The sequence below is a fragment of the Tachyglossus aculeatus genome, chromosome 18, assembly GCF_015852505.1.
Source record: "Tachyglossus aculeatus isolate mTacAcu1 chromosome 18, mTacAcu1.pri, whole genome shotgun sequence".
NCBI classification, from domain to species: Eukaryota; Metazoa; Chordata; class Mammalia; order Monotremata; family Tachyglossidae; genus Tachyglossus; species Tachyglossus aculeatus.
The window spans coordinates 7278516-7398139 of NC_052083.1; the positions used below are offsets into that span (position 1 = coordinate 7278516).

At 48.4% G+C, this 119624-nt stretch overlaps 1 protein-coding gene across 1 annotated transcript; it reads right to left on the reverse strand.

Moving 5' to 3' along the window:
* Nucleotides 1-27633: 27633 nt before the first annotated feature.
* Nucleotides 27634-101664, reverse strand: ZFAT (zinc finger and AT-hook domain containing). The gene is made up of 16 exons (XM_038760633.1): nt 101574-101664; nt 86430-86606; nt 80494-80793; nt 74169-74357; nt 70698-70848; nt 66717-68212; nt 66141-66373; nt 64968-65055; nt 63297-63446; nt 61432-61605; nt 55073-55161; nt 45429-45567; nt 40500-40618; nt 38448-38574; nt 34910-35034; nt 27634-28652 (listed from the first exon to the last, which is right to left on the reverse strand). The coding sequence occupies exons 1-16, from the start codon at nt 101590-101592 to the stop codon at nt 28413-28415; spliced, it is 3816 nt and encodes a 1271-aa protein (XP_038616561.1). The 5' UTR covers nt 101593-101664; the 3' UTR covers nt 27634-28412.
* Nucleotides 101665-119624: the final 17960 nt, after the last annotated feature.

The following is a 119624-nucleotide window of genomic DNA, read 5'->3' on the forward strand; positions in this document are numbered from 1 at the left end:
AAAACCAAACATACTAATAAAGTAAAATAAATAGATATGTACAAGTAAAATAAATAGAGTAATAAATATGTACAAACATATATACATATATACAGGTACTGTGGGGAAGGGAAGGAGGTAAGATGGGGGGATGGAGAGCGGGACGAGGGGGAGAGGAAGGAAGGGGTCTATTTATTGTTGTATTGTACTCTCCCTAGCACATAGTACAGTGCTCTGCACATAGTAAGCACTCAATAAATACGATTGACAGGGTGCCTGAACAAATACCATAAAAGACAAAATTTAAGAAAGGTATCAGGCCAGGATCCATTCGGAGTGCGCAGTGCCTGACGAACTAATCATCCGAACAGCGTCAGCCCTAACCCAGCCAAGACTCCCCAGCCAGCTCACTCCAAACATCTGGTTTCACTTCTGGAGTAATGAGTCCCTGCTTCCCTCAACCGTTAGGTTTGTCTTTGCCTCAAACGTGACTCAGCTCGCTCAAGACAAAGACATGGTTTGTAAAGGTTCATGGAAAAAACTTTCGCTGGTTTGGCACGTGACATCTACCGGGCAAGCGGAGCCCTGTGGTGGGAGAAACTGCTTCTTAAAAATGGAATCTTTTATCTGCTAGATTGTGAGCTCCTCCACTAGACTGTAAGCTTCTTGTGGGCAGGGACCGTGTCTACCAGTGTCTACCAATTCTAGTATAGTCTCCCAAATGCTTAACCCATACTTCTGACTGCAGAGTTGTGGCCGCCATGCTGGATTTGAGGTGCCGGAGAGGGAGAAGACTTCTCCCTCTCTATTCTATTTCTTTCCTCTTTGGTCCCTCTTTTCATTCATTCATCCAATCGTATTTATTGAGTGCTTATTGTGTGCAGAGCACTGTACAAGTTGGCAACGTATAAAGACGGTCCCTACCCAACAACGGGACCTTATCTTCATCCACTTCTGGAAGCGACAGGGAGTTGAGCTCAGGAGTGAGGCCATTAGGGGAGTTGGAAGCATCTGAAAATTCCCTGTCTTCCAGAAACATCTTCGACCCAAAATGAGAGCCCCGTGCAAACTAAATGCCTTAGTTGGCTGAGGGTGCAGCCTAACCTATTTGGGCACGATCGCTTATTCGTCTTCTCGTTTTACAAGCTGGCAGGCAGAGCCCAGTACCAGTTGGATGATAATGACAATAATAAATGTGGTATTTGTTAAGCGTTTAATATGTGCCATGCACTGGGGTAGAGACAAGCTAATTGGGTTGGACACAGTCCCTGTCCCACATTGAGCTCACAGTCTTAATCTCCATTTTTTACAAAAGAGGGAACTGAGGCACAGAGAATGTGACTTGTCCAAGGCCACACAGCAGACACGTGGTAGAGTCGGGATTAGAACCCAGGTCCTTCTGATTCCCATGCCCATGCTGTATCCACTAGGCCACACTGCTTCTCCAGGTGAACTCGGGCCTCTGCTGTGACAGAAAATGGATGTCCAGTCTGCCAGCCCCTCGCATTACCCGACAGGGATTTTCCGAGGTGCGAGGTCTGCGGGAGTGGGGTTGGAAACTTTCAGGTGACGGATTCATCAATTACACAGTTAGTGGATTTGCACGGGGAGTAATAACTTGCTAAAGTGCTTTCCTGGGAATTGCTTTCCTGAGATGGTTTGAGGGTATTAGTGTGGGCTGGGGGCGGGGCAGGACTTTCAATTAAGAAAGGAAAACTTCCAAAAAGCTTCGTTTCTCGGCAGCTATAGGGACCGTTTTCCATTTTCTTTGATCTCTAAAAGGTTAAAAAAGAACCGATAAAAGCTTTATGTCTTTAACAGCTTTCCCATTTCAGTGCCGGGGATGCCTCATTAAGTGGAAATTGATGGTAACAAACAGCCCATTAGTTAGCACGGAAACACTGGAAAAGGGCGGCTTTGTCATTTCTCACCCTCTCTGGACTGTAAGCTCGTTGTGGGCAGGGAATGTCACTGTTTATTGTTGCATTGTACTTTTCCAAGCGCTTGGTGGTAATAATAATAATAATAATAATAATAATAATGGCATTTATTAAGCGCTTACTATGTGCTAAGTGCTGGGGAGGTTACAAGGTGATCAGGTTGTCCCACTGGGGGCTCACAGTCTTAATCCCCATTTTACAGATGAGGTAACTGAGGCACAGAGAAGTGAAGTGACTTACCCAAAGTCACACAGCTTACAACTGGCGGAGCTGGGATTTGAACCTATGAACTCTGACTCCAAAGCCCAGGCTCTTTCCACTAAGCCATGTTGCTCTGCACGCAGTAAGCGCTCAATAAATATGATTGAATGAATGAATTTCTCCCTAAAGGGGGCAAGGGGGGTAGTGAAAGGGGTCACTTGAGAGTCCCCTGCTAGACTGTAAGATCAGTACAGTGCAGTAAGTGCTATGGCTCCTACTATTAGCTGGATTAGAGCCAGGCTGCAGGCTGACAGTTTTGTGATGGGGGAGCTAGACAGAATGTCAGTCAATAATTATCATTTCCCTTAAGAACATTGACATGGCTGAGGGCTCTAGACTGTAAGCACAATGTGGGCAGGGAATTCACTCATTCATTCATTCGATCGTATTTATTGAGCGCTTACTGTGTGCAGAGCACTGTACTAAGCACTAGGAAGTACAATTCAGCAACAAATAGAGACCATCCCTGCCCACAACGGGCTCGCACGTGTCTGTTTATTGTAATATTATACTCTCTCAAGTGTTTAGTACAGTGCTCTGCACACAGGAAGCACTCAATAAATATGATTGAATGAATGAATGACTGATGGGGCATCTAGTTGGCCCGTGCCACCAAACATCATGTGCCACTGCATGTTTTCAGGCTACCATGCTCACGTATCCCTCTAGACTGTAAGCTCATTACAGGCCAGGAATGTGTCTGCTTAGTACAGTGCTCTGCACACAGTAAGTGCTCAATAAATACGATTGATTGATTGATTGATTTTATTCTCCCAAGTACTTTTAGTACAGTGCTCTGCACACAGTAAGCCCTCAATAAATACAGCTGACTGATTAACATGTCACTCACTGTGTGTCCCCATGTCCAGGTATGTTCACCCGTAACCGAACGTTTTCATGCCACGATCGGTTCACGTGACACTGTGTTCCCACGGCACATATGTTCACACATCAGCTGGGGTCTGTGAGTCTAGCCGGTTGAAGCCCCAAAAGTGGAGTTTGGGGGGAGGAGGGGCAGATGGACTCAGGGAATAGCCTTCCTAGTTGGCGAATGTATCTTCCTTGGAGAGCAGCCACCCCTCCAGCCCAATCCCTTTGAGAGCGGCTTCTCTATCCAGACCCCAGCATGGTTCCTGACCCTCTCGGCTCCACGCTTGGGGACAGGAGTGGAAGCTGGGAACACACCTCTCTATTCTGCTGAACCCTCCTGAGCGCTCAGTACAGTGCGCGGCACCTAGAGGACGCTCAGTAAATAAATCTGGCAACCGCCACTTCTACTTGCATTCAAGGGGAACACAGAGCCAAGACTTCCAGGAGTCCGGCCAATTCAGTTTGTCACAGCCTGAGGTCAGAGGGAGGAGTCCTAGCCTACTCCAGTGTGGCTCCCAAAGGAGGCTGGAGGGCAAGGAGAATGATGCCCCTGTCCTCGGTGGTCCTGGCCCTGCTGGGTGGGCCCAGATCCAACCACGCCTGGAGGGAAGGAAAAGGAAATCCTCCAGAACACAGTTCCCTTTGTTCTCACACTGCCTGACAGAAGGATGAGCAGTGGCCTGGCTCCTCCTCCTCCTCCTCCTCCTCCTCCTCCTCTCCCTCCTTGAGATTTTATCATGGCATTAAAGTACGGGCAAGACCAGTGGGCACGTGTGCTCTGACTGCAGTACAGATGGCAAGCAGTCTTGCTGGTTGGGAAGTATTTTGAGCGGGAGAAATGTCTGTTTTGGGCAACAGGATGTGTTGCCAGCAGAAGTAGAAATATTTCACACGTTTATGAGTTTTCGGTCAGACTCACGTGGCTTTCAGGTCGCCTCTGGATTTGCCGTCCTTATTTGTCAAATGCTGCTTGCGGGCTCATGCCTGGTGACCGGCTGTCCGGCTCCTAGGCTGGAGAGAACCTCATTGCTTACTTTATGCCAAGGACTGTACAAGGCGTTGGGGGAGACACAGGATAATCAGGTAGGACACAGTCCCTGTCCCACTTGGGACTCCCAGTCTAAGAGGGATTGGAGAACAAAAGCAGCGTGGCCTAATGGATAGAGCACAGTACCTGGGTTCTAATCCTAGCCCTGCCACTTGTCTGCTGTGTGACCTTGGGCAAGTCACTTTACTTCTCTGGGTCTCAGTTACCTCATCTGTAAAATGGGGAATAAGACTATGAGCGCTGTGTGGGAAAGGGACTGCATCCAACCCGATTAGCTTGTTTCTACCCCAGCACTTAGTACAGTGCTTGGCACATAGTAAACACTTAACAAATACCATAAAAAGATTGACTCTCCACTTTACAAATGAAGAAACTGAGGCACAGAGAAGCTGTGATGTTCACCAAGTCACAGAACAGGTAAGTAGCCAAATCAGGATTAAAGCTCTTCTGTCTCCCAAACGTGAGTCTTTTCCAATAGCCCCCCTGCTAAATTCCAAATGAATGTTCTGATTTCTATTCACCAGGTCAATCTTGTTTACATAAAAATCTACTCCATAGATAATTGTTTTCAAATATAATCACAAACGTATTATTGCCTTTTCATTGCTTTCCTTATTGACATTTGCTTTGGTTCTTAAAGGATTGCTCCTGGTTCTTTTGCAAAGGCTCCGCTCTGAGGTGGTAGAATAGGCTGGGGCAGCTTCTTGATTCTGAATGAAAATGCCCCATCTTGTTCTTGGGGAACTGTACCAGAAGACACCCCCACCTTGCTTTATCACTCATTCATTCATTCATTCATTCAATCGTATTTATTGAGCACTTACTGTGTGCAGAGCACTGTACTAAGTGCTTGGGAAGTACAAGTTGGCAACATATAGAGATGGTCCCTACCCAATAGCAGGCTCACAGTCAACAAAACAAAACATATTAACAAAGTAAAATAAATAGAATAGTAAATATGTACAAGTAAAAGAAATAAAGTAATAAATCTGTACAAACATATATACAGGTGCTGTAGGGAGGGGAAGGAGGTAAGGCGGGGGGAGGGGGGAAGGAGGGGGAGAGGAAGAAGGGGGCTCAGTCTGGGAAGGCCTCCTGGAGGAAGTGAGCCCAGATCCAACCACACATGGAGGGGAGGATAACAAAATCCTCCAGAACACAATTATAATAATGGCATTTGTTAAGCACTTACTATGTGCAAAGCACTGTTCTAAGCGCTGGGGGGGGGATACAAGCTGATCAAGTTGTCCCACGTGGGGCTCACAGTCTTCCTCCCCATTTTACAGATGAGGTAACTGAGGCTCAGAGAAGTTAAGTGACTTGCCCAAGGTCACACAGCAGACATGTGGCAGAGTTGAGATTCGAATTCATGACCTCTGACTCCAAAGCCCAGGCCCTTTCCACTGCACCACGCTGCTTCTCAGTTCCCTTTGTTCTCACACTGCCTGACAGAAGGATGAACAGCAGCCTCATCCCCGTGATATTATTATTTCCTGTCCCCTGAGAGTGAGAGAAGGAAGCTGGGGTGAGCTTTGCCGTGGCCAGATCAAGAGCCGGCAAGCTGAAGCTTACTCCTCCCAGACTGGGTTGGGCTGCACTGGGGGAGAGAGGGCAGTTTGGCCCCTGGTGGCTCTGGTGGCCAAGAAAACCCACCCTAGAAGCAAGTCTCTGGTTTTGAATTCATCCAAGCACTGAATGGATGGATTGTACTTCCCAAGCGCTTAGTACAGTGCTCTGCAAACAGTAAGTGCTCAATAAATACGATTGAATGAATGAATGAACTGTGGGAAACAAACGGAGCCCCCCACAGCCTGGTTGTCCAGGGATTTTTGGACAATGGCTGCCCAGAGGGTCATCCGCCAACTTCCCATCTGCCATTGCTGTGGCGTGGAGATAGCGGTTGTTCAATAATAATAATAATAATGATGGCATTTATTAAGCGCTTACTATGTGCAGAGCACTGTTCTAAGCACTGGGGAGGTTACAAGGTGATGAGGTTGTCCCACAGGGACCTCACAGTCTTAATCCCCATTTTACAGATGAGGGAACTGAGGCCCAGAGAAGTGAAGTGACTTGCCCAAAGTCACACAGCTGACAATTGGTGGAGCTGGGATTTGAACCCGTGACCTCTGACTCCAAAGCCCGGGCTCTTTCCACTGAGCCACGCTGCTTCTCAGAGTGTCCTTCTGCTCCCATCTCCCTCCTCAAAAGCTTCTGGGAGTTACCTTCCTCCTTCCTCTTGTGGCAGAAGTTGCCGCCACTGGCTTCTGGATTCCCCCAACTCTCCCCTCCCTCTCCCTTATCTGCCCATTCCACCAGAGACTCACCACGCTTACGCTTTCTGTACTGCAGGGTTCACAGGGATCTTTTTTTTTTTTGTATTTGTTCAGCCCTTACTATGTGCCAGGCACTGTACTGAGTGCTAGGGTAGATACAAGTAAATCAGGTTAGACACAGTCCCTGTCCCACATGCATTCATTCATTCAATCATATTTACTGAGCACTTACTATGTGCAGAGCACTGTACTAAGCACTTGGGAAGTACAAGTCGGCAACATATAGAGACAGTCCCTATCCAACAACAGGCTTGCAGTCTTGAAGACTCAGTCTTCATCTCCATTTTACAGATGAGGTAACTGAGACCCACAGAAGTGAAGTGCCATGCCCAAGATCACACAGCAGACAAGCGCTTAGTACAGTGCTTTGCACACAGTAAGCGCCAATAAATATGAATGAATGAATGAAAGTGGGGGAGCCAGGATTAGAACCCATGACCTCCTGACTCCCAAGCCCATCACTATTCCTTCATTCATTCAATCGTATTTATTGAGCGCTTACTGTGTGCAGAGCACTATACTAAGCACTTGGGAAGTACAAGTTGGCAACATATAGCGCTTTTGGGTAGAGCTGAATTCTAAGGGCAGCGAAGGTCCTGCAGACCTAGTGGACAGCACCATGGAGCTGGAATAAACTGAGCCCGTGAGGAAATTTCCGGAGAAACTTAAAACCCCAAGAGGTACCCACCCCTGTACCTTTTCCGGGCTTCCCGTAGGCACGGCTGGGATGGCTCCTAGAAGTGATTGCAGAGAACCTGGAGGAGAAAGCCCAGCGCTTGTTGGCCTGTGACTTCACCTGTTGGGCAGACCGTGAGATCTCCAGCTGGGGGACAGTGGGATCGATGCGGTGCCCACCATCACCCCAGAACCAGGAGAGATCTTGCAGAAGTGCTGGACATTCCCTAGAAGAAAAGGCGTCATCATTGTCAAAACTACAATGGCACCCGGGCCGAAGCTACGCTAAGTGCTTCTTGGGAGAAAGCTCTGGCAACTGCTAGGAAAAAAATACTCTATCACCTCACCACCCACGAGGGGCTGTTTTTCTGAGCAAAAAGGCTATTTCCCAGTTTGGATTCATGATTTCCTTTTGTGACCCTGAGAGGTTTTACTTGTTTTGTTCTACAACTCTATTACCTTTCAGTATACTTCCACCCAGCTCACTGCAAACCTGGAATTCCAGCTCGCCGTTCTCGGTGGAGCTTAAACAGGAAGGCTGCCGACAGCCCCGGAATGAAGATGGTTCTTCTGGGACCCTGCAGGCATTCTGAATACTGAAGGTCAGCGGACACATTGAGGGGAAAAATACAACGATTTTGGTCCATTACGGGGTAGATGCATTTAGGGTGAGTTGAAAGGATCCTTTTCAGCTAAGTAAATGGCACACAAATTTGCTACGACAAAGCAAGTGCGACAGCCAGGAGAAATGACGCTACTGTAGGGCTCTTTTTTTTCTGATGGAGGGCAAAAATTAATTCTGAGCAGAGAGGAGAAAGAAAATAAATTGAGTGGTGAGAGACTGCCATTGTACTTCACAGACGGTTCATCAGGAAGAAATAGAAAATCGACTTTATGTGTTTACACTCTCCCAGGGGTTTGACCCAAGTCTCTGTTCTCTATTTCATTAAAATGCAAGCAAGGACTGGGGGAAAAGAAGAAGGAAAATGGGTTGGGGGGTGCGGAACATGGAGTCGGGAGGCAGACCAGCAGCCCCAAGTGAGCCAGAGAGAACCGAAGTTTTGAACTGGATCCCAATCCTCAGTGTGCTTTTGGCAAATAGAAATCGGGATGAAATGGGGCCATTGTCCCCCTGAATCTGGAGAGAAGCGGAGGTCTAGGGGTCAGTATTCAGATTTTTAAAAATCTGGCAGCAGCGGTGTGGAAACTGATGGGAAGGGAGCTTCGGCTAACCAGGGAGAGACAAGACCAGATGTTTTCTGGCTCCGTGATTTGGGTGACTTCTGGACTGTCGCATTCCAGATGGTTTTTCCCAACATCACACATCTGGGGCAGTCGACCTGCCTCTGCCCTTTTGGCTTTTAGCCACCAGACAATTTTTTAGCTATCTCAGTTTCCGACCCGGTCCGGCTTTGCCCAGATAAATCAAAAGACAGCAGTCTTCGCCCGCACTCCCTCCCAACATGAGGAGCAGGGAGGGTAAATTAAAGATATGTTTGCTTTCCTTTAGGAAACGGTAAGAAAACAGAGCTTGGAACAGAACAAAACAAAGACAAGAGAGACAGTACCACATCTCCTCCTGGAGGCCCAGAGAAGTGAAATGACTCTCCCAAGGTCACACAGCATGCAAGTGACAGTGCCAGGGTTAGAAAACAAGTCTGATTCTTACAGTAGAGTAGGTTCATCTTGCTTCCATGATGCTCAAGGCTATAAAACCCACTGGCTTTTTGGTTTTAAACAAACCTGCAACCAGCCTTCTATTGTCATATCTCTAGACTCTGTGTGGGTAGGGAACATGTCTACCACCTCTGCTGATCCTCCATTCCTTCCCCTGGTAATTGTTGTTTCAGCCTCTCCCTCTCTAACCAACCTCCCCTCCTCTCCCATCCGGGAGGAGAAATTCCTCCAGGAAAGAGATTTTATCTACCAACTCTTTTGTGTCATAGTCTCCCAAGCACTTAGTTCAGTGCTCTGTGCACAGTAAAGACTCAATAAATACTACTGATAAATTGATTGACGGACACTGGTTCAGAGTGATTGATGTTTGACCGTGTTACCGTAGGGAAATATCATTTCATGGAACATTAAAGGCCTTAACTGTCCTTTCAAAAGGAGAAAATCTTGACAGCGACTTTCTTTTCTCACAAAAGAGGAGATCTAACTCTCTCCTGACTTTGTTCCAAAGTCTCACCCGACTGACTCCGGACCTTTAGTAACTTCCAAAATGCTACATGACAACGAGACAGTGGGCCTGTCCGGAGCACAGCGTGTCTCCTAATGTTCTCTGTGCCTGCCCTCTCTGGATTGCAGCAGCTTGCCCCCCACCACCTCCGAAGGAGCTCGGGAAAGGAGTCTGAGAGGAAAGAGGCCGCACTCCTTGACCTAATTAGACCAGGGCGGAGTGAGACACTCGAGCCCTGGAATGCTAAGTAACAGGCACTGGATCGGGAAGCAGCTCGGATTAAGGAGCCCGGTAAACCAGCTGCTGCTAAAGCAAACCCGGGTGAGAGACGCTTCTCAGATTTCAGGCTTGTCGTTCCCCAACCTGATTGAATACACGGTGAAGCCGACAAGTAGAATTCACCATCGGGTCTCCATCTCTGATTTCAAAGGACTCTCAATCCAGTCCACCAGATCCCGGGCTGTCACTCGGCGGCTCTGGGAGGAATGGTTGTGCGTGGGAAAAATGTGGGAGTCCGGCATCGAACACCGGGTCAATGTGGGGAGCGACAAGATGGGAATCCCCAAGGTGTGGGACAACTGGCTATGTTTTGAGCCAGTTGAACTTTCTTAAGCGCTTAGTTGCCTACAGTAGACATTCAATAAATATCATTTCTAATACTACCATTCTCTTTCTCTCTCTCTCTCTCTCCCTCCCTCCATCTCTCCCTCTCTCTTTCTCTATGTATACGTACCCATATATATACATCTGACTCTAAGCTCTTTGTGGATAGCAATTATGTCTACCAACCCCAATATATTAAACTCCCCCAAGTTCTTAGTACAGTGTTCTGCACACAGCAAGTGAAAACATGGTGAAATGGATATAGAGTACGGGCCTAAAAATCAGAAGGTGATGGATTCTATCCTTGCTCCACAACATGTCTACTGTGTAACCTTGGGCAAGTGACTTTGCTTCTCTGTGCCTCAGTTACCTGATCTGCAAAATGGGGATGGAGAATATGAGTCCCAGGTGTAGCAGTGTACAGTCCCAGGGACTGTATCCAACCTGATTTGCTTTTATCCACCCTAACACTTAGTAGAATGCCTGGCACTTAACAAATACCAAAATTATTATTAAGTGCTCAATAAATATCATTGATTGATTGATTGACATGCACATTCACACTGAGAAGTAACTGTGCTCATATCTGTAAATCTTTTTTCCAGAGACACAATCTGGATTCTGTGGATTTACACCAAAGTTTCCATTGCGGTACACTGTGAGCCTGGGGCACTCAGGGGTCCAATGTCCATGAATACCTTAAACGGCCTCTCCAGGAGTATCTGGTTGAGAAATAAAGTCCAAAGCCAAAAGAAGGAAGAAAAGTCAGAGCGGAGAGGAAACATAGTCTGGCTTTTGCCTCCCCCTAGAGTGGGTGATTAGCCCCAAACATTTCTTTTTTTTTTAATGCAGAAATAATTACTTTATGGCCTCATTGCCCCAAGAGTCATTTTGGATCCAGACTATCAAAAAAGCATTATCAACATGACTATGTGACAAAAGGACCTTAACAGAGAGCAAAATGCTAACCAAACTACACGTTTTCCTTTACTGCCTGTTTATATACCAATCCACGCTATTTACCCTGGTGATCATCTGTAAAATGGGGATGAAGCCTGTGAGCCCCATGCGGGACAACCTGATTACCTTGTATCCCCCCCAGCGCTTAGAACAGTGCTTTGCACATAGTAAGCGCTTAACAAATGCCATCATCATCACTAACAAGCACTGAAGAAATCTTAGCCGCATGCAGGTAAGATGTTACTTCAAGCAGAATGGAACTTCATTTAGCCTTTTAGCTGATTGACCAGAGTCACCCGACACTGCGGTGAATCCTTCATTTGGAGAATGAAACGTGGTAACGTTCTTCAAGATTTCTTCCGAGCACTATAAACACTCGGCGGCTTTAGCAGTAGACTAGATGTGCAGTCCGTGAGGGACTTCCTGCCCGAGGCCTGCAGGATTGGAGACAGTTAAATGCCAACAACAACAACAACGGACCATCTAGCTGTGTGGGCGGCAACTCTATCTGGTGTGGTTGGCCTTGTTGGCATACTTGGTTTGATTTTTCATTTCTCATCCGCTTTTCCCCCTGGTTTTCATGAGAATCTTCCACCGCCCACCCACCTCCAAGCCCCACGGCTCTTACTAAGTCACAGTGAGCTGTCAACTCAACGCTGACTTCTGGAAAAGGGGAGGGCACAGCAGTGTCTGCTGCTGCCCATGTCTTGGAGACACTCTGTTCCATCCCAACAGGCTGCGCCCGTTCTCCCCAACAACCGTCACATACAGCATGCCACAGGGTGTGCGGGGCTCCGTGCGAACCATCCCCACTGCGACCAAAACAATTCAGGCCCAGGACCAGCTGGCTGGGAGACCCACCTTTCCCCTCTTCAGTCAGTCAGTCAGTCAGTCAAACATTAATAATAATAATAGTGATGGTATTTGTTAAGCATTTACTATGCGCCAAGCACTGTTCTAAGCGCTGGGGTAGATACAAGGTAATTGGGTTGTCCCACGTAGGGCTCAACTGAGGTATAACTGAGTCATAGAGAAGTTAAGTGACTTGCCCAAAGTCACACAGCTGATAAGTGATTATCATTATTACTCTATTTATTTATTTATTTTACTTGTACATATCTATTATATTTTATTTTGTAGTATTTTGTAGCTTATAAGTGATTATCATTATTACTCTATTTATTTATTTTACTTGTACATATCTATTCTATTTTATTTTGTAGTATGTTTGGTTTTGTCTCCCCCTTTTAGACTGTGAGCCCACTGTTGGGTAGGGACCGTCTCTATACATTTCCAATTTGTACTTCCCAAGTGCTTAGCACAGTGCTCTGCACACAGTAAGCACGCAATAAATACGATTGATGATGATGATGATGATGATGATGATGGGGCTGGGATTAGAACCCACAACCTCTGACTCCCAAACCCGGGCTCTTTCCACTAAGCCACGCTGTTTCAGTGTGCTGAGTGTATTGAGTGTGCAAAGAACTGTATGAAGCACTACTGGAGCCTGAGCAACCCTTACCCAAATGGCCAGAGACCGGAGAAGTTGGCAACTGTATTTCCATGGGCACAGTGTGCCAGGAATTCCCTCTCAATCCCTTACGCAAACGGACACAATCTTACCAATGGCAGTGTCATCTTCCAACCGGAGGATTAGTCAGCGGTATGTGGAGTGTGTGTGCTGTGTGTGGATTGTGTAAGTGTGGACAGGGCAGTGGGAGTGTGTGTGGGTGAGGATTTACTATTCAGCAGGCAGTAGGTGAAAGAAAGGGTCGTTGTTGTGCCCGGTACGTTGATACCAAATGAATAATAATAATAATGATGATGGGATTTATTAAGCACTTACTATGTGCAAAGCACTGTACTAAGCGCTGGGGAGGTTACAAGGTGATCCGGTTGTCCCACGGCGGGGCTCACGGTCTTAATCCTCATTTTACAGACGAGGTAACTGAGGCCCAGAGAAGAGAAGTGTCACACAGCTGACAAGTGGCGGAGCCGGAATTTGAACCCATGACCTCTGACTCCAAAGCCCAGGCTTTTTCCACTGAGCCACGCTGCTTCTCTAATCTTACAGTGAATCTTATAGAATCACTGAGGCTAGGCCTTACAGCGCTGAGCCTCCTCATCTTTGTGCTCCACGGAAGACTCCGTCTTCCACGGGAGAGAGCGCAAGACTCCAGGATTGACAGACAGGAAGACGGACGGACATTACACGGAGCTTTCCTTAGTGGGCAGAGGGTCAGAAGTCAATGTGTGTCCTTTGGGCTCTGGATAATAATAATAATGATGGTATTTGTTAAGCGCTTACTATGTACAAAGCACTGTTCTAAGCGCTGGGGGGATACAAGGTGATCAGGTCATCCCACGTGGGGCTCACAATCTTAATCCCCATTTTACAGATGAGGTCACTGAGGCACGGAGAAATTAAGTGACTTGCCCAAAGTCATACAGCCGATTAGAGGCGGAGCAAGCCCGTGCTCTTTCCACTGAGCCACGCTGCTTCTCTTAATGCTTAATGTTTCTCTTGGATGCTCCATATGCTCTGTATATTCTGTAGGCTTATACTCTGTGTGCTCCGTGGGTTCCGTGGGATCATCATCAATCGTATTTATTGAGCGCTTACTGTGTGCAGAGCACTGTACTAAGCGCTTGGGAAGTACAAGTTGGCAACATATAGAGACAGCCCCTACCCAATGGTGGGCTCACAGTCTAGAAGGGGGAGACAGAGAACAAAACCAAACACACTAACAAAATAAAATAAATGGAATAGATATGTACATGTAAAATAAAAAGAGTAATAAATATGTACAAACATATATACATATATACAGGCGAGTAAAATAAATAAATAAATAGAGTAATAAGTAAAATAAATAAATAAATAAATAGAGTAATAAGGGATCTGGGCTCTCTGTGTGCTCTGCTTTATTTCCTTCCTCATCTAGGTTGGCCACTGGCCTGCTCTGACAGAGTGGCGACAGCCGGCTCCAGCTGGTCTCCCCCTGTCTCTATATGTTGCCAATTTGTACTTCCCAAGCGCTTAGTACAGTGCTCTGCACATAGTAAGCGCTCAATAAATACGATTGATGATGATGATGATGATGTGCGGATCGGAATCGCTGCCCCAGCCGCTGCTACATCTGGGCCGGGCCTCCCTTCATGCCAGTCTTAGGCCGCGGGGTCCTGGGAAAGAGGAGTCGCCTGCGGGATTGTCTTTGGAACCAATTTCTTTCCAAGGACACGTTTTAGCGCTAACTGGAGGCGGGGAGGGTGGAGAGGGCAACGAGCGTTGTGACTTCTGACCCCTCCACCCCAGCAGAGGAGGAAAGAGGAAGCAGCAGTAGCAGCGGCAGTGGCAGAATGGCAACCGGAGGGATTTTCGGCTCCGGGCCATCCTTCCTATACCCAGGGAAAACCTATCTTTGGTTTAGATGGGTTGATTTAATGACCAAAGACATCAGCCCGGCGGGAAGCATCCTCGCTGAAACAGAAGGAGAGCCGTGATTTAATATCAGAGAGTTGAGGCTGGCACTGAGTCTCTTCGGGAGGCAATTAAACGCAGGCAGTGACCTGCACGAGGCTCCCCTAGGTGCCCGCTGGACTTAAGCTGGTCAGTGTAGCTGCGGCCACCAGACTCGGAGTGGCGGGGGCCCATTCCTGTGCTTAGAACAGTGCTTTCCACATAGTAAGTGCTTAACAAATGCCATCATTATTATTATTATTATACCACGAGTCACAGAACCGCCCCTCCCCAACTTGTTGGGCACACTGTTGTCCGCCAAACTAGCTCTCTTCCTCCCTTCAAAGTCCTTCTGAGAGCTCACCTCCTCCAGGAGGCCTTCCCAGACTCCTTCCTCTCCCCCTCCCCATCCCCCCCGCCCTGCCTCCGTCCCCTCCCCACAGCACCTGGATATATGTTTGTACAGATTACTCTATATATTTTACTTGTACATATTTACTATTCTATTTATTTTATTTTGTTAATATGCTTTGTTTTGTTGTCTGTCTCCCCCTTCTAGACTGTGAGCCCATTGTTGGGTAGGGACCGTCTCTGTGTGTTGCCAACTTATACTTCCCAAGTGCTTAGTACAGTGCTCTGCACATAGGAAGCGCTCAATAAATACGATTGAATGAATGATGCTCTTTCATGTTTTTATTGTTTCATCTTTCCTTTTGGGTCTGTCGCCTGACACCCTCCTGTTGTGAGCCCCCTGAGGGCATGGGTCATGTCTAACTCCCACCTATACACGCCTTCCCAGTGTTTATTAAAGTGTTTTGCACACAGTAGGTACTTAATTCATGAGAAACAGCGTGGCTCAGTGGAAAGAGCACAGGCTTTGGAGCCAGAGGTCATGGGTTCAAATCCCGGCTCCGCCACTTGTCAGCTGTGTGACTTTGGGCAAGTCACTTAACTTCTCTGGGCCTCACTGACCTCATCTGTAAAATGGGGATTAAGACTGTGAGCCCCATGTGGGACAACCTGATCATCTTGTAAACTCCCCAGCGCTTAGAACATTGCTTTGAACATAGTAAATAAATGCTATTATTATTATTACTGGTACAGCTATTCATTCATTCATTCATATTTATTGAATGCTTACTGTGTGAGGAGCACTGTACTAAACACTTGGGAGAGTACTATACAGCAATAAACAGACATATTACTAGTGCTGCTATCACTTCTACTACCACTACTACTGTGCTACTGCTACCGGTCAAAATAATAATAATAATAATAACAATGGTATGTTAAGTGCTTACCATGTGTCAAGCACTGTCCTAAACACTGGGGAACATAAAAGATAATCGAGTCAGACACAGTATTATTACTAAAATTGTGGTATTTGTGAAGAATGTACCATGTGCCAGGCACTGTACTAAGTACTGGGGCTGATATGAGCTAACCAGTTTGAACCCAGACCCTGTCCCAGATGAGGCTCACAGTCTTAATCCTCATGTTACAGATCTCAGGATTGCAGAGCAGGACTAGAACTCAGGTCCTTCTGACTCCAAAGCCTGTGCTCTATCCACTAAGCCACACTGCTTCTCTTACTACTACTACTGCTATTGCTACTACCACTATTATTCTACTACTACTATAAATAATAATAATGATTTCCCTCATGATTTTCCATCCACAAAAACATGGTTGGGGATTTATCCTAAATCTGAACCTGCAACCATATGTGTCCTCTTGGGAGTTCAATGGCTAATCAATCAATCAATCAATCAATCAGTAGTATTCGTGAGCGGTTTACTCTGTGCGGAGCACTGTCCTAAGCACTTGAGAGAGTACAAAGCGATAGAGCCAGTAGAACAATTCCTGTCCTTGAGGAGCTAACTCGTCCAAAGTCATTCCGATTTTTTTATTTTATTACTTTTCTGGAACCACCGGAGTTCCACGTGATCGAAAAACGGAAGTTCTTTCACTCAACGTCGGCATCTGCGCTCCCCCAGGGAACGCGTCTACTTGTGGGACGTGGGGACAGGAGGAATTTGGAGTGAAAGCAGAGGAGAATCACCAAGATGACAACGGATGAGAACTCCAACACACGGAGCAAAAGTTCCGGGAAAGGAGCCGGCTTAGCCAGCGGGATGGGAGACTTACAAACGACCTCATGGCATATTGAGTGAATGAGGGCTCCCAGCCAGAAGACGTGACTCAACCTTCTCCAGCTCCGAGAGGAAATGGGCTGGGACGGCAGCCTGCAGAATTCCGATTAGCGCCGGGGGGAGAATTTCCCTGGGATTCTCCAGCTCAGAATGGGTAGTGCAATCTCCATTTCTGTAGCTGGGCCTCGGGAGAGTCCTGCTTGAAGGCAGGGGGATGGACTGGATGGCAGTCTCAAACTCCCCTCCGCCCCCACCAATCAATCAATCATATTTATTGAGTGCTTACTGTGTGCAGAGCACTGTACTAAGCGCTTGGGAAGTACAAATTGGCAACATATAGAGACAGTCCCTACCCAACAGTGGGCTCACAGTCTAAAAGGGGGGAGACGGAGAACAAAACCAAACACACTAACAAAATAAAATAAATAGAATAGATATGTACAAGTAAAATAAATAGAGTAATAAATATGTACAAACATTTCGTTGCTCCTCTGTCTGTTTTGCCTCTTGGTCCCCTGATCCTCTGGGCTTCTTGCCTGCACAGCAGTATGGCCTAGTGGATAGTCCCCGGACCTGGGTTCTAATCCTGGCTCCGCCACTTGCCTGCTGTGTGGCCTTGGTCAAGTCAATTTCTCTGTGCCTCAGTTACCTCATTTCACGGGGATTAAGACCGTGAGCCCCATGTGGGACAGGGACTGTGTCCAACCTGATTAGCTTGTTTCTACCCCAGCACTTAGAACAGTGCCTGGCACATAGTAAGTGCTTAACAAATACCATCATCGTCATCGCAAAAAAGCCGCTCCTATCTGAACTACAGTGTGCCAGGTTAGTCTGACTGCCACAGTTGCCCCCCAACATTCAGCTGACTGGGCATCTCCATCGTGCCCCCCACCTGGGCACTCCCCACCCCACCTCAGTCTCATTTCTTCTCCCCAGCAGTGTCCAGCCCAACATTTCCAAGCGTTCTGGTCCTAAACTGAACCAAGATGAGTCAAATTCTTCCGAGGTGTAATCTACTCACCGAAATAACTCTTCAAAGCAGCAGCTTCCGGGTCCTTGAAAGGGGTAATTTACTCCGAAATGGGTGGCCATTCAGGGTCTAGCTAGGGTAAGGTCATTAGGACGGAGTCACGCTTCTGTTGAGCGATGCTGCTGATGGCGAGATAGTATCCATGGACGTGAGTGTCGCCAAGAGAGGGTCCCTGACACACTCAGACACGGCATCCTCGGAAATACAGTCCATGGAAATGGAGAAGCAGTGAGGCCTCGTGGAAAGAGCACAGGCCTGAGAGTCAGAGGACCTGGGTTCTAATCCCAGTTCTGCCAATTGCTGTACAATGGTTTTCTGGGTGACCTTAAGCAAGTCACTTAACTTCTCTGTGCCTCAGCCTCCTCAACTGTAAAATGGGGATTCAATACTTGCCCTCCCGCCTACTTAATAATGTAAGCCTCCATGTGGGGCAGGGACTGTGTCTGACCTAATTAACTTGTAATAATAATAATAATTTCCCCCTCTCTATCCCCCCTATCTTACCTCCTTCCCTTCCCCACAGCACCTGTATATATGTATATATGTTTGTACATATTTATTACCCTATTGATTTATTTATTTATTTATTTATTTTACTTGTACATATCTATTCTATTTATTTTATTTTGTTAGTACGTTTGGTTTTGTTCTCTGTCTCCCCCTTTTAGACTGTGAGCCCACTGTTGGGTAGGGACTGTCTCTATATGTTGCCAATTTGTACTTCCCAAGCACTTAGTACAGTGCTCTGCACATAGTAAGCGCTCAATAAATACGATTGATGATGATGATGATGGCATTTATCAAGCGTTTACTATGTGCAAAGCACTGTTCCAAGTGCTGGGCACTGTAGTACTTAGAACAGTGTTGGACGCATAGTAAGTTCTTAACAAGTACCATAAAACAAACAAATAGCCGGGTACCTTTCTCCCCCAGCCATTCAGGTGAACACTGCTTAGACACCAGTGGCAAAGAGGGAAAGATTAATCCTACCGCCAACTGGATTTCCACTTGAATTGGTTTTTGCAGTAGTGAGGATGGTTTGCACTGAACCATCCGCAGTCTCTCACTCGGTCCTTCCAGGACCTGCACCGTGCTCATCGAGCAGGAAGCGGCTTCCATTATTTGCTTTATTTTAGGCAAATCTGGGAGACTTCAGAAACCATGAGAAAAATAAAAATACCTGCAGGCACAAATACAATCAACTCTCAGCTATTCAGGGGCTGGGTTGCAAATTATCCAACACTTTTTCCTTACCCTTTTTCTAGCTTGGTGTTTTGGGGCAATTTTCTCTGGTCCCTTCGGGAGGCGGTTAGGGGAATGAAAATAAAAAAGCCAGCTTCCATTACGTTTAGTTCCTCCCTGGCAGTTCCGACCAACGGCTCCAGTGGCGTTGAAAACAAAAGTGGAGAGTTTGTGGTTCTCGGGGGATTTCAGTTAGTCACACTCTCCCTCGCCTCGATTAGTGCCGAGAATGGAGGACTGGTCAGAGGTGATTTATTAACGATTAGACCAAAGTGACGATGAAGAGTCCTAGGAGAGAGTGTTCTCCTGAATGGGGAGAGGCCTAAGGAGTCCAAGTCTGAATTGTGAAGGAGCCCAGATCCACCATGGAGAGCTAGGATTTGTACTTCCCAAGTGCTTAGTATAGTGCTCTGCACACAGTAAGCGCTCAATAAATATGATTGAATGAAGGAGAGACCAGGGATGTTGGGGGAGGAGTGTGGAGGGAGGGGTGCCCGTTCCAGGGGAAACAACAGATTCAAGGAAGCAGCTAAGGAATGCCTCGCCGAACATCCCAGGATGTTGATTCGGCTCAGTTTAAGTAACGGTTGTCGATCGGAAAATTATTTTTGACAGCTGAGAAGACCACTGCATGTCACAGTTATTAGCCAGTACCCGTCAAAAGCACCGTGTTCAGAATGAGAACGCTTATTTCGACTAGCCGCCTTACCTTAAACACAAGGCAGAAACCCCAGCTCCATCCTGGGGTGGTGCTTCAACTCAGGAAGGAAAAACACTGGCCCCAAAACAGAACATCGCCAGATCATCCCCAACCTAAGAACTGGTGCTTTAGGCTGGATTAAATACCCGTTCTACCTCAGTTGGGAGAAGTTTTATCCTGCCCTACTTTATTCAGGAGAGAGAGCACAAAAATAATAATAATGATGGCATTTCTTAAGTGCTTACCATGTGCGAATCACTGTTCTAAGCGCTGGGCGGGGGGGGGGGGGGGGGGGGATACAAGGTGATCAGGTTGTCCCACGTGGGGCTCACAGTCTTAATCCCCATTTTACAGATGAGGGAATTTAGGCACAGAGAAGTTGTCCAAATCAATCAATCGTATTTATTGAGCACTTACTGTGTGCAGAGCACTGTACTAAGCGCTTGGGAAGTCCAAGTTGGCAACATATAGAGACAGTCCCTACCCAACAGTGGGCTCACAGTCTAAAAGGGGGAGACAGAGAACAAAACCAAACATACTAACAAAATAAAATAAATAGAATAGATATGTACAGGTAAAATAAATAAAAGTCACACAGATGACAAATGGAAGATTAATTAATTCAATTTAGCACTTCTCTGTAAATCGCAAGGAACCTGGGAGCACTGTCACTATCAAGACACTGTGCTGAGCACTTGGAAAAGTTCAGTGGAAGCAAGATAAAGGATCTCTGCCCCCAAGGGGCTTCTGCTGTCTAGATGTAGACAGAGAGCAAATGATTTACAGACAGAGGGAGCGAAAGAAGGAGCAAAGACAGAACAGGAAAAACCACACAGGAATCAGGATAAATAGCAGCAGACATCGTTAAATGGACAAATTAATGTAAAAATAAAATGGTACAGGGAGGGTCCAGAAGGCTGAGATTAGAAGCAGCATCAGATATGACTCTGCCAAACATGCCAGAGCTTAGAACAGTGCTTTGCACATAGTAAGCACTTAAATACCATCAATATTATTATGCTGCAGGGCCTTCTTTAAATTGTACCTTCTCGATGCTCCATTCATTCATTCATTCAATCGTATTTACTGAGCGCTTCCTGTGTGCAGAGCACTATACTAAGCGCTTGGGACGTACAAGTTGGCAACATATAGAGACGGTCCCTACCCAACAACAGGCTCACAGTCTAGAAGGGGGAGACAGACAACAAAACAAAACATGTGGACAGGTGTCAACTCATCAGAATAAATAGAAGTAAAGCTAGATGCACATCATTAACAAAATAGATAGAATAGTAAATATGTACAAGTCAAATAGAGTAATAAATCTGTACAAACATATATACAAGTGCTATGGGGAGCGGAAGGAGGTAGGGCGGGGGGGATGGGGAGGAGGAGAAGAAAAAGGAGGCTCAGTCTGGGAAGGCTTCTTGGAGGAGGTGAGCTCTCAGTAAGGTTTTGAAGGGAGGAAGAGAGCTAGGGGCAAAGGGGCAAAGCATCAAAGTCTAGTGGGAAGACTGACCCCCCAGGACCTGGGTTCTAATCCTGGATCTGCCGCTTGCCTGCTGTGTGACAGTGGGCAAGTCACTTGGATTCTCTGAGCCTGCTTCCTCTTCTGTAAAAAAGGGATTCAACACCTGTTCTCCTCCACCCTTTGACTGCGAACTCTATGGGAGAAAGGGACTGGGTCCAACCTGATTATCTTGTATCTTCTCTGCTACTTAGTACAGTGTTTTGCACATAGTAAGCGCTTAACAAATACCATCATTATTAACAAATATCACAATAATTATCAGAGGGAAAGTCAAGGTTCCATTTGCAGAATAATCACTTGTCAGTCAACTCTGTTGTACTCTCCCAAGTGCTTAGTACAGTGCTATGCAAACAGTAAGTGCTTAATATATACAACTGATAATGAGCCCACTGTTGGGTAGGGACTGTCTCTATATGTTGCCAACTTGTACTTCCCAAGCGCTTAGTACAGTGCTCTGCACACAGGAAGCTCTCAATAAATACGATTGACGATTGATTGATTGATTTGGAGAAAGTAGGTGGGGGAGGGCTGGAAGAGAGAGCACAGGAGAGGCAGAGGTACTGCTTGACTGAAGTGTGGAAAATTCTAAAGAGCTGAGAAAGCAATTGCCAACAAATACAATTAAACCAACTCTGACACCTGCAAAGGGCATTACCCCAAATCTAGCATGTTCAGCAAACAAGAAGGCCTTACGAATAAATGTTCCCTGGTTCCCCCTGAGTAGATTAACCCTGGCCTGTAAACTGAAAATGTTTGCCATCTCCTAGATGGGATGAGAGGAATGTGAACTGAAGAGCCCAGCTTTCCTAAATAATCACTCTCTCCACCTTCAAAGCCTTATTGAAGGCCCATCTCCTCCAAGAGGCCTTCCCTGATTAAGCACTCTTTCCCTCTTCTCCCACTCCCTTCTACAACACCCTGATCTGCTCCCTTTATTCATCCCTCCCTCAACCCCACAGAACTTATGTGCATATCCAGCATGGCTTAGTGGAAAGAACATGGGCTTGGAAGATAGAGGTCATGGGTTCAAATCCCTGCTCCTCCGCTTATCAGCTGTGTGACATTAGGCAAGTCACTTAACTTACCTGGGCTTCAGTTACCTCATCTGTAAAATGGGGATGAAGACTGTGAGCCTCACGTGGGAAGCAGCGTGGCTCAGTGGAAAGAGCCTGGGCTTTGGAGTCAGAGGTCATGGGTTCGAATCCCAACTCTGCCACATGTCTGCTGTGTGACCTTGGGCAAGTCACTTAACTTCTCTGAGCCTCGGTTACCTCATCTGTAAAATGAGGATTAAGACTGTGAGCCCCACGTGGGACAACTTGATCAGCTTGAATCCCCCCCCAGAGCTTAGAACAGTGCTCTGCACATAGTAAGCGCGTAACAAATACTAACATTATTACGTGGGACAATCTGATTACCTTGTATCTACCCCAGCACTTACAACAGTGTAAGTGCTGTATATATGTATATATGTTTGTACATATTTATTACTCTATTTATTTTACTTGTACATATCTATTCTACTTATTTTGTTAGTATGTTTGGTTTTGTTCTCTGTCTCCCCCTTTTAGACTGTGAGTCCACTGTTGGGTAGGGACTGTCTCTATATATGTTGCCAACTTGTACTTCTCAAGCACTTAGTACAGTTCTCTGCACACAGTAAGCGCTCAATAAATACGATTGATGATGATGATGATGAACAGTGCTTGGCACATAGTAAGTGCTTAAAAAATACCAACATTATTATAATTATTATATCCATCATTTATTTATATTAACGCCTCCCCCTCTGGACTGTGAACTTACTGTGGGCAGGGAATGTGTCTACCAGCTCTGTTACACTATACTCTCCCAAGCACTTAATAGAGTGCTCTCTATGCACAATAAATGCTCAATAAATACAATTGATCATAATCTGAGATAATCATTCGGTCCTGAGCGATTCCCTTCCCTCTTAAAGCTTAGGATCGTTGGTCCCTATGTCCATAATTCCCTTCCCAGGCTGGTTACTCAGGGAGGGCCTTGGGGAGCCAATTTCCTCACAGCGCAGTTTGAGTCTAATGATCCTAAATTAGTCCACAATGGGCCAGACAGAAAAGGCTTTGTCTGCCCTTAAGTAGCACTGGGGGGTGGGTGGGAAGGAGAGAGAGGTAGAGAGGGAGGGAGGGAAGGAGGTGGAAAGGAGGAAAGACAGAGGGGAAGGAGGGGGGGAGACAGGGGAACCAGAGGGAAGAAAGAAGGGAGAGAGGAAAGGACAGGAGGAGGAGAGAGGAAGAGGGCGTGAGAGGGAGGAAGAGTGGAGGGGTGGAAAAGAGGGTTAGAGAGGAAATAAAGGGAGAAGCAGCATGGCTCAGTGGAAAGAACATGGGCTTTGGAGTCAGAGGTTATGGGTTCAAATCCCGGCTCCACCAATTGTCAGCTGTGTGACTTGGGCAAGTCACTTAACTTCTCTGTGCCTCAGTTACCTCATCTGTAAAATGGGGATTAAGACTGTGAGCCCCTCGTGGGACAACCTGATCACCTTGTATCCTCCCCAGCGCTTAGAACAGTGCTTTGCACATAGTAAGTGCTTAATAAATGCCATTATTATTAAAGGGAGAGGAAAGGGGGGAAGGGGGAGAGGGGAGGGAAGGGGGGGGAGAAGGAGGAGGAGAAAGACTGACCGAGGAAGACCAAAGGAGAGGAGGGAGAAAGAGAGTAAAAGAGGGAGGAAGAAGAGGAGCAGGGAGATGAGGTGAGATAAGGAGGAAGATCAGAAAGGGAAAGGAGAGGGGAAAGAGATAACCCCTGCCCACTGAGATTAGAATAATAATACTTCTGGTATTTGTTAAGCACTTACTATGTGCCAAACCACCGTAGTAAGTGCGTAACGAATGCCAACATTATTATGTGGGACAATCTGATTACCTTGTATCTTCCCCAGCACTTACAACAGTGCTTGGCACATAGTAAGTGCTTAACAAATACCAACATTACTATACTTATTATATCCATCATTTATTTATATTAATGTCTCCCCCTCCGGACTGTGAACTTACTGTGGGCAGGGAATGTGTCTGCATTCGCAGATCGAACAAAATCCGTCCCACAGGGGGCTCACAGTCTCTGAGAGGGGGACACCAGGTATTCCGTCCCCATTTTACAGATGAAGTAACTGAGTCACTGAGAAGTTAAAGTGACTTGTCCAAAGTCACCCAGCAGGCAAGTGGCAGAGCCAAGATTAGAGCCCAGATCCTCTGACTCCGGGATCTGGGCTCTTTCCACTCGGCCTTGCCGCTTCTTCTTTTGACAGGGTCACTAACCACACTGAGATCATTGCCCACATGTGAAAGGCTGGCAGTCAATCAATCCTATTTATTGAGAGTTTTCTGTGTGCAGAGCATTGTACTGATTGGCAAATTAGATGGACATGTGGCAGGGACGCCCACCAGGCAATGCACACCCTTTGTAGGGCCAGGATAGGAACTCAGGAGGCCTGATTCTCAGAACCAGGCTCTGCTTGCTGGGCCCCATCCCCTTCCACCCTCCCTGAAGGGTCAGGGTGAGAAGATGGGGTAAAGGATAGAGAAGCTGTTGATGCCTGAAAATTACTCTCATCAGCGTCTGGCTTTCGGTCATTGGGAATTGGCAACGGCTTCAGACATCAGATTAAGGTCTCTGTCTGAGAAAACCGTTGACTGACAGGTGTTTTTTAAAAAAAGCCAGGAATTTAATTTGGGTCTGAACACGATGCCCCAAGAGTTTAGACTTAAAATCCCATAAAAATCGTTCAGTCTCAACCACCCTGATAGCTAGCGTTTATAGGCCCTGATAGCCCCTGAGTTAAATGTCTCCCGGACTCGTTCGAAATTGTCCTAGGTGTCACAAAGCACGATGGGTTGGTTGGATAAGTCATTTGATAAAAGACAAAATTCAATTTATTCTTTTGGAAGCGACGTCATCGGAGCAAAGTTATACGAGGAGGCAGTGTGGCTCAGTGGAAAGAGCACGGGCTTTGGAGTCAGAGGTCAGGGGTTCAAATCCCCGCTCCACCAATTGTCAGCTGTGTGACTTTGGGCAAGTCACTTAACTTCTCTGGGCCTCAGTTACCTCATCTGTAAAATGGGGATTAAGACTGTGAGCTCCATATGGGACAATCTGATCACTTTGTAACCTCCCCAGCGCTTAGAACAGTGCTTTGCACATAGTCAGTGCTTAATAAATGCTTTTATTATTATAAATATTCAAAATGCCATAAAAGGGCTGGTTCCAGGCTTCGCGTCATAAATGGAACCAGGAAAATAATAATAATTAATAATAATTAAGGTACTTGTTAAACGTTTACTATGTGCCAATCACTTTCCTGAGAACGGGTGTAGAGACGAGTAAATGAGGTTGGATACAGTCCCCTGCCCCACATGGGGCTCACAGTCTAATCAATCGGTGGTATTTATTGTACGCTTATGTGCAGAGCACTGTACTAAGCACTTGGGAGAGTACAACAAAATTAGCACACACATTCCCTGACCATAATGAGCTTAGAGTCCAGAGAGGGTTTCAGTTGGAGTGATATTCACGGTCACACTTTCAGCCTAGAAAACATTAAAGATGGGTTACGGCAGCGGCAGGGAAAGATACGTCGCTCCCCAAGGTTAGCAATCAAGTCCCCGCAAATTGGAAATCTTGCCGTTGGATGCTCTAACTTCTTCAAAATGAATAAAGACCCTGTCAATTACCGGTCGGTGAGCCCGACTTCAATCACGAATGCTGTCAGATGAAAATGAAAAAGGCCCTCTCCAAGCCCGCTGCTAAATTATGAGTCGTCAAGTAATCATTGGCGCCGGTTGGTCAGGGAAAAGATGCAAGGGTTGGAATCATTTACCATTCTGGTGCTCTGGACATGACAAAGCCGCAATCCGGAAAACGCTGAGACCGTTTTCTTCAGGTCTAAATTGAAAATCGCTCCCGACCCTTCTCCAGCCTGGAAGCTGGGGCTGAGTTAACTCTGCTTTAAAGGGGACGCCTCTTTCCTAACAACACCAAAATGACTGCTGTCAACTTCTAAACTAGCACCTGGGATGGATTGCTGTTTCTTTCGCCTCACTCCCTCTCCCCCTGCTTTTTCATTCTTGGGGATCGATTTTAGGAGTAGCTTTGGACAGATGAGGGAGTCAGTTCGTTTCCTCTGAGGGGGACATCCTTCACGGGGCCAATTAAATCAGGGTTGGCGGTGGGGGATGGAGAAATGGTAGGAGATTTTGTTTCTAACTAAACGAAAGGGAGGAAAAGGGCCCAGAGAGGGTAAGTGACTTGCTCACGGTCACCAGCACACAGAAACACCATCCCGCAGAAGATGATCAAACGGCTGCTTAATGCCACCTAATAATGAATAAAAATAAATGGGTGGGGAAGACATTAAAGAAGCACCATAGCATAGTGGATAGAGCATGGGCCTAGGGCTCATGGGGTCAGAGGGTCATGGGATAATAATAATAATAATAATGACATTTATTAAGCGCTTACTATGTGCAAAGCACTGTTCTAAGCCCTGGGGATGTTACAAGATGATCAGCAGGTTGTCCCACGGGGGCTCACAGTCTTCATCCCCATTTTACAGATGAGGTAACAGGCACAGAGAAGTTAAGTGACTTGCCCAAAGTCACACAGCTGACAATTGGTGGAGCCGGGATTTGAACCCATGACCTCTGACCCAAAGCCCAAGCTCTTTCCACTGAGCCACGCTGCATCTCAGATCTAATCCTGGCTCTGCCAATTGTCCGCTGGCAAGTCGTTTCAGTTCTCTGTGCCTCAGTGACCTCACTTGTAAATTATGGATTAAGATTTTGGAGCGCCATGGGTTGTGTCCAACCTGATTTGCCTGTATCCACCCCAGCGCTTAGCACAGTACCTGGCATATAGTAAACACTTCTTCCCTCCACTCTGATTATTATTATTATCATCAAATCAGTCAGTTCCCCTCCCCCACAAGCCAGAGGCTCGTTCTCTAATGGAATCCACAGGAGAGACAAACTCCTGGCTGCCCAACCTGATAAGCAAAGTATCCATCAAATTAATTTAGGCTCGATGGAAGCAAAACGTGATTTGCTTCTGTATAATCATCACCCACGTGCCTGTGTATGTGTTTTCTATAGCATCAGTGATGAAAATTTTAGAGCCTCCAAATTGCCTCATAAAACTTGAGTATCTGTGGTCCCGGCTGGTTTTTTTATCACTGCCTTGTGCCCTGGGTGGGTCGGGGGTGGAGGGGGAGGATGGATTAGCCAGCCGGACCACCTCAGCCCCCTCTCTCCCTCCCACCAGACTGCTCTGAGCAGGGGTTGGCAGCTGAGGGAAGCATTTCAGTGCAGCTGGCAGACCTGCCCTGCTCCCCCATCCAATTTCCATCCGCTCAGGCTGTCGACCGTTCCCCGCGGGAGGCTGACGGACCCCGCCAGCCGAGCCGCCTCCCGTTCCCGCTACCTTGGTGTCTCTGAGGGCTTGGCCACGGCGGGAAGAAGGGGGCTGTTGGCTGCAGTGGGGAGGCCCCTCAGGACCTTGGGAAGATCCCGTTCCGCCGGCCTATCCAGGAGCGACTTCTTTTCTGGGAACGACGGGAAGCCCAGCCCGGCACACCGCCAACTGGGTGCGCAAGCTTGTCAAAAAAGAATCAAGAGAAAAGCCTAGTTTGGTCCGTTTATTGTCGCAATCAGAGGCAAGGCAGAAGAGAGATGTGTCCCGGCTCCTCTGCGGACAGCAGAGAGTGCACCACGCAGAAGGAGATCAAAGCGAAAATTGCTCACTGCTCAGGAAACTCGAAGTCTAATGGGTCTGGATTCCGTTCTTGGATGTGAAACAGCAGGCCGATGCTGTGGGCAAGTGACAGCCCTGTAGTCCTTCAACCCCAGGCCATGCTGACCCTCGCGGGCAAGCGTTTTGGCTCGGGGGACGCGGAATGGAAACGAACAGGTCGGAATCGCCAGGGCGGGGAGCGGACGGGGCGCGCGGAGGTTGAAGGTTGGAGGAGACAGGAGAGCCAGCCGAAGGGAAGAGGGGTCAAAGAGCTCCCTGCGGCAGAGTGAGAGGTCACATGAGCCCGCTGCTGGCAGCTATGGGGCATGATGGGAATATCTCCAGAGACATCCACCACCGCTCCGGTCCCAGGGCCCCCACCCTTGAGATCCGGGTGTGCGGAACGATAGACGCCGCTTGCCCTCGCCGGGACAGGGTGGAGGCCGGGGCCACTACCACGAGGCAGAGTGATTCCCCTGGACAACCCCGAGCGACGGAGGGCTGTCTTCCCCCAGGACCAAACTCGGGGAGGTCCGGTTCTCCCTCCCACCTCACGGATCAGTGACCCCCAGCTGACGTGGCGGCCGCTCCCACTGGGAGGTACTGGTGGATGGCGGGCGGCGGAGGAAGAGGAGCTACTGCTTGGACTGAGACCAGCCAGGCGTGGGCCCCTAAGGGTCCGGCATGGCCTGGTCTGCGGCTGGTTGGTCAGCGGACTGCAGGGCCTCCTGTACATACACGATGAACTCGGAGGGCTCCCCGCCCTGGGTGTAGACCGTCACCGTCTCGATCCCCTCCACCTCGTCCGCGGACACGACCAGGTGGTGTTGCTCGGCCAGCTCCACCGACGCCTGCTGCAGGGTCTCCTGAATCATCACCGTGTGGCCGGACGCCTGCTCCTCTTCCGTCACCTGCGCGGACGGGGGTGAGGCGCCGTTAGTGTTGCCAATTTGTACTTCCCAAGCGCTTAGTACAGTGCTCTGCACACAGTAAGCGCTCAATAAATACGATTGATGATGGTTAGTGAAGGGTGGGAGGTCAGGGGCCTGCTCCGGGCCAGACATCGGGGCTGCGGGGGTCGTGTCCACTAAGCCAGTCAGTCAATCGTATTCATTGAGCACTTTCTGTGTGCACTTACTACGAGCTTTGGAGAGTACAAAACAGCAAACACGTCCCCTGCCCACAATGAGCTTACAGTCTAGAGATCGAGCTTACGGTACAGTGCTCTGCACACAGTAAGTGCTCGATAAATACCATTAATTCCCAGTGCCCTCTTCAAAGCATTCAGTAAAGTGCTCTGCACACAGTAGACGACGGTAAGCTTAAGGAGGGCAGGGATCGTGTCTATCGACACAACTGTACTCTCCCAAGCGCTTGGTAGAGCGCTTTCCACACAGTAGACTATCCGTTCCTTGACGGGGGGCCGAGGGGGATTATGTATACTAACTCTATAGAGAAGCAGCGTGGCTCAGTGGAAAGAGCACGGGTTTTGGAGTCAGAGGTCATGGGTTCAAATCCTGCCTCCACCACATCAGCTGTGTGACTTTGGGCAAGTCAATTTATCTGTGCCTCAGTTACCTCATCTGTAAAATGGGGATGAGGACTGTGAGCCCCACATGGGACAACCTGACCACCTTGTAACCTCCCCAGAGCTTAGAACAGTGCTTTGCACATAGTAAGCGCTTAATAAAAGCCATCATCATTATTATTACTATTGTCCTCCCCCTCTAAACTGTAAGCTTGTTGTGGGCAGGGAATGTCTTCCAACTCTGTTATATTGTACTCTCCCAAGCACTTAGTACAGTACTCTGCACACACTAAATGCTCAATAAATACAACAGATACACCGATACGAGATCTTAATAAAACGTTGTGTCCACAATGGACTGTAAACTCCTCAAAGGCAAGGAATTTGTCTACTATACTGTACTTTCCCAAGTGCTTAGTACAGTGCTCTGCCCAAAGTAGGGGCTCAATAAGAACAATCGCTGAGTACGAGGGTCTGGCCAAGTTTCAGGGGCTACAAACTTCCAAATCTCTTCAGACAGTCTGAGTAGGGGCTGAGTCATCTTGATTCACCCCCTGTCACTTGGGCCCGGATAAAGAAAAGCAACAAGCTGAACTCCCGGCCCCTATTCATTCAATCGTATTTATTGAGCACTTACTGTGTGCAGATCACTGTACTAAGCGCTTGGGAAGTCCAAGTTGGCAACATATAGAGACGGTCCCTACCCAACAGCGGGCTCAGACAAGCAACGTGGCTTAGTGGATAGAGCCCAGGGCTGGGAGTCAGAAGGACCTGGGTTCCAGCTCTGCCGCTTGTCTGCTGTGTGACTTTGGGCAAGTCACTTAACTTTTCTGTGCCTCAGTTACCTCACCTGTAAAATGGGGATTAAGACCGTGAGCCCCATGTGGGACATGAACTGTGTCCAACCTGATTAGCTTGTATCTACCCCAGCACTTAGAACGGTGCCTGGCACATATTAAGCCCATAACAAATACCACTAAAAAACAACAATAGCAGCAACAAAAAAAGCAGCACCATCTAGCCACCCACATGGCATGTCTGAATGGGAGAACTCTTGAAGACCACAGTGCTGGGGTAGATCATCATCATCATCATCAAACGTATTTATTGAGCGCTTACTATGTGCAGAGCACTGTACTAAGCGCTTGGGAAGTACAAATTAGATACAACCCAACCAGGTTAGACACAGTCCATGTCCCACTGGAGCTCATAGTTTTAACCCCCGTTTTACAAATGAGTTAACTGAGGCCCCCAAGAAGTTAAATGACCTGTCCAAGGTCACCCAGCAGATGAGTTGCAGAGCCTGGATTAGAACCCAGTTCCTCTGACTGCTTCTCCACTTTAATGTCTGTCCCTGTTCTCTGTCTCCCCCTTCTAGACTGTGAGCCCACTGTTGGGTAGGGACTGTCTCTATATGTTGCCAACTTGTACTTCCCAAGTGCTTAGTACAGTGCTCGGCACACAGTAAGTGCTCAATAAATACGATTGATTGATTGATTGATTGATTGATTTGTGGGCAGGAAACATGTCTGCCAACTCTGTTCTATTGTTCTCCCTTTAGTACAGTGATCTGCACACAATAAGTACTCAAGAAACACAACTATTTGATTTGAATGCAGGATTTGCCTGGAGAATGGACTGTACTGGGGGACAACTCTCACAGCTCTTTCCACAAGTCAGCCAGTTTCTTTTTGGGCTCCCTCCCTGCCTAATCTCTCTCCAAACACACATCCACCTTAGGACAATTCCCTATATCTCCATGAACTTCACTATTAGAAGCCAAGAAAGTAAAAGGCTTTGGGGTGAGTCATTTTCATTAGTCACTGCTCCTTCTTCAGTTATACGGTTTTTGTCCGGGGCGAAATAATAGACGAAGAAAATCCATAATGAGAAAGTCGGGGCTTGTTTACAAGGGGAGCTAATCTTGATAGAGCTACTCCATCTGATTCTATTCTATTTACTTTATTTTGTTAGTATGTTTGGTTTTGTTCTCTGTCTCCCCCTTTTAGACTGTGAGCCCACTGTTGGGTAGGGACTGTCTCTATGTGTTGCCAATTTGGACTTCCCAAGCGCTTAGTACAGTGCTCTGCACATAGTAAGCGCTCAATAAATACAATTGATGATCTGATTAACTGACTGAATAGGGGGCTTAGATCCCTGACGCCGGACCCGTGGAAAACGGAACCCGCAGAGGAGATCGGACGTCTTTTTTCCAGTGCTCACGTTACTTTATTCGTAAACGATTCACACACAGTTCGACGTGTCCCCGACTCCTCGGCTCACCTCGGGTCTGACAGAGACAGAGAGACCCAGTGGCTCGGCCTGAGTCTCGAAGAAAACAAGGCGTCCTAATAATCTGAACTCTCCACACCACAGTGAACTCTTCATTCCACTGTAAGCTCACTGATTTATTTTATTTTGTTAGTATGTTTGGTTTTGTTCTCTGTCTCCCCCTTTTAGACTGTGAGCCCACTGTTGGGTAGGGACTGTCTCTGTATGTTGCCAACTTGTACTTCCCAAGCGCTTAGTACAGTGCTCTGCATACAGTAAGCGCTCAATAAATACGATTGATGATGATGAGAGCCGGGAACGTGCCTACCAACTCTGTTGAACTGTCCTCTCCAAAGCACTTAGTACAGTGCTCCTCACATAATGAATGTTCAATAAATACCCTCTAGACTTGTAGACTTGTCCTCCAGACTGTAAGCTCGTTGTAGGCGGGGAATGTGTCTGTTATATTGTATTCTCTCAAGCGCTTAGTACAGTGCTCTGCACACAGTAAGTGCTCAATAAATACTCTCTACACTGTAAGCTCATCCTCTAGACTCATTTGGGACAGGGAATTTGTCTGTTATATTGTACTCTCCCAAGCACTTAGTACGGTGCTCTGCACACAGTAAGTGCTCAATAAATACCCTCCAGATTGTAGGCTCATCCTCTAAACTGTACGCTCGTTGTGGGCAGGGAATGCGTCTGTTATACTGTACTCTCCTTAATACAGTGCTCTGCACATTGATTCATTCAATCATATTTATTGAGCGCTTACTGTGTGCAGAGCACTGTACTAAGCGCTTGGGAAGTACAAGTTGGCAACATATAGAGACGGTCCCTACCTAACAACGGGCTCACAGTCTAGAAGGGGGAGACAGACGACAAAACATGTAGACCGGTGTCAAAACGGTTAGAATAAATAGAATTATAGCTCGAGGCACACCATTAATAAAATAGAGTAGTAAATATGTACAAGTAAAATAGAGTAATAAATCTGTACAAATGTATATGCAAGTGCTGTGGGGAGGGGAAGGAGGTAGGGCGGGGGGATGGGGAGAAGAGGAAAAAGGGGGCTCAGTCTGGGAAGGCCTCCTGGAGGAGGTGAGCTCGCAGTAAGGCTTTGAAGGGAGGAGGAGAGCTAGTTTGGCGGATGTATGGAGGGAGGGCATTTCAGGCCAGGGGGAGGACGTGGGCCAGGCAAGAACGAGCACAGTCCTCGGCCCATGCTCTAGCCACTAAACATCACTGCTTCTTACTTTTATTCTGCAATCTCGTGAGAAGGTCAGAAGGAAAGATTTCTGCCCTTATGAAAGGAAAATGAAGGGATAATAATAATAATAATAATAATGTTGGTATTTGTTAAGCGCTTACTATGTGCCAAGCGCTGTTCTTTATTCATTACTCTATTTATTTATTTATTTTACTTGTACATATCTATCCTATTTATTTTATTTTGTTGGTATGTTTGGTTTTGTTCTCTGTCTCCCCCTTTTAGACTGTGAGCCCACTGTTGGGTAGGGACTGTCTCTACGTGTTGCCAATTTGTACTTCCCAAGCGCTTAGTGCAGTGCTCTGCACATAGTAAGCGCTCAATAAATACGATTGATGATGATGATGATGATGATGTTCTAAGCGCTGGGGTAGATACAAGGTAATCAGGTTGTCCCACGTGGGGCTCACAGTCTTCATCCCCATTTTACAGATGAGGGAACTGAGGCCCAGAGAAGTCACTTGCCCAAGGTCACACAGCTGACAGGCGGCGGAGCTGGGATTTGAACCCACGACCTCCGACTCCAAAGCCCAGGCTCTTTCCACTGAGCCACGCTGCTTCCCTTGGGGTCAAAAAGAGCGGCTGCTCACCTAAACCCAGAGCTTTCGAACATATTGACCCAGAATCCATACCCGGGGCCAGGCACTTGTGTTCGCGCCTTTAGATTCTTTTGCTCCTCCTGTCTGCAATTCACCTTAGTGATAACTTGTACTTCCCAAGCGCTTAGTACAGTGCTCTGCACACAGTAAGCGCTCAATAAATACGATTGATTGATTGATTGATTAGGATCGGGATTGTGTCTCTCAATTCTACAGTAACTTATTTGATGAGCTCTTAGTACAGGCCCAGTCATCATCATCATCAATTGTATTTACTGAGCGCTTACTATGTGCAGAGCACTGTACTAAGCGCTTGGGAAGTACAAATTGGCATTATTGAGTCATCACTCAATAAATGACTGGTCAGTAGGCACACTCCTGTGACCAGACTTGATGATAATTGTGGAATTTGCCAAGCGCTTACTATGTGCCGGACACTGTTCTAAGCACTGGAGTGGGCAAATTGGGTGGGCACGGTCCCAGTCCCATGTGGGGGCTCACATTCTCAATCCCCATTTTACAGATGAGGTAACTGAGGCGCAGAGAAGTGACTTGCTCCACCAAGGTCACGCAGCGGATAAGTCCTGTGCAGATAAGCACAGTCCTTCTAGACTGTGAGCCCACTGTTGGGTAGGGACCGTCTCTATATGTTGCCAACTTGTACTCCCTGAGCGCTTAGTACAGTGCTCTGCACACAGTAAGCGCTCAATAAATACGACTGATTGATTGATAAGTTGTGGAGCTGGGATTAGAACCCACGAGATTGTGAGCCCACTGTTGGGTAGGGACCGTTTCTATATGTTGCCAACTTGTACTTCCCAAGTGCTTAGTCCAGTGCTCTGCACACAGTAAGCGCTCAATAAATACGATTGATGATGATGATGACTGATAAGTTGTGGAGCTGGGATTAGAACCCACGAGACTGTGAGCCCACTGTTGGGTAGGGACCGTCTCTACATGTTGCCAGCTTGTCCTTCCCAAGCGCTTAGTCCAGTGCTCTGCACACAGTAAGTGCTCAATAAATACGACTGACTGATTGATAAGTTGTGGAGCTGGGATTAGAACCCACGAGACTGTGAGCCCACTGTTGGGTAGGGACCGTCTCTACATGTTGCCAACTTGTCCTTCCCAAGCGCTTAGTCCAGTGCTCTGCACACAGTAAGCGCTCAATAAATACGATTGATGATGATGATGACTGATAAGTTGTGAAGCTGGGATTAGAACCCACGAGACTGTGAGCCCGCTGTTGGGTAGGGACCGTCTCTACATGTTGCCAACTTGTCCTTCCCAAGCGCTTAGTCCAGTGCTCTGCGCACTCAGTAAGCGCTCAATAAATACGACTGAATGAATGAATGAGTGAATGTTCACACTCCCAGGCCCACGCTCGATCCACTTTACCGCGCTGCTTTCTCTTGGGAACGCGACGCTACAACGCGCCCCCCGCCCCCAGGAAACGAAGGAAACGGGGGCAGCAGACGTGGCGGCGGCAAGAACCCCGACCTGCTCCACCACGGTGACGGTCCCTGGCGCCATGGCCACGACGGAGGCGACGGCGTCGTGACTCTCGTTGCCCAGCTCGAGGATCTGCTGGAGGATGTTGACGGCCGTGGGGTCCAGCCTCTCCCCTGGGGAGACAAACGGGGAGCGGGAGACTCTCAGAGCCACAGAAGCAAAGCGCTCGAGCTTCCCGGTCGGGAAGCAGGCCCCTCTCCCCGGATCCCCGGAATGCCTGCAGTTCACACATAGACTTCCCCAGTGCGAAAAACTTTCCCGATAGGCGCAAAGCGAGGTTCCCAACAGAAACTGTAGGAGGGGAAACCGACTGGAAAGAAACCAGAGCATCTCCCTGCACCTGTATATATCATCATCATCAATCGTATTTATTGAGCGCTTACTATGTGCAGAGCACTGTACTAAGCGCTTGGGAAGTACAAATTGGCAACAAATAGAGACAGTCCCTACCCGACAGTGGGCTCACAGTCTAAAAGACAGTGGGCTCACAGTCTAAAAGTGTATATGTTTGTACATATTTATTACTCTATTTATTTATTTATTTATTTTATTTGTACATATCTATTCTATTTATTTTACTTTGTTAGTCTGTTTGGTCTTGTTCTCTGTCTCCCCCTTTTAGACTGTGAGCCCACTGTTGGGTAGGGACTGTCTCTATATGTTGCCAATTTGTACTTCCCAAGCGCTTAGTACAGTGCTCTGCACATAGTAAGCGCTCAATAAATACGATTGATGATGATGATGATCTCCCTCCTACTTGGGTTCACAGGTACTGTGTCTGACCTAATTAACAGGTATCTAGCCAGGTGCTTAGAACCATTTTGACACATAGGAAGCGCTTAACAAATACCACTGGAAAAAAGCTTGCACAGAGCCATCGCATTTTGGGACAGGGACCGTGTCCAACACGATTTGCTTGTATAATAATAATAATAATAATGGTGGTATTTGTTAAGCGCTTACTAAGTGCCAAGCACTGTTCTAAGCGCTGGGGGGCTACAAGGTGATCAGGTTGTCCCACTTGGGGCTCACAGTCTTAATCCCCATTTTACAGATGAGGTAACTGAGGAACAGAGAAGTGAAGTGACTTGCCCAAAGTCACACGTCTTACCTCCTTCCCTTCCCCACAGCACCTGCATAGATGTATATATGTTAGTACATATTTATTTATTTATTTTACTTGTACATATCTATTCTATTTATTTTATTTTGTTAATATGTTTGGTTTTGTTCTCTGTCTCCCCCTTTTAGACTGTGAGCCCACTGTTGGGTAGGGACTGTCTCTGTATGTTGCCAACTTGTACTTCCCAAGTGTTTAGTGCAGTGCTGTGCACACAGTAAGCGCTCAATAAATGCGATTGATTGATTGATTGGCAGAGCCGGGATTCAAATCAATGAACTCTGACTCCAAAGCCTGTGGTCTTTCTACTGAGCCACGTTGTATCCACCCCAGTGATTAGTACAGGGCCCAGCACACTGTAAGAGCTTAACAAATGCCATCATTATTATTATTATTACTCTCTTGAATGCTTACTACAGCATTCTGCCCGCAGGAAGCGCTCAATAAATACAATGGATTGATCTGTGTTCATCTCAAGCCTTTTTTCCGCTCCTCAGGGGATGTGCTATACAGTTGCTCCGGGAAGAGCTGGAAAGGGCTCAAGTGAAAAATTCCCGAGTGAGTTTGGGGAAGAAAAGGTCACATAACTCTGTACTGGGTCTGCCAGTTTCTCTCACAGACTTGGGCTCCTTGACCAATTTAATTCATTCATTCGATCGCATTTATTGAGCGCTTACTGTGTGCAGAGCACTGAACTAAGTGCTTGGGAAGTACAATAATGTTGGCATTTGTTAAGCGCTTACTATGTGCAAAGCACTTGGCAACATATAGAGACAGTCCCTACCCAACAGCGGGCTCACAGTCTAGAAGGGGGAGACAGATAACAAAACAAAACATATTAACAAAATAAAATAAAAAATATGTACAAGTAAAATAATCAATCAACAGACTAATAAATATGTACAAGCATATATACACATATACAGGTGATAATTTAATCTAATAAAATAATATTCTAATAACAAAAATGACAATCTAATAAAATAAAAATTAAATAATTTAATTTAAATAGGGGAAAGGAAAATAAGCCAGAATCTCACCCCGGACAGGGTTGTTTGGCACCTTTGCTGGGTTCAGGGTTGATGTCATCGTAGCCTCCACTCTGACCCATATTTGGCCTTTTTTTTTAAAGAATGATATTTGTTAAGCACGTACTATGGTGCCAGGCATTGTACTATGCCTTGGGGTAGATTCAAGTTAGTCAGGTCGGGCACAGTCCCCGTCCCACATGAGGCTCCCGATCTTCATCCCCATTTTATAGATGCGGTAAGAGAGGCACAGAGAAGCGAAGTGACTAGGCTATGCTGCTTCCTCCCTTCTAATTCATAGGTCTACCCCTTCCTATCGTCACCCTGGTTCGGGCCATTGGTGCCCACACAGGGGGCGAGAGGATGATGCTCTCTAGCTGGGGGAAATGGACTCCAGATTCACTCACTCACTTCATTTCACCAACCACACCTGAGTTGCCACTTAGTACTGAAAAGTTCAAAACAGCACCTTTCTGTTTTCGGGGTTTTTTTTAATGGTATTGGTTCAGCACATCCTCTGTGTCAAGCACTGTTTTAAATACTGTGGTAAATACCACCTCAGACACAGTCCCTATTCCACCTGGGGCTCTCAGTCTGAGCAGCAGGGAGAACATGGATCGAATCCCCATTTTGCAGTTGAGGAAGCTGAGGCATTAGCCGTGGCTTCAGAAATCAGCGCGTCCCAGTGGAAAGACCCCGGGCCTGGGAATCGGAAGACTTGGGTTTGAATCTCAGCTCTGCCAACTGCTTGTTGTGTGACCCTGGGAAAGTCACTTGTCTTCTCCGTGCCTCAGTTCTCTTGTTCTCTCTCCTACCTTGACTGTGAGCCCCATGTGGGACGAGGACTGCGTCCAAACTAATTCACTTGCATCTGCCTCATCACTTAGAACAGCACCTGTCTCATAGTATGTGCTTGACAGATACCACCTAAAAAAAACAACCAAAGCCCCCGACTGTTCTTCATCGTCATCAGTCGTATTTATTGAGCGCTTACTGTGTGCAGAGCACTGTACTAAGCGCTTGGGAAGCACAAATTGGCAACATATAGAGACAGTCCCTACCCAACAGTGGGCTCACAGTCTAAAAGGGGGAGACAAAACCAAACATACTAACAAAATAAAATAAATAGATATGTACAAGTAAAATAAATAAATAAATAGAGTAATAAGAGTCTTCAGTGACCGTGGCAGTAGGCCCTGTGGCCAGGATGAGGAGGAGACCCCCCCAGGGGCCCTCCTCCTCTCCAAGGAGGAGTGGTGGGGTCGCTCCTAGTTAAGCCAGGACTACCATGGTGGGTGGGCTTCTGTCGGGGGGCTAGTCTCCCAAACAGCCAGCGCTGGGCAATTCCCAGGGGAACTGCCCCTTCCCGTTCCCTCACCATTCTCAGCTGTGTACCGCAGGTCTTGCAGGGCTGCTACTGCCGCCTGGGTTCCCTGGGCATCTTCTTCAGCCTCCGCGATGTGCAGGTACTGGGTGGCTGCTTCTTCAGAGATCTCTGTGGTGAGCTAGACACAAACCGTCAGCGGCAGGGGGAAGCTTGGCAACGCTCCCAGCATCCAGTGTTCCCCCAGACAAAACCGATCAATCAATCAATCAATCGTATTTATTGAGCGCTTACTGTGTGCAGGGCACTGTACTAAGCACTTGGTAAGTACAAGTTGGCAACATATAGAGACGGTCCCTACCCAACAGTGGGCTCACAGTCTAAAAGGGGGAGACAAAGAACAAAACCAAACATACTAACAAAATAAAATAAATAGAATAGATATGTACAAGTAAAATAAATAGAGTAATAAATATGTACCAACATATATACAGGTGCTGTGGGGAAGGGAAGGAGGTAAGATGGGGGGATGGAGAGGAAGGAAGGGGCTTCTGCATGCAGTCACCTCCTGACCCCCAAAAAGGCCGACAGAGGCATTTCAACACCCCAATTCTGCCCTCAACAGAGCAAGTGACTTCAGGTCATTGATGGCTCCGGCTCCAGGTGTCCGAGATAAAACATGATGGAGCTGTAGCCGCTTAGAGATACGCTGTCAGGGCCGAAGGACAAACGAGGGCATTCTGACCTCTCCGTGAGGGAACGGAGACAGATCAAAAGGCAGGGAGCCTGGAACTGGAGGCAAATGCGGCAGCAGAAAGAGTGAGGGATCAGAGTGTACCCCAAGCTGAAGATGATGGCCGCTCATTGTTCCCAAAAAGGCTCCCAAGACACAAGGAGCCTTTTACTTTGCCCTAACATGCTAGAGGTGGGAGCTGAAGTCTGTCCATACTGAGTGTACCGAGACCTTTTCCTTTTTTCTTTTTTGTGGTATTTTTTTAGGGGCTTACATGTCCCAGGCACTACACGAAATGGTGGGGTAGATGCAACCTAATCAGTTTGGATATAGTCCATGTCCCACAAGTTTACGGTCTCAATCCCCAGGTAACTGAGGCCCAGAGAAGTGAAATGATTTGCCCAAGGGCACATAGCAGACAAGTGGCTTGAGAAGCAGGGTGGCTTAGTGGAAAGGGCCGGGCTTGGGAATCAGAGGTCGTGGGTTCTAATCCCGGCTCCGCCATTTATCAGCTGTGTGACTTTGGGCAAATCATTTCACTTCTCTGGGCCTCAGTTACCTCCTCTGTAAAATGGGGATCAAGACTGTGAGCCCCACGTGGGACATCCTGATTACCCTGTGTCTACCCCAGTGCTTAGAACTGTTTGGCACATAGTAAGTGCTTCACAAGTATCATCAAGAGGCGGAAGCAGGATTAGAACCCAGGTCCTTCTGACTGCCAGCCCCGAGCTCCATCCACTAGGCCATGCTGCTTCTCTTTCTTAAACCTCCCAGGAAGCAGCGTGGCTCAGTGGAAAGAGCCCGGGCTTTGGAGTCCGAGGTCATGGGTTCGTATCCCGGCTACACCACATGTCTGCTGTGTGACCTTGGGCAAGTCACTTCACTGGGCCTCAGTTCCCTCATCTGGAAAATGGGGATGAAGACTGTGAGCCCCATGTGGGACAATTTGATTACCTTGTATCTACCCCAGCGCTTAGAACAGTGCTTGGCACATAGTAAGCGCTTAACAAATACCAACATTATTATCATTATTATTATTAAACCACAGACCTCGGTTTAGGGCTCATCAACTGAGGATTCTACAGAAATTAGAGAGCAACAGAGTGGTCGATTTCAGGATGCGCAGGGACAAGGTAAAGGAGCTGGAATTACCTAATCTGGAGAAAGGTGGGGAATAACTGGATGGTGGATATGTCATGGAGGGTCACCTGGAACCAGAGGAAAGCTCCTTCAATTGCATCTTTAAATCCCCCCTCAAGCTTGTTGTGGGCAGTGAACACGTCTACCCACTCTGTTGCATTAGACTCTCCCAAGAGCTTAGTACAGTGCTCGGCATGCCGGCCACGTCCTGGGTCCCGGATCCCAAAGTTTACCTCCCACTTGGTGCCACCGTCATTCTCCACCAGCTTCAGACTGTGCTTGTTCTTCAGGTGCCTGTTGAATTCCCACTTGGTACCATAGACAAAACTGCAAATTGGACACTTGATGCCTCCTGGAAAGCAGGTGAGAGGGGAAATTAAACCGGGCATCCCCCCCCGGATTTTTTTTTTTTTAATGACATTTATTAAGTGCTTACTATGTGCAAAGCACTGTTCTAAGCGCTGGGGAGGTTACAAGGTGATCAGGTTGTCCCGCGGGGGGCTCACAGTCTTAATCTCCCATTTTACAGATGAGGTAACTGAGGCCCAGAGAAGTGAAGTGACTTGCCCGAAGTCACACAGCCGACAGTTGGCAGAGCCGGGATTTGAACCCATGACCTCTGACTCCAAAACCCGGGCTCTTTCCGTTGAGCCACGCTGCTTCTCATTTTGGGATTTGGGATGGCTCCATCCTGGAAAAAGGCTGTGACTTTTAGACCAATCTGACACCATGACTCGCCACGAAATGCCAGATATTCCGGCACCAACCAGAGCCCGGATTTGGGCAGGGTCTGACATGAGCATGGGATTTGGGTTTTATTATTTTAATGGTACACTTGTTAAGTGCTTTACAATGTGCCAGGCTGGTATGAAGCAGCTTGGCTCAGTGGAAAGAGCCCGGGCTTTGGAGTCAGAGTTCAAGGGTTCAAATCCCGGCTCCGCCAATTGTCAGCTGGGTGACTTTGGGCAAGTCACTTCACTTCTCTGCGCCTCAGTTACCTCATCTGTAAAATGGGATTAAGACTCTGAGCCCCCTGTGGGACAACCTGATCACCTTGTAACCTCCCCAGCTCTTTGTACAGTGCTTTGCACATAGTAAGAACTTAATAAATGCCATTATTATTATTATTACTAAATGCTGGGTGGATACAAGCTAATCAAGTTGGACACAGTCCCTGGGGCTCACCAGCTTAATCCCCACTTTACAGATGAGGGAACTGAGGCACAGAAAAATTACGCCTAGGAAAAGGCCTCAAATAACTTGGGGAAGGCTTGGAAGGCAGAGGGGTGACCTTTAGGCCCGAACTTTTCAAAATGGCATTTTCCAACAAAGGCTCTTCAGCCACCACGGCCGCTCAACTCTCTCACACGGGAGTAAGCGCTTAGTACAGTGCTCTGCACACAGTAAGCGCTCAATAAATACGATTGATGAGTAGAGATGCGAGAGAGGGGCCAGCCGAGGCATCTCAGGCTGAGCTCCCGGGGGGTGCTGGGAGGCGCCCACAGGGAAATCGATCCATCCGTCGCATTTATTGAGCGCTTACTGTGTGCAGAGCACTGTACTAAGTGTGTGGAAGAGTATGATATAGCAGAGTTGGTAGATTGGTTCCCTGCCCACACCGAGCTTACAGTCTAGAGTACTTACTGCCTACCCAAAGTAAGCACTTATTAAATAATGATGATGATGATGGTGGCATTTGTTAAGCACTTACTATGTGCAAAGCACTGTTCTAAGCGCTGGGGAGGATACAAGGTGATCAGGTTGTCCCACGGGGGACTCACAGTCAATCTCTATTTTACAGATGAGGTAACTGAGGCCCAGAGAAGTTAAGTGACTTGCCCAAAGTCACACAGCTGACAAGTGGCCTAGCCGGGATTCGAACCCACGACCTCTGACTCCAAAGCCCAGGCTCTTTCCACTGAGCCACGCTGCTTCTCACTAATCTGATAATCTCAATAGTCTAACTACTACTGTCTCCCCTTTTAGACTGTTAGCTCACTGTGGGCAGGGAATGTGTCTGTTTATTGTTATGTTGTACTCTCCCAAGAGCTAAGTCCGTTGCTTTGCGCACAGTAAGCACTCAATAAATACAACTGAATGAATGCATGAATACTGGCTCAGTGGAAAGAGCCCGGGCTTTGGAGTCAGAGGTCATGGGTTCAAATTCCGGCTCCGCCAATTGTCAGCTGTGTGACTTTGAGCAAGTCACTTAACTTCTCTGGGCTTCAGTTACCTCGTCTGTAAAATGGGGATTAAGACTGTGAGCCCCCTGTGGGATAATCTGATTGCCTTGTAACCTCCCCAGCACTTAGAACAGTGTTTTGCACAGAGTAAGGGCTTAATAAATGCCCTCATTATTATTATTATTATTATTATTATTATTATTACTACTACTTCTGAATCCTCTGCAACAAGGCCAACTAAACAGAGGCTCACTGTTCTCTGTCTTAAATGCCGTCTTTTGCAGTTGAAGGAAAAGAGAACTTTTTAGTGTTTTGTTTTATTTTCGATGGTATTTGGTAAGCATTTACTAAATGTCCAGCCCTGTTCTAAGATATGGGGCAGATACAAATTAATCAAGTTGGACACAGTCCCTGTCCCACATGGGATTCACAGTCTAAGTAAACTAAGGAAGAAGCGGTACTGAATCCCCGTTATACAAATGAGTCAACTGAGGCACAGAGAAGTTAAGAGGCTTATCCAAAGTCACACACCAAGCAATTGATGGGGCTGGGATTAGAACCCAGGGCCTCTGCCTCACAGGTTTGTGCTCTTTCCACTAGGCCATCCTGCTGGCCATTAATTGCGCCTAAAAACACATTTCCCCTCACCATAATTTTGGTCATTACATTTGAGACTAAAAAGAAAATAATAATGGCATTTATTAGGCGCTTACTATTTGCAAAGCACTTTTCTAAGCGCTGGGGAGGTTACAAGATGATCAGGTGGTCCCACGGGGGCTCACAGTCTTCACCCCCATTTTACAGATGAGGTAACTGAGGCCCAGAGAAGTGAAGTGACCTGCCCAAAGTCACACAGCTGAGAAGTGGCAGAGCCGGGATTTGAACCCATGACCTCTGACTCCAAAGCCCGGGCTCTTTCCACCGAGTCACGCCGACTAACCACCTCGCATTTCCGTACAACCTAAAGTATGATATACAGCAACACCAAGCAGCACACTTTCCGTGACTCAGGACAGGTCAAAGCTATTATCAGCCCGAGAAATGAAATTAAAGATTCGCTCCGCAGCACTGGCTCGTAAAAACTCATTTAAAGGGAACGGCTTGTCTATACCGTGCTGAAGTTAAAATGAATTGAACAGTAGCTCGCGTTAATTACCGGCGCCACCTTAGAAATTGTGACTTTAATTATGGAACAACAAATGAAACGGTGTAATCTCTGTGGTAAGGCAGAGGCTTAATTGGCCTCGAGGCTGAGGAAAATACATTTCTACCCAGTTGATGGAATGCTGATCAATTTATAGGAAAGGTAGGTGGGAGACAGTATAAGCTACCTGGACCCTGACATTAAGAGTTCCAAGTAAATTGCTACCGAAAATGAAACTCTACATCATTCTATCAAGCAGAGTTGAGCCACAGTGTATATCCCTCCCCTGTCCCCCTCTCCTTCTCTGATCTACGGCCGTCTCGCCGTTCCGAGTGAGGGCCAAGGGTAGAGGACAGGGTGGCTTAGTGGAAAGAGCACGGGCCTGGGAACCAGAGGACCTGGGTTCTAAACCTGGCTCCGTCACGTGTCTGCTGGGTGACCTTGGGCAAGTCACTGTACGCCTCTGTGCCTCAGTTCCCTCATCTGTATAATGGGGATTAAGATGGTGAACCCAATCTGGAGACTTGGGCTCTGTCCAACCTGATCAGGTTGTAATTCTCCAGTACTTAGTATGGTACCTGCCATATGATAATAATAATGGTATTTGTTAAGCGCTTACTACTACTACTAATAATAATGATGGTACTTATTATTATTATTAATAATAATAATAATGGCATTTATTAAGCGCTTACTATGTGCAAAGCACTGTTCTAAGTGCTGGGGAGGTTACAAGGTGATCAGGTTGTCCCATGGGGGGCTCACAGTCTTCATCCCCATTTTCCAGATGAGGTAACTGAGGTGCAGAGAAGCGAAGTGACTTGCCCAAAGTCACCCAGCTGACAATTGGTGGAGCCGGCATTTGAACCCACGACCTCTGACTCCAAAGCCCGGGCTCTTTCCACTGAGCCACACTGCTTCTCTTAAGCAGTGCTCACAGTCTTAATCCCCATTTTCCAGATGAGGTAACTGAGGCGCAGAGAAGCAAAGTGACTTGCCCAAAGTCACCCAGCTGACAATTGGTGGAGCCTGGATTTGAACCCACGACCTCTGACTCCAAAGCCCATGCTCTTCCCACTGTTTCTCTTAAGCAGTGCTCACAGTCTTAATCCCCATTTTCCAGATGAGGTAACTGAGGCGCAGAGAAGCGAAGTGACTTGCCCAAAGTCACCCAGCTGACAGTTGGTGGAGCCGGGATTTGAACCCACGACCTCTGACTCCAAAGCCCGGGCTCTTTCCACTGAGCCACACTGCTTCTCTTAAGCAGTGCTCACAGTCTTAATCCCCATTTTCCAGATGAGGGCGCAGAGAAGCGAAGTGACTTTCCCAAAGTCCCCCAGCTGACAATTGGCGGAGCCGGGATTTGAACCCACGACCCCTGACTCCAGAGCCTGTGCTCTTTCCACTGAGCCACGCTGCTTCCCTTTGTCAAGCGCTGTTCTATGTGTAAATGCTTAACCAACACAAGCCCACTATTGGGTTGGGACTGTCTCTATATGTTGCCAACTTGTCCTTCCCAAGCGCTTAGTCCAGTGCTCTGCACACAGTAAGCGCTCAAGAAATACGATTGATGATGAATAATCAGAATTAGTAAAAGAACAAAAGAACCAGGGAACGGTGTTTTCCCGGCAAAGTTAGTCCGGCAAGCGTCGTGACCCTGTCTGGGCCTCCCCTTTTCCTCTCTCTTCATCCACCTTACCTCCACCTCCCATCCTGACGGTCCCCCCGCCCTGTCCCAAGCGCTTAGTACAGTGAGCGCTCAATAAACACCACTGACTGGTTGGACTGGGGGGGCACCCCAACGTCTCGAAGCTCGGGCCGGAAGGGAAACTCACCCTGCTGGATCAGGGCTTCGGCAGCAAGCTCGCCCGTGCCCACGTTAACGTACTCCTCGTTGGGATGCTTCCGGTTGTAATGGCGCTTCAGCGAGCCGGAGATGTTGCAGGAATAATGGCAGTGGGCACAGCGGAAGGGCTGAGTTGGGGCCGGGGGGAAGGGACGGAGAAAATACGGGAAAAATTCACAGGCTGGCTCAGGCATCGCTCTTCTCCCCATCAACGGAAAATTCCCTACGCGCTTGGACCTGTGCCCTTTCTAAGCACTTGCTACTCACCCCTCCTTCAGCCCCACAGCACTTAGGAAAACATCCTTAATTTATTTAGATTAACATCTGCCTGGGGGGGGGGTCCCAGCGGCTTAATCCCAGCTCTGCCACTTGTCTTCCGCGGGACCTTGGGCAAGCCATTCAGAAGCAGCATGGCCTAGTGGCAAGATAATAATAATAATAATGATGGTATTTGTTAAGCGCTTACTATGTGCAAAGCACTGTTCTAAGCGCTGGGGAGGTTACAAGGTGATCAGGTTGTCCCATGGGGGGGCTCACAGTTTTAATCCCATTTTACAGATGAGGGAACCGAGGCCCAGAGAAGTGAAGTGACTTGCCCAAAGTCACACAGCTGACAAGTGGTGAAGCCGGGATTTGAACCCATGACCTCTGACTCCAAAGCCCGTGTTCTTTCCACGCAGCCGCACTGCTTCTCTGATCATGGGCTTGGGAGTCAGAGGATGTGGGGTCTAATTCTGCCTCTGCCACTTGTCTACTGAGTGACCTAGGGCAAGTCACTTAACTGGTCTGTGCCTCTGTTCCCTCATCTACAAAGTGGGGATTAAGACTGTGAGCCCCACGTGGGACAACCTGATCACCTTGTATCTACCCCAGCAATTAGAACAGTGCTTGGCACGTAATAAGTGCGTAACAAATACCATTATTATTATTATTCTGGAAATCTCATCTGTAAAATGCAGATTAACACTGTGAGCCCCATGTTGGACAGGGACTGTGTCCAAATGGATTAGCTTGTATCTATTCAGTGCCTGACACATAGTAAGTGCTTAAGAAATACCATTAAAAAAAACCACTCACAGCTCCATCTTGCCACCTACATGGCATGTCTTCCTCCCCATTTCCCTCACCACCTTTCTCCTCCTTTCTCATGCCATTTTCCTCCTCCTCCTCCTCCTCCCCCCCACCAAGAATATCCCCATATAATAATAATAATAGTGGCATTTATTAAGTGCTTACTATGTGCAAAGCACTACTCTAAGTGCTGGGGAGGTTACAGGGTGATCAGGTTGTCCCATGGGGGGTTCACAGTCTCAATCCCCATTTGACATATGAGGGAACTGAGGCACAGAGAAATGAAGTGACTTGCCCAAAGTCACACAGCTGACAAGTGGCGGAGCCGGAATTTGAACCCATGCCCTCTGACTACAAAGCCCTGGCTCTTGCCACTGAGCCACGCTGCTTCTCCTTTTTCCCACCAAATCATTTTTCCCACCCTCTCTTCCTTGGTTATTAACTTTTCACGACTTCCATGATACGTGTGTGCGTTGGAGGGGCGGGTGGGAAGGAGAGGAGGGGAATCTGGAAAGGTGGCAAAGAAATGGGGATGGCCCAAAGACGAGGGGAAAAGGGAAAATGGGGTGGTCCAGGAGGAGGGGCAGAGTGCAGAGTGGAAGGAGGGTGCAGAGAGGGGCTGCAGATAGCCAAGAGGCAGAAAAAGTGAAGTTTGGGAAGGGGTGAGTCATGTGTGGCTGTTGCTGGAACACAAATCTCTCGGCATGGTGGGGTGGGGGGGTGAAGTGTGTTTTTTTCCAGCTGAGTCCACAAGGATATAGAGCAACAATCAATCAATCAATCAATCGTATTTATTGAGCGCTTACTGTGTGCAGAGCACTGTACTAAGCGCTTGGGAAGTACAAGTTGGCAACATATTCCTTAGGACGATCAGAAAGGAGTGAGTTCAGCATTTCCATCATCATCATCATCATCAATCGTATTTATTGAGCGCTTACTATGTGCAGAGCACTGTACTAAGCGCTTGGGAAGTACAAATTGGCAACATATAGAGACAGTCCCTACCCAACAGTGGGCTCCAGTGTGTTCCACGGGGCAGCAATCACCCTAATGGTGCGCCTTAATGGCTTGGCCCCGACTGAAGGATGGGAGGCGGGAGTTATTCCTGGAATGTCTCCCCAGTCCCTGTCACGGGAGTCAAGGCTCGGGCCGCAGGGCCAAGCTGGGATGGGGTCTGGGGGTAGGGAATAGGGTCATCCTGAGGGGGTGGGGTCCTGGTTGTCGTCATCCCTCCCCGACCCCAGGGACTGGCACTTGTGACCATAGTCGTGGTTACAGTAGCTCTGGAGCATTTACTAGGTGCCAAGCACGGGAGAAGATACGAAAGAAGCGTGCCCTACTGGAAAGAGCACTGGCCTGGGAATCAGAGGGCCTGGGTTCTAATAATAATAATGGCATTTATTAAGCGCTTACTATGTGCATTGCACTGTTCTAAGCGCTGGGGAGGTTACAAGGTGATCAGGCTGTCCCACGGGGGGCTCACAGTCTTAATCCCCATTATCCCAGCTCTGCCACTTAACTGCTGTGTGACACTGGCCAAGTCACTTAGCTTCTCTTTGCCTCAGTTACCTCACGCGTAAAATGGGGATTAATGATGATGATGATGATGGCATTTATTAAGCGCTTACTACGTGCAAAGCACTGTTCTAAGCGCTAGGGAGGTTGCAAGGTGATCAGGTTGTCCCACGGGAGGCTCACAGTCTTCATCCCCATTTTACAGATGAGGTAGCTGAGGCCCAGAGAAGAAGTGACTTGCCCAAAGTCACACAGCTGACAATTGGCAGAGCCGGGATTTGAACCCATGACCTCTGACTCCCAAGCCCGGGCTCTTTCCGCTGAGCCATGCTGCTTCTCTAAGACTGTGAACCCCATTAAGACTGGGAAGCCCGTGTGGGACACGGACTGAGTCCAACCCGATTACTTCGTATCTACCCCAGCGCTTAGTACAGTGTCTGGCACATAGTAAGAGCTAAACAAACACAAGTCTCCTGGACTAAGGGGAAGGGAGAGCACAGCCTACCTTAGGATCTTGGACAAGTCACTAAACAGCTGATTCTGGGTCTCAGTTTCCTCCTCTGTAAAATGGGGAGAATATACCTGCTCTCCCTCCCATTCAGGTAGTGAGCCCCTGTGTGGGGTAGGGACTGGGTCTGATCTGAATGTCCAGCACTTAGCACAGTGCTTCCCACCAACTGAATGCCTCATGCATAGATTAGTGATTATTGCTCTCCTCTGAGCTTAGAACAAGAGGAAACAGGCTGTCACTGCAGTGTGAGGGATTTGGGTTGGAGGAAACGTTTCTCAGCAGTGAAGGTAGGTGAACTATAGGGCCCACAAGGTAGTAAGCCCTGGCAGGGGGATGGTTTACCACAGGAAGTTGGGAAAAGTTTGGATAGGCCTGTGGACTGTGAATCCGCCACCGATGTACCAGGGTTGGCTTTATTTCTTCCAGGCAGCTGGGGCCAGGCTACACAGAGGGCTGAGAACACGAAAAGTGCTTAACAAATATCAATAACAATACTAATCTTAGCCCTTGGTGAGCGCTTATTATGTTCCAAGCACCGTACTAAGTGCTGGGGTAGATACAAGATCATCAGGTACTTCCAAGCGCTTAGTACAGTGCTCTGCACACAGTAAGCGCTCAATAAATACGATTGAATGAATGAATGAGTCAGGTTGGACCCAGCCCCTGTTCCACACGGGGTTCCCAGACTAAGTGGGAGGGAGAGCAGGTACTGAATCCCCATTTTACAGGTGAGGAAACTGAGGCACAGAGGAAGGGAAATGACTTACCCAAGGTCACACAGCAGGCAAATGGCAGAGCCGGGAGAAAAGCCAGGTGCTGTGATTCCTAGGCCTGTGTTCTTTCCATTAGGCTACTCTATTCCTCATCATAATACCACAATTATTATTTTCACAAATAATCATCAAACTCCCCCCGTCCAAAAAAACCAAAAAAGATAGATTTGTCTTTCCCTAAACCCAAGGATTTCTTGTTTCTGACTTTTCACTCAGCTGCCACACACAGGGATAAACAAATGTCATTTTGGCTCAGGTACCACTGGCATTTGGTTTTGTTGTCTGTCTCCCCCTTCTAGACTGTGAGCCCGGTGTTGGGTAGAGACCGTCTCTATATGTTGCCGACTTGTACTTCCCAAGCGCTTAGTACAGGGCTCTGCACACAGCAAGCGCTCAATAAATATGATTGAGTGAATGAATGAATGAATTTGGTCTGTGGGTGCTCTCTTTAGCATATCTCCTTGCAAGTTTGTTTGTGGTGACAGCTTGGCACATAGTAAACCCTTCCAAATACCATAATTATTATCAGTATCATCTCTCAATATCACACTAATTGTTGCTATATTTGAGGAGCGGGGAAGGCGGAGAGGGATGCAAGCCCAGGTGAAATGAGCGAGGCTGAGCTTTCATGCATTGCTGACAGGCGAATGCATGGATCTGTTAGAGGTGGGCTCCCTGCCACTCCCCATCAGCATCAAGCAGGGCATTTTAATGGCCCCAGGGATCATTTTCTCCATTCAGGGAAACATCCACGGATGGAGATAATATCGTCAAACGGGGCTGCAGAGGAGGAAACTCATTTGTCCCTGGACAGTGGGTGCAAATTGGAAACGCCGAAGGTTCAGATATCTTTTTTAACGGGATGCTTATCAAGGGAATGACAAAGGACAGCTGGCACCCACCGAATGGTTTTCATCAGGAAAAGCTTAGAGGCTGTTTAGCCAAGGCCCTGGAGGCCAGCTCCCATTCATTCAATCACATTTACTGAGCGCTTACTGTTTGCAGAGCACTGTACTAAGCACTTGGGAGAGTTCACTATAACATAACACTCAACCGATCCCTGATCCTGGCTGAAAGAGAGAAGCAGGGGCGTGCCTGCCCAGGACCTGCCAGAATAATTAGAATTGTGGTACTTGTTAAGCGCTTACTGTGTGCCAGGCACTGTACTAAGTGTTGGAGTAGATGCAAGATCATCAGGCTGGACAGAGTCCCTGTCCCATGTGGGGCTCACAGACTCAGTCATCAGCGGGGAGAGGTACTGACCAGAGAATCACTTTAGGTGGGCAGCAAGGTGAGTCTGGGCGGCGAAGGCCCTGCCCCGCCACCTAAAACCCGCTGACGACGAGAAACAGAGTGGTCTAGTGGATAGAGCACAGACTTGGGAGTCAGAAGGACCTGGATTCTAACCCCGGTTCCGCCACTTATCCGCTGTGTGACCTTGGGCAAATCACTAAACTCCTCTGGGCCTCCGTTAAGTTACCGCATCTGTAAAATGGGGGTTAAGACTGTGAGCCCCAAGCGGGACATGGACTGTGTCCAACTTGATTAGCTTGTATCTACCCAGGTGCTCTGAGCAGTACCAGGCACAGAGGAAGCGCTTAACAAATCCCTTAAAAAAAAAAAAACCACTACGGCACAGCGCTGGCCCTCTGCTGCAGTCGCTTTGGCTGCCGATGACCTCTGTTCATAGGGTGCTTAGCCATGGGCTGCATCCCTACTTATGGTGTTATGGGTCCCAGTGGAAACAAGTCGGGCAGAGATGAGAGAGAGAGAGACAGACAGAGAGAGAGAAAGCGCAAGTATTGCTAAGCAAGCCACGAACACTAGAATCAACTTCTCCGCATGGCTTCTTTGCCCTGAAGACATGGTGAACGCTCTGTCATCACCATCATTAAAAATTTCCTTTAAAAAGTTAGGTAACCAAACCATAATGGGAGAGATGCTCAGGTTCCCAGTTTATCAAACTTTCAATTACCTAAGCTAGATTTGGCCCCAATTAATTAGGATAATTTGCTTCGTACAGAACAGGAAATTAGAAGCAGCCCAAACACCCAGGCATTTGGTAAATTAATCTACAGTATGCAGAGAGAAAGAAACCGCGAGGCTCATCCTTCCTTTATCTGTGATATTTCATAAAACCGACTTGTGCATTTTCTGAGATACTTCAGGAAGATCACGCAACGAGAGGAACGCCCACACGATGTTATTTAGAAAAGTTAATTACATTCTCCGTGCATAATTTACTCCAGCCCATAGACCATCAAGCATTTTGATGGCCACAATTTTTTTTTTAACTGCTTAAATTTCGCTCATCTCAATTTGCTGTTTTACCGCATTAGAAGTATTTTGATCAAATATTTAATAGGTGATTTTTATTTCATTTCCCTTGGTTTCTGGGACGAACCGGGCCCAGGCTCCCAAACGTGCGGGACGGGGCACGAAGCACCGTGCAGAAAACGAGCTGTATCAGAGTCATCTGGGGACCTTGGTCGACGGTAACAGGCCGGAAGGGAGAGGTCAGAGACGGAGACGGGGAGATGAAAAATAAATCTGGAAAAGCCCTTTCTAGTGTCAGCATGTCTGAAGGAAAGCCGGTCCTTTCGCTTAATAGCTCTGACACCCCCGGGATTCGCTCGCTCGCTTGAGTGATTGAAGTCTCGGGCTAAGCCCAGACAGTTGTGTGGGGAGGGGAGAGATAAAAGTCAAATAGGGTATCGTGGCTATTGGGGAGGGGAGGCATTCTGGCATTGGGGCTGGGGGGTCGTGGTGAGGGGAGAATTTGTCTATCTCCAAAGCTGATAGCAACAGCTGACAACAGTCAATGCAAATGTCGCTACTTGTCATGAAGCCTCGTGACAAGTCTTGCCTGGGCACGGACGGACACACACACAAACTCCACCTCTCCCCCATCCCAGAGCATCTTCCCCTTTCCCAACAGTGACAATGATCTCCAGGAGCAGAGACTCTGCCCTAGCCCAGGTGACAAGAGGGATCAGGAAACTCCTGCTGAGTTGTGAGCAGAAGGGCTCGCAATGTGCCAAGCACTGTGCTAAGGATGGGCTCGCTCAATAATAATAATAATGATGGCATTTATTACGCGCTTACTATATGCAAAGCACTGTTCTAAGCGCTGGGGTAGATACAAGGTAATCACGTGGGGCTCACAGACTTAATCCCCATTTTCCAGATGAGGTAACTGAGGCCCAGAGAAGTGAAGTGACTTGCCCAAAGTCACACAGCTGACAAGTGGTGGAGCCGGGATTAGAACCCACGACCTCTGACTCCAAAGCCCGGGCTCTTTCCACTGAGCCATGCTGCTTCTCTGGTCAATGAACAGCCAGCTCCATGTCAAAGCTGCAGTACGGTGTGATAGGATAGCAAATCTATTTATTTTATTTTGTTAGTATGTTTGGTTTTGTCTCCCCCTTTTAGACTGTGAGCCCACTGTTGGGTAGGGACTGTCTCTATATGTTGCCAATTTGTACTTCCCAAGCGCTTAGTATAGTGCTGTGCACACAGTAAGCACTCAATAAATATGATTGATGATGATGATGATGATAGGTGGAAGATGGGGCTGAGGGGACAAGAGAGCCGGGTTCTCTGCCATTGGCCTGCTGTGGGCCCTCGGGCAAGTCACTAGCCTCCCTGGGCCTCAATGTTCTCATCTGGAAAGTGGGGGCAGAAAACTGCTGCCTCCCCATACCTCACAGGGATATGGCAAGGATAAGAGGAGATCATTGGTGTGAAAAGGTTTTGGGAAAAAATAAAAAAGGGTACCCAAGACAAGATGGTATTATTAATATTTGCTTTTCATCATTTTATAATACTACTACTACTGCTGCAAACAATAATAATAAAAAAGAAAGGTGAGGGCCAAGAAGCATTGAGAAGGAGGCCATGCTGAGCCGATTCCGATAAGATCGAGTTTAGGAACGCCCCAATTTCTGACAATTCCAATAAAGAACTTTGTTTTGGGGGTCTGCTGATGTAGTCTCTGAATTTTAGACGTGTTTTCTGGAAATCTCTGTAAGTCACTGTGATATTTTAAGAATGGCACAAATAGCAAGCATTTGTTCTATTGGTATTCTCACTGGTCCACACAGAGGGGCAAAGAATCGGACCACCCCCAAACCCCCCAATGAGCAGTCTGCCCAATGGGGTAGAGTGGCAGAAAATAACACGAGGAAGCGAACACCAATCTCTGCAATTTGATGATGATGATGATGATGATGGCATTTGTTAAGCGCTTACTATGTGCAAAGCACTGTTCTAAGCGCTGGGGAGGTTACAAGGTGATCAAGTTGTCCCACAGGGGGCTCACAGTTTTAATCCCCATTTCACAGCTGAGGTAACTGAGGCACAGAGAAGTGAAGTGACTTGCCCAAAGTCACACAGCTGACAGTTGGCGGAGCCGGGATTTGAACCCATGATCTCTGACTCCAAAGCCCGTGCTCTTTCCACTGAGCCACGCTGCTTCTCCATTTGCTTCTGCAATTTCTAAGGAGTCATACAGTCTTCCTCAGTGTGTCAGCTACCCTTCCGAATGTCAGCTCAGTATGGGCAGGGAACGTGCCCAGCTGCTAATTCTGTCATATTGTACTCTCCCAAGCATACCTACTACAGTGCTCTGCACATAGTAAGCGCTCAATAAATCCCCTTGATTGATTATCCTGATCTTCCCAAGCACTTGGCACCTGGTAAGTATTTCATCAACAGCATATCAATTATTGCTCCCATTAATCAATCAATGGTGCTTTCTGAGCACTTACCGTACGCACAGCACTGTGCTAAGCATTTGGGAGAGTACAAAACAACAGTCAGTAGACACATTCCCTGCCTTCAGCGAGCCTACTATTAACATTATCATCTCTATTATTCTCACCCTGTCTTCCTCTGCCATTATCTAGGTCACATGTGCAAATATTCCATTTCCCTCTCTTCAGTCAATCAATCAACGGTACTTACTGAGCACTTACTGTGTGCAGAGTCCTGTACTAAGTACTTTTTTTTTAGATGGCATTTATTAAATGCTTACTATGTGCAAAGCACTGTTCTAAGCGCTGGGGAGTTTACAAGGTGATCAGGTTGTCCCACCTGGGGCTCACAGCCTGAATCCCCATTTTACAGATGAGGTAACTAAGGCATAGAGAAGTAAAGAGACTTGCCCAAAGTCACACAGCTGACAAGTGGCAGAGCCGGGATTTGAACCGATGACCACTGACTCCAAAGCCCGTGCTCTTTCCACTGAGCCACGATGCTTGGGAAAGTACACTATAACAAAGTTGGTAAACACGTTCCCTGCCGACCTTTCTTAGGGTCTTCGGCTCCCCGGATTGTGAATTTATGAACCACTCGACTTCTGCTCCAACTCTTAAAGCCCAGGAATCAATCAATCAATCAATCGTATTTATTGAGCGCTTACTGTGTGCAGAGCACTGCACTAAGCACTTGGGAAGTACAAGTTGGCAACATAACAGGAAGGCATTTACGTCTTGGAACAGGGGATGGGGAGGCCTCCAGAAGGAGCCCCAACTTTGTCTGCCAAAGCCGCCTCGGATCCGTGAGGTTCGGAATCCTCTCGGTCGTCCTTCGGAGACCGGGTGGAGAACGGTGAGGAGCAGGAGGAGGATGAGGACAGGAATGTGGACCAGAAGGCACGGGAGGAAAGGGAGAGGAGAAATAAGAAGAGAAAGAGGAGCGGGAGGAGAACGAGGTCGTGGAAGCGGAGGAGGAGGCGAAGGGGAAGGAAGATGAGGATCTTACCTTAAAAGAGGCGTGTTGCTCCATGTGGCGGAGGAGTTGGGGCTGCTGGGCGGCATGATAGTCACACACGGTGCATTTAAACTGCTTCCCTGGAAGGAAGGGGGAGAGAAAAGGCTGGGTCAGGTGGGTGGTCCTAGCCCCTGCTACCGCCCCCAGAGATGGGGCCGGGCTGACCGCCGTGTCTGGTGGCCTGACGACCAACCAGAAATCTGGACCAGCAGGGAGACGGCCTCGGCCACTGCCCCCATCCAACTGAACAAGCCACGCGTGGGCCGCGAACCACCATCACCATCCCGGGATCGGCCGACCGCCTGCTGGGTGCCGAGCAAGCGCCGCGCACTGAGAGCTTGGGAGAATCTTGTACTTCCCAAGCGCTTAGTACAGTGCTCTGCACACAGTAAGTGCTCAATAAATACGATTGAATGAATGAATGAATCTGGCAGACTATTGATGATGATGGTAATCGAGTTTCCTCCATTATTTCTAATAATAATAATAATGGCATTTGTTAAGCGCTTACTATGTGCAAAGCACTGTTCTAAGCGCTGGGGGATACAAGGTGATGTGATTGTCCCCCATGGGGCTCACAGTTTTACTCCCCGTTTTACAGATGAGGTAACAGGCACAGAGAAGTTAAGTGGCTTGCCCAAGGTCACACAGCTGACAAATGGCGGAGCCGGGATTCGAACCCATGACCTCTGACTCCCAAGCCCGGGCTCTTTCCACTGAGCCATGCTTCTAATGGGAGATTACATCCTTGGGCATCTATCCCTTGAACCATTTGATAATTGTTTTGTCCTCAGCCCCACGGCACTTATGCATATATCCACAATTTATTGTCTGTTTCCTCCTCTAGACTGTTAGCTCCTTGTGGGCAGGAAATGCATCTACCAACTCTACCGTAGTGTACTCTCCGAACCGCTTAGTACATTGCTCGGCAACCTGGAAGCGCTCAATGAATCCCAATAATTGGTCTGCTAAGGACCTTCCTTCTGGACCGTGGCTATGGGCCGGAGTCACCCAACTGAACAACCCATTTGCTTAAGAATCAAAAGCACAGAGTGCTCTACAAAAGGATGAGCGTGGCCAAAAGACGATTACCACATCAAGAACAAATACTGTTTTATTAGATGAGAACAAGAGAGGAGGTTAAACAACCCCATCTAAGCTTAATAAAATAAACGGGTTAATGGCCTTGTTGCAGTGAAATTGCACTTACAAATCAAAAACGGCCTCCACACGCGGACAGCGGATTTTTGAGCCTGCTGCAGGAGATTCCGAGGTTATTGGTATTAATGGTTATAATAGCTCTTCGATTAGTACAGGAGAATGTTCTCTGTGAACCTATTCTGTGCAGCAGAGCACAATATATTGAATTGTGCTTCCCCTTCTCGGGAGGAAGCAGCAATTTAGCCTCAGTAATGAAACTCGAGGTAAAGAATGGGCTGGCTGCATGATCTCACATTGGAAGCAAGCAAGCGTGAGGGTGGCTCGTCCCCTCGGCCCGATTTCAAAATTCAGCTCTGCTCTTGTCTAACTGCTGCCGGCAGAAAGGTATGTGAAGACAAGGGTGTTTGTTTCTGTGCACTTTGCTGGAGAAACTTCCCAGGAGGAGGAGAAAAGGAAAGGGAGAAGGGAAAAGAAAGTACAAAAATGAACACCGCTCAACTTCTGGGATGTCTCTGCGTACAACCGAAGTACTGAGGTAGTTAAACAGGTTTATTAGATGGCTATGGCTGCTATAACCTCCCTGGGGATCTGAGACATTACCAACTTTTTGGCTTTTATTTCCCGTTTGGGAAGGTAGGCATTTCCAGTGCAATGATTACTTGAGTGTCAACATTCAGGGAAGCTCATAAAGTGGGTATAACAATGTGGGCCAAAGCCTTTTCATCCTGAACTCAAGCGCTTAGTAAAGGCTCTACACACAGTAAGCGCCCAATAAATACGATTGAATGAATGCCTCTACCTCAGAATCAACTTTCTCCTGTGCTTCATGCATTCAATCGTATTTACTGAGCGCTTACTGTGTGCAGGGCACTGTGCCAAGCGCTTGGGAAGTAAAAGTCGGCAACATACAGAGACGGTCCCTACCCAACAACGGGCTCACAGTCTAGAAGGGGGAGACAGACAACAAAACAAAACATGGAGACAGGTGTTAAAATTGTCGGAATAAATAGAATTCCTCAAATGCATTTCATCTGAACTTCCTCTACCTCCATACCATTGCCTTTAAAACACTCAATGGGCTCGCTCCATCCTACTTCACCTCGCCAACCTCCCAATTCAGCCCAGCGCACACATTCCACTCTATCGCCAGCTTACTCACTGGGCCCCGATCTCGCCTATATTGCCACCGACCCCTTACCCCCATCCTCCCCCTACCCTAGTTCTCCCTCCCCTTCCATAGACGCCGGACCACCACTCTACCCACCTTCAAATCATTACAAAGGTCACATCTCCCCCAGGAGGCCCTCCCGGATTAAGTCTTTTCCCCAGTTTGCACTCCTTTCTGCATTGTCTATGTACTTGGATCTGTGACCTTTGGACATTTGATATCTGCTCCGCCCCCAACCCCAGAGCACTTACATACGTATCTTTAATCATCATCAATCATATTTATTAAGCGCTTACTGTGTGCAGAGCACTGTACTAAGCGCTTGGGAAGTGCAAATTGGCAACATATAGAGACAGTCCCTACCCAACAGTGGGCTCACAGTCTAAAAAGTCTTTAGACTTTAAATAATAAAAGTAAAAGGAATAAAAGTAAAATTATTAAAAGTCTTTAATAATAATAATAATAATGACATTTATTAAGTGCTTACTATGTGCAAAGCACTGTCCTAAGCACTGGGGAGGTTACAAGGTGATCACATTGTCCCACAGGGGCAATCCCCATTTTACAGATGAGGGAAATGAGGCTCACAGAAGTTAAGGGACTTGCCCAAAGTCACACGGCTGACAAGTGGCAGAGTCAGGATTTGAACCCATGACCACTGACTCCAGAGCCCGTGTTCTTTCCACTGAGCTGCGCTGCTTTAAATCACATATTAAAAATTACTTATTTATTCATATATTCCCTGACTAAGATCTCATTTCCTCATCTCCCAGTTCTTTCCTCATCTCCCACTTCCTTCTGCATAATCCTTGCACTTGGATTTGCCCTCTTCATTCATCCTACCTTCAGCCCCACAGCACTTATGCGCATATCCATAATTAAAATATTTACGTTCATGTCTGTTTTTCCCTCTAGACTCTAAGGTCCTTGTGGGCAGGGAGCATTTCTACCAACTCTGTTAGACTGTACTCTGCCACGTGCTGAGCGGTGCTTTGCACACTGTAAGCACTCAATATGTATTTATTCCAGGACTGAACCACTCAGGAATCTCAATGCCCCACATTCCCAGCTTCCTCAGAAACACCTCACCCAAGGGGTCCACATGCCCACCGGCCAGGCAGGAAGGAGGCCTGTAAGAAGACCGAAAGGGGTCAGGCCTGGGAGCAGTGAAGTCACCGTGAGTCTGCAGAGGATCTAGGTCTTAAGTCTGGGGGAGAAACTGAGTCTTCAAATCATTATTGGAGCGTAAGAACCGGCGAGCAGAGAATGGGGGCCTCGCTCCCGCTGTCCGTGCCCAGCCAGTGGGGCAGCACACCGTGCCTGGGCACACTGCTGGGCATCCTCAGCATGACTCCGTCTGGGGGTGCCGGGAGTTAGGGTGTGTTAGCCTGCTCACCGAGCAGCAGCAGAGCCGCTGCCCACTGTTGTCCCTTGTTGGATTTTCAACCTCAGAGGCATCCCCCGCTGGCAGAGTCCCTGGTGCCTAGTGTCCTCAAAAATCTCCAGTGGCTACCAATCAATCTGCGCATCAGGCAGAAACTCCTCACCCTGGGCTTCAAGGCTGTCCATCCATCCCCTCGCCCCCTCCTACCTCACCTCCCTTCTCTCCTTCTCCAGCCCAGCCCGCACCCTCCACTCCTCTGCCGCTAATCTCCTCCCCGGGCCTCGTTCTCGCCTGTCCCGCCGTCGACCCCCGGCCCACGTCATCCCCCGGGCCTGGAATGCCCTCCCTCTGCCCATCCGCCAAGCTAGCTCTCTTCCTCCCTTCAAGGCCCTACTGAGAGTTCACCTCCTCCAGGAGGCCTTCCCACACTCAGCCCCCTCCTTCCTCTCCCCCCCCGTCCCCCTCTCCATCCCCCCCGTCTTACCTCCTTCCCTTCCCTACAGCACCTGTATAGATGTATATATGTTTGTACGTATTTATTACTCTATTTATTTTACTTGTACATATCTATTCTATTTATTTTATCTTGTTAATATGTTCGGTTTTGTTCTCTGTCTCCCCTTTCTAGACTGTGAGCCCACTGTTGGGTAGCGACTGTCTCTATATGTTGCCAACTTGTACTTCCCAAGCTCTTAGTACAGTGCTCTGCACACAGTAGGCACTCAATAAATACGATTGATTGATTGATTGATTGATTGGAGTCAGACGCTCAGCCTGCTCAGCCGGGCAGGGGCCAAGGCGGGCGGAGCACGAGTGACCGAGACGCTTGCCCTCTGGGTAGCTTCTCTGTGGTGGCAGCCGACAGCCAGCCCAGACCGCTCCAGCCATGGCACATGGGGGCCGGGATGAGGTGATCCGAGAGGATCCGTCTCCCTGCCGGATCCTTGGCTTCCTCCATCGCCCCCCGGGCTCTCCAGCCCGGCCTGAGGCCCCTGCCGGCATTCATCGGCCCGAGGTCTAGTGGATAGACCCCCTCTCCATCCCCCCCTTACCTCCTTCCCCTCCCCACAGCACCTGTATATATGTATATATGTTTGTACGGATTTATTACTCTATTTATTTGGACATATTTATTCTATTTATTTTATTTTGTTAATATGTTTTGTTTCATTCTCCATCTCCCCCTTCTAGACTGAGAGCCCACTGTTGGGTAGGGACCGTCTCTATATGTTGCCAATTTGGACTTTCCAAGCGCTTAGTACAGTGCTCTGCACACAGTAAGTGCTCAATAAATACGATTGAATGAATGAATAGAGCCCAGACCTAGAACTCAGAAAGACCTGGGTTCTAGTCCCGCCTCCACCACTTGCCTGCTGGGTGACTCTGGGCAAGTCACTGCCCTGTGCCTCATCTGTAAAATGGGGATTAAGACTGAGAATCCCACGTGGGACAGGGACTGTGAACAACTCAATTACCTTGTAATAATAATAATAATAATAATGGCATTTGTTAAGCGCTTCCTATGTGCAAATCAATCAATCAATCGTGCAAAGCACTGTTCTAAGCGCTGGGGAGGTTACAAGGTGATCAGGTTGTACCACGGGGAGCTCACAGTCTTAATCACCATTTTACAGATGAGGTAACTGAGGCCCAGAGAAGTCAAGTGACAGGCCCAAAGTCACACAGCTGACAATTGGCGGAGCCAGGATTTGAACCCCTGACCTCTGACTCCAAAGCCCGGGCTCTTTCCACTGAGCCACACTGCTACCCCAGCACTTAGAAGACTGCCTGGCATATAGTAAGCACTTAACAGATAACACAATAATTCTTCTTCTTATTATTATTACTTCCCTGTGCCTCAGTTCCCTCATCTGTAAAATGGGGATGAAGACTATGAGCCCCATGTGACTCATGGACTACATCCAACCTGATTCGCTTGTATCTACCCCAGCCCTAAGTGTCTGGTACGTAGTAAGCGCTTAACAAATATCATTAAGAAAAAATGGGGGGTGGGGGAGCAGCGTGGCTCAGTGGAAAGAGCACGGGCTTTGGAGTCAGAGGTCATGGGTTCAAATCCCGGCTCCGCCAACTGTCAGCTGTGTGACTTTGGGCAAGTCACTTCACTTCTCTGGGCCTCAGTTACCTCATCTGTAAAATGGGGATTAAAACTGTGAGCCCCCCATGGGACAACCTGATCACCTTGTAACCTCCCCAGCGCTTAGAACCGAACCTCCATCTCGCCTATTTCGCCGCCGACCTCTCGCCCACATCCTGCCTCTTGCCTGGGATGCCCTCCCCCTTCATAACCGACCAACCATCACTCTCCCCACCTTAAAGCCTTATTGAACATATTTATTTATTTCACTTGTACATATCTATTCTATTTATTTTATTTTCTTAATATGTTCGGTTTTGTTCTCTGTCTCCCCCTCCTAGACTGCGAGCCCACTGTTGGGTAGGGACCGTCTCTATATGTTGCCAACTTGTACTTCCCAAGAGCTTAGTACAGTGCTCTGCACACAGTAAGCGCTCAATAAATACGATTGATTGCTTTGCACATAGTAAGCGCTTAACAAATGCCATCATTATTATTATTATCATTATTTCCCAGCCCCCCGGCAAGGGGCTTCCACTCACCGTCCGCCGTGTGGAGCAGTTTGTGGCTCTTCAAGGTGCCTTTCGACTTGAACTTCTTGCCGCACATGTCGCAGAGGTGGGTCTTTTCGGTGCTGTGCCGGTTCATGTGAGCCTTCAGATTACTCTTGCTGCGGGTGGCGTACTCGCACTGGGAACACTTGAACGGCTTCACACCTACCGGGAGGAGGGCAGTTACAATCCCCACTCCCCAGCTCAGCCCCAAGGTGATGACCCCGAGTTGGGGGGGCAGTGGGGAGGGAGAAGGGGGCCTGGCGGCATCATTCGGCCCCTCTGCCTTTTCAAGGTGCTGTTTCCAACGGCCCCCGCCGGCTTACTCTATTTATTTATTTATTTATTTATTTTACTTGTACATTTCTATCCTACTTATTTTATTTTGTTGGTATGTTTGGTTCTGTTCTCTGTCTCCCCCTTTTAGACTGTGAGCCCACTGTCGGGTAGGGACTGTCTCTATGTGATGCCAATTTGTACTTCCCAAGCGCTTAGTACAGTGCTCTGCACATAGTAAGCGCTCAATAAATACAACTGATTGATTGATTGATTGATTAACGCATCCCCTCCGCGTGACTGGGCCAGGATGGACACCGAAGCATCAGCAGGCTGGCCGGGAGCAGTGGGCGACAAGTGGGCGAGCATGAGAAGCAGCCCGGGCTTTGGAGTCAGAGGTCAGGGGTTCAAATAATAATAATAATAATAATAATGGCATTTGTTAAGCGCTTACTATGTGCAAAGCACTGTTCTAAGCACTGGGGGGATACAAGGTGATCAAGTTGTCCCACATGGGGCTCACAGTCTTAATCCCCATTTTACAGATGAAGCTTCTCTGAAGCTCAGAGAAGTTAAGTGACTTGCCCAAGGTCACACAGCAGACATGTGGCAGAGCTGGGATTCGAATCCATGACCTCTGACTCCAAAGCCCGTGCTCTTTCCACTGAGCCACGCGCTCCGCCAATTGTCAGCTGTGCTACTTTGGGCAAGTCATTTCCCTTCTCTGGGCCTCAGTTCCCTCATCTGGAAAACGGGGATTAAGACTGCGAGCCCCCTGTGGGACAACCTGATTACCTTGTAACCTCCCCAGCACTTAGAACAGTGCTTGGCACATAGTAAGTGCTTAATAAATGCCATCATTATTATTCCTATCAAGGTGACAAGGTGACCCGCTGACAGGCCGGGCTCCGGACATAGCAGTTCCAGGAGCCTGAGAGCCTGGAGGCAGGGGGAAACTGAGGACATGGTCCCTGATAGGAAACTGGACTCTGTGCCTGTCCCTGGGAATGGAGACTGACTGGAATCCTTCAACTGGAGGTCCCTGCATGTGATTGGTGGTGATGGACATGGAACAAGACTCCGGCCCATGAAGGTTCCTGATGAGCCTTTCCCAGATTAAGGCGCACTTTTCCTCATCTCCCACGCCCTCTGCATCACCCTGACTTGCTCGCTCCCTTAGCTCTCCCCCACCCCACCCTCAGGGTACTTAGATATCTGTAATTTTATTTATCTGTATTGATGTCTGTCTCCCCGCCTCTAGACTCGTTGCGGGCAGGGAAGGTCACTGTTTTATTGTTGTATTGTACTTCCCCAAACGCTTAGTACGGTGCGCTGTGCACAGTAAGCGCTTAATACGATTGAATAAACGAACGAAGGTGTCACGGCCAAGGGGAGAAGCCCATCCCATCCCCTTCGAAAGACACAGGCCCGGTGGGGAAAGAGCGAGGTAAGAAACCTGAGCCAACGAGGGCAAGAGATGCTTCTATTGCGACCGTGCGAGCGAATGGCACCCTCCAGGAGGGAGGTAAGCGGAAACTCAGGGGCGCACGAAAGCGGAAAGCCGCCCGGCGGCTGTTTACCTTCGTGAGCCCAGATGTGCCGCTGGAGGTCTGAGCCGTTCTTCATGAAATAAAAATCACAGTAGGGACACTTCACGGCTCTTTTCCCAATCAGTCCTTTCAGTTGTACCCTGCGGCCAAGAATCTCGGAGATGGTGTTCATTGAGACTTCTGGAGGGGGAACGGAAGGACAGCGAGGGTCAGCGGACAGAGACGCCCTGGAAGGATATCTCTATTAATAATAATAATTATGACATTCGTTACGTGCTTACTATGGGTCAAGCACTGTTCTAAGTGCTGGGGTAGATATAAGGTAGTCCGGTTACAGTTGAGGTAACAGCCAGAGAGAAAGTTAAGTGACTTGTCCAAGGTCACACAGCTGATCAGTGGCAGAGCCGGGATTAGAACCCACGATCTCTGACTCCCAAACCCGTGCTCCTTCCACTAAGCCATGCCGCTTCTTTGTGACTGCCTCTCCATCTAGACTGAAAGCTCATTAAAGGCGGAGGACCTACCCATCACCTCTGTTGTATTGGACGCTCCCAAGCGTGTAGTACAGTATTGTGCACATGGTAAGTGCTCAATAAATACCGTCGATGACGATCCCTCGCTGGACCACCCCAAAACCTGTCCCTGGCGTTCAGACAGGAGCCTATCAGAAGGGATCCGGCCCCGGTCGCCCTGGGACGCTTCCTGCGTCAGAGGCTGAGCAGAAGCCCGTCACTTAAATCCACTCAGTCAATAGTATTAATTCATCATCATCATTCAGCGCTTATTCTAGTACTTGGGAGAGTACAATACACCAAAATTAACAGATCCAGTACGCGTCCCAGAGCAGAAACCCAGGAAAGGCCAGAGGTATGGTGCTCTGCACACAGTAAATGCTCAATAAGTTTTATTTAATGTCTGTTTCCCCCTCTACAGCGTAAGTTTGTTTTGGGCGGGGATTGGGTCTACCAACTCTATTGTATCTCTCAGGTGCTTAGTAGAGTGCTCTTCACACAGTAAGCACTCAATAAATACCAGTGATTGATGGGAGCCGGCTGTGCCTGAGAAAGCCATCCTACCCCTCTGTCCCTGAGGGGACTCGCTCACCAGCCCCACGCTGGGACCCCCAGAAGTTTCCAGTCCTCACAAGCTTCTCAGCGTGCACCCCACGGGGTGGGAAATGGGCTCCCCTTCTCCTTCGGTCTCCTCAAACCCACCGAGTTCCAGCCAGAGTCCCAGAGGCAGGCAGCTCATGACCCCTGATCCCTGCCCCTGCTCCAGACAGGCGGGACTCTGGAGGACTTCCAGAGCCAAAGCTCAGCAGTGCCAGGCCTGGCCCCTGGCATCCAGTGCCACCCATGGCGACCGAGCCCGAGCGCCAGAAAACCTGGCACTCAACAGCCCCAAATGTCATCTCGCCAAACCCCCTCACCGCGGACAAGGAATGCTGCCAGGAGCCGGGGAGGGAGACCGTTCTGACTAGGTGATGTCACTGATGAACTGCCACCAGCGGGCCACCTTGCCATGTCCCGGTTTTGACTTGCCCCCCATTAAGGCAGCAAGTCTCACCGCCGTCTCACTTGCGGAGGGCCCCGGCTATCGCTCGAAATCACAGAGCAGCAGAGGTAGAGACATCGCTCCGCCACGGGCCCCGTCCTCCCCCACGCTCAGCTCGCTTCTTGTCCAGCGGGGTGGGGGCCTTACCGGGGTGATTGGTCTTGATGTGGGACTTGATTAGGCGATCTTCGGAGAAGGACTTGGAGCACACGGGACAGGAGTAGCTCCTTTTGTCCTTAAAGCAAGAGAGAGCAGTCGGTCAGGGCATCGGTCCGCCTCAGACGGCCAGGAACGGATGGGAGGAGCGAGGTCCACGGGCCGACTGAGCGACAGTGAGGTGTGGGAGCTGGGACCGATCCCCCTAATTGGCCGCCCCCAGTTAGCCAGGTCGGGGTCCGATCGGGTCCTTAGTTTTTCATCCCTTCTGCCATCCAGCTGCAGTGGCACCTACAGTGAGACCGGGGGATCCTCATCATTTGAGGGGCTCGGAATAGACCCAGAAAGCCATCAAACGGACATTGAAGGAGATGGAAAGGTTCCTCGGGGATAGCGAATGCACATCTTTTTCCACTCCACCAGTCGATAAGTACCAGAGGCGCAAACGTATATGCACCCAGACGATGAGACGGTCAGAAGTATAAAAGACGCAGCAGGGCCTAGTGGAAAGAGTCCGTGACTGGGAGTCAAGAGACATGGGTTCTAAACCAGTTTTGCCCCCAACTTGCCGGGTGCCCTGGGGCAAGCCGCGCAACCTGTCTGGGCTTTGGTATAAATGAGGATTGGACGCCCGCCGATTTTGAGTCAACTCCAGTGCTCGACCCTCATGAAACACTCGAGTAGGTCTAATCGGTAAGGTAAATCTCTATTTTGATATATGACCTGATTCAGAAAAGAGGCCACTTGTTTCACTTTAAGCAAGATTTCTCCTCATACGTCCAAAGCCTCGGTTGTCCCAGAACTTGGGGGTGTCTGGGCTCACGGGACCCTGCCTTGAAGGAAAACTTGCCCAGGGTTGCACACACATACATGCGCCTCCATGTTTCTCATCACGTGTGTTTTCCATCCCAGATACGCACATGCTGCCTCCCTCCATCACAGAGCCCCAACCGTGCGGACGAAAGCAGGCGTCCCGGCCATGGAAGTCTGTCCTTGCTCCGTTCCACCGGAGTCTGGGACTCTCTGGACCGTGAGGGGATCGTGTCTCCCGATTCTACGACACTGCATTCCCCCGAACGCTCAGCCCAGTCCTCGGCCTACAGAAAGGCACTCGGTAAATAGCAGCGACTGACCGACTGGTTGGGCAGGGAGGGGTCCGCTTACCAGCTCGGTGTGGACCTTGAGGTGGGCCTGCAGCTTGTACTTGTCCGGCGTGGAGTAGCCGCAGCCCTGGGTGGGACACTCGAGGAGGACATTGCTGTGCTTCTGGATGACGTGGCGCTTCAGGCAGTTCTTGGTGACGGACGAGTAGCTACACTGGGAACAGTGGAACAGGTGTTCCCGTGTGTGGGTACGGATGTGCATATCTAATTGGACCTGGTACCAAAACAGCTTCCCTGGGGGTGGAAAAAAAGGCAAGGTGCCCTTGAGGACAAACCCCTCGGGGGCGGACAGCAATCGATCAATCAATAACCTCTCCCCTTCACCCCCACCTCACTCCCGATCTGCTCCCTGGGCGGTTCCAGTCTGGGAGTAACTCAACTCCAACTGGGAACACGGGCTCGGCTCTCCATGATGCCACTACTTTGAGAGGTAGTGTGGCCGAGAGGAAGGAGCACAGGGGGAAGGACCCAGTGTTCTGCGCACAGTAAGCGCCCAGCCCAGCCCTCTGCACCCGGACAGCAAGGGAGGCTGTCGTCGGACCGCCCCGTGAGACGGCTGGTTCCCGCCGGGGCTCACCACAGTATTCGCACTCCAGGTCGCCGTACACCTTGCGGATGCGCTCGCACAGGTCCGTGTTCATCTGCCTCTTGTGCAAGCCGTCCAGGATCTGCAAGAACGCCCCCGAGCCGCCCCCCGCCGCTGGAGGAAGGGGCTCGCTGAGCGGCCCGGGGGGCTGCTTGGGGCACGGGCTGGGCTCCCCTTCCCGCAGGGCCAGGGGAAGCGGCGGGTGCCCGGCTGGGAGCGGGCTCTCGGCTCCCGCGCTCTCCGGGTCCGGCTCGGGGCCCGGGCCTCGGGGCGACGTCAGGGGCACCCCTTCGCCCTGGCCCTCGGCGGGGGTGGCGGGTTGGGCTCCGGGGTGGGGAGAACTGGTGCTTCCCAGCAGGAAACCTTCAGAGTCCCTGGGCAAGCGGAGCGCGGAGGCCCCGTTGTCCAGCGTCAGGTCATCTGCGGTCAGTTCGTCCACTGTCAGTCCGCCCGCCGAAAGCCCGCCCCCCGTCAGTTCTCCCCCCATCAGCCCACCCACCAACAGTTCACCCGCTGTCAATCCATTTGCCATCAGTCCGTCTGCTGTCAGCCTGTCTGTCGACCGTCCGCCTGTCGGCGGTCCGTCCGCCGACGGTCCTCCGGCCGTGGGCTCGCCCGCCGTCTCGGGGGCACGGCCCGCCTCCGGGGCGCCCAGACCTGCAGACGAGGGGACCCGGACGTCCCCGGGCCCCGGACCGCCTCCGCCACCCGCCGCGGGCGTCGGAGGGAGGGGGCCGAGCGCCTCCGGCTGGAGGTCCCCGCCGGGCTCCAGCAGGCAGAAGCTCTGGTCGATGGAGCGGGCGAAGAGGGCGGCCTCGGAGGCCTCGGCGTGGGCCTCCCGGATGTGGGCGCGCAGGCGGATGGAGCTGACGAACTTCCTCCAGCACAGCGCACACACGTAGACAAAGGGGTGCTTGCGCACGTGCAGCTCCAGCGCCTGGTACCTGGTGGCACCGTGGCCACACAGCTCGCAGGCGAAGGGCCAGCGGTCGCCGTGGACCATCATGTGCCGGTCCCGGTCCAGCTCGCTCTTGAACTTGCGCTCGCAGACGTGGCAGTCGTAGAGGAGCTGCCTCTTGCCCTCGCGGGTCAGGAGGCGCAGCTCGTCCAGGGCCCCGGCGACCCGCGGCTCCTCGGGGTCGTGGGCCTCGCGCACGTGCTTGATGAGGTTCTTCACGTCCGAGTACTTCTTCTTGCAGAAGCGGCAGTGCTGCTTTATCTTCTGGTGCACGCGCTCCACGTGGACCTTCAGGTGGCCCTTGCTCAGGCAGGTGAAGGCGCAGGCGTCGCAGCTGAAGCGCTCGCCCGTGTGCTTGCGCAGGTGGACGTTCAGGTTGGCCTTGATGGCGCTGGCGTAGCTGCAGTGGGGGCAGCGGTGGGGCTTCTCCTTGGTGTGGGTGCGCAGGTGGGCCTGGAGCGAGTGCTTGAACTTGAACACCTTGTTGCAGTACTCGCACGTGAAGATCTTCAGCTGGGTGGGGCCGAGCCTGGGGAGGGCAGCCCGCCGTTAGGCGCGGGGTTCTCAGCTCATTAATAATGATAATAATAACGACGGCATTTATTAAGCGCTTACTATGTGCAAACCACTGTTCTAAGCGCTGGGGAGCATACAAGGTGATCAGGTTGTCTCACGGGGGGAGCTCACAGTCTTAATCCCCATTTACAGATGAGGTAACTGAGGCACAGAGAATTGACTGGCCCAAAGTCACACAGCCGACAACTGGCGGAGCCGGGATTGGAACCCATGACCTCCGACTCCAAAGCCCGGGCTCTTTCCATGTTGTTTCTCTAAGCATATCTCTGTGTAGCTCTATAATTTACTGATTTATTTTTTATCTATTTATTTATCTCTACTAATGTCTGTCTCCCCCTCTGGACTGAGAGCCCGTTTGGTATTTGTTAAGCGCTTACTATGTGCAAAGCACTGTTCTAAGCGCTGGGGAGCATACAAGGTGATCAGGTTGTCCCATGTGGGGCTCGCAGTCTTAATCCCCATTTTACAGATGAGGTAACTGAAGCACAGAGAATTGACTTGCCCAGAGTCACACAGCTGACAACTGGCGGAGCCGGGATTTGAACCCATGACCTCTGACTCCAAAACCCGGGCTCTTTCCACTGAGCCACCCTGCTGTTGCTATACTGTCCTCTCCCAAGTGCTGAAAACAGTGCTTTGCCCACAGTAAACTCGTAATAAATACAATTTAATGACTATAGCAGCATCCACAATGCTTCTCTGCTGCTTATACTTGCTCCGGACTCTCCCGGGCGCTTGGTACAGTGCTCCGCACATGGGGAACGCGCGAGAAGCAGTGTGGCCTAGTGGGTGGACCCCGGATCTGGGAGCCAGGACGGCCTGGGTTCTAATCCCAGCCGCTTTGTCTGCTAGGTGACCTTGGGTGGGTCACTTCACTTCTCTGGGCTTCAGTTCCCTCATCTGTAAAACGCTCAATAAACACAAGCTACAGAGAGCTCACCTCCTCCAGGAGGCCTTCCCAGACTGAGCCCCCTTTTTCCTCTCCTCCTCCCCATCCCCCCGCCCTACCACCCCACAGGATCTGTATATATCTTTGTACAGATTTATTACTCTATTTATTTTACTTGTACGTATTTACTATTCTATTCATTTTGTTAATGATGTGCATCCAGCTTTACTTCTATTTATTCTGACGACTTGACACCTGTCCCCATGTTTTGTTTTGTTGTCTGTCTCCCCCTTCTAAACTGTGAGCCCGTTGTCGGGTAGGGACCGTCTCTATATGTTGCCAACTTGGACTTCCCAAGCGCTTAGTACAGTGCTCTGCACACAGTAAGCGCTCAATAAATACGATTGAATGAATGAATACGATCGACCGACTGACTACCCCAGCGCCGAGTGGCGCTCGACACTTAGTAAGGGCTTGTCGAGTACCGTTTTGGGGGAAAAACAAAAAAATTCCAAATATCGAAACGGCTCGCGTCTCCGTAGGAACCGGAGGGGACCACCCGAACGGCATCATGAAAATACACAAATTGGAAGTATTGGGGTGCCTGTACTCTACACCCCTGAGGCCAAATCTCAGCAATTCAGCTGCTGGATCACCCTCAAACTCGGCAGGTTCACTGGGGTGTGGGGGAGACGTGTTTTATCGGCACGCAAAGCAGGAGGAACCTCAAAGAAAGAAAATCTGGATACATCACATGCTCTCAATAATGAAATGGCGATGTCCCTACCTCCAGCCAGATCCAAATATTTGCGGCGATTCCCTACATAACTACAAGGTTTAAGACCCTCCCAGCCAACGCTTCCTGCATTTCCCAACCACGAATGATCTTGCCAGTGAAGACAATCGAGCTGCCTTTACTGAAGACCAGGTGCGGTGTTTGATTTGGGCAAAAAAGCTACAAGATTTTAATACCTGGACTGTAATTTCCAAACAATTTGTTCCAGGGGCGAGAAAAATCTCCCTCCCGGACCCCACTTGGCTTCAACTGATTTGCATATAAAACACCTTTCAGGAAAATAAATGGGGACCTGGGGCTCCGACTGAATACTACCCCACTGTGAATACTAAAAATTATTTATTGCTAAATGTGAAGCAGCGTGGCTCAGTGGAAACAGCCCGGGCTTTGGAGTCAGCGGTCATCGGTTCAAATCCCGGCTCCGCCACTTGTCAGCTGTGTGACTTTGGGCAAGTCGCTTCACTTCTCTGCGCCTCAGTGACCTCATCAGTAAAATGGGGATTAAGACTGTGAGCCCTCCGTGGGACAACCTGATCACCTTGTAATCTCCCCAGCGCTTAGAACAGTGCTTTGCACATAGTAAGCACTGAATAAATGCCATTATTATTATTATTATTATATAACAAGATAGTATTTCAGTTCCTTCTGTGCTGAACTGCTGGGCAGAGGGTTTGGTTCTCACGCCCGTCTCGGGGATGTTGAATGACCGATCAATATCGGTCAATCGACCGATCGAGGCCCGACTCCGGTTACCTGCTGGACTTCGTCGGCTGCTCGTAGGGGGTCTGCTGAATGGCGTACTCCTGGTAGCCCTTGCGGAGAGCTGGCTCTGGGGGGGCCACCTCGGGATCGGCGCCTTCCGTCTCCGTGGCGCCCGCCTCAACTGGAACGATCTTGGTGGCGCCTGGCAGGGAAAGAGGAGACGCTGCTCAGAATACAACCTCCCTCTCCCCTCACGACCCCCGATCCGGCATCTGGGACAATCAGTCAGCCAGTTGTATTTACTGCTGTATTTATGTTGCCAACGTGTACTTCCCAAGCCCTTAGTACAGTGCTCTGCACACGGTAAGTGCCCAATAAATACGATTGAATGAATTTACTGGGCACTTACTGTGTGTGGAGCAGTATATTAGGCACTTGGGAGAGTCAATATAATGATATCTTCATCTTCATCCTCCTCCTCACCTCCAAGATGCTTTGGCTGTCTGCCATTCTGGCCCAAGTCTCCCGGGCCCCTCCTGCTCCGTGCCTTGATGGTATTGACACCTGTCTACTTGTTCTGTTTTGCTGTCTGTCTCCCCCTTCTAGACTGTGAGCCTGTTGTTGGGTAGGGACCGTCTCTATCTGTTGCCAAATTGTTCTTTCCAAGCACTTGGTACAGTGCTCCGCACACAGTTAAGCGCTCAATAAATAGAATTGAATGAATATAACAGACACGTTCCCTGCCCATGAGGAGCTTACAGTCTAAAGGGACAGAGGCAGCCACTCTCAGAACTAGGTTCCTCCAGGGAAGGGGGAGGCGACTTTTATAGTCTGACCTGTCCCAAAACACCGGCTTTCACGAAGCTTGCAGAGCGGAAGGGACGAGATCCGTTGTTCAAATCCTAAATGGGAATTTAGTGCATTGAAAAGCATCAGACGTGAGGATGAGAATTGGCTTTGCCGCCTTCCTGACGCCAAGAGGAGACCGAGGGAGCTGATCTTCTCTGGGAGAAAGCGTTTGAAGCAGTATAATGCTACTGAGGCAGGGGGGCTTGGGACGGTCTTTCCCAGGGGTTGCAAAGACCAGGCAAGGCTCCCCCAGGCTGGGGACGACTCAGAAGTCGAATGACCGGGATGCAGGCTGCCCTGGACACCTCTTTGGGCGGCCCCTTCAGCCTGGCCCGGCCCATACCCGAACTCCTCATTTTATTTTCGGATGATGCTTCAGCTGAGAAAAACTAAAACTTCATTTCTCTGGAAGTCAACTCTCCCCAGTCACGCTGGGCATAAAAACTCTCTCCGAGGAAAAGAAAATGATGAATGATGGATGGATGGATGGATAATGGATGGATGGATAATGATGGATTGTCTGATGCTATTTGTTTTAGCTGATCTTTTACTAAGAAAGGAGAAGTGGGAAGCAGTGTGGGCTAAGGGAAAGAGCACAGGCCTGGAAATCAGAGGACCAGGATTCTAACCCCGGTTCTGCCACTTGCCTGTGGCGTGACCTTGGACAAGTCACTTCACTTCTACGGGCCTTGTTTTCTCATCTCAACGATGGGGATCGGTACCTCCTCGTCTTCTTACTTAGACCGTGGGAGAGGAACTGTGTCCAATCTGCATATATTAGATCTACTTTAGCGCTCAGTATGGTGCTCGGTGCACAGAAAGTGCTTAAATGCCATAATAAAAGCTAACGGCTCTATTACAGATTCCAGAAGTTGAAGGGGGTAGTGAGGGGTTTGGAGAGGGAAGCAGAGCCCATTTGTCCCCAAAGAGACCTTCGATGAGCAGACTGATGGAGGGGCTGAGTAACTCCTTAGCACTAAATATATTTGAGATGTGGCCAAAAGAAACCGTGCAAAAAGTAGAGCTGCCAGAGAAGCAGGAGTGATTGAAAAAGAAACAGCTCTGTAGTTGACTAAGCTTCCTTTCAATAGTGTTTGGGCCTGAGAGTCAGAAGGTCATGGGTTCTAACTAGGACAATCCTAAGCATTCAGTACAGGGCTAAGTGCTTAGTACAGTATATTTATTTATTGATTGATTTTACTTGTACATATCTATTCTATTTATTTTATTTAGTTAGTATGTTTGGTTTTGTTCTCTGTCTCCCCCTTTTAGACTGTGAGCCCACTGTTGGGTAGGGACCGTCTCTATATGTTGCCAACTTGGACTTCCCAAGCGCTTAGTCCAGTGCTCTGCACACAGTAAGCGCTCAATAAATACGATTGATTGATTACAGTGCTTTGCAAACAGTAGGCGCTCAATAAATACGATTGACTTGAAACTGAATTGTCTGCTGTGTGGCCTTGGGCAACTCACTTTACTTCTCTGGGCCTGTTACCTCATCTGAGAAGCAGCGTGGCTCAGTGGAAAGAGCACGGGCTTTGGAGTCAGGGGTCGTGAGTTCGAATCTCGGCTCTGCCAATTGTCGGCTGTGTGACTTTGGGCAAGTCACTTAACTTCTCTGTGCCTCAGTTCCCTCATCTGTAAAATGGGGATTAAGACTGTGAGCCCCCTATGGGACAACCTGATCTCCTTGTAACCTCCCCAGCGCTTTGAACAGTGCTTTGCACATAGTAAGCGCTTAATAAATGCCATTATTATTATTATTATTATTATTATCTGTAAAATGGGGATTGAGACTGTGAGCACCACGTGGAACAAAGACTGTGTCTTTGCTTGTATCCTCCCCAGAGCCTAGTACAGTGCCTGGCACATAGTAAGTACTGAACAAATGCACATAGTAAGCGCTTAACAAAATGCCATTATTATTATTATTATTAACAAATACCATTATTAATCATTATTATCGTTATAGTGTTCTCTAGACAATAACAATTATTATTATCAATAATTATTAAGCGCTTACTACGTGCAAAGCACTGTTGTAAGCGCTGGGGAGGTTACAAATTGATCAGGTTGTCCCTCGATGGGCTCACAGTCTTAATCCCCATTTTACAGATGAGGTCACTGAGGCCCAGAGAAGTGAAGTGACTTGCCCAAAGTCACACAGCTGACAATTGGCAGAGCCAGGATTTAAGCCCATGACCTCTGACTCCAAAGCCCACCAGGGCTGTTTCCTACTGAGCCACACTACTTCTCCAAGGGCTTACTATGTACCAGGCCCTGTATTAAGTGCCGAGGTAGATACGAGATAATCCGGTCGGACACAGTCCCTATCCCATATGGGGGTTTCCGCGCTAAGTAAGAAGACGCCCATTTTCAAGATGAGGAAATGAGGCCCAGAGGAGCGAAGAGACGCCCCCAAAGTCACGCAGCTTACAGGCGGCAGAGCCGGGATGAGACCCCAAGCCCTCTGACTCCACTGGCCTCTTTCCACAAGGCCACATTGCTTCTTATAAGTACAGGAAGGGACAGATGATAACGAATTCCGCTCGGATCCTGTGAAACCTTCCCAACCTCCTTCCCCTCAGGGAAGGAGTCCGTAACGCCCCTCTTCCACGGGTGACTCCGGTTAGAGGAACGGCTGGGCCTGGGATGGGGACGGCCGGGTAATACCTGGGATAGCTTCGTGGGCGGTCAACACCACGCTGACGATGGGGTTTTTAGGCCCTGGGCCGGGCCCCGCGTCCTTGGCCAGGCCGCCCCTCTGGATTCGCTCAGCTCTCTGGACCCGGGGCCGTCGGACCGCTCTTTGTCGCTCGGCTTCCTTATCCTTCCTGTCAAGTTCAACGTCAGAATCATTACCTAAAGAGCAAACACCAAAGATGCATAACTCACCAGAGACCACATTTCCTTGACAGTTCACGACGGCGACGGAACCGGGCTGGGGGACGGGGCCGACAAAGGCTTGAGGAAGAGGGATGCTACGGGGCCGGCTCCCCACCCCAAAGACCTTTCCCCGTATCACCACCATCAAATCCCTCCTGAATTCATTCATTCAATCGTATTTATTAATAATAATAATAATAATAATAATAATAATAATAATAATGGCATTTATTAAGTGCTTACTATGTGCAAAGCACTGTTCTGAGCGCTGGGTGGGATACAAGGTGATGAGGTTGTCCCACGTGGGGCTCACAGTCTCCATCCCCATTTTACAGATGAGGGAACTGAGGCCCAGAGAAGTTAAGTGACTTGCCCAAAGTCACACAGCTGACAAGTGGTGGAGCCGGGATTTGAACCCATGACCTCTGACTCCAAAGCCCGGGCTCTTTCCCACTGAGCCACGCTGCTTCTCCAAGGGCTTACTATGTACCAGGCCCTGTATTAAGTGCCGAGGTAGATATGAGATAATCCTGCCGGACACAGTCCCTATCCCATATGGGGGTTTCCGCGCTAAGTAAGAAGATGCCCATTTTCAAGATGAGGAAATGAGGCCCAGAGGAGCGAAGAGACGCTCCCAAAGTCACGCAGCTTACAGGCGGCAGAGCGCTTACTGTATTGAGCGCTTACTGTGTGCAGAGCACTGGACTAAGCGCTTGGGAAGTCCAAGTTGGCAACATAGAGAGACGGTCCCTACCCAACAGTGGGCTCCCAGTCTAGAATCAGCACGGACACCGTGTGCTTCCCGCAAACACGGGCAAACCCGCAACTGGGGCTTTGCTACTACGAGGCTGTTGGAAGCCCTGCTAAATACAGACCTATTTAGGCACAAATGTGTAAATACGCCTCCACCACACACAGCCAAGGAAAACCCCAAGAGGGACTCCGTTTCAGATGCTCAATTCGCAAAGGGCTTCAAGCCACTGGTTAATCTGCACTGCGGAGCTAGGGAGTAAGGCTGTCCTGTCTCCCTGCGCGTCCACCTGATCATCACCATCTTGCTTTTATGGCGGGCGCTTCATCATCATCATCATCATCAATCGTATTTATTGAGCGCTTACTATGTGCAGAGCACTGTACTAAGCGCTCGGGAAGTACAAATTGGCAACATATAGAGACAGTCCCTACCCAACATTGGGCTCACAGTCTAAAAGGGACTGTAGCTTCAAGCTACATACTGAGTGTGCTTGTATGTTTGGATTAGTCCAGCGCTTAGAACAGTGCTTGGCACAACGTAAGCACTTAGCAAATGCCATAATAATAATAATATTAACAGCAATAATTAGTCACTAGACTGTAAGCTCGTTGTGGGCAGGGAACATGTCGACCAACTCCGTTAAATTGCATTCCTCCAAAGGCTTAATACACTGCTCTGCATACGGTAAGCACTCAGTAAATATGATTGACTGATTTAAGCTCTTGCTGGAAGTAAGTGGGCAGGAATGTGTGCCTGGAGAGTCATTCCCTTAGTATTTGTACCGATTTATGACTCTATTTCACTTGTACGTATTTACTATTCTATTTATTTTATTTTGTTACTATGTTTTGTTTCGTTGTCTGTCTCCCCCTTCTAGACTGTGAGCCCGCTGTTGGGTTGGGACCGTCTCTATATGATGCCAACTTGGGCTTCCCAAGCGCTTAGTACAGTGCTCTGCACACAGTAAGCGCTCAATAAATACCATTGAATGAATGAATGAATGAATGAATGAATGAATAAGGATGGGGGCTTGGGGAAGTCAATCCGGCTAAAATAACAAAATGAGGGGCGGGGGGCGATGAACAAATGGCAAAAAGCTACTAAAGCCAGAACTCCCCGATACGGGTTAAATCCTGCAACACCAAGAACGAGATCACCCACTACTCACATCAATGGTTACCTCCTTCCCTTCCCCACAGCACCTGTATGTATGTATATATGTTTGTACATATTTATTACTCTATTTATTTATTTATTTATTTTACTTGTGCATATCTATTCTATTTATTTTATTTTGTTAGTATGTTTGGTTTTGTTCTCTGTCTCCCCCTTTTAGACTGTGAGCCCACTGTTGGGTAGGGACTGTCTCTATCTGTTGCCAACTTGGACTTCCCAAGCGCTTAGTACAGTGCTCTGCACACAGTAAGCGCTCAATAAATACGATTGATGATGATGACGATGAAGCTGGGCACCCCTCCAGTGACACACCCACACTCACAACACACAGATGTGTGCGCACACAGAATCCCTCTCCTTCCCACCCTCCTTTCTCTTCCCACGCTTTTCTCCACTTCCTCTGTTGGCTTTAGTCTCTAGACCGTGAGCTCAACGTGGGCAGGGAGTGTGTCTGTTTATTGTTTCATTGTGCTCTCCCAAGCGCTTCGTCCCATGCTTTGCACACAATAAGCGCTCAATAAATACTACCGAACGAACAAACTTTAGGATGCCCTCCATCTCTCGGGCTAGCAGGGACCGCTGAGTCCCGGACCTTGAGTCCCCAGCCCCTCACAATAAGGCAAGCGTGCTTAGCTGGTGCTTTGGCTCCCCACCCCACCTGCCAGGGCTGAACCCGGGGAATGGGATATACTCTTCCAGATCCTATAATAATAATAATTATGGTATTTTGTTGAGCACTTACTATGTGCTATGTACTATGTTACTATGTTCTAAGCGCTGGGGGGGATACAAGGAAATCAGGTTGTCCCCCGTGGGGCTCACAGTCTTAATCCCCATTTCACAGATGAGGACCCTGAGGCACAGAGAAGTTAAGTGACTTGCCCAAAGTCACCCAGCTGACAAGTGGCGGCGTCGGAATTAGAACCCATGACCTCTGACTCCCAAGCCCGGGCTCTTTCCACTGAGCCATGATGCTTCTCTATAATAACATCCATCTCCCGCTGCAGACTGTCAGCCCCTTGCGGGCAGGGATTGCGTCTCCTAACTCTTGTGTTGTAGCTCTCCCAAGCATTTAGTCCGGTGCTCTGCACATAGCAAGCGCTCACTAAATACCACCGACTGATTGACAGAACTGGACTTTTTCCCCATCGCAGCAGTGGGGGGTGGTTGATTGTAAAGTGTTTAAAGAAAACCCCCCCAAAAACCCAAAGCAGACTTTGCATGGAATTCCCCAGCCCATCCAGCGCTTAGAACAGTGCTTTGCACATAATAAGCGCTTAACAAATGCCATCATTATTATTACACAGATAAAGCCTCAACCATGCATATTTGGTGATTGCAGGTTGGAGAGGGACTAGGGTGGTGATGGGCAGGGCTCTCTCCTTCCACAAGAAGCACCCTGGGCTGCTTGATCCCGGGGTCACCTTTCCCCGGGGGTTGGGACCAGACTGACCGGCTCCGAGACTAAATCCCAGATCGAGTTTGGGATAAGCCCCTTCAGACCGCAATAATAATAATACTGATGATGGTATTTATTAAGCGCTTACTACTACTACTACTAATAATAATGTTGGTGTTTGTTAAGTGCTTACTATGTGCAAAGCACTGTTCTAAGCGCTGGGGTAGATACAAGGTAATCAGGTTGTCCCACGTGGGGCTCACAGTCTTCATCCCCATTTTACAGATGAGGGAACTGAGGCCCAGAGAAGTGAAGTGACTTGCCCAAAGTCACACAGCTGACAAGTGGCGGAGCCAGGATTTGAACCCACGACCTCTGACTCCAAAGCCCGGGCTCTTTTCCACTGAGCCACGCTGCTTCTGCTATGTGCAAAGCACTGTTCTAAGAGCTGGGGAGGTTACAAGGTGATCAGGCTGTCCCACGGGGGGCTCACGGTTTTAATCCCCATTTTACAGATGAGGGAACTGAGGCACAGAGAACTTAAGTGACTTGCCCAGAGTCACACAGCTGACAATTGGCAGAGCCGGGGTTTGAACCCATGACCTCTGATTCCAAAGCCCAGACTCTTTCCACTGAGCCACGCTGCTTCCTTTGATTGCGGCTGTTCTGCCCACACCCCTGGGGCCTTCTGGAAAGACGGCTCCCGCCCCGAGAGCGGGAAAGTGATGGTTTCCGTCCTCGAGGTTGGCACCAGAAAGCGGCTCTTCGCGTCCCACCCTGGAAGTCCGAAGGTCATGGGCGCTAATCCCGGCTCCCCCACTTGTCTGCTGTTTGACCTTGGGCAAGTCGCTTTACTTCTCTGTGCCTCAGCTGCCTCATCTGTAAAATGGGAGACTGTGAGCCCCACGTGGGACAGGGACTGTGTCCAACCCGATCTGTTTGTATCTACCCCGGCGCTTAGTACAGTGCTGGGCTCAAAGTAAGTGCTTACAAATACCATAATTAATTAATAATGCTAATTAATTAAGCTAGCTCTCTTCCTCCCTTCAAGGCCCTACTGAGAGCTCACCTCCTCCAGTTGGCCTTCCCAGACTGAGCCCCTTCCTTCCTCTCCCCCTCATCCCCCTCTCCATCCCCCCCATCTTACCTCCTTCCCTTCCCCACAGCACCTGTGTATATGTATATATGTTTGTACATATTTATTACTCTATTTATTTATTTTACTTGTACATATCTAGTCTATTTATTTTATTTTGTGAGTATGTTTGGTTTTGTTCTCTGTCTCCCCCTTTTAGACTGTGAGCCCACTGTTGGGTAGGGACCGTCTCTATATGTTGCCAACTTGTACTTTCCAAGCGCTTAGTACAGTGCTCTGCACACAGTAAGCGTTCAATACATACGATTGATTGATTGATTGATTGATTGATTAATTAATTGGGGGCTCCCATCTGAGGTCTTGGCTCACCAAGCCGGCCCCACCCCGGTTGCTTCATTCCACACCATGGCGCTACGCAACGTCTGTCCTCCCTCCTACTTTTCATTCATTTGATCGTATTTATTGAGCGCTTACTGTGTGCAGAGCACTGTACTAAGCGCTCCTACTCAAACTTTGAGTCCCGTGTGTTTAACTCGGATCTACCCGAACCCTTGGAACACAGAGGAAGCGCTTAAGAAATAGAATCATTATTATTCATTATTATTATGATACGATCTGATCAGGCACAAAGATTACACGAAAATGCAACTAGTTTTAGGTTCAAATGCTCCCTAGGCAACACGTTTATAAGTAACCACCCAGATGTCCTCCAGGATTTATTCTTCCAAAGTACCCACCAACTAATATCCCACCAGGAAAAGCAGCATGGCCCACTGGAAAAAACACAGGCCTGTGACTCACAAAGACCCGGATTCTAATCCCGGCTCCGCCACTTGTCTGCTGAGTGACCTTGGGCAAGTCACTTTACTTCTCTGGGCCTCAGCGACTTCAGCTGAAAAACGGGTATTACGACCGTGAGCCTCATATGGGACGGGGACTGCGTCCAACATGATTTGCTTGTATCTACCCCAGTGAAGCTGTTGCCAACTTGTACTTCCCAAGCGCTTAGTACAGTGCTCTGCACACAGTAAGCGCTCACTAAATACGATTGATTGATTGATTGAAGCGGCATGGCTCAGTGGAAAAGAGCGAGGGCTCTGGAGTCAGAGGTCATGGGTTCAAATCCCGGCTCCGCCACTTGTCAGCTGTGTGACAAGTCACTTCACTTCTCTGGGCCTCAGTTACCTCATCTGTAAAATGGAGATGAAGACTGTGAGCCCCCCGTGGGACAACCTGATCACCTTGTAACCTCCCCAGCGCTTAGAACCATGCTTTGCACATAGTAAGCGCTTAATTAAATGCCATTATCGTTATTATTATTATTACAGTGCCTGGGTAGGAATTGTCTCTGTTGACGAATTGTACTTTCCAAGCGCTTAATACGGTGCGCTCCAAAAATACGATTGAACGAAATGCCATTAATAAAAAAAAGAAAAGAGCCATCAGCAGACGGCCTGGCCTCGCTCTGGGGCTCTGGACTGAGGACCTCCCGCCTTCCCCCTTCTAGACTGTGAGCCCGCTGTTGGGTGGGGACCGTCTCTCTATGTTGCCAACTTGGACTTCCCAAGTGCTTGGTACAGCGCTCCGCACACAGTACGATTGATTGATTGATGGATTGATTGATTCCCCCAAGCCCAGCCGCTGCCCTGACAGGAAACGGACACCCAACCCGCCTGGAGCCCGTTACCTGGTTCTCCCTCCTCCTCGCCGAGGTTGAGCACGATGATGCAGATGTGCTTCCTGAGCTGGCGGCCGTTGGAGAACCTCCGGCCGCACTTCGGGCACTCCAGGGGGCCCGGCGGCGGGCCCGAGGGGCTGCCCTCATCTTCCTCCTCCTCCTCTTCCTCCTCCTCCTCCTCCGCCGTGGCCCCCAGAGCATTCTCTCCGCTGGGGCTGCCGCCGCTGTTCTCCACCGAGCCCTCGGAGGCGTGCGGCTTCTTGGTAGACCCCTTGGGCCGGCCCCGTTTCCTCTTCGCCGCCGACGGTTCTGCGAGGGAGCAGAGGGCCGAACTGAGTCATGGGGCCCGGTGGGGGTGAAGGGGACGGGCCCCCCGCCCAGGTGGGGCATCGGAGCCAAGGGAGATGCCCCCCAGCCCAGACCGGCCTTCCCATCATCATCATCATCAATCGTATTTATTGAGCGCTTACTATGTGCAGAGCACTGGACTAAGTGCTTGGGAAGTACAAATTGGCAACATAGAGAGACAGTCCCTACCCAACATTGGGCTCACAGTCTAAAAGGGGGAGACAGAGAACAAAACCAAACATACTAACAAAATAAAATAAATAGAATAGATATGTACAAGTAAAATAAATAAATAAATAAAGAGAGTAATAAATATGTACAAACATATATACATATATACAGGTGCTGTGGGGAAGGGAAGGAGGTAAGATGGGGGATGGAGAGGGGGACGAGGGGGAGAGGAAGGAAGGGGCTCAGTCTGGGAAGGCCTTCCCAGCCCACAGACCCCCTCCAAACTGGCACCGGACACCCCAATCCCACCTTCACGACCTTCATGGCGCTGCGGAGACTGTTTGGGGTGGAGGACTGCTTACTTGGAGGACCCCCCTCTCCCCCCAACCCCTCTTTTCCCCCCCTCCAAGCCCTGTTTTCTCACCTCTTTAGCATCACGATCCTGGTTTTTGGACTCTGCAACTGTAGTAGCTGCTAATTCACTGCTACCATTCTCAGCACAGTGCTCTGCACACAGTAAGCGCTCAATCAATCAATCGTATTTATTGAGCGCTTACTGTGTGCAGAGCACTGTACTAAGTGCTTGGGAAGGACAAGTTGGCAACATATAGAGATGGTCCCTACCCAACAGTGGGCTCACAGTCTAAATACACCAAGTAATTAAACGGAGGTGGGAAAATCCGGGATACACCCCGCTGACGCTGATGTCTCCTAGTTCAGTTCTCATCATCATCAATCGTATTTATTGAGCGCTTACTGTGTGCAGAGCACTGTACTAAGCACTTGGGAAGTACAAGTTGACAACATATGGAGACGGTCCCTACCCAACAGTGGGCTCACAGTCTAAAAGGGGGGACAGAGAACAAAACCAAACATCCTAACAAAATAAAATAGAATAGATATGTACAAGTATATGTATATATGTTTGTACATATTTATTACTCTATTTATTTTACTTGTACATGTCTATTCTATTTATTTTATTTTGTTAGTATGTTTGGTTTTGTTCTCTGTCTCCCCCTTTTAGACTGTGAGCCCACTGTTGGGTAGGGACTGTCTCTATATGTTGCCAATTTGTACTTCCCAAGCGCTTAGTACAGTGCTCTGCACACAGTAAGTGCTCAATCAATACGATTGATGATGATGATGAAGTAAAATAAATAGAGTAATAAATATGTACAAATATATATACATATACCTGTAAATAAATAAATATGATTGAATGAATAAATGCACCTATCTCCCCCCTACTCAGATTATGAGCCCTGCGGGAGACAGGGACAGGGTGATGATGATGAGGATGGTATCTGTTAAGCGCTTAGTATATGTCTAGCACTGTTGTAAGCGCTGGGGTAGATACAATCTAATCAGGTTGGACACACGCAACTCCGGCTTGTTGTCCCTTCCTACGCAGTGATGTCAGGGCACCCCGCCCAAGGAACTGCACCATAGTCTAGTGGTTAGAGCCCAGAACTGGGAGTCACGAGGACTGGGTTCTAATCTCGGCTCTGCCACTTGCCTGCTGTGTGACCTGGAGAAAATTACTTAACTTCCCTGTGCTTCAGTTTCCTCATCTGTAAAATGGAGGTCCAATGCCAGCTCTTCCTCCCCACTGGACTATGAGCTCCATGTGGGACAGGGACTGTGTCCAAACTGATTTTTCCTGTATCCATCCCAGCGCTTAGTACGTGCTTGGCACATAGTAAGTGTTTACCGTATACCACAATCATCATCATCATCATCATCATTATTACTGTTATTAAGACTGAGCACGCTCCTTCTATAAAGCAGTTTTGAATTGAGCTATGATGGTCATCTCCCAGATTACAAACTGCATTACTTGCCCACCCTCCTTTTCATTTATAGTCAGATTGGAGAAAACCATTTTAAGTCTTCCTATGAAGCGCTCCCCAAATAAAAGATCTAAGGTGATTTTTTTCCCCTTCAAAAGCTCACTGTGCTTCTAATGAGTTGCACAACTACTTAAATTACTTCCAAGATTCGTGATGACTGGAGCCGGACTGCCCAGTTGAAATAGAAGATCCAATCTTAAGCAAAGATTAAGTGACTAAAAATAAATAATTTTAAGTAGTTTCCTAGCGACTCACTGAAATTAGATGTCAAACACTTAGCTGCCTCTCTAAGTTTGCAACTACTTTGTAAATTGATTCCATCTCAATTATCTTTCTTTTTTTTCCCCTCCTCTTTCCAGGTGAAAGGAATACTAGGATGGGCTAGGAGAAAACAGAAAATATCAACTCGGGGAGCACGCGCATACACACGCACACAGCACACTCTGCACTGTACTAAGCACTTGGGAAAGTATGGATCAGAGAGAAGTGACACATTCCCTGCCCTCTAGGAGCTTCCACTCTAAAAGGGGAGACAGACATGAAAAATACAGTTAATTACGATCGTTGCCTGACCAACTGACTGCTTACTCTAACGGTTAGTCAGAGAGAAGGTGGATTGCTTGAATTTTTCTTTCCATCACAAAACCCTCCAAGATGCAGACGTGCACATCGATCAGTGAAATTTATGGGGCACTCTCCTGGAATTTCTGGACTTCAGGAAACCGAAGGACAAGCTCCTTGTGGGCAGGAGACATGTCCGCTACCTGTTGCATTGTAATAATAATAATAATGATGGCATTTATTAAGCCCTTACTATGTGCAAAGCACTGTTCTAAGTGCTGGGGAGGTTACAAGGTGATCAGACTGTCCCACGGGGGGCTCACAGTCTTAATCCCCATTTTCCAGATGAGGGAACTGAGGCCCAGAGAAGTGAAGTGACTTGCCCAAAGTCACCCAGCTGACAATTGGAAGAGCCGGGATTTGAACCCATGACCTCTGACTCCAAAGCCCGGGCTCTTTCCACAGAGCCAAGCTGCTTCTTGTACTCTCCCAAGCGCTTAGTGCAGTGCTTGGTCTTCAGCAGAAGCTCAATAAATACCATTGATGATGATGATGATGACGACGACAACACCGCTTAGAAAGCTGAAGGTCTGGTCTTATTTTATTTTATTTTTTCATTTTGATAGCCCAACTTAAATACCCCACCTACATGCTAAAAAGATTTAACTTTCAGATCCCCAGTAGGGAGGGTGGTGGGACTCTGGAAAACAGACCAAGGCTATAAGGTCAGGTTTCCGTGGGACTTCACATCACAATTTGGGGACTCAGCTATATGCACTTAAAGCAGAATAACCTGCCCAATTTTTTTAATGGCATTTATTAAGCGCTTACTATGTGCAAAGCACTGTTCTAAGTGCTGCTTCTTACTTTCCCCTCTAATCCCCCTCCATAGCTATACGCACGTAAAGCAAAATAATCTGCCCCAATTCTTACTTTCCCCTCTAATCCCCCTCCATAGCCGTTCAGGGCCAAAATAGATTAAAAGGCAGTAAAATTAAAAGTGGGCGGGAGGGGAGAGGGAGAAGTGGAAGCCTCTTTCTACTGCACAGGGAGTGAAAATAATAAATCAAGCCCTCCAAAGCTAAAGATGCAATTAAGCCATTTCAACTATCATTCATCTTACCAGGAACGGTGAAGGGTAAATCTGGACTGAAATAATTCAGCAAAGTGTAATTATTCTTCCACTCCTCTACTTTTAAGAACTTTCGGAAAGTCCAAAGTGATAGTTTTAGACTGTGAGCCCACTGTTGGGTAGGGACCGCCTCTATATGTTGCCAACTTGTCCTTCCCAAGCGCTCAGTACAGTGCTCTGCACACAGTAAGTGCTCAATAATAATAATAATAATAATCATGGCATTTGTTAAGCACTTACTATGTGCAAAGCACTGTTCTATAAATACGATTGATTGATAAGTTAAAAAAAGATCCTCGTTTAAAACTATTAAAACGCTTTTAAATCTCTATCTTGCACTAACTAAGAACTTGAGATTTTGATTAAAAGCTTAAGCGGCACAAAAAGAGAAAACCGTCAAGGAACCCCTGTGAGCCTGAATGCCAGAAAAAGCATTTTTAACTGCAGTGATGAGGGCAAAGAGCAAAAAAGCCATGAGCAGCTTTTCAGAGAAAGGGGCAGAGGGTCACAAAGAGGAAGATTCGGATGGGCAAAAATGGAAACAGGAGGTTAAATGATCAGATCGTCTGGGCATTGGCTCGAAGACCACACTCCTCCTGCTCAAAGTCAAAACAACATTCCTACAGCCGGCTTCATTTTAACAAATACCAACATTATTATTATTATTATTATTTAACATCTCGGAATGAACACGACAAAGTTTCTAATTAGCTACAGGAGGAATTTCTGTGACTCCCCTAAGAAGCAAACACCTCAAAATCTCCCCCAGCCCCAAACCTGCATTCCCCTTTTATCCTTTGCTGGAAACACGCGCACGGATGCCTGGTTGCCAGGTTGCTGACAGTCTATTTTCACTATCAATCAATCAATCAATAATATTTATTGAGCGCTTACTATGTGCAGAGCACTGTACTAAGCACTTGGGAAGTACAAATTGGCAACATATAGAGACAGTCCCTACCCAACACTGGGCTCACAGTCTAAAAGGGCTCACTATCCCTCTCTATTTCTATTTCTCCCCGTCTAGATTGTGAGCTCGTTGTGGGCAGGAATGTGTCTATTTGTTGTTATATTGTACTCTCCCAAGCACTTAGTACAGTGGTAAAATAATAATGATAATGGCATTTATTAAGCGCTTACTATGTGCAAAGCACCGTTCTAAGCGCCGGGTGATCAGCTTGTCCCACGGGGGGGGCTCACAGTTTGAATCCCCATTTTACAGATGAGGTAACTAAGGCACAGAGAAGTTAAGTGACTTGCCCAAAGTCACACAGAGCTGGGACTGCCAAAATGACTGAGTGAATGAATGAACTATCAGGAACTTCTGGTAGTAGTAGCCTGAGTAGAAGAATGAAGAGTAGCAATAATAATTGCAGCAGCTATCATATAATTACAGCTATTATATAATAATGACAAGAATTATGTATTTGTTAAGCATTTACTATATGCGCGGCACTGTACTAAGCGCTGGGGTGGAGACAAGTAAAGATAGGTGGACACAGTCCCTGTCCCATGTGAGGCTCAAAGTCTCAATCCCCATTTTATTTATTATCTATTTATTTATTTATTTATTTTACTTGTACGTACTTATTCTACTTTTTTTTTATTTTGTTAATATGTTTGGTTTTGTTCTCTGTCTCCCCCTTCTAGACTGTGAGCCCACTGTTGGGTAGGGACCGTCTCCATATGTTGCCAACTTGTACTTCCCAAGCGCTTAGTACAGTGCTCTGCACACAGTAAGCGCTCAATAAATACGATCGATTGATTGATTGGGGTAAATACAAGGTAATAAAGTTGTCCCACGTGGGGTTCACGGTCCTAATTCCCATTTTCCAAGGAAGCCCCCTCCCCCGGCTCCCCAGGGGCTGGGGAGAACGTACCCGGTGGTCTGCCTTGGGCGGGATCGGCGGGTTCGGCGGTCAACGGCCGCAGAGGAATGATGATGTCCTCTGCATTGACCCCTTCTTCCCGGTGCTTTTCGGACACGTGGGACAGGAGCTCGGCCTGGTTTGGCGAAAACAGGTTGCAGCACTTGCACATGAAGATGGAACGGCTTTCTGAGCGACGGAGAAGAGAAAACGCACATTAGCACTGCCGTCCTGAGGGCCCGGCCCATTGCCCCCGGTCTGCCGAAAGCAGCACGGCGTGGAGGACGGAGCACAGGCTCTGGAGTCAGGAGGTCACGGGTTCTAATCCTGACTCTGCCGTATAGTCCTGGGCAAGTCATTTAACTTCCCTGTGCCTCAGTTACCTCATCTGTAAAACGGGCATGAAGACCGTGAGCCCCATGTGGGACACGGACTGTGCCCGACCTGATTTGCTTATGTCTACCCCAGGGCTTAGTATGGTTCTTGCCACATAAGTGCTTAACAAAAGCTACTACTACTACTATTATTATCAACATTATTAATTATTATGTTATAATATATTTTATTATTATTAATTATTATTAATAATGCGGTGCTCACCACATAAGTGCTTAACAAAAGCTACTACTATTTTTATTATGTTATTTATTATTTATTTATTATTACCATCACCATTACTATAATATTAATTATATTATATTAACATTACATAATTATTATATAATAATTATATTATGCTGATATAATATTGTTAATATTAATGATATTATAATGATGATGATGATGATATTTGTTAAGCGCTTACTATGTGCCAAGCACTGTTCTAAGCACTGGGGGGGATACAAGGTGATCAGGTTGTCCCACGTGGGGCTCACAGTCTTCATCCCCATTTGACAGATGAGGTCACTGAGGCCCAGAGAAGTTAAGTGACTTGCCCAAAGTCACACGGCTGACAAGTGGCGGAGTCGGAATTAGAACCCATGACCTCTGACTCCCAAGCCCATGCTCTTCCCATTGAGCCATGCTGCTTCTTTATTACTCTGTATTATTATTATTATTATTTCCCCCTGAGCCACACTGCTTCTCTATTATTCTTTATTATTATTATTTTCCACTGAGCCATGCTGCTCCTCTATTACTCTGTATTATTATTATTATTATTATTTTCCACTGAGCTACGCTGCTTCTCTATTATCCTCTATTATTATTATTATATACCTTCCAAACAGTTCTTCATTCTGAACGGTGGGAAAATACGCCAAGTAATTAAATGAAGGTGGGAAAATCCGGGATACACCCCGCCGACACTAGTAGCTGGGGTCTGATGCCTCTTAGTTCAGTGCTCTGCACATAGTAAGCGCGCGCTCAAATGCCATTGATGACTGAGGGGTTCATGCCCAGCCCCTACATCACTCTATGTATTATGATTATCATCTCAGAGCTAATGATGGAGAGTGGAGCATAAATAAGCAGACCGCCCTGAGAAACATCATCATCATCATCATCAATCGTATTTATTGAGCGCTTACTATGTGCAGAGCACTGTACTAAGCGCTTGGGAGGTACAAATTGGCAACACATAGAGACAGTCCCTACCCAACAGTGGGCTCACAGTCTAAAAGGGGGAGACAGAGAACAAAACCAAACATACCAACAAAATAAACTAAATAGGATAGATATGTACAAGTAAAATAAATAAATAGAGTAATAAATATGTACTAAATAAATAGGATCACCTAAGTTAATAAAATGCAATTAAATGGCCTTTTCCAAACCTCAACCAGTGTTGCCAACGGTTTCCACTGCATTCAAATGTTTGCAATTGCAAACCAAAGAGGCCTTGTGGGACAAGGGATAGGAGAACAGAAACCAGGCTAAGAAGAACCAAAATCAAACTTATAAAACCCTTCCGCGTGGAAATGGCACCATTGATGAGTAGAGCTGGCTGTCCCCTCGTTAACCAACTGAATTTACTGAGCGCTACCGTGAGCAGAGAGCACTGTACTGAATCTGTCACAGCACATTTTATTGGGTGGCATTGAGGGGTGGCCCCTTCCCCGACCGGGAGATGGGGTCGATGCCTAGCAAATTTTTTTCCACAATTAAATCCTGGTTGAGGACATCTACTGAGGGCTGCTTGTTGTGGCGCGAGAGAACGCATAGCAGTCACCTACACAATCAAGGTTACTGGCTGCTCAGAGATTCACAATCTACAACGTGTCGACTGTCACAATCAATCAATCGTATTTATTGAGCGCCTACTGTGTGCAGAGCACTGGACTAAGCGCTTGGGAAGTACAAGTTGGCAACATATAGAGATGGTCCCTACCCAACAGTTGGCTCACAGACTCACAGGGGACAAAAGAGGTCCAGAACCACGTGCTCATAATTCCCAGGTGGGTCTTCCCTTCCTCCCACAAATTCCCTGTGGCTTATAATAATAATTGTGGTATTTATAATAATGATGATGGCATTTATTAAGCGCTTACTATGTGCAAAGCACTGTTCTAAGTGCTGGGGAGGTGACAAGGTGATCAGGTTGTCCCACGGGGGGCTCACAGTCTTCATCCCCATTTTACAGATGAGGTCACTTAGGCCCAGAGAAGTGAAGTGACTTGCCCAAAGTCACACAGCTGACAATCGGCAGGGCCGGGATTTGAACCCTTGACCTCTGACTCCAAAGCCCGGGCTCTTTCCACTGAGCCACGCTGCTTCTCAGCACTTTGTTAAGCACTTACTACGTACCGGACACTGTACTAAGCAGTGGAGAAGATGCAAGAAAACCAGGGTTGACACAGTCTCTGTCCCACTTGGGGCTCACTATCTTAATCCCCATTTTACAGATGAGGCAACTGAGGCACAGAGAAGTTAAGTTAAATCCCCAAGCCTAACAAGATGACAACTATCTTCACTGACCGCAATCATTGAATGTCTAGTGTTTGCAGCATGCAGAGCATTGTACTGGATGCTCACTAGGTACAGAGGACTGTACTGGGTGCCCACTGTGTGCAAAAGGCTATACTGGGAGTTTGCTATGTGCAGGGGGCTGTTTTGGACATCCACTTTTTTAATGGTATTTGTTAAGCGCTTATATGGGGTCACATTCATTCATTCAATCGTATTTATTGAGCGCTTACTGTGTGCAGAGCACTGTACTAAGCGCTTGGGAAGTACAAGCTGGCAACATATGGAGACGGTCCCTACCCAACAGCGGGCTCACAGTCTAAAAGGGGGAGGCAGACAACAAAACAAAACATATTAACAAAATAAAATAAATAGAATAAATATGTACAAGTAAAATAAATAGAGAAATAAATATGTACAAACATATATACATATATACAGGTGCCGTGGGGAGGGGAAGGAGATAAAGCAGGGGGATGGGGAGGGGGAGAGGCTCCTCTACTTGTCTGCTGTGTGACCTTGGGCAAGTCACTTCACTTATCTGTGCCTCAGTTCCCTCATCTGTAAAATGGGGATTGAGACTGTGAGCCCCATGTGGGACGGGGACTGTGTCCAATTCGATTTGCTTGTATCCACCCCAGCACCTAGTTGAGTCTGGCACATAGTAAGCACTTAAATACCGTAATTATTAAGTGGGGGGCCGGGGGACATGCCAACTTGTACTTCCCAAGCGCTTAGTACAGTGCTCTGCACACAGTAAGCGCTCAACAAATACGATTATATGAATGAATGAATGCCAAGGCCTCAAGGGAGTTTTCGGTCTGGCTCTCATTCATTCATTCATTCAATCACATTTATTGAGCGCTTACTGTGTGCAGAGCACTGTCCTAAGCGCTTGGGAAGTCCAAGTTGGCAACATATAGAGACGGTCCCTACCCAACAGTGGGCTCACAGTCTAGAAGGGGGAGACAGACAACAAAACCAAACACAACTCTCCGGCCTATGAGGGGCAATTCTTGGCTGGGAACACTGATAGCCTCCAGGAAGAGTCAGCGACAAGGGGGGCTTGAACACGCGGCGGTCTCACATCTCCCCAGGATGGGTCCGAGGGTCCAGCCCACCCGAGCTCCCTCCCAGCCCTCTGGTCCATACTTCATGCTGCTGCCTGGATTGTCTTTGTCCAGAAACGCTCTGGGCATGTTACTCCCCTTCTCAAAAATCTCCAGTGGCTACCAATCAATCTGCGCATCAGGCAGAAATTCCTCACCCTGGGCTTCAAGGCTGTCCATCCCCTCGCCCCCTCCTACCTCACCTCCCTTCTCTCCTTCTACTGCCCAGCCCGCACCCTCCGCTCCTCCACCACTAATCTCCTCACTGTACCTCGCTCTCGCCTGTCCCGCCATCGACCCCCGGCCCACGTCATCCCCCGGGCCTGGAATGCCCCCAATCCCTCTGCCCATCCGCCAAGCTAGCTCTCTTCCTCCCTTCAAGGCCCTACTGAGAGCTCACCTCCTCCAGAAGGCCTTCCCACACTGAGCCCCTTCCTTCCTCTCCCCCTCGTCCCCCTCTCCATCCCCCCCATCTTACCTCCTTCCCTTCCCCACAGCACCTGTATATATGTATATATGTTTGTACATATTTATTACTCCATTTATTTATTTATTTTACATGTACACATCTATTCTATTTATTTTATTTTGTTAATACATTTGGTCTTGTTCTCTGTCTCCTCCTTCTAGACTGTGAGCCCACTGTTGGGTAGGGACTGTCTCTATATGTTGCCAACTTGGACTTCCCAAGCGCTTAGTACAGTGCTCTGCACACAGTAAGCGCTCAATAAATACGATTGATGATGATGATGATGATGATGTGAGCCCACTGCTGGGTAGGGACTGTCTCTATATGTTGCCAACTTGTACTTCCCAAGTGCTTAGTACAGTGCTCTGCACACAGTAAGCGCTCAATACATACGATTGATTGATTGATTGATTGGTTTTCACACCCCTTGAGGACTGAAGCGGATGGGCCCTCCCGCCGCCCCCGAAAGACGGGTCCGGGGGGCGAAAAGCCCAAGCCTTCAACCGGAAACCGACCCCTCTCACCTCCTCAAAGGAAAACGATTCGACCTCTGAAAAAGAAGCACACGGACTTCTCGGGGCGGAGGTTAATGTGACTTCGGGGAAGTCACTTTACTTCTCTGGGCCTCAGTCACCTCATCTGGAAAATGGGGATGAAGACGGTGAGCTCCCTGTGGGACAGCCTGATCACCTTGTAGCCTCCCCAGCTCTTAGAATAGTGCTCTGCACATAGTAAGCGCTTAACAAATGCCATTATTATTATTATTATTTTTTTTTTTAATGGCTTGGAGACAGCCTTCTACTGGTGAAGTCCCGCTCCCCTAAGAGCTCAAGTACTTGGGAGAGGCCAGCCTTTCAAGCAGCTCATTAGTCCCTCGCTGCCCCAAGGAGCAGGGAATTAAGTGGAATTAAGTGAGTGGAATTAAGGCAGGCTTTTATGCCCATGTGGCCTACGCAGAAAGCCTCTCTGACAGCTGACGACACTCGAAGAAACAGTTTCTCTCAGGATGAAACCCCTGAGTGCCCTCAATTGCTGTTCCAAGAGAAATATTGTCGCCTCTCACTGGGTCCATTTGTGATGGAGGGGGTCGCGCCTCCTCCCGCCCCCCCCATAACCCAGTATTTTTTCTGCTTTTGAACTTCAATCAATCAATCGTATTTATTGAGCGCTTACTGTGTGCAGAGCACTGGACTAAGCGCTTGGGAAGTACAAATTGGCAACATATAGAGACGGTCCCTACCCAACAGTGGGCTCACAGCCTAAAAGGGGGAGACAGAGAACAAAACCAAACATACTAACAATATAAAATAAATAGAATAGATATGCACAAGTAAAATAAATAAATAAATAAATAGAGTAATGAATATGTACAAACATATATACATATATACAGGTATATACATATATACAAGTCCTGACTATCAGGAAAACCCCGTCGGCATCAGGTTCACAGGGCAGGCTACCGGATGATGACGCGTAGGACTCTTCCCGTGAATTAATCAGGGCTGTAAGTGACGCGCTCCACCTCGGGACCCCCACGTCTCCCCATTTCCTCAGGTTTTAACCAATTAATCGATCGATTCGATGGTATTTATTGAGCTCTCACTGGGTGCCCAGCACCGGACTCAGCGCTTGGGAACAGAACGGAGTTTGTAGACCTGTTCCCTGCCCACAACAAGCTTACAGTATACAGGGACAGTCCAGAGGCGATCAATCCGTGATATTTATTGAGCGCTTACTGGATGCAGAGCACTGGGTGGAGCAATCAATCAATCAATCGTATTTATTGAGCGCTTACTGTGTGCAGAGCACTGTACTAAGCGCTTGGGAAGTACAAGTTGGCAACATATAGAGACAGTCCCTACCCAACAGTGTGCTCACAGTCTAAAAGGGGGAGACAGAGACCAAAATCAAACATACTAACAAAATAAAATAAATAGAATAGATAGGTACAAGTAAAATAAATAGAGTAATAAATATGTACAAACATATATACATAGGTGTTGTGGGGAAGGGAAGGAGGTAAGATGGGGGGGATGGAGAGGGGGATGAGGGGGAGAGGAAGGAAGGGGCTCAGTCTGGGAAGGCCACTGGAGCAGGGATTAGAACCCAGGTCCTTCTGAATCCCGGGCCCATGCTGTCTCGCGGACCAGGGAAACTTCCCGGCTGCGTAGAGCGGGGCTCTCTGACCTCCGAAATTCCCTGGAAGCTGCCCAGAGGGCCAGGAAGGCCAACCGTTGGGATGGTTGGGACAGAGAGCCACGTTACGTGTTCTGAAAGCAGCCTCTGGTGGTCGAATGCCGGGATGTTCCTGGGAAAAATGAAAAGCCGCCCACAAGATGCCCTGCAAGAAGCGAAAGAGCGGCGGCGACTGATGTGCCAAGTCACTGCCTTCCACCTTCCCCAAGGAAATCACCAAAAAGTGCTGCTGTGGGCTGCAATCAATCAATCGTATTTATTGAGCGCTTACTGTGTACTATATGTTGCCAACTTGTACTTCCCAAGCGCTTAGTGCAGTGCTCTGCACACAGTAAGCGCTCAATAAATACAATTGATTGATTGATTCTCTGGGCCTCAGTTCCCTCATCTGTAAAATAAATGGGGATTAAGGCTGTGAGCCCGCCGTGGGACAACCTGATCACCCTGTACCCTCCCCAGCGCTTAGAACAGTGCTTTGCACATAGTAAGTGCTTAACAAATGCCAATTATTATTATTATTATTAAGCGCTTGGGAAGTACAAGTTGGCAACATATAGAGACGGTCCCTGCCCAACGGTGGGCTCACAGTCTGGAAAATCGTTCTTTAATGAGCGCTTACTGTGGGCAGAGCACTGTACCAAGCGCTTGGAAAGTATAATTCGGCAACAATCCCTACCCGACAACGGGCTCACAGTCTATCACCTGCAAGGGTCACCCCCTCCCCCACTCCCCGTTTTTTAATGGTATTTATTAAACGCTTACTATGTGCCAAGTGCTGTTCTAAACACTGGGGTAGAAGCAAGGTAATCAGTTGGTAACACCATCCCTGTCCCACATCATCATCATCATCAATCGCATTTATTGAGCGCTTACTATGTGCAGAGCACTGTACTAAGCGCTTGGGAAGTACAAATTGGCAACATATAGAGATAGTCCCTACCCAACAGTGGGCTCACAGTCTAAAAGCCTCACATGGGGCTTACAGTCTTAATTCCCATTTTACAACCCCTTTAGACCAAGCCCACTTCCCTAGAAAACCAAGAGTGCCCATCACCCTGCAGCTGCTGCCTGGCCTGCTTCCCAACCATCAATCAATGCTATTTATTAATAATAATAATAATAATAATAATGGTATTTTAATGGCATTTATTAAACACTTACTACATGCCAAGCAATCAATCGTATTTATTGAGCACTTACTGTGTGCAGAGCACTGTACCCGCTGGGGAGGTTACAAGGTGATCAGGTTGTCTCCCGGGGGGCTCACAGCCTTCATCCCCATTTTACAGATGAGGTAACCGAGGCACAGAGAAGTTAGGTGACTTGCCCAAAGTCACACAGCTGACAACTGGCGGAGCTGGGATTTGAACCCATGACCTCTGATTCCAAAGCCCACGCTCTTTCCACTGAGCCTCCTTGTATAACTTTGCTCTGACTTTGGGCAAATCACTTCACCGGGCCTCAGTTCCCCTCATCTGTAAAATGGGGATGGAGACTGTGAGCCCCAGGAGGGACAACCTGATCACCCTGTATCTCCCCCAGCGCTTACAACAGTGCTTAGCATATAGTAAGCGCTTAACAAATACCATCATTATTATTATTATTAGAAGTAAAGAGGTCGGGGGTTCAAATCCCGACTCTGCCAGCTGTGTGACTTTGGGCAAGTGAGTTTACTTCACTGGGCCTCAGTTCCCTCATCTGTAAAATGGGGATGAAGACTGTGAGCCCCCATGCGGGACAACCTAATCACCTTGTATCTCCCCCAGCGCTTAGAACAGTGCTTGGCCCATAATAAGCGCTTAACAAATACCATCATTATTATTATTAGAAGTCAGAGGTCGTGGGTTCTAATCCCGACTCCACCAGCTGTGTGACTTTGGGCAAATCACTTCACTGGGCCTCAGTTCCCTCATCTGTCAAATGGGGATGAAGACTGTGGGCCCCACGTGGGACAACTGATCACCTTGTATCTCCCCCCCAGCGCTTAGAACAGTGTCTGGCACATAATAAGCGCTTAACAAATACCAAAATTATTATTATTAGAAGTCATTGGTCGTGGGTTCTAATCCTGACTCTGCCAGCTGGGTGACTCTGGGCAAATCACTTCACTGCGCCTCAGTTCCCTCATCTGTAAAATGGCCCCATGTGGGACAACCTGATGACCTTCTCTCTCCCCCAGTGCTTAGAATAGTGCTTGGCACATAGTAAGCGCTTAACAAATACCATCATTATTCTTAGAAGTCAGAGGTCTTGAGTTCTAATCCCGCTCCAACAGCTGTGTGATTTTGGGCAAGTCACCTCACAGGGCCTCAGTTCCCTCATCTGTCAAATGGGGATGAAGACCGTGGGCCCCACGTGGGACAACTGATAACCTTGCACCTACCCCAGCGCTTAGAACAGTGCCTGGCACATAGTAAGCGCTTAACAAATACCAAAATTATTATTATTAGAAGTCAGAGGTTGTGGGTTCTAATCCGAGTCCGCCAGTTGTGTGACTTTGGGCAAATCACTTCACTGGGCCTCAGTTCCCTCATCTGTCAAATGGCCCAACGAGGGACAACTTGATGACCTCCTATCTCCCCCAGCGCTTAGAACAGTGCCTGGCACATAAGAAGCGCTTAACAAATACCAAAATTATTATTATTAGAAGTCAGAGGTCGTGGGTTCTAATCCGGGTTCGCCAGTTGTGTGACTTTGGGCAAATCACTTCACTGGGCCTCAGTTCCCTCATCTGTAAAATGTCCCAACGAGGGACAACTTGATGATCTCCTATCTCCCCCAGCGCTTAGAACAGTGCCTGGCACATAAGAAGCGCTTAACAAATACGAAAATTATTATTATTGGAAGTCAGAGGTCGTGGGTTCTAATCCGGGTCCGCCAGTTGGGTGACTTTGGGCAAGTCACTTCACTGGGCCTCAGTTCCCTCATCTGTAAAATGGCCCCACGTGGGACAAACTGATGACCTTCTATCTCTCCCAGCGTTTAGTACGGTGCCTGGCACATAATAAGTGCTTAACAAATACCAAAACTATTATTATTAGAAGTCAGAGGTTGTGGGTTCTAATCCAGACTCCGCCAGCTGCGTGACTTTGGGCAAGTCACCTCACTGGGCCTCAGTTCCCTCATCTGTAAAATGGCCCCACGTGGGACAACCTGATGACCTTGTATCTCCCCCAGGGTTTAGTATGGTGCCTGGCACATAGTAAGTGCTTCACAAATACCATCATTTTATTATTATTAGAAGTCAGAGGTCATGGGTTCTAATCCAGACTCCGCCAGCTGTGTGACTTTGGGCAAGTCACCTCACTGGGCCTCAGTTCCCTCATCTGTAGAATGGCCCCACGTGAGACAACCTGATGACCTTGTATCTCCCCCAGGGTTTAGTACGGTGCCTGGCACATAGTAAGCGCTTCACAAATACCATCATTTTATTATTATTAGAAGTCAGAGATCGTGGGTTCTAATCCTGACTCGGCCAGCTGAGTGACTTTGGGCAAGTCACTTCACTGGGCCTCAGTTCCCTCATCTGTAAAATGGCCCCACGTGGGACAACCTGATGACCTTCCATCTCCCCCCAGCGTTTAGCACGGTGCCTGGCACATAGTAAGCGCTTCACAAATACCATCATTTTATTATTATTAGAAGTCAGAGGTCGTGGGTTCTAATCCTGACTCGGCCAGCCGTGTGGCTTTGGGCAAGTCACTTCACTGGGCCTCAGTTCCCTCATCTGTAAAATGGCCCCACGTGGGACAACCTGATGACCTTCTATCTCTCCCAGCGTTTAGTACGGTGCCTGGCACATAGTAAGCACTTCACAAATACCATCATTATTATTATTAGAAGTCAGAGGTCGTGGGTTCTAATCCAGACTCCACCAGCTGGGTGACTTTGGGCAAGTCACTTCACTGGGCCTCAGTTCCCTCATCTGTAAAATGGCCCCACATGGGACAACTTGATAACCTCCTAACTCCCCCAGCACTTAGAACAGTGCCTGGCACATAATAAGTGCTTAACAAATACCAAAACTATTATTATTAGAAGTCAGAGGTTGTGGGTTCTAATCCAGACTCCGCCAGCTGCGTGACTTTGGGCAAGTCACCTCACTGGGCCTCAGTTCCCTCATCTGTAAAATGGCCCCACGTGGGACAACCTGATGACCTTGTATCTCCCCCAGGGTTTAGTATGGTGCCTGGCACATAGTAAGTGCTTCACAAATACCATCATTTTATTATTATTAGAAGTCAGAGGTCGTGAGTTCTAATCCAGACTCCGCCAGCTAGGTGACTTTGGGCAAGTCACCTCACTGGGCCTCAGTTCCCTCATCTGTAGAATGGCCCCACGTGGGACAACCTGATGACCTTGTATCTCCCCCAGGGTTTAGTATGGTGCCTGGCACATAGTAAGCGCTTCACAAATACCATCATTTTATTATTATTAGAAGTCAGAGGTCGTGGGTTCTAATCCTGACTCAGCCAGCCGTGTGGCTTTGGGCAAGTCACTTCACTGGGCCTCAGTTCCCTCATCTGTAAAATGGCCCCACATGGGACAACTTGATAACCTCCTATCTCCCCCAGCACTTAGAACAGTGCCTGGCGCATAATAAGTGCTTAACAAATACCAAAATTATTATTATTAGAAGTCAGAGGTCGTGGGTTCTAATCCAGACTCCGCCAGCTGGGTGACTTTGGGCAAGTCACTTCACTGGGCCTCAGTTCCCTCATCTGTAAAATGGCCCCACATGGGACAACTTGATAACCTCCTATCTCCCCCAGCACTTAGAACAGTGCCTGGCACATAATAAGCGCTTAACAAATACCAAAATTATTATTATTAGAAGTCAGAGGTTGTGGGTTCTAATCCAGACTCCACCAGCTGCGTGACTTTGGGCAAGTCACCTCACTGGGCCTCAGTTCCCTCATCTGTAAAATGGCCCCACGTGGGACAACCTGATGACCTTGTATCTCCCCCAGGGTTTAGTATGGTGCCTGGCACATAGTAAGTGCTTCACAAATACCATCATTTTATTATTATTAGAAGTCAGAGGTCGTGAGTTCTAATCCAGACTCCGCCAGCTAGGTGACTTTGGGCAAGTCACCTCACTGGGCCTCAGTTCCCTCATCTGTAGAATGGCCCCACGTGGGACAACCTGATGACCTTGTATCTCCCCCAGGGTTTAGTACGGTGCCTGGCACATAGTAAGCGCTTCACAAATACCATCATTTTATTATTATTAGAAGTCAGAGGTCGTGGGTTCTAATCCTGACTCAGCCAGCCGTGTGGCTTTGGGCAAGTCACTTCACTGGGCCTCAGTTCCCTCATCTGTAAAATGGCCCCACATGGGACAACTTGATAACCTCCTATCTCCCCCAGCACTTAGAACAGTGCCTGGCGCATAATAAGTGCTTAACAAATACCAAAATTATTATTATTAGAAGTCAGAGGTCGTGGGTTCTAATCCAGACTCCGCCAGCTGGGTGACTTTGGGCAAGTCACTTCACTGGGCCTCAGTTCCCTCATCTGTAAAATGGCCCCACATGGGACAACTTGATAACCTCCTATCTCCCCCAGCACTTAGAACAGTGCCTGGCACATAATAAGCGCTTAACAAATACCAAAATTATTATTATTAGAAGTCAGAGGTTGTGGGTTCTAATCCAGACTCCACCAGCTGCGTGACTTTGGGCAAGTCACCTCACTGGGCCTCAGTTCCCTCATCTGTAAAATGGCCCCACGTGGGACAACCTGATGACCTTGTATCTCCCCCAGGGTTTAGTACGGTGCCTGGCACATAGTAAGCGCTTCACAAATACCATCATTTTATTATTATTAGAAGTCAGAGGTCGTGGGTTCTAATTCTGACTCGGCCAGCCGTGTGGCTTTGGGCAAGTCACTTCACTGGGCCTCAGTTCCCTCATCTGTAAAATGGCCCCACATGGGACAACTTGATAACCTCCTATCTCCCCCAGCGCTTAGAACAGTGCCTGGCACATAATAAGTGCTTAACAAATACCAAAATTATTATTATTAGAAGTCAGAGGTCGTGGGTTCTAATCCAGACTCCGCCAGCCTCTGTGACTTTGGGCAAGTCACCTCACTGGGCCTCAATTCCCTCATCTGTAAAATGGCCCCGCGTGGGACAACCTGATGACCTTGTATCTCCCCCAGGGTTTAGTACGGTGCCTGGCACATAGTAAGCGCTTCACAAATACCATCATTTTATTATTATTAGAAGTCAGAGGTCGTGGGTTCTAATCCTGACTCGGCCAGCCGTGTGGCTTTGGGCAAGTCACTTCACTGGGCCTCAGTTCCCTCATCTGTAAAATGGCCCCACGTGGGACAACCTGATGACCTTCTATCTCTCCCAGCGTTTAGTACGGTGCCTGGCACATAGTAAGCACTTCACAAATACCATCATTATTATTATTAGAAGTCAGAGGTCGTGGGTTCTAATCCAGACTCCGCCAGCTGCGTGACTTTGGGCAAGTCACCTCACTGGGCCTCAGTTCCCTCATCTGTAAAACGGCCCCACATGGGACAACTTGATAACCTCCTATCTCCCCCAGCACTTAGAACAGTGCCTGGCACACAATAAGCGCTTAACAAATACCAAAATTATTATTATTAGAAGTCAGAGGTTGTGGGTTCTAATCCAGACTCCGCCAGCTGGGTGACTTTGGGCAAGTCACTTCACTGGGCCTCAGTTCCCTCATCTGTAAAACGGCCCCACATGGGACAACTCGATAACCTCCTATCTCCCCCAGCACTTAGAACAGTGCCTGGCACACAATAAGCGCTTAACAAATACCAAAATTATTATTATTAGAAGTCAGAGGTTGTGGGTTCTAATCCAGACTCCGCCAGCTCTGTGACTTTGGGCAAGTCACCTCACTGGGCCTCAGTTCCCTCATCTGTAAAACGGCCCCACATGGGACAACTTGATAACCTCCTATCTCCCCCAGCACTTAGAACAGTGCCTGGCACACAATAAGCGCTTAACAAATACCAAAATTATTATTATTAGAAGTCAGAGGTTGTGGGTTCTAATCCTGACTCGGCCAGCCGTGTGGCTTTGGGCAAGTCACCTCACTGGGCCTCAGTTCCCTCATCTGTAAAATGGCCCCACGTGGGACAACCTGATGACCTTGTATCTCCCCCAGGGTTTAGTACGGTGCCTGGCACATAGTAAGCGCTTCACAAATACCATCATTTTATTATTATTAGAAGTCAGAGGTCGTGGGTTCTAATCCTGACTCGGCCAGCCGTGTGGCTTTGGGCAAGTCACTTCACTGGGCCTCAGTTCCCTCATCTGTAAAATGGCCCCACATGGGACAACTTGATAACCTCCTATCTCCCCCAGCGCTTAGAACAGTGCCTGGCACATAATAAGTGCTTAACAAATACCAAAATTATTATTATTAGAAGTCAGAGGTTGTGGGTTCTAATCCAGACTCCGCCAGCTCTGTGACTTTGGGCAAGTCACCTCACTGGGCCTCAATTCCCTCATCTGTAAAATGGCCCCGCGTGGGACAACCTGATGACCTTGTATCTCCCCCAGGGTTTAGTACGGTGCCTGGCACATAGTAAGCGCTTCACAAATACCATCATTTTATTATTATTAGAAGTCAGAGGTCGTGGGTTCTAATCCTGACTCGGCCAGCCGTGTGGCTTTGGGCAAGTCACTTCACTGGGCCTCAGTTCCCTCATCTGTAAAATGGCCCCACGTGGGACAACCTGATGACCTTCTATCTCTCCCAGCGTTTAGTACGGTGCCTGGCACATAGTAAGCACTTCACAAATACCATCATTATTATTATTAGAAGTCAGAGGTCGTGGGTTCTAATCCAGACTCCGCCAGCTGCGTGACTTTGGGCAAGTCACCTCACTGGGCCTCAGTTCCCTCATCTGTAAAACGGCCCCACATGGGACAACTTGATAACCTCCTATCTCCCCCAGCACTTAGAACAGTGCCTGGCACACAATAAGCGCTTAACAAATACCAAAATTATTATTATTAGAAGTCAGAGGTTGTGGGTTCTAATCCTGACTCGGCCAGCTGTGTGGCTTTGGGCAAATCACTTCACTGGGCCTCAGTTCCCTCATCTGTAAAATGGCCCCAGGTGGGACAACCTGATGACCTTCCATCTCCCCCAGCGTTTAGCACGGTGCCTGGCACATAGTAAGCGCTTCACAAATACCATCATTATTATTATTATTATTTTTATTATTGGGCGGAGAAAGAAAGGATGGGTGGCGGGCTACTTTTTCTGCCCCCCCCCCCCTTGTTTCCTAGGCCTCGGCGGCAGGATCGGACGCACTACAGCGCGCGTGCGCACACGCGCGCGCGGCCGGAACTACATTCTCTCCCGCCAAGCGAGGGCGGCGCGCGGACCTGGATCCCTCCGCCGAGGCCTCCCCGCTTCCTCCCAACGCTACATTCCAAACGGACGCCGGACCCCCAGCCCCCACCCGGCTCACCTGCCGCCTGCGTTTCCATGGCAACCCCCTCCGGCCGGGAAAAAAAAGCCTCCGTCCACTACGGGGCTTCCGCCGGCCTCCCCGGGGGGCGGGGGGGGGCCCTCCCGGCGACCGCGCCGTTTAAATTGAAATAAAAAAGGCCGCGGGGTTATGGCGAATCTGCGGCATCCAACATGGCGGATGGAGGATTTGCCCTCCTCTCGCCCCCTCCGGCCGGCGGTGACGTCGGCGCACCGCCCCTGCCGCGCGCGTGCGCGGGGTTTCGCGGCGCGCGCCGGCCTCCCCGCGCTGCTGCGCATGCGCCCGCCGAGCGGCCTAGTGGGCTGAGGTCATCCATTCATTCATTCAGTCATCATCATCAATCGTATTTATTGAGCGCTTCCTGTGTGCAGAGCACTGTACTAAGCGCTTGGGAAGTCCAAGTTGGCAACATGGAGAGACGGTCCCTACCCAACAGTGGGCTCACAGTCTAAAAGGGGGAGACAGAGAACAAAACCAAACATACTAACAAAATAAAATGAATAAAATAGATATGTACAAGTAAATAAATAAATAGAGTAATAAATATGTACAAACATATATACATATATACAGGTGCTGTGGGGAAGGGAAGGAGGTAAGATGGGATGGAGAGGGGGACGAGGGGGAGACTCTACACACAGTAAGTGCTCAATAAATACGATTGAACGAATGGATAAATAATATTATTTATTATTAATAAATAATAATGATGGCATTTGTTCACTCATTCATTCACATTTATTGAGCGCTTACTGTGTGCAGAGCACTGTACTAAGCGCTTGGGAAGTACAAGTCGGCAACATACAGAGATGGTCCCTACCCAACAACGGGCTCACAGTCTAGAAGGGGGAGACGGACAGCAAAACAAAACATGTGGACAGGTGTTGAGTTGTGTGCTTAGTACAGTGCTCTGCACACAGTAAGCGCTCAATAAATACGATTGAGTGAATGAATGGATGTCCCTCGACTAATAAATAATGATGGCATCTGTTCATTCATTCATTCGTATTTATTGAGCGCTTACTGTGTGCAGAGCACTGTACTAAGCGCTTGGGAAGTACAAGTCGGCAACAGAGACGGTTCCTACCCAACAACGGGCTCACAGTCTAGAAGGGGGGAGACAGAGAACAAAAGGAGACATGTGGACAGGTGTTAGAGTTGTTGAGGTGTTGAGTTGTCTGGACGTCCCTCGAATAATAAGTAATAATGATGGCATTTGTTCATTCATTCATTCGTATTTATTGAGCGCTTACTGTGTGCAGAGCACTGTACTAAGCGCTTGGGAAGTCCCAAGTCGGCAACAGATAGAGACGGTCCCTACCCAACAACGGGCTCACAGTCTAGAAGGGGGAGACGGACAACAAAACATGTGGACAGGTGTTGAGTTGTGTGCTTAGTCCAGTGCTCTGCACACAGTAAGCGCTCAGTAAATACGATTGAATGAATGAATGAATGGATGTCCCTCGACTAATAAGTAATAATGATGGCATTTGTTCATTCATTCATTCGCATTTATTGAGCGCTTACTGTGTGCAGAGCACTGGACTAAGCGCTTGGGAAGTCCAAGTTGGCAACATAGAGACAGTCCCTACCCACCAGTGGGCTCACAGTCTAGAAGGGGGAGACAGAGAACAAAACCAAACATATTAACAGAATACAATAAAGAATAGAATAGAATAGAATAATAGAAGAGAATGGAATAGTCTAGAGGGGGAGACAGAAATTGGCAAGCGTGGCTCGGTGGAAAGAGCCCGGGCTTGGGAGTCAGAGGTCGTGGGTTCTAATCCCCGCTCTGCCACTTGCCTGCTGTGTGGCCTTGGACAAGTCACTTCACTTCTCTGGGCCTCAGTTCCCTCAGCTGTAAAATGGGGATGAAGACTGTGAGCCCCACGTGGGACAACCTGATCACCTTGTAACCCTCCCCAGTGCTTCGAACAGTGCTTGGCACAGAGTAAGCGCTTAACAAATATATATGTTTGTATGTATTTATTACCCTATTTATTTATTTCATTTGTACATATTTATTCTATTTATTTTACTTTGTTAACATGTTTTGTTTTGTTCTCTGTCTCCCCCTCCTAGATCATGAGCCCGCTGTTGGGTAGGGACCATCTCTATATGTTGCCAACTTGTACTTCCCAAGCGCTTAGTACAGTGCTCTGCACACAGTAAGCCCTCAATACGATTGAATGAATGAATGAATTATAATAATAATGATATTTAAGTGCTTACTATGTGCAAAGCACTGTTCTAAGCGCTGGGAGAATATACAAGGTAATCAGGTTGTCTCACGTGGGGCTCACAGTCTTATTCCCCATTTTACAGATGAGGTAACTGAGGCCCAGAGAAGTGAAGTGACTTGCCCAAAGTCACACAGCTAAGTGGCGGGGCCGGGATTAGAACCCAGGACCTCTGACTCCCAAGACCGTTCTTTTTCCCCTGAGCCACGCTGCTTCCAGATATGTACTTAAGTGCTGGGGGGCTGGGAGGGGAGATGAATACAGGGAGCAAGTCAAGGCGGCTCTTCCAGACTGTGAGCCCACTGTTGGGTAGGGACCGTCTCTATAGGTTGCAACTCGGACTTCCCGAACGCTTAGTACAGTGCTCTGCACACAGTAAGCGCTCAATAAATACGATTGATTGATTGATTGATATGTACTTAAGTGCTGGGGGGCTGGGAGGGGAGATGAATACAGGGAGCAAGTCAAGGCGACTCTTCTAGACTGTGAGCCCACTGTTGGGTAGGGACCGTCTCTATAGTTTGCCAACTTGGACTTCCTGAGCGTTTAGTACAGTGCTCTGCACACAGTAAGCGCTCAATAAATACGATTGATTGATTGATTAATTGATATGTACTTAAGTGCTAGGGGGCTGGGAGGGGAGATGAATACAGGGAGCAAGTCAAGGCGACTCTTCTAGACTGCGAGCCCACTGTTGGGTAGGGACCGTCTCTATAGGTTGCCAACTTGGACTTCCCGAGCGCTTAGTACAGTGCTCTGCACACAGTAAGCGCTCAATAAATAAATACGACTGAATGAATGACACAGGAGGGAGTGGGAGAAGAGGAAAAGAGGGCTTAGGGAAGACCTCTTGGAGGTCTTGTGCCTTCGATAAGGCTTTGAAGGAGGGGAGAGTCATTGTCCATCATCAGCTATGAAGAGGAAGCAGTGTGGCTCAGTGGAAAGAGCACGGGCTTTGGAGTCAGAGGTCATGTGTTCAAATCCCGGCTCCGCCACTAGTCAGCTGGGTGACTTTGGGCAAGTCACTTCACTTCTTTGAGCCTCAGTTCCCTCATCTGTAAAATGGGGATTAAGACTGTGAGCCCCACGTGGGACAACCTGATCACCTTGTAAACTCCCCAGCGCTTAGAACAGTGCTTTGTACATGGTAAGCACTTAATAAATGCCATTATTATTATTATTATTATAAGAGGGAGGGCATTCCAGGCCAGAGGCGGGACGTGGGTGAGAGGTCGGCAGTCAGAGACCAGATTGAGGTACAGTGAGAAGGTTACCATTAGAGGAGGGAAGGGTGCAGGTTGTGTTGTTTGTAGGAGGAGAGTAGCGAGGTGAGGTAGGAGGGGGCGAGGTGATTGAGGGCTTTGAAGCCGACGGTGAGGAGTTTGATGCAGAAGTGGATGGGCAACCCCCGCAATCAATCAATCAATCGTATTTATTGAGCGCTTACTGTGTGCAAAGCACTGTACTAAGCACTTGGGAAGTCCAAGTTGGCAACATCTAGAGACAGTCCCTACCCAACAGTGGGCTCACAGTCTAAAAGGGGGAGACAGAGAACAAAACCAAACATACTGACAAAATAAAATAAATAGAATAGATACGTACAAGTAAAATCAATCAATAAATAGAGTAACAAATATGTACAAACATATAGACATATATACAGGTGCTGTGAGGAAGAGAAGGAGGTAAGATGGGGGGGATGGAGAGGGGGACGAGGGGGAGAGGAAGGAAGGGGCTCAGTCTGGGAAAGCCTCCTGGAGGAGGTGAGCTCTAATCCCGGCTCCGCCACTTAATAATAATAATAACAATGGCATTTATTAAGTGCTTACTATGCACTGTTCTAAGCACCGGGGAGGTTACAATGTGATCGAGTTGTCCCACGGGGGCTCCCAGTCTTCATCCCCATTTTCCAGATGAGGGAACTGAGGCCCAGAGAAGTGAAGCGACTTTAATAATAATAATAATGGCATTTATTAAGCGCTCACCATGTGCAGAGGAGTGGGGAAACGTGGCCTGAACGTTTCTTACCTTCTCACCTCGCCCATTTCTGAGGTGAACCAAATGAGCAGGAAGGGAATCTGCCTCAGTTCAGGGATGAGGCTGCCAAAGCTGGGACCCAGAACGCCAGAGTCTGTACTTCCCTGGAGCCGGAGGGGTGGTGGGGGTCACTCTGGGGCAGCAGAAGGGTATCTTAAGGCCACATTTAATTTCTTCCCAGGGCCCCGGGGGGCCGAGGGCAAGAGAACAATCGTCCCTTTTACGGTAACGCGATGCTCTCCGGTGGCCAGGGATCCGGTGAAGCACAGAAGTGGGTCCAGAGTTGACCAACCGGATTTTCCTGCCAGTCCCCCTTCGCAGGGCAACGTTCCCAGCGGAGGTCTTTCCCCTAAACAGACCTCCCGCTTCCACGATCATCTAGCGCTCCGGAATGTCAGGTGTCCTTGAGGCCCCATTAGCCGATGCCCCCGACTTTGGCCTGAGAGAGACTGGATTTGGGTCCGTGTTGGTGTGGATGGTTGCGACTCGCCCAAGGTCACCCAAGCAAGCAGTTGGCCGAGCTGGGGCCCTCCGACTCTCGGATCCGGGCTCTTTCCATTAGGCCACCCTGCTACTCTCCCCGTCCCCCTGCCCTCAACTGCCCTCAGCCAACAGCCATCTTCTGGTGTGGCCACCTGCACAAAGCAATCACCCCTTCCCCTTCCCTCCGCAGTTGTCGCTCCTGCCAGCCCTGGTGAGCTAAGTCCAGTCTCGGGAAAAAAAGAAAAAGAACAACGGCTCTTTTCTTTCACCCTAACAAGGACACTTCAGTTGCAATGCTTGGCTAATTGGCACGTGACAGCTTTTATAAAATATGAATATTTATGAAGATTTTCTTGTTCAGAGACGGCACGTACCGAGAAACCATATCCTACCGTATGAACCAAATGACATCCGCTTACCTTTCACTCGGAAGGAGTCTGTTCCTTAGCCTGGAAGTAGCCTCAATGGGCCATTTATACCCCCCTGGACACTCAAGTACTCTGAACCCTGTCAATTTACCCTAGACCTTCAGCACACTGAATCTTGCCCATCGCCCCTTTCGCTTCTCATCATCATCATCAACTGTATTTATTGAGCGCTTACTATGTGCAGGGCACTGTACTAAGCGCTTCGGAAGTACAAATTGGCAACACATAGAGACAGTCCCTACCCAACAGTGGGCTTCTGCTTCATGTCTCTAAATGAGTACCTGTCTTCCCCCCTCACCAGAGCGTAAGCTCCTTGAGGGCAGCGATCCAGCCTATCAACTTGATTGCTCTCTTCCCAAGCCCTCAGTCCAGTGCTCTGCTCATAACAGGGGCTCAATAAACTCCAGTGTCTGGGTATCCTCTCTAAATCCCAACCACATTCCCTTCTCTGGAACTCGAAGGAGATCATCACGTGTGAAGCAGTGTGGACAGAGCTCAGGCTTGGGAGCCAGGAAGATCTGGATTCTGACTCCGACTCCGCCACTTTCTGCTGCGGGATCTCGGGCGAGTCATTTCCTCTTTGTAATAATAATAATAATAATGGCATTTATTAAGCGCTTACTATGTGCAAAGCACTGTTCTAAGCGCTGGGGAGGTTACAAGGTGATCAAGTTGTCCCACGGGGGGGGCTCACAGTCTTAATCTCCCATTTTACAGATGAGGTAACTGAGGCCCAGAGAAGTGAAGTGACTTGCCCAAAGCCACACAGCTGACAAGTGGCGGAGCCGGGATTTGAACCCATGACCTCTGACTCCAAAGCCTGGGCTCTTTCCACTGAGCCTCACTGCTTTGTCTTGTTACCTCATCTATAAAATGGGGATTAAGACTGTGAGCCCTTTGTGGCATAGGAACTGAGTCCAACCTTTTTATCCTCATAGAAGCAGCGTGGCTCAGCGGAAAGAGCGCGGGCTTGGGAGTCAGAGGTCATGGGTTCTAATCCTGACTCTGCCACTTGTCAGCTGTGTGACTTGGGGCATGTCACTTAACTTCTCTGTGTCTCAGTTACCTCATCTGTAAAATGGAGATTAAGACTGTGAGCCCTATGTGGGATAGGAACCGAGTCCAAACTTATTATCCTTACAGAAGCAGGGTGGCTCAGTGGAAAGAGCGCGGGCTTGGGAATCAGAGGTCATGGGTTCTAATCCTGACTCCGCCACTTGTGAGCTGTGTGACTTGGGGCATGTCACTTAACTTCTCTGGGCCTCAGTTACCTCATCTGTAAAATGGGGATTAAGACTGTGAGGCCCATGTGGGACAACCTAATGACCTTGTAACCCCCCCCCCCCCAGTACTTAAAACAGTGCTTGGCACATAGTAAGCACGTAACAAATGCCACCATTATTATTATCCTGCATTTATTCCAGCACTTAGTACAGTACATGGTACATAGTGCTTAAACTAATACTTATAAAAGAGTCCATTAACCCAAGCCACCCAAAATACATACTCACACACTCTTAAAGGGTCTAAAAGCGAAGCAGCGTGGCTCAGTGGCAAGAGCCCAGGCTTTGGAGTCAGAGGTCATGGGTTCAAATCCCGGCTCCACCAACTGTCAGCTGTGTGACTTTGGGCAAGTCACTTAACTTCTCTGGGCCCCAGTTACCTCACCTGTAAAATGGGGATTAAGATTGTGAGCCCCCATGGGACAACCTGATCACCTTGTAACCTCCCCAGCGCTTAGAACAGTGCTTTACACATAGTAATTGCTTAATAAATGCCATTATTATTATTATTATTAAAAGGGCAGTCCTTGTCCACAGGCACTGAACCAATCAATCAATCAATCAATCGTATTTATTGAGCGTTTACTGTGTGCAGAGCACTGTGCTAAGCGCTTGGGAAGTACAAGCTGGCAACACATAGAGACATTCCCTACCCAACAGTGGGCTCACAGTCTAGAAGGGGGAGACAGAGAACAAAACCAAACATACTAACAAAATAAAATAGATAAATAAAATAAAACAAAATAAAATAAAATAAATAAATAAAATAATAAAATAAATAAAATAAATAAATAAATAATAAAATAAATAAATAAATAAATAATAAAATAAATAAAATAAAATAAACTACTCTCCTGACACTCTCTTCTTTGGAAGTGGCTTCACTGCTGGGGTCCAAAGTCTGCAACTGGGCTCAAAGGTTTCAGGACGGAGCTCTGTGATCACTGATGGACACCAGCAAAGGCTCGTGCGCTCCTTAAAGGCAGGGACCGTCGACCAACTTGTTTTCTACCCTCCTGAGCGCTTCGTCCAGTGTTGGACCTCTCGTAAGCACTCAATAAATACCACTGCTTGAGAGTCGCCAACCAGGCTCTGCTTGACCTTCCTACGCCGGCGAAGAGCCACCTGAGGGGCTGAGGGCGGCCAAAGGGGTGGCCAGCAAGGAGCCCGGGTGGCCGTAACTTCCCAATCGGTTCCAGCCACACACCCGGAGGGGCGGGAGAACTGGTTCAACCACAAACCCTTCCATCCGCTAAACCCCTGGGCAGAAAGCGAGGCAGGCAACGAGGCCGGCCGACGGTGCCAGCCCAGGCATCGGTGCCTTTCACAGGGTGAGTGGTCTAAGCGGGAGAAAATGCCACCTTGAACTTTCCACCCACACAGGTGAAAGACTTGATGTTTCTTCCCGGGATCGGAGCAGAACACGCACCCTTTCCTACCAAGCCCCGTAAAGACGCAACTTCCCCGCTGGTATCCCGCAAACCTAACAAGTTGGCCGTCCGCTGTTGCCCAGAGAGCGGTGGAAAAGCCGGCCACCCTGGCATGAGGCAACCAAAAGACGGGCTCTCAGGGAAAATCGGCCTGTGGAAGGGCATGCTGCTTCTCCATTGTTACACCGCTGCGGAGTACACTTCCAAGCGCTTAGCACGGTGTTCTGCACACGCTTTGCACTCAGTAAATATGACTGATTGCTTGCTTGGCCTGCCTCGTTTGCCAGCCGAGGAAAAATGAGAAGGCTGAGAACTGATGTGTGGCTTAGTGGGAAGAGCCCGGGCTTGGGAGTCGGAGGTCGTGGGTTCTAATCCCAGCTCTGCCACTTGTCTGCTGGGTGACCTGGGGCAAGTCACTTCGCTTCTCCGTGCCTCAGTTCCCTCTTCTGTAAAATGGGGATTAAGACTGTGAGCCCCCATGTGGGACAACCTGATTACCTTGTCTCTACCCCAGCACTTTGAACAGTGCTTGGTAAATGGTAAGCGCTTAACAAATACCACCATTATTATTGTATATACATAGAGTAATAATAATGGCATTTATTAAGTGCTTACTGTGTGCAAAGCACTGTTCTAAGCACTGGGGAGGTTACAAAGTGATCAGGTTGTCCCCCAGGGGGCTCACAGTCTTAATCCCCATTTTACAGATGAGGGAACTGAGGCCCAGAGAAGTTAAGTGACTTGCCCAAAGTCACCCAGCTGACAATTGGCAGAGCTGGGATTTGAACCCATGACCTCTGACTCCAAAGCCCGTGCTCATTTCCACTGAGCCACGCTGCTTCTCGAATATATATATATATACAGATTAGCTATCTATATACATACATATAGGAATTTGGGCAAATCGTCTTTCTGCCATAGTATCGGATTGTTTCTTCACCATTACCCCTTTTCCCGTTTTGATGGAGGGAAATAGGTTCAAACACTTTTGTGACCTCTAGTGAGAGACGCAGCTCAAAAAAATCGAAGTCTTCAGAACCGTGACTTCGTACGGCATTCCTACGACTTCTAAAAAAGGAAATATATACAGATTCTATAGAAACGCCCTGGGCATGTCACTCCTCTCCTCAAAAATCTCCAGTGGTTACCTATCAACCTCTGAATCAAGCAAAAACTCCTCACTCTGGGCTTCAAGGCTGTCCATCACTTCGCCCCCTCCTACCTCACCTCCCTTCTCTCCTTCTCCAGCCCAGCCCGCACCCTCCACTCCTCTGCCGCCACTCACCTCCTCACCGGGCCTCGTTCTCGCCTGTCCCACCATCGATCCCTGGCCCACGTCCTACCTCCGGCCTGGAATGCCCTCCCTCCTCACATCCACCAAACTAGCTCAATGAATATATATGTAATATCTGTAATTTATTTGTTTAATGTCTATCTCCCCCTCCAGACTGTGAGCTCGTTGTCAGCAGGAATATGTCTGTTGTTATACTGTATTCTCCCAAGTGTTTCAGACAGTTCTTTGCACACAGTAAGCGCTCAATAAATACGACTAAATGAATGAACAGAACAGGCCAGCCCTGACGCCGCGGACTTTTCCCATGCAGAGAGAAGCAGAACAGCTTTTCTCGGGGCGGGAGCGAGGGGAAAAGAGGTGATGAGGGATTGCTGATCCCGTGACTTGTAATATTAACTAGGTGCACCGAACTGTATCTGCACACACTGTTGACTGAATAAACCTTCCAGAGGCCAGGAGTTACGCGTCACGGAGTGGAAAAGAAACACGCGTTATCATTTTTAAGTGGGATTTTCTTTTTTTATTAACGTGAACTGGATACTCCACACACCAGAGAAGCAGCCAAGGGACTTTTCATTAAGAGGGAGCGATCCTCGAGCAGGCCCCGGACAATCTCAAATGAACTCATCATCTGTAAAATGGGGAGCCAATACCTGCTCTCCCTCCCACTCAGACTGGAAGCCCCTTGGGGGTTAGGGACCCCAGCGCTTAGCATGGAGTTAACGCTTTACAAATACCACAATTATTATAAGTATTGTGATTGTCCAAATATGTTCATTCCAAGGGTCAACAGGTGGACCTCAAATTAAAAATACTCATTAGAAAATGCTCTTACTGGCAATGTACCAACTTACTACTTGTTTCTCTTGCTGTCCTGTTTAAGTGGCTATGGCAATCCAGTGAAAAACTGGGCATCTCCAGGGCTCTGCATACGAAACAAAAGGGAATTTGGGCAAACTTTCTGCCGTAGTATCAGATTGTTTCTTCATCATTACCCTTTTTCCCCGTTTTGATCGAGGGAAATAGGTTCAAACACTTTTGTGACCTCTAGTGAGAGACACGGCTCAAAAAAATCAAAGTCTTCAGAACCGTGACTTCGTACGTCATTCCTATGACTTCCAAACAGAACTGACGAGCTTCCTCTAAGGAGGACAGAATTTGTTGATCACACCAGATGGGAAAAAGGTCTAACCGAGTCAACCAGCTCTGTTGTATTATGCTCTTCTGGGCACTTCAGTCCGGTGCTCTGCACACAGTAAGTGCTCAATAAACACCACTGACTGATTGATTTGGAACCATTAGCCCCCGAGCTGGATGTTTGCCCAGTGTGTGCTTTCCATCGTCTCCCTCCTCTCCAGCACCATCAAGCCTGCTCTTCTGATTTTGGTTGGGATTCAGAGAGGCAAGCCAAAGTCAGTCTTGCTTCCTGCAGACCTGTAGCTGTTTTGCCGCTCTCCTCTAGCAAACATTTATATTAGTAGGACCGAAGTCATTAAAGATACTTTTGAAGGGGTAAATCGAGAATATTTAATAGAAACATTAAATCATGAGCAGAGTCGGGCATAAGCACCTGAACATTAGCATATTTTAAAAATCACTCGGGGGTAAATGAACACCTTGTATGTCCCACAGTGCTTGGAACAGTGCTTGGCACATAGTAAGCGCTTAACAAATGCCTTCATTAGTAGTATTATTTATGGAGCGCTTACTGTATCCCCCGGCCGGACCCGGGGCCTGCCCCTTCCGGAACCGCACTTCTCCCCCGCCCACACCCCAGAAAACACAATTTTTTGTTCTTGTTCCCACCCCCTTCTCCTCCCTCCCGGGATGGAGAGCTCACCTCCTCCAGGAGGCCTTCCCAGACCGAGCCTGGGCCTCATGAGTTCAGGGGTTATGTTGCCAACTTGTACTTCCCAAGCACTTACTACAGTGCTCTGCATGCAGTAAGCGCTCAATAAATACGATTGATTGATTAAATGAGACGGAGAGCAACAATCAATATTGCCCTCCAGCCCCCGCCAAGGACTCTTAATAGCTCCTCCTAAGAATATGAAAAATACACCGATTAAAAAATGATTAAAACGGGCTTACAGAGATTTTCAAGCCGAGGCTGTCCTACCAGCAAACAGGGCACCGAGACCTATGGCGTTTCCCGCCTTGGGTCTTACCCAAAGGAAATTTTGCCCGTAGAGGGAGAAGGTTGTTTCGGCGCAGATATCACCCAGGAGCCAGGTTTTAATCGAGCTGAGCGTGGGAGGGAAATGAGAGCCGAGCCCCTCCGTTCCTGCTCCGTCCGTGGAGACAGAGCATCCTCCGGCTGCGGTTCCAAGTCGGTTGAAGCAAACATCCCCCTCCCAGCCGTTGGGTGGGTCACAGCTGAGTGTAGGATGTTTACATGAACTCAAACTCGGTTTTGCCGGCCAGGCGCCATCGGCGTGACTGAGCAGGGTACGCGCCCCAGGCCAGGCCGCAGAGGGACCTAAGAGATCGATTGTCCACTGCCGTTCGTTCAGCCCTCCCCAGGCTAGACGCTACCACCACCCCACAAAGGTCTACCTTGTCCTCGGCCCTTGAGGACGGTAGGATCAGTCTGGCCTGGCCACCCAGTTCTATCAACGGCCCAGCCTGGGAGTGGGTTGGGGAGAAGGAAACCTCATCCTCATTACTGAGGCACCGAGCAGGGACTGCTGAAGGCCCCCCCTCAGCCTGAACCACGAGGAGTTAACAACGTGTCCGCCCCACCAACCAAGCTGTAGCCGATGGCCGTTACACAGCAACGGGGACTCCGGAGACCTTTCCCAACGAGTACCTCATCATCATCATCATCGATCGTATTTATTGAGCGCTTACTATGTGCAGAGCACTGTACTAAGCGCTTGGGAAGTACAAATTGGCAACATAGAGAGACAGTCTCTACCCAACATTGGGCTCACAGTCTAAAAGGGGGAGTACCTGGGCATGCCACCGCGGAGAATTCAACGCCAAATTACCAGGACCTTCTTGATTACGCAGGATGAATGTGAAAAACAGTTACATCCAATGCAATTACAAGCCCATTGCTGTGAAAACATCGTCTCTGATGCTACTAACGTTTCTCCTCCCTCATCGCTAAGTGAGGACTGTAATTAATTCTTCAATTAAACCTGGCATACGGATCCCTTTCTTTCTTAATTTTGGCCTCAAGGAGACTCAGATCTTCTTTCCCCAAAACTCTTTAATCAATCGATCGGTCAACTGTATTTATTGAGTGCATACTATGTGCAGAGCCCTGTACTAAGTACTTGGGAGAGTTCAATAATAATAAGAATGATGGCATTTGTTAAGCACTTACTATGTGCAAAGCATCATCAATCGTATTTATTGAGCACCTACTATGTGCAAAGCACTGTTCTAAGTGCTGGGGAGGATACAAGGTGATCAGGTTGTCCCACGTGGGGTTCACAGTCTTAATCCTTATTTTACAGATGAGAGAACTGAGGCACAGAGAAGTGAAGTGACTTGCCCAAATTGGTGAGGCCGGGATTTGAACCCATGACCTCTGACTCCCAAGCCTGTGCTCTTTCCATTGAGCTACGCTGCTTCTCTAATACAACAGAATTAGCAGAACCTCCTCTTCTAGACTGAGCTCCTGGTGGGCAGGGATTGTGTCGATCAACTCTGTTGTATTTTACTCTCCCAGGTGCTTAGTACAGTACTCTGCACCCAGTAAGCACTCAATAAATACCACTGGTCGATTAACTGGGCGGGATCATCAAGATTTACTGAACAGGTACCCAGATGGCACTATGCTGGGAGGACAAGCCATTAAAATAGACGACATGGTCCCAGCTCACAAGTAGCCAGTATAGCCATACTGAGATGGATTAGAGGACTCCTCTTTAGAAAAAAAAAATTCAGATTTCAGTGGCACCCATCAGAATTCCTTCTAAGTTAAAATAAGAATCACAAGCCCCATGCTTGCCAGTTAAAGCAGGCAGACATCATCCATCATCATCATCATCATCATCATCAATTGTATTTATTGAGCACTTACTATGTGCAGAGCACTGTACTAAGCGCTTGGGAATTACAAATTGGCAACATATAGAGACAGTCCCTACCCAACAGTGGGCTCACAGTCTAAAAGGGGGAGACAGAGAACAAAACCAAACATACTAACAAAATAAAATAAATAGAATAGATATGTACAAATAAAATAAATAAATAAATACATAACTCACTGGCATCAAGCCACAGAGTTACCGGCCCACCCTGACCTAATGGCCGTTGTTAACAGAACGACGTGGATGGTCAGAGTTAATGGAAGAACGGACTGAAGAGGCTTCGCTAGGAGAACCTTGGGGGGTGAATAAGCACTGAATGTACTATGAGGCTGCTGTGGGGTGGATGGCTTACAAAAATGAAAACCCAGGAAAGGAGATCGCAAGACAGGAAAAAGTATCGCATGACCGGACATTGAGAGCATTCAGAATTACAGAGGATGACGGTCTCCAACACCAGCAAGGCACAATGAACGCGAGGAGTCGGCTTTAAAACAAGAATATTCCACTTTTCAGGCTCAGGTTAAGAGCATGGGCTTGGGAGTTAGAGGTCATGGGTTCTAATCCCAACTCCGCCACTTGTCAGCTGTGTGACTTGGGGCAAGTCACTTCACTTCTCTTTGCCTGTTACCTCATCTGTAAAATGAGGATTAAGACTGTGAGCCCCACGTGGGGCAACCCGATAACCCTGTATCCTCCCCAGTGCTTAGAACAGTGCTTCGCACATAGTAAGCGCTTAACAAATACCATTATTATTATTATGGAAACTCTCAGGCCAGGCATTATTATTGCATACGAATATATCCGCATTTTAAACTTCTGGCTCCTGGGAATGTTGCATCATCACCATCGCTCTTCCTAGCGCTAACCTTCAGATTAAAAAAAAGGTAATGTTTCCTGGAAAAAAAAAAGGAGACTATTTGGACAGAATGTGCATGCTACTCCCTGCAGTCTTCCCCCACCAGGGCTCCTGGGCTCTCCCCACGCCTGAAGCCATCGGATCGGCTCGCTCTTGCTAACGCTGGAAACTGCTCTGAGTGGGGCTGGTCCTCAGGCCCGACGAAGCCAAGTTCAGGGATGAGAGATAGGCGGGACCCAGTCAGAATCAGCTTGATGCCCCCCTTGAGGTCTCTGGAGCCCCTCCTCTCCCTCGGCTAAGGGGCCTCCATGCAATGGTTTTGGACTTCCCAGGAGGCTGGGCCTACAAATCCCAAAAGCCCTTACGTGCCATGGCAGCACCCTCTGAAAACGATACCCAAGCTCCCTTCCACTCTGGCCCGGGCACCCCAGATGCGGGCTCTGCTGGGGTGGGTAAATTGGGGCAGAGGCACACCTACCTGTCACAGGGCTCCACCTTCAATCCCCAAATCGAGACTGCGTCCCCTTACGCGGCGTTAAGGACCAGGCTACAGACATACTTTCTTTCCGCAGGGGCCGGCGTGAAGAGCGGCTGGGCAGAGAGCGAGAACTTCAAAACGATTCAGAAATCCCTGGGACACAGTTATTCCCGATACACATATGCCGTTCACAGAAAGGGACAGCACTTGAGAGACCCCCAACCTCCTCTTCAAGTCTCATTGTATTCAACCAATAAAGAGAGGACACCCCCCGCCCCGCCACCCCAACAGAGAAGGAACAACGGGAAGTGCTACTTTCTAAGGAAAAAAAAAAAGAACAGAGTTGCTGTTTGTTTTTCCAGAGGGGTCAATATTTTCCACTTCCAACATCAACCCTGGAAACTTTGGCATTTAATTGTGGACGGTACCCAGTAGGGGCCCCAGTTGCACAGAAAGACAATATAAAGAAAATTGGTGGAAGAAAAGTTGATCTATTACCAAAGGAGGAAAACAAAGAAGGAGGAGGAGAAAGGTTGGGAACACGAACACCCCTATAAACACAGATAAGCAGAATGTGGCCTAATTATTTCATAAAATGCTGCTTTGATTGCGGTGGACGCTTACTTTTGAGGGCAAATGCACTCTGAGTAGAGTGGCATGACTGAACAGCAGCTTTGCTGGTGAAAAATCACATCGTGGGCCCAGTTTTCTTGCTTTTAGTGCTACCAAACTGCCTTCGGGGCTAAAGCACATTCACCTGGAAAGGACACAGCCAACTCTCCAATTATCCAGGGGTTCAATTACCCAGGGAGTGGGTTATCCAGGCGTGGAAATTTTGGCCATTTCAGTGCCCGTTATCACTTCCAACAGAGGATGACCTGGGCACCCACGGAAGCGTAATTCAAAACCAGCCCATGCCGCTCCTTTGGAGTGGCATGGGTGAAAAGAGCTGCTGAGGTGGAGAAGTTAAAATCCTTGGCTGAAATAAGGGTTTGAAATTTCAGTTATTCCTGCTTCCCACCCGCACAGGCAGCCCCCAACCCTGGGTTTCAGCACTAACCACACAGTCCTCCGCGTCCACTATGCTGGGTACCCCTGAAGGACTTTCATACTCACCTCGGCCCCAACGGCATGTATACCGTACCCTCATGCTCTACTACTGCCCGTTTCTGTAATGGATTTTTAATGACTGACTCCCCCTTTAGACTGTAAGTTCCCTGTGGGCAGGGAGCCCCCCTACCGACTCTATTATACCGTACTTTCCCAAGAGCTGAACAGCACTCTGCCCACAGCAAGCACTCGGGAGATAGCACTGACTCCACAAGGAATGGATTCTGTTTAAAGCGCTTAGTACAGTGCTCTGCACACGGTAAGCGCTCAATAAATATGATTGAACGAATAAAGGAATCCATTTTTGAAGCCTTGATTTTTATCCCAGGGAGGCCCAGGTTGAGAGTCCCAATCAATCAACCATATTTATTGAGCGCTTACTGTGTGCAGAGCACTGTACTAAGCGCTTGGAAAGTACAAGTTGGCAACAGATAGAGACGGTCCCAATCCAACAGTGGGCTCACAGTCTAGAAGGGGGAGACAGAGAACAAAACCAAACATATTAACAAAATAAAATAAATAGAATAGATATATACAAGTAAAATAAATAAATAAATGGAGTAATAAATATGTACAAACATAGATACATATATACAGGGACCTCCTCAAGGGGCTGGAGGTCCAGCACTTACACATGGAATAATTTACTTTCTAATACTATGCCTGCTCAGTCCTCCCCACCCACATCCCTGATCATCATCATCATCAATCGTATTTATTGAGTGCTTACTGTGTGCAGAACACTCCCGAAGCACAGCGGGGTAGAAACGGAGGACCGATTTGGGGGTGCGGAATAGCCCATCACCTCCGAGGCAAGAGTGCTACCACATATGCCTGCTTTGAGCCGGCCCCTCCCTCTGTCTTGCTTGTGTCCTGAACACGAGTACTACCATTTTACACAACCACTATAATAATAATAATAATGATGATGATAATAATAATAATAATAATAATAATAGCATTTGTTAGGCGCTTGCTATGTGCAAAGCACTGTTCTAAGCACTGGGGGGATACAAGGTGATCACGTCGTCCCACGTGGGGCTCACAGTCTTCAGAGGGAGGCAACTGGTCCCTTTCGGCAACCGAAGTCAGGGGTCATGGGGCACCACCGACAGACTTGGAATCCCACAGTCCCCAAGTCCAGCCCTGGTTGCACCCATTGCTCAGAAAGGGTCAGTGCTAATTAGACAGACTGGAGTCAATCGCCCAGCCCTCAAATGGCCGAATAAAGCCAACCTTCAATGTGTTTTCCTCCTAATTCAATCAATCCCAAGTGCTGTAGTGTTTGTGAGAGAAGAATAGCCACATTCCCTGCCCACAACGAGCGTACAGTCTCAATCCACTGTTCTCCATCTACCCTCGCACCTATGTACAGCGCGTTGAAGGGAGCCCTAGAAGATGACGACGAGGTATAACATTTGTTCCTCCCACTTGCATTAGGCGTCAGTCATTTCTGAGGCAAAGGACTTCACATTTAAAATCTACAGTGACTTCCCTTGGACAATTAAGCGTACACCAGTGTAATGGGTAAAGCAACATGATTTCCTGGGACCCCAGCAAATCCCTAAGGGAGGACACCAGGCTGGCGGAGGGCTATACAATCAAACTCTGGCCTGGTTGGGAAGAGAGTACAGATGTATATATGTTTGTACATATTTATTACTCTATTTATTTATTTTACTTGTACATATCTATTCTATTTATTTTATTTTGTTAGTATGTTTGGTTTTGTTCCCTTTCTCCCCCTTTTAGACTGTGAGCCCACTATTGGGTAGGGACTGTCTCTATATGTTGCCAACTTGTACTTCCCAAGCACTTAGTACAGTGCTCTGCACACAGTAAGCGCTCAATAAATACGACTGATGATGATGAGGAGGAGGAACCAGGAGTTAAATTCAATCAGAAGCTGAACCCACGGTGAAGTTGTGAATTTGAACCAAATTTCCTCGGGGCGGGGGGAGTGTTCAGAGAAAAAGAAGAGAGTTGTTTCTTAAGATTTGGGAGTTCCGCTGAATTTTCTTAGATCACTTAACAGCTATCATGACCCAGATGTAATTTCTGGCAGACCTCAAGACAGTGGACAGGGAACATATCTACCAACTCTGTTACGGTACGCTCCCAAGCGCTCGGCATCAAACGCTGCACACACAAAGTGCTCCAAAAATACTACTGATTGATTAATTCTGGTAGATGGCAGTCAACGTGGAAAAAAGTCAGGGCTCCCGGGTCTGTTCACCTTCCCCAGGCAGAAACCCTCTAAACTGTCAGAAAACGGAAACGGGTGGACGACTCTGAAATGCCAGTGGCAGCAAACATCTGACTGAAAGCTTGAAGGTAGTTTACAGCTT

What these genes read in the sequence shown, in the direction of transcription:
- ZFAT (XM_038760633.1), bottom strand. An exon ending in CATCAAGACCAATCACCCCG is followed by an intron (nt 63,447 to 64,967) that starts GTAAGGCCCCCA and finishes TTCCCCCTCCAG; the next exon opens with AAGTCTCAATGAACACCATC. An exon ending in GCACATCTGGGCTCACGAAG is followed by an intron (nt 61,606 to 63,296) that starts GTAAACAGCCGC and finishes TCCTCCCGGTAG; the next exon opens with GTGTGAAGCCGTTCAAGTGT.